The sequence below is a fragment of the Metopolophium dirhodum genome, chromosome 7 (genome assembly GCF_019925205.1).
Source record: "Metopolophium dirhodum isolate CAU chromosome 7, ASM1992520v1, whole genome shotgun sequence".
Lineage (NCBI taxonomy): Eukaryota > Metazoa > Arthropoda > Insecta > Hemiptera > Aphididae > Metopolophium > Metopolophium dirhodum.
In genome coordinates, this window is record NC_083566.1 from 7,118,257 (window position 1) to 7,241,528 (window position 123,272).

At 27.2% G+C, this 123,272-nt stretch overlaps 3 protein-coding genes across 11 annotated transcripts; 2 read left to right on the top strand and 1 right to left on the bottom strand.

Annotated features, from left to right (window-relative positions):
- The first annotated feature begins 7,952 nt into the window (after nt 1-7,952).
- LOC132948830 (tigger transposable element-derived protein 4-like) lies at nt 7,953-9,831 on the top strand. The gene has a single exon (XM_061019488.1). It carries the CDS (start codon nt 8,316-8,318, stop codon nt 9,351-9,353), a length of 1,038 nt encoding a protein of 345 aa, XP_060875471.1. The 5' UTR covers nt 7,953-8,315; the 3' UTR covers nt 9,354-9,831.
- Nucleotides 9,832-20,957: 11,126 nt separating this feature from the next.
- Nucleotides 20,958-103,649, top strand: LOC132949519 (prolactin-releasing peptide receptor-like). Of its 5 annotated transcripts, XM_061020453.1 has the most exons (11): nt 20,958-21,166; nt 27,622-27,759; nt 39,971-40,060; nt 70,421-70,571; nt 77,919-78,124; nt 80,204-80,352; nt 80,571-80,692; nt 84,507-84,724; nt 98,992-99,092; nt 99,165-99,255; nt 100,677-103,649. In XM_061020453.1, the coding sequence occupies exons 4-11, from the start codon at nt 70,436-70,438 to the stop codon at nt 100,965-100,967; spliced, it is 1,314 nt and encodes a 437-aa protein (XP_060876436.1). In that variant the 5' UTR covers nt 20,958-21,166; nt 27,622-27,759; nt 39,971-40,060; nt 70,421-70,435; the 3' UTR covers nt 100,968-103,649. The 5 variants fall into 5 exon arrangements, with proteins under 5 accessions (XP_060876436.1, XP_060876437.1, XP_060876439.1 ...); XM_061020454.1 differs by lacking the exon at nt 27,622-27,759; XM_061020456.1 differs by lacking the exons at nt 20,958-21,166; nt 27,622-27,759 and adding an exon at nt 38,159-38,177.
- A 15,827-nt stretch (nt 103,650-119,476) lies between these two features.
- On the bottom strand, nt 119,477-121,526 carry LOC132949333 (nucleoside diphosphate kinase 6-like). 5 transcript variants are annotated; one of them, XM_061020176.1, is made up of 5 exons: nt 121,408-121,526; nt 121,236-121,338; nt 120,842-120,984; nt 120,190-120,380; nt 119,477-119,679 (listed from the first exon to the last, which is right to left on the bottom strand). In XM_061020176.1, exons 2-5 carry the CDS (start codon nt 121,311-121,313, stop codon nt 119,531-119,533), a joined length of 561 nt encoding a protein of 186 aa, XP_060876159.1. In that variant the 5' UTR covers nt 121,314-121,338; nt 121,408-121,526; the 3' UTR covers nt 119,477-119,530. The 5 variants fall into 5 exon arrangements, with proteins under 5 accessions (XP_060876159.1, XP_060876160.1, XP_060876161.1 ...); XM_061020177.1 differs by having other exon boundaries at nt 121,404-121,526; XM_061020178.1 differs by having other exon boundaries at nt 120,190-120,350; nt 121,236-121,472.
- Between the last annotated feature and the right edge of the window lie 1,746 nt (nt 121,527-123,272).

A 123,272-nucleotide genomic window follows, 5' to 3' on the forward strand; every position in this document is an offset into this window, starting at 1 on the left:
TATCTAAAACATTACATAATCTATAAGAGCGATGTTTGTTATAGAGAATAAAATGATTAAAATGCATATATTATGCCGTATATACAGGTATACCAGAGGAGAAGGGATTAACTATTGACTAAAGGATAAAGTAAAATGCGTTTAACTATATTAGGTCATTGATAAAATATATAGGTACTTACGCATTATAATTTAAATAAAATTAGTAGATGGCTTAGAAATTGTAACAGTTATTGCTATAAATGCCGTGGAACGAACAAATGGTAATGTGAACTGTAAACTGTTCTACTTTATTTCTAAACTTAGTGGTGGTTTCATTGGTATATGGATTAATGCAAAATGTACCCTTACTGTGATATTATTATTTGTTCTTGAAATTAAAAGCTTCTGGATATTTGAGATGTCAGATACATTCGTTGGTGTAATTAATGTTATTCTTTTATAATATTTTATAATAATTTATTTATATTTTATAATAATCTATTTAATCGTAACACCAGTGATTACCTCGAATTCAATAACAGTGAATTGTTGATAAAATATTGTATTACAGTATTTGCCACGTTCGAAAAAAAAATTTAAATATTAAATTATGACAACAAAGCTAATAGCTTATTTCATTCATATAGGTAATCGTATAAATATTTTCGACGTAAATATCACTAATTATATAGATATATGAAAAATAAGACAAAAGTTTCAATATTATTTTCAGACAATTCATAATGTGTACCACTCCTCCCTTCCCATCATTATACATGTACATTTTTGACTTGGAAAATTAATTTTATATAATGTTCTGTTTGATAATAATTAAATAGGAAAGACAAATTATCCTAAAATAAATTTTATTTTAATGTACCTACGTTAAATATTTATTTTACTCGGTATAATACTATCTAAGTGGTTTTTCAAATTGAACATCGAAATCCTTTCATATTCTCCCGAAAAGGTATTAATTATCCGTCACTGAAAAATACGCATTCAATTAGATAAATAAAAAACTGCACATGCAGTGAAACTTCCATATTACTAGGGTTCGGATTTGAAGGCAAATGCCTTTCTTTTATTAATCATAATAGAAAAATAATTTTTATACAAAAATGTGTTTCATTTAATTTCTTAGACGATAGAACTTTTTTTTTGCCTTTTTTGCCTTTTTACTTATAAATGCCTTTTTGCCTTTTTTACCTTTTGTACTTATAAATGCCTATTTTGTGTTTAATTTTTCAGTTGATATAATAATTTTATACACAGCTTGCGTATTATCGCTACAAATTGGTTTTATTATTCGCAATATTTATCGATATCGTCTTATCGATTATTTGGTATGTCCATAAAATTACCCGTACACCTATGTCCTATTTAAAGATTAAGATATGTTCGTAATGCGTAGATTCAAGATTGTTCGTCAGTCCGCCCACATTTGTCGATCGCAATAATTGTCGTTAAATAATTTTTCCACACGTTTATTTTATTCTGTTTTTTTAATTATGCCAAAAGTTAAGCAAAATCAAAATTCCAAGTTGGAAAAGTATGTTTCAGAATTAAGTGAAAATATTTTTTCAACCGATGGATTAATTTTATATTGTAAAATTTGTGACGTCATTTAGATAATTATTTAAGTATGAAATACGCCCCGATTACTTCGGTGGACGTAGAAAGATCGTTTTCGATGTACAAAAATATTTTAACCCCTAACCGTAGCCGTTTTACTGAAGACAGCCTATCAAAATACATGGTAGTCAATTTTTTTTTTAATACCAACTAGTTTATTTTGCATGCAGTTTTAATTTTTAATTTGTATTATTCTCAAAATGTGTGCAATTGAAAGTGTTTAAAAATGTTCACTTTTTTATTTTGTAGTATATTTATGAATTGCCTTTTTATGTAAATTAAATTCCTTTTTTTGCCTTTTTTTACATTTTAAATAAATTTTTTATTGATTATATTGCCTTCAAATCCGAACCCTACATATTACAGTCTCGTGGGCAGAAAAAAATATTCGTATTATATAGAGAAATTCGTTAAATTGAATTAAATAGGTATATTTGGTTCTAATTTGCTGGTTTAGTTCTCAAAAATATTTTTTGAAATGGAAGTTCGCTATATTATGGAAGTTTCATACTATGGCCACGCCGTATATGCATTGACTGATATTTTAACCGAGAAAAACATTTAGTAATTTTTTTTAATAATTTTATATCTATTTAAAAGTGTAAGCTTTTAGGTAGGTCGAGGGTATCATAATATAACATAAAGACATATGTGTTGAAACTTGAATTCAAATAAAATTCCTATATGGTTGTATAGTATAGGACATAGGTACAACAAATTATAATACGGTATATTATTATTCATTTATTTATTTATTTGTTTATTTAAATTCTAACGGATCGTAAGATTCAAGTACAATATATATATATATATATAATAGTACAATAATTACAATGATATTAATAATACAATTGATAAACAATAACAGTATTAATTCACAATAATCAATAATAAATAATAATAATAATATAAGTCCATTAACAACGTGAAAATCTATGAACATAATTATTAAAAGATTCCAATGAAGTAAAATTAAAAAAACCAATGTCGGTATCGTTTGCTAATGAGTAATGACATAATTCTGTTGATAGGTGAAGATAAAGAGTAATTTGTTCTTTATATAAACATATTAGTGGACCTAGCTCTACGCTGAGGAACGTTAAAATTGAGGAAGCGTAATAGTTCTGAATAATCGGTGTAACCGTTTACAAGTTTAAATAATATTTTAAAATCCATTTTTTTCTTCTATCTAATAAACAATCAATGTAAAACAAATTCAATAATGGCCGATAAGGAGAATATGGCTCACGGATAATACTATATTTGAAAGCTAAAAAACGTATGAAACGATTTTGAACATTCTCTAAGCAGTGAATTTGATATTTAATGTAAGGGAACCAAACCACAGAATTATAATCTAATTTTGCACGGACTAAAGATGTAAATAATGTTTTTAAGGCAACTGGATTAGAGAAGTCTTTACAGTTTCTTACAATAAATCCTAATACCATAGAGGATTTACTAGTAATGTATAATAAGTGTTTATTGAACGAGAGAGTGGAATCGAATAGTATACCTAGATCACTGATATCATTGACGCGTGCTAATGGAGACTTATTTATGTGGTAAGAATGTAGTAGTGGAACCCGAGCCCTAGAAAATGTTATTAATTTGCACTTTTCAATGTTTAGTGGTAATTTATTAAAAGTACACCAGTCGGACAGAATATTCAAATCTATTTGTACAAGTGATGCATCATATAAGACGAATTAAATATTTTGAATAATTTCAAATCGTTAGCAAAAAGAAGTTTTCTTGAATTGAGGACATTTATATCGTTTATAAATATTAAAAATAATAATGGAGCCAAATGAGAGCCTTGGGGCACACCAGACGGAACATTAAAGGGGTCAGAAATGAAATTTTTATATTTTACGATTTGTGTTCTGTCTGATATGTAGGACGAGATCCATGCATTGTATAGCTACATTATAGCTACACAATTTTAATATTTGATTACAGTAAACCTTTTTATAATGAAATCTCTCGGTACCAACTGATTTTTCCGTAATATAGGAGCATCCGTTGTAGGGAGACAGCCGATATAAGGGATATAGGAACTGATATTAATTTCTGTTTTAAGGATATTTCAGTATTATAGGAGGTCTGTTATAAGGAGGTATTACTGTATATTACTGCAAATTATAAATAACGCTTTGATTGTATTTGAATATCGATAAACATGTATCCTTAGGTTTAGTATCCCATGGTAATCACTGTTTTTAAAAAGGACAATCGTATCACATCAATCACAATGTATAAACAACAAATAAACTAAAATTAATTAAACAAACAAATAACCTTATTTTAAACAATTGACTTATTTGAAGCATTGATTGATTGATCAATCGAGGGGTCCGGACGTCGGTTAAAATGTGAATGGCCCGATCCTATGACGAGAGTGGTGCTATACTGTATAGAATTGATGCCTTTAGCTATTGTATATAATATGTCTATGTTTAAGAAAAATCATAATTTACGATGACTGATTTGTGATGACAAAACAAATGTTAGCAGTTTTGGTCATAGCTTCTTGTAATGACGTTCAACGTAAAATATTTAAATGGCAAATGATTTATAATTCATATTTCATAGCAACAGTTTTGTGAAATATAATATTATTATTAGTGAAATATGCTTTCACGAAGGATTCGTTAGTTGTATAATAGTTATCGGTATTCAGTTACAATAATGTGACAGATTCATACGAAATATCTCAAGTAGTGTCAACACGTATAATAACAATATACATGTGAAAATAAATTATTTGTCAGTAAAACCAACTTTATTATAATAATATTAAGTTTTACTTTTTACAATGAAAAATATTGTGCGCAGTATAATCTACATAAATATTGAAAATTATAGTTATTTTTGACTCGGATACATAAATCGTAATTTGTATAATATTTTAATGATTTTTATATTTTGTATATAATTATGTAAAATTAATATTTTAAAATAATAATTTTCTTAATTAAGTTTTTATCAATTTTTGTTCGATAGTTATATAATAATATTGTGGGCGATTGTAAGTTTTGATAATAAGTACATGATTGCGCATACGGCAAGAATTGGAACGTACTTTATCTGGACAAATATAAACTCGATTACCATTTTTTGTTGTAAACTTGAACCTGCAATTAGAGGGTAACGAAAATGTCAATTGTAAACTCGGCCTGGCTATAGCGAGTAATTATAACGTCGATTGCAATCTCCGCTTCACAAATATACATTATACAACTCATCTGAATATTATATTTCGTCATAATTAAACGATACCAAGAAATACAAACAGAAATGTAAATTTCTGACCACGCCATTGAAATATCAAAACTCGAAAACCAGGAACCATATAATTATTAGACGTAACGCCGCTTCGAAAATATAAAAATTACATACAAAGTAGGCACTTACATCTTAATATCATTGAAATTAATCTGAGAAAAAAACAGCGGATATGTGGATAATGAGAATTGCCTCTTCTGTAACGCTTATAATACGCTTATAATGATTCTCTCAATAATAAAAATAGATTAACTATTAAAAAAGAAAAAAACGGCTCCTAGTTTATTTTTACCTATAGGTAATTTACCTAAAACATCCTAGCAAATTTTGGAAACATGTAAATTATGCTCGATATCAGCACGTGTAATAGTAAAAATAATAATTTTTAAATGATTATAGGTATTGATCAGACAACAATAATAAATAATAATATTATACAAATTTAAAATAATATATAGTATAATATTAGTATTTTTATATATTCTGAAAGATAACTGTGAGAGGGGAGGGTCCAAAGATCCAGAACCCACCTCCCCTGAATTTTTTTAAAAATAGAAAAATGTAAGCTGTCATTAATGTTTATTGTATTAAGATAAATTTTACATTTTCGTTAAATCAGTAATAATGAGAATAAAGAGTTTTTATATTATTAACGTAAATATTACAATTTATATTATGATTATAGCATAATAATATACAAAATGGCAATAATAATAGAAAAGCTATTTTAATATATTTTTTTACATTTCTGAAATAATACGCTTCTGTCCAAACACAAAGTGTGGTTATTATTTAATTTATTTGAATTTGTATTATTTTGCATTTCGTATACATTTTACAATCACCTATTGATTTTTATAGATCATTTTGAGCGGGATTTACAAGTTTAAAATGGTTTATGTGAATAAATTGTTATAACTAAAACTATATTTATTTAAAAATTATAGGTATCACTATAAGAATAGTTTTTCTGTGATTTAAAAATTAAATTTTATATTTACCAAACAGTAGTTGAAACTTTTAATATAAGCTTCTCTTTAATTTGCAAGTTACCAAACTTTAATAATTGACTTACTATATTCATTTAATAAAATGAATTACACTGTGTATAAATGTTATACATCAAACGTGAACATTTAAATTTATATAATTTTGTTTTTGAACTATAATACTTATTTTAATTAAAGTATTAATATTTTTGCATACTTATATTATTGATGTTTAAATTGAATATTGAATCAAAGTTATAATCTTCTCGTAAAAAATAATAACTATCTTAATTATTTGACATTCTACAACAATACAAATATTCTTAAAATAGATAATTGAATATTAATCATTTAATCACGATTTTCCTAACAATTAATGTATTAATAAATACTGATGATAAAAAAAATGATGATTTTCTTTATTTAACAGACAAAAATGTAAGAGCGTTTTATAAATAACACTTAGAATTTTAAATTTTTCAACCATTGGTCATATTTATGTAGGTTCAATCTATTTAACTAATAATTAAAATTTATTCAATTTTTGGAAAATACATATTTTAAATATGGGATGACCTATTATCAATACCTAATATATATTTTTACTGCAGTTATCAGATACCAACATACCATCAGAGATTATGAAAACTTCAATGTCAGTCTAGAATTTAACTAATGGCCGCATGGATATTTAAATCTTTACTACACACACAGAACATAAACAGACAAAACATTAAAGCACTAGATAATACAAAATGTAAAATCTAATATTATTCAATTACCACTAACTGCGTAACATTAATTAGAATCACTCCACATGCGATTTACTTACAGACCAAATATACAATTATGTGTGGTCGTAATGAAATGTTAACATTTATAATGATAATATCTTTTAGAAAACATCACAATGTTTTTGCTTATTTGAAAGGTCCAAATATTAATCTAAGTTTCCACACAATTGGACATCAACACTTTTAATTAATCTTCTATTCAAATAAGTAAAAAACTATATTTTGTAAAGAACATTTTAATTTTAACATAAATGATTATTATTACACTATATTATATCATATATTGAAATGCATATTCTTAATTTATTAATTAATTAATGACATTTAAATATATTATTTGCACGAACAACATTTATTAATTCAATAGTTCATTTAATTTTTGATTATGAGTGACGCGATGAATCCAATTTTGATTTAACAAAATCAATTTGTGAAGTCTATTTTAGAGTCTGGGTCTGTGGTTTGGACTCCGTCTCAGTCTGGTCTAATCGATAAGCTTGGAGGAACTACAAAGCCATCTCGAATATATTGCTAACCACATTGGTCTAGTATTGTTAGCTAAACTCGTCGGAAGTAATCTGATGCAGTGTTGGTGTATAAGTTAATAAACGCCACGATGCTGTGTTTGTTATCACAAATTGATAATAAAGTATACCGGCTTCTATTTCTAGAAATAAATGTAGTTTTCATTTTCCGCTTGATTCTAGGAATTATGTAAAAACAGCCAGATATGAGTCGTGTAACGCATATAGGCTTTGATCGATTTTGATTTTAATTTTGATCCAATTACCAATTTTAAATGGCAGGTATTTAGTTAATTTTACTATCGAATTTTTGTACCTTTTAATTATCTACGGAACTTACAGCATGGCTTTACCCCTTGCAGGGGTTAATATTATTAATAAATTATAAATTATAATAAAATAGAAATATCAAATACTGCGTATTTGTGATACATAACGTTTGTGCTCAGTTATACTTTCGTATTGTATACAGCGTATCATCCGCTATGTATTATATTTTATTATTTAGGTACGCATTATCTAAAAACGACTAAATTTCAAGTTTTCCAAAAAAAAACATGTACTTATCTTGAACACATTAAGCGATTTGCACACAACAAATCACCATTAAAACTTTCATAGGGTTCTGGGTTATATTATACCCATTTTGGAGATTATTGATATTTTGTAAAAAAGTGGGTTAATGAGTACCGTAGGTTTCGAGTGAGTCACTGTAAGGGATGTGTTAAATTGTATTTAATTGATATATACAGTAAAACTCGCTTAAGACGCTCTCGCTTAAGACGCTTTCCCGCATAAGACGCTGTTTTTAGTCGGTCCCTAGACATTTCCTATACTAGTCAATGTAAAAATCACCTGTTAAGACGCTCAGTTTTTCTCTGTCTAATCGGGTAAAACGCTCTTTTTTTCAGCAGATTACGATAAATTTTAGTAGTTTTGTGAAAATAAAAATAGAATTTTTAGTATTATACGTGTTCTTATCGTTTTATTTTATCGCTATACCTATTTTATCATTACTTATTATAACAGTTTTACTGTATTTCATCGTCTTATGAGATTTAGTAAGTGCTGTTCGTTCGCATGTGTATAACCGTAATTTCGTTATGGCTAGTGGTATAAAACGTAAAGCGCTAACGATTTCGGACAAACTCAACATTTTGAAAAAGTACGATGAAGGATTGGCTGAGAAAAAAAAACAAAAAGATATTGCTAATGAACTGGGGATACCTCCTTCCACTTTAAGAACTTTATTGAAAAACAGACATGAAATAGAACAAAGCAGCTTGTTAGGTGGCAGCAAACGACAAAAATTAAAACACGGGAAGTATGAAGAGTTGGAAAATATTTTATTGGAGTGGTTTCAACAAGCTCGTAGTTTAAATTATCCAATAAATGGAGGTATAATCACGGAAAAGGCGATGGAGATTGCCGCACGTCTCAACTTAACCGAATTTAGTGGATCGACTGGTTGGCTGGATAGATTTCGGAGTAGGCATAGCATTGTGTACCGGCAAATATCAGGTGAGGCTGAATCTGTTAATAATGATGATATAGCTTCATGGAAAAATAACGTGTTGCCTTCATTACTGCGTGACTATGCTCCTGACGATGTATACAACGCTGATGAATTCGGATTGTTTTTTAAGCTTATGCCAGATAAGTCTTTTGTTTTTAAAAATGAGACATGCCATGGTGGAAAGTTGAGCAAGGAACGTCTCACGGTTTTAGTATGTACAAATTCTACCGGAACCCATAAATTGAAGTTGGTCGTCATTGGAAAAAGTAGGTCTCCTCGCTGTTTCAAAAATGTTCGTACGTTTCCATGTGAATACCTTGCTCAAAGTCGTGCTTGGATGACAGGAATACTATTCATAAACTGGATTCAACAGCTAGATGCATTTTTCGGTAAACAAAAGAGAAAAATTATTCTATTCGTCGACAATTGTCCGGCTCACCCTAAAGATATCCCTACTACCAATATAAAACTTGTTTTCTTTCCACCAAATACTACATCTAAGTTACAACCCCTAGATCAGGGTATCATTAAAGTGATAAAACAAAAGTACCGAAAAAAGTTAGTTCAGCGGTACTTGAGAGACATGGAGAGTACCAACCAAATTTCAACTAAAGTTAACGTTTAAATTAATCGCTGATACGAACTTAGTGGACAATGAGAAAGAAGACGACGATCAAGAAGAAGAAGATCAAGACTTTCCAGTATCTACTCCTACAATAACTACTGGTTTGCAACATTTATCGGAAATTCGGAAAGTATTATTCTGTGTTGAAAATTCCGAAGAAATGTTAGGTTGTCTTAATAAAATTGAAAACTTTCTTGCTGAAACACATTGTCAGAACCTTAAACAATCAAAAATAGATCATTTTTTTAATAAACAATAATAAAATATGTATGTAATAATAATATTTTTTTAAATTAAATTCAGTAGCACAAAAATATAAGTATGTATGTATATCGTAATTATAATTAATTTTTAAGTGTATTTCTCATTAAATTATGTTTAATAATAAAAAAATAAACTCGATATTTCAACCACATCATTTTGTTTCATTCCCGCATAAGACGCTTTCCCGCATAAGACGTTTTAGAGAGCTGGTCCCTTAAAGAGCGTCTTAAGCGAGTTTTACTGTAATTGTATACGAAAAACGATTCTGAGTGGAGACGGTCTGTCAGCCTGTATCACTATATATCACACAGTATATAATATTATCATGATAAAATTGTTGATATTGCTATTAAGTAATTTATTTTACAATGTGGGTATTACGGGAGGTTAATAAAATGTTTGCCAAAAACAACACAATGATTATATGTATAAATATACAATATATACTTATTAGTAGAAAAATAAGCTATAATAAGCATCTTCAAGTCTCAAGGGATCGATTTATATAAATTTTATTTTAAATGGTCCAGTAGTTTCCGAATCTATTAATTACAGCCGCATAGACTAACATCCATTTATAATACATACATATATATATAGAGTATAGATAGATGATATATTTATAAATTCAATTTACGCCCAAGTCATTGAATAATAAAGAGAGATCATAAATTATAGAACAATACATTTTGTTTTACATTTTACAAATGAATTGTTTTAACAAAAAGTCTTTAGGTTTAAAACACAACCTAATCATAATTTAGTTTTTCACATAATGGACATTTATTTCTCTATAAATATTTGTTTTTGGTTTTTAGTTATTTATGTACATTACTCATTTATTATATATTTCTTGTTCGGAATTCAGTCAGTCAATTTAAACCATTTCAAGAAAATATATTGTCAGATTACCAAATATCAAGTTTCAATCATTCAGATAACGAACGAACATAAATACCACCAGGCTATTCTATAATGGTTATGTCAAAAAAAAATTGTTTGAACATTGCTACATGAGATTGGGTAATTGATGAACTGAATTAACAATTTTGAAACATACCTAGTTTTATATGTTTTACAGTGGGGAGGTAATTATAATGTACAGTTTTATATTACATTCAGTTTATAAAATTTTGACTTGATTGTATATCGCTATACTTAATAACTTATAATTATCTTTGCAGTAATTAAAAAAATAAATTCTATAATATCTAACTAAATAAATTCCATAAATAATTGATTTACGCATATTTGATATTATATATTTACATTGTATTGTTCATAACAGTGGTACATGTTTGAGGGGGGAGGGGAAATAAAAACATTACGTAAATATTACCCAAAAAATGGTTTTGTATCTATTAAAAGCATACCTCAACACAACTATTTCACGTTTATTATGTGAACAATGTACTTATGCACACATATTATGCCATATTAGGTGATCCATTTAAGTTAATAATTATCACACACATCAATTTGAAAAGTTTTAACTTTATTGAAAATATTATTTTTATATAATTTGATATGATTTCAAAACAAAATGATATCTGAAAAAAGTTATATGTTTATTATATTTTTTTTATCGTTGTATTATTTTAATTTTTAACTTTATTTCAATGACACCTCAAACTTTTATTTCATATTCCAAAGCCGAATATTATTTGGAGTATTTCAATGTATAAAAATAAAATGTTGGAGAAGTAGTTCGTTAGTAGTTTATAAGTATTGAAAGTTTAGATTAGCGGAGTAGTGGACAACATTTTGTGGGGTAACTCTCCACTCTCTATCCGCTTACCTAAACTTTAAATAGGTACCTACAATATTTATAGGTAACGAAAAACTTGTTTGAAATCTGATATTTGTAGATCAAAATACTTCGGATAATACAATTCAGCTTTAGAATATGAAATAAAAATTGAACGGTGTGATTAAAAAATGTAAGCAACTAGAACAGTAAACATTTTTTTTATTCAGAAATTTTGTTTTGAAATGACATCATATTTATGGCTAATATAGAATCAAAGATTACGTTCCACAATCACATTTATAATATTATAACTTGTGAAGCTTCTCTGGGATTTATGAATCGTAGGCATGACAAAATATAGAGCTATGTCAGTAACATTATACGTATTTGAATCTTGTTTGCGCATCCCCACTTTTTCGTACGTGTTAGGTTCTCCGATCTTCATGCTTTGGTATATGCGACCAATGAGAGGCGGATAACGTTACACACGGTAAAAAGTGGGGGATATGCGCATCACAAATCACAATATTGCTGACGTAGGTACCTATACCTATACTTTGTCGTGATCGTAGGTATATGCATGCAATTCAAGTTCATACAGAGAAGTTCTCTTAAAATGTTTTAATGCTCGCTTGTTCGCTTGAATATGGTCTAATATTATATAGAACCTTCATAGATAGATAGGTAGAGTTAGTCTTCAACTTGAACACGTGCAACGTACATTTTTGATTTTTTTTTGATCATGTACTATAATATATTGATTTCTTAAACCCCCATGGTTATAATTCAGTGTTTGAATGTTTAGGAATACATCCCGAGTCGTTAGTTGATCGTAGGTATGTGGAAACCTGGCTATTTTGGAAAAATTAATATTTCAGCAAGTTTACGTAGTAAAATTAATTTTCACGTATCAGGCCGTGACTTTTTTCGTACAAATAATTTTCATGTTCCTTTATACGCACCTGTAAAATAAATAGTCCTTTTGTCAGGGTGAAACGGATGACTAATGAAGATCCTTATTTTTCTCTGTAGTGCTATTTTATTATTATATTCGTATCTCAATTATTTGCTTTATTGTAATTATCATTATATTTTTATTTTTATTTGTGCATCGTTGCTATTTTCCTGTGTATAATTGCCATTATTGTAATATGCACCAAGTTCTAATTATTAATTGTTAATCCATTGCAATAGTCCTACGGCATGTTTACCTAATTGGCTAAATGTATAAATTAATAAATAAAATTGGCTACGTTACTAGTCTTCTTCTTGAATGTAATAGTCGATTCAATAAACGGTTTCATTTGTTAATTACCACATAACCTCAAAATATATGCTATAGTACAGCCTATGATGTGGCTTTGTTATTGTAGAAATTAATTGTTAATTCAGTCATCAGACCTTAAACTTCTATCGTATATAATAATAATTAAAATAATACATCATATTTAATATTATTTTTTTTTTGAAGGTATAATTAGACTATACACATAAATAAAATAATTACCTATCATAGTTTCTAATAATAAATATTTTAATAACATTTAAATTTATTTTAAGCATAATATTCTATTTTAATTTGTTTAAAATCCTATGAAGTTCTATAGTTATACGGTTTCAAATGGGATCGTTTGATGTAGACATAACTATATTAAACTACTTCTATTATCTTACATCAGGTGGATTTAAATTGATTAATCTACTTTACATAAATACTTACTTAAGTAATTAAAAGTTTTTTTTCCATGGTATATAGGTGTTTTTAGATATAATAATTAAACTAAAAAAAATAAAAGTGCAGTAACTTTTCATCACTCAAATAGAAGTATAATTGAATTTTCTTAGAAGACCAACAATAAACTTGATAAATGGATCGGTACATACTCACTTGTTCTTAATTTTTTTTTTAGAAAACGTATTTTATGGTTTCAATGTGACTGTCGAAAAATTGTTACTATACGTGATGCTGGTACCAATAGAGCAATCAAGGTTGAACCCAACAAATTATAATTTATTTTGGTAACCACTACAAACTTTAAGACGGTTAATCATATAATGTATACATTTTTGTTTTGTTAAAATAATTGACCCTTAGAATTTATATAAAAATAAGAAAACAATAATGTCGTTTTAATTGTATTATATTAACATAAATCTTTGACATAGGTACAACGAATAACGAAATAAACATTACCTTGTGTTACATAATTATGTAGGGGATTTTTTTGTATAAATATTTATGCTGTTAATTTGCAACACAAACATAAATATTGTATGTCCTTACATATTGTATATAATAAAACATTATAGAAAAGAATAACAAACGATAGTTTGATATACAAATTTGCTTACCTAATACTATTATTATATCATTGTGATATTTAATTTATTAATTTTATATACGAGTTATATAATATATTATTAATGTAGGATGGACCCGCTTGAGGAAAAACGAATTATTGTCCGTTCATTTCAACCGTGATACACCTACATTCTTACATACAAAGGGTCATTGAGGAAGAGCTGGTTGGAAAATACCGTTAAGTAGCCCAAGCTTAAGATGAGAAGACAGGATAAAAAAGGATGGAGAAACAGCAGTTCGTAGGAGAGAGTTGTGAATCGGTAGAGAGAGATAGTGGACAATTTGTTTAGAGGACTGGTCTTAAAAGCCGAAACTCCCACTAGAAGAAAAAGAAGAATATAATATATTTTATTAATAAACAACAATAAGTTACAAAGAATAATTTGAAAACTACATGTCATACAAATTCAATTTGTATAATGCAATTAATTAAATATATAATGAATACAATAAAATTCACTTATCCAAGCTAAAAATAGTCTTTAAATGATTCACTCGTGTTGTGATTTTTTTGTGTTCCAATGTTGATTTATATCTAGATTAAATACAGAAAATTACAGTAGCTTATCTGAAACCATGGTCTGAAAAACGTCAAATAATAATCAAAGAATGTGTACTTAAAAAAATATAAAAGATTGTAAACATTATTTTACAATATTTATTTAATCAGTATACCTACTAAAAATTATACGATCGAGTATAAATATACTTTTTGCTAAAGTTTAGGTCAATAACTAACTTTGGAACATTTAGTAGGACCAAATCGACACATTATATTGTCGGGATACAGTGTCTATGCCTAAATAGGGTCATTAAAAAATTCGGGTAAACTTAATTATTATTTCAGATCGTGTATTTTTATGAATTTTTATATTCATATTATATTATATATTATATAGTAGGCATACTGTTTAAAACTTTAAAAGTCGTATTAATAAATAAATTAAAATAACCTTCAACTAATATTTTTCAAGTGAACAGTGGTTATTCTATATTTGTTTTAAGTTATTGCTATAAGTAACTATGTAGAAACAATAAAATGTTTTTTCTATTTTTCTTATTTTTGTAAGCATAATTGATTGATATTATTAATTAATACAATATAAATAATTTATTGCTTGGGGTACCTGTATCAATTATCATATTCGTTTTATTTTTATTTTCGTCGCGCATTTAAAGTTTAAAGTTTTAAACGAATACCTGGTTGAAATGTCGTATAATTATCTGTAACAATCATAACTCAAACCAAAACTTACTGTCAAAATTATATATTAATGTAATGATTTAAAAATAAGTTTCTTGTTCTAGATAATTCTATATTATTATTATTATTTTTTTTTTTATTAGGGTTAAGGCTCGACTACTAGGTCATTAGCCTGTGGTACTGCGTAGGGGAGGGTACTGTTGATTTGTTTACACGTGTGTGTTTGTTTTGGCAGAATTTTTGATTTGGGCACCCGTAGGTATCTGCCATGCCCGGGTGGGGGATGGCGGCACTTGTTCTCCGGACACCGTGACTTGCCCGAAGAATATATATTATTATATCGTATGTAACACAAAATTTGTATTTAATATAAACATAATGATACACGAATATACCAATGCTTAACATTATAATATATTATATGCAATATGCACGATATCAAACAGGTAATAATTTATTCATAATAATACGCGTATTTTAAAGCTGGAATTTGTATAAAATATGAAACAATAAATATATTATTGTATGTATTAAATAATGAGATCCTATGTTTCATAGTAAAAACTTTATATTAAAAAAATGTATAATGTTAATATATCATTTTTATATCATCCGTAAACGACGAAGAAGAGATAATATTCTATATGGGTATGTCATATGCGGTATTACTATACGTTTATTATTAGAGTTTGCCGAGTGCGTCCCGAAATGACCTATATATAATGTTGCGAATGCGTTTGGAATAAGATATCCCCGAATGCACCTCAAGAAAAAAAAATGGTTATATTTTTGACCTAGCCCGAGTACGCCCCAGTTAATTTAGAGTTACTCAGAGTTTACCACGAGGAGTTGAACTGGCTTGGACCACAAAAATATTTTGTGATTCTTGTATATGATATTATTTTTTATTATACCCTTACACCCTTTAGTTTGGGTGAGCGTAGTAATTTTTTTTAATGTTTCACATTTTTGAAAATGTTGATTATATTATTCTATATTATGGCACTACTTCGCGCGTAAGTTCACTAGCATTTATTGACTGTTCCTTAGTAAGTATTGTAATCGTGCTAAATTATCATCGAAGTTAAAATAAAATGCAGTTTCCCCACTGCTTAACCAGGCATAGTGGTATAAATTAAATTAAGTATAAAGTATTATAGCTGTATATTTGAACCATCATATTTGATCGTCAAACCGGTATCTCAAAAGTTTTTAGTCAACAAGTTTATCTTAAATAGGTAGGTGCTATAGCTGTGGACCGAGGACGCACAATATAATTTGTTGATAAGATCGTAGACGCACTACCTAAATAGTATTAAATATATCTATCTATAAGTACCTATCTGCACTTGGCGATCACAATACCACTAAAACAGTTGTTATTCACATATTGGTCGTATACATCGATCGCAATGCTTATCTTTATGAAGGTATCTTAGTGACAACGATACAGTTGTACTGTAGTTTAGTAATGTAATGGTCAATGGAGCACCTGTGGAGCATTGATTGTCATGTGCCGCATGTGCCATCCGTATTCATTTATACTCCTCGGCATCCCATTTGCAACATAAATTATAAGTACCTACTGATTGGTCGTAAAAAAATCACACGACCCTTTCGTGTGGGCCGCGTAAAATAATACCGGTGCACACGAATTGCGTACCAAGTCAGGTAAACGAACCTTTTTGAACGAATTGCGTCCCGGACGCAATTCATGTTACTTTTTTCCTTAAGATATTTTTTAGTGGTTTCCAAATTTATTAAACAATTTAAATATTTATCACAAATATTATTATTATATGAAAACTAGCTTTTAGTGGGTTTGTACTTTTATAGATATTTTTATAAAAATATTATGGACCATACGGACTTTCCAATCAATAAGTAACTATGGATTACAAGCGAGGCACTATATAAGATAACATCACACATAGCATGATGTAGTATAATCAAACACCACAGTGATTAGATACAGGTGCCCGATTAATGACACCAGAATTGTCTAACAAGTAACATTCGGTACCTACATTATTTTGGTGTGGTCTGCAGTGTAAAAATATGTAAATATGACAATTTATTATATACGATATTATGTTTTCACAGACATCTTTATTATTTCAATGTCATTTTAAGAACCACTCAACTGTAGATAAAAAGGTAACACGAATTGCGTCCGGGACGCAATTCGTTCAAAAAGGTTCGCTTACCTGTTTTGGTACGCAATTCGTGTGCGCCCAATAATACAGTCAAATTACCTACTCAATTTAAACAATTCGTATAACTAAGACTTAAAAATATGAATATTTTTTTTCAATGTAATCTCATAATTTTTTTAAATTATTTAAATCACATTTTGATGTTAACAATTTTAAATTATTTTGTATATTTGTATATACTCTCTACATGTTTTACAACAAAGTCCTATAGTTATTATGAAACACATAACGTCAGTTTAATTTTCTAAATCATTGTTACTTTTTTGAATTTTGCATTTTGTGCATTCAAAATTTTTTATAAACATTAACGAATGTCAAATTCTAAATTGGTAATGTCCAATAGATAAATATTTTTATAATTTAAATTTTCAAATATATTTGAATTTATTTTGTTTGAAATGAAGTATAATATATAATATATTAATATGTAAATCATTAATATTTATTTGGTGTCCTGTCATTTCATTGTAAATAATTTACCCCATGACAATTACTTTTAAATAATTGATCGCAATACCTATACTTCGCCTAGTAACTATTTACCAAAACAATAATATTATAACACCATACAACAGTATAGTGGCCAATAGGTACGTATTTATTTTACAAAATATTTAGTTAATGAAAAAAAAATATAAACAATAATACAAATTGAGTATGGATAATTTAAATCTTTTATACCTTATCATAAAGATAAAATAATAACAACAACAAATATTTAGCCTAAATTACACAATATTAATTCATATTAATTATAATAGTTATATTATTAGGAATGTGAACATATCTAAATATTTTAAGCTATTAAAACTAAATCTTGAACTATAAAAATTGTATGCAATGCTTCGGAGAATATTAACTTTTATATATTTCTTAATTCGTAGTAGTTTGTACCTTCATAATATCATTATACTAGCTCGTGGATTTAAATGCAAATTAATTTTTTTCTGAATGTTCTAAAAAATGTCATAGAACATGACGTGTTTAAAGTAATGATTTTCGGATGAGACACGATTGAGCATAAAACACCTTTTTTGCGACATGATTGAGCCAAATTGTCGACGTATCAGAGGAAATCGGAATATAAAAGAAAACCAACACGATTGAGCATAAAAATCTCTGCAACGTTGCCATTTTCCATTTTAAACTATATTATACAAAAATATTTGTTTGAATAATTACAATAATTCAAAATATCAAATATCAAAAAAATAACATGATTTCATAGTCAATAATATAGCCACATTTCATAAATCTATTTGATAATAATAACAATAATGATAACGATAAAAATAATAATAATAATAATTATAATATTCATGAAAATAAAAAAAATCCCCTGGACTCAATAATATTTCTATTTTTATTACATATGTAAGTAATAGGTATTATATTCGCTCTTATGACTTCAGTTGACGTGAAACGAAGTTTCTCAATATACAAAACAACACTTGCCAATAACCATCAATGTTATTTATTTGAAAATATTAAAAAAACATATTTTTTTAAATAAATTAGTTTTACATTTTTCAGGGCATTTTATTGAGCTTTCTAATGTTTTTAGTGCAATTTAATCGTATTTTTTAATGCATTTTTTCTTGTTTTTCAGAGCATTTAAATCCACAACTTAGTTATTACTTACATTACAAAAATAGGTTTTATCTATGAAAAATTATATTATAATAATATGGTAAGAGATAAGACAATACGATCGGTGATCTACGATCAATAATTGGAGCTAGTATAATTGTCGTTTGGTAAAATTATTAATGTTGATTATCGTGCAGTGAATTATTTTACGACCAAATTACGTACAACATCCGATTATTTGATATAATACCTAGCCACCTAGGTACACACAAAACAAAAGTCCATTTATTGTAATAACTTATTACAATAAACGATATTACTAATAAGTAATGAGTTTAAGGAATTTAATGGTTTCTTTTTTAAAAATAAAATGTGATTCATTATATTTATGTGTTTTACATATAATTTCAATGACATAGAAATAAAGAATTTATTTTTGCCCATGCTATAATTATTATTTCCTACACTATTATTACATCGTGTATTCATAGTTATTCATAGTTTGATAATCACATAATTCACAGTTCACAATGAACTATTATTGCGCGTGAACACTGAATAGATTAAACTATTTATTCATAACTCATTACCGCGGAGACTAATAAGTCATAATAATAGTTCATAAGTCATTATGACCCGGGTTCTTAAACGAAAAGCATTCTAATTATTCTTAAGTACGTCGAGTATGTAATACCTAATGTGCAGTGTAATAGTAAAAAGTTAAATTATTCGCAGTCTGATAATATTATGTACTTACGTATTAAAAAATGTCCGTATATCTATAATGTTATGAAATACCTATCTATGTATATGTTTTAGTGTGGGGAAATGGTAATAATTGGATGATTCAAAATATGTACGGAAATTTTTACTGTGTAGGCACGCGTCGTTTTTTATTTTTATTTCTTAGACGATGTGTATTAAATGTTGATTTTTAATTCAATATAATATATAGATAGGTGATAAACGAAAGTTAACGCGTTTGGGGTAGGTATTCGTATTTATAAAATCCATCTTATTATTTAAAGTTTAAACGATAAATTAATATATTGACGATTAGACCTTTGCCGTAAGAAATAATCGAATCTATAATTTCACGCCCGAAGATTAAGTACACACTTGCTTGAGGTTAATATTGTAGATATTATCATAGGTATCGTCAGAAACTACATTAAAGTACATTTGGAACACTAGAGAAAACGTACATTTATTCTGAAAATTGAATTAAGTTACTATAATACGTAAAAAGGCAAAACAACGATTAGGTAGGCACCTAAATCTTATTAAACTACAATACATTTTTATATGAAGTGCCCACCTACAAAGATGAAAATTGAGTGCGCTGCGAATTTAAAATGTAACGAGGCTTTAAAGATTTATGTGGTTGAAAAGACAAAATTGTTTTGTTGCACGCTTTGTACTAATATTTATTACAATGTAAGCACTTTGTAAAAATTCACATTTAAGGTGCACACTATGTGTAGCTTGTACTCTATAATGGCGCAAACGAATTTCACGACAAACGGTTCGCGGTTAAAACTGCAATATAAAAATATAGTATATGGTATAGAATCCTCGACCAGAATTTATTTTTTCCATTATTATGAATTAACTATTAAAGACATCGTGTAAATATTCAATAGACGTACACGTTTGATTTAATCAATCAAAATAATTTTGTCAAACAACAATGACCCGTGTGTTAAACAATTATTATTGCAAACATTGTGTATACAGTATACGCACAAAAAAATACGTGTTTTACGAAGGTACAAGCTATATATTTGTTATTTTGTTAGTTATCAGAAATTTATAAAACGATTTATGTATCCGTATTGTTTTGCGATAAAAGTTAGGTTAATTTGAATTACAGTGAATTCTCTTTATATCCATTTATTTGGTTAGTAAACATGTTTACTGCATTACACATAATATTATTTTGACATATGTGGGTAATGTTTTTTTGTTTTCGAATTTTTGCAAACTAAATTCAAAAAAAAAAAAATAATAACAACATTTATAAAAACAAACAACAAAAACAACTCCAATACACACGCACGCACACACACACACACACACACACACACACACACCCACTGTTCGTGTATAGCCGTTTCCATTCTCTTGCGGGTGCATCTGTAAACACAAGGCCGTAAAATGGGTTCAGGACTTGCGCGGGGTTGTTGCAAGGCAACACAATGCGAGAGCACACGTTTAAGGTTGCCAGTCCGGTGTCGCCGAGCGGTTAACCAAAATGTCCAAAGCGCTTATGTTCACGATCGCTTCTCTCGTTCCGCATTCGTTTGAAGTTACGAAGGTGTCTACGCGTCGAATTAATTCTGTTTTCGCACACATAACACAGGAACAGACGATTAATTTATAATACACGGTTTTAAAATGTTTGAGACACCGTTTACTTCAAACTGCGTAAGTGAATATAAATTTAAATCCAATACATAGATAGATAAACGATGGATATTCCTTTATTTTACTATTGAAAGTTTAACGAATTTATGTTGACAAGTTATCTTCATTGGTAGTTCATATTAATTAATTTACATTGCATGCAAAATATTGTAACATAAGTTGACCAGAGATAACCAATATTCAAAATATTAAAGTTAGGTAATATAAGATAAAAAAAAAATAAATTTAAAATCAACTTCAAAATTAAACAATAATATAATCATTAATCATCATTCATCAATCATAAATGAATAACGCCTTGAACATATAAAATAAACATGTGGATGTAATAGTGAATTCACAAAATATTTCTTATTTAAATAATTCAATGATAATATAATAGTTGTTAACCAAAAAATATAAATTATATTGGTAAACGTTTAAAATGTATTTTACATATTACGTAAACATCCACGTAAAAAAAAGTGTACATCATGGGTAGAATTAATATTTGATGTGTTTGTATTATGTTACGTTATATTAAAATTAAAAACTTAAACCAATGACTAGGCTGAGATTAATTACTTTAGTACGTATGTAAATAATATTATATAGATAGTAGATACAATGATATAAAATAATCAAATACTATTATTTGTGACTTGAGAATAGAAGTGTATAACGTAGAAAATAAAGGCTTGTAAAGATTATAATAACATTAAATTATTAGTGTTAACCTTAAAATATATCAATATTAATTTAAATGGTTTATTAAATATGTAAATGGTGACAGTATTCAAGAATATAATATCATAAAATAATTAGTGTTTAATTAAAATATATCAATATTAATTTAAATGGTTTATTAAATATTTAAATGGTGACAGTATTCAAGAATATAATATAATGATAAATTAAATTAATCAAGATCGCAAGAATGAAGAAACACGTCTTATAAAACAATGTTTATTTAATAAAATTTATTATAACTTTTACACTACAGAATTTAAAGTTTTATTTGCTAAATAATTAATTAGTTAATTAATATTTAATATTTTTACTCCCACATTTTTTTTTTGGTAGTTTCATATTTTTAATTTTGATAAGATTAAAAAAACTGTCATTGTTTTAAATATTGGCGTAAAAATAAAATAATTAACTCTTCTTTATTTTTTGGTTATTTTCTAATAAAATTTGATTTTCTATTAATACATATTATTCATTTTTATTTAATTAAAAAAGGTACCGTAATTTTTTATTTCATACATTTTATCACGATATTTATAAAATTATAACAAACTTCAATAATTTAATATGTCGTGAATTCTGATTTTATAGGTGAATGAGATGTTATAGTACGTTTAGTTATGTAAATTAATATTTATACAGGTACCTATATTATCTAGTAAGACGTGTATTATGATTTATAATAATATTATACAAGCTGGAAACATAGATAAAAGATAAATGGTTGGACATTTATTTTTATTTTGTTAATTATTTGACATCATTGTTTTATGATAAAATATATTTTAAGATAAAAGATAATAATAATAATAATAATAGTTGACACGAGGATTTACGAAAAAAAACCTTGTGATGACGCTCTTCAGTATTGTAGGTTTTGAGAGTAACTCTTCATTGAGTAGGTCTACAGCTGTAATCGATGTGTTCAATTAGGATACACTGATAAATTATTGCATATACGAAAAACGAATCTAAGCAAAAGTTGTCTATCAGCCTATATTTTCGAGGATATTTTAAATGAAAATATTATTGCTATATTAGTAATTATTTTTCTACAAGACGTACCTAATACGGTAGGTTGAACTAATTTTTGCCAACAACCATTCCCATAAATTATATCATATAATTATTTTTAAAAATATTATTTTATACAAATTATACCAATACCAGCCGTTATAAACTTATAAGTCAAAACTGACGTACCATGGAATGGTCTGAATAGGTTCGTACTAAAAATATTAATCAAAATATTTGAAATATTGGATTGTGTATAGTAAATAAATAACATGTGAAGTTTCAAGTTTCTATGAATAATATACTTTGTGAGTAACAACAAAATAACCAAAATCATTATTTTATGTCATCCAATTTCGCTTGGAATGTCTATAAAAAAAATGGGCATAGAATGTATTCTTAAAATGTTTAGGCTTCAGAAAAACAACTTACAAGGAAGCTATTGTATTACATATTCAAATCTTAGTTATTAAAAATATTAAATTGTATAGATTTTTAACTACCAAATAATTCTAACATTTTCCGTGATTTATTCAATATTTTAACTTCAAACGCTTATAAAAATAAATTCCGCCCATGTATTTTCGATATTTTTAAGCTATAATTATTGTGAGAACATTAGCAATATTATACTGTTGACATAAGTAGGTCTGTCACAATATTACAATGATTTGTATAGGTATATCATATTCTATATTTTTGTCAAAAATTAACTAATGGATTAGTAGACAAATAAATGAATAAAGATTATGATATATTTTTAGAATATTAGAGGCGCTCACATACAGTCTCCGGTTAGAATCGTTTTTTATATACAATGTCCTAGTATCGGATACAAATCGAACACAATTTCACAGTGACCTGCTAAGACGAGCTTCACATACTTACTGTACAGCTACTACAGAAAGAGTGAATTCCACGAATTCTTTCCATTTGTATACAAATTAACTAGCTAACAATTCATTATTATACCTGTTGTATTGAAAAAAATATTAAATTAAATAGTATAATGATGCAGCAGTTGTTATAACCAATATTCAGTAGATATACTACTAGTATATAAATATACTTTAAGCTGTCCACATTTTAATAATTATAATCTCATGTCTGAATTTATTATTTTGTAACTGATGAAAAATTAAAGCTATTTAAACATCTGGTTTATTGTAAAATAATTTTTAAAAAGCACATACATAATTCGAATTTTTAAATTTCCAAGCATTATTTACAACTTTTTAAAAGAAAAAAACATGATATAATATTATTTAATTATATAATATTTTGATTTGATACATATCATATCGCAGATTATATTATTTTGTACAAAATTATAATATTTACAATAACTTGTAAATTCATAACGGAACACAATTTCTACTAATAATTGTATATAAAATATATTCATTTTCAATTCATCTGAACTGTACTTAGATTTGAATTGGAAACTTTTTATATTTTTAGAAGGACAATACACCTAATATAATTTAACAATCTGATTATTATTTTAATCATTTATGTTTCAATATAAATTACTATACAATCAATATTGTCGATTTAAAAGAAACAATCATTATTTTTCTATTTAGTTTTTCTTCAATTATTTCAATAACTGGACTTGTTGATTTTCAATATTATTATACTTTATTATGTTATTGGTATTATATCTGAGAAGCAGTGGACAGCTTTTTCGAGACCTTTTTCTCTATTTTGCATATTAATTTCAAAACATAAAAAAATGTGTATCCTTTTTATTTTATTATAGGGTCAAGCTACGCATTTTATCCGAATCATATTATATACATAATAAATATTAAATTTTATACCGCACTGAATTATTTGAATTAATTTCCGTAATAAAATATACATTAGGTAATACCAAATACCTATGTTAAAATAAAATTAAAAAAAAATAAAAAAAAAAATTTTAAAAACACACTTTTCCATAAAAACATTTAAAAAAAAATTTTAAAAATTGCACTAAAAAGACAAAAATAATTCTCTGTACTTAAAAATAATGAAAAATTTATTGATGAAAAATTTAAAAGTGTGTGGTGCATCATACAAAACATTAAAAGCCGAGCTAAGTCTCACATACACTTCTTTGTTCAATCCTGTTTATAAGATAGTGACTGGCAGTATATGTCAAGTATAAGAGCAAAATAATGAAAAATTTACTGATGAAAAATTTAAAAGCCAAGGAAAGTCTCACATACACTTCTTTGTTCAATCATGTTTATAAGATAGTGACTGGGAATATATGTCAAGTGTATGAGCACCACACACTTTTAAATTTTTCATCAATAAATTTTTCATTATTTTTAAGTACAGAGAATTATTTTTGTCTTTTTAGTGCAATTTTTAAAATTTTTTTTTAAATGTTTTTATGGAAAAGTGTGTTTTTAAAATTTTTTTTTTTATTTTTTATTTTCTACTTTTTAGTTGAAAGTAAATATTTTTATTAAACGTTTAAGAAATATGTTTTCGGTACCTATATCAGAATACCGGTATAATGTTATTTGGTAATAATTACCGTTGTTACCATAGATATTATAATAATGGATAGGACACGCCTATACTTGCTTCGTAAGAGGTTGCGGTTTTTTTTGGGGAAGAGAGAAAGTTCAATATCTGCGAGAGATATTACGGCGACGTCGTGGGGACAATCCTTTTTTTTTTTTTTGGTCCATGTCCCAAAATGACAACGGATTATTGTATTGTCATCCAAGACCAAGGTCTATACCAATTTTCAGAATTTTTCATCTTCAAAAAGTGCCTCAAATCGAGCGCGCAAGATTTGATCACAGACAGACGTGAAACCAAACTTAAGAAAAGTGTTAAAAAACATTTTTTTTATGAATATTATTAAAAACTAATGAGACATTTTCAAATATATAATATTCATTTTTTAGCTTTCGGGGTTTTTAAAGTGCATCAATGCAACATTTTTGGACGTAAATCAATAATTCTTTACTTTATTTTTTTCGGCTATTTGGTTAATTAGGGCATTAGTTAAGATGATAGTTAAATGAATTTTCGAAATTCTTAGACCATCACGCATAAGTAATACATTTTGTCCTAAAGACAACACGAGTTAGTCAATAATATCTATATAATAATATAGATAGTATTTGTTGTATTACATGTCATATGATGGAGGTATACTTTATTACATTCATAAAAGATTATGATTTTTTTCGGATTCGGCAATTACATAATATAAAACATAATGATAAAAATGAAATGTATTTTATTTAATATGTTGAATTAATCTCGTCGGTCGTTTAAACTAAACTAGTATCTTTATTTTGTATTGGTTCGTAATAAATGTTTTGTTTTTATAATTTATTTGCTGAAAAATATCTGAAACTGCTTGAATATTATTTTCAATTTCAATATTCATTTTCCAGTAGGTTTAGCTTGAATTCCCAATACGCTCGTAAATAACACTCTGACAATGATGTTTGATTAGAATTTGAAATGAAAGCTCAACACCATTTATTTTGTTGTTTTTTGGTTATCCTGGCTTCAAGCCTTTATAATGGATGAAAATTATGAACCGTTTGACAGATCATTTTTAACTATCTAATCTGCAAAGTTTTTGTGGTGCTACAGATATAAAAGCTGTAAAAATAATTGTTTTTATCACCGTTTGTATATATTAAGAAATATATTGATATTTAAATCAAGTTTACTTTATCCTGTCAACTCTACATAATTTCTTTATGAAAGTATCTTTATTTGTTTTATTATGAATTTAGTTTTATACAAACAACATTAAAAACTAAATATTACTGTGAATACATTTTAAACAAATACACACTTGATTTTGAAAACCAAATTAAAGTTATTCTTGATGTTTGACTTACTAGGTAAGGAATCATTAATCAAGCAGGTAGTTAAGAAAATGTTAAATTGTATTGAACTTGCTCATCCGTTATGATGGCTCGTACACGGCAAAAACAAAACAGTTGTTTGTACTATAAAAATAGTAGGATTGACTGTACATTATAATTGCTATAGGGATAGCTATAAGATTAATCAAATTTACTAAAATATTATAGTCAAGTTATTATAGTTATTTGAACTGAAATATGCTATTTTAACTATATTTTTTAGTTAATTCAAACATTTAAAACTGCATTAACTATAAAATATAGTAAACCTAACCATAACTATGAACTTATATTTATATCGTTATAACAAGTAAATCATTTTAGTTATTTTACCTATTAAATAGTTATATTTACTATAATTTGCTTAACTATATAGTATATTATAATATATACTATGAATTTTTTTTTCGTGTAATTTTATTATAATCTATTATTCATAATTCAGCAAAAAAATTATACTATTTATGATATAATAAATGTCAAATTACATATTTATAGCTGTTTGAAACCAATTTGTTATTTGTACTTAAAATAAACTTATAATATATTTGTAATTGACTATATTTTTATATTTTTTTAATTATTGCAAAGCTTGTGCAAAATGTGATTAATATTATGTTTGAGAGTTTATTCTTGTCCGTATACATTACTTTTCTATTAAAACAATATTAACAGAATGATGATTATAATTGTTCTTCAGATTGTAATAATCTCTTGACGAATAATTTATCTGAAGTAGCTGTTTTCCTTCTCAGTAAGAAAGAATAATATGTATTTAACAATTTATAATATAACTAGCTGATCCCGCACACTTTGTTTCAGGTAAAAATGAAAACTCTTAAACAATTGTAATTGTTCAACTCCTTTTGCGTGCGACACAGCCGCCCTAGTAAGCAATATTCAAAAATTTGATTTCATGAATGTTTGTACCTGATCTGCCCGAATAACCAATGGAAACCGGTAATTAATAAATACTAATGTCTACTAATTATTTCTCTTAAAACCAATAGCAACCATTTATAAACAAAAATTTCCATCGTAAATATCAAAATCCTTGTTTGAGCACCACCCCGTGTCTAATTGTGAATTTAAATCATTCAAAGACGCACTCAAGCACACACAAACAATTACATCGAAATCGGTAAAGCCGTTTAGCAGGAATCTGAATACTTACACACAGAAAAAAATATATATATTAAAGATATATTATAATATTCTATTTATTGTATTTTATATAAAAAACCACTACATTATAGTTAATAATGTATATTATAATATTGTATCCGACGTAATAATAATATAGGTAGGCGCCTAAAATAATAATAATAATTGCATGATTGATTTAGTAAATGTACTGTTTTTATTAAAAAATAAAAAGATTTCCGTTTAGTAGACGATAATGAGTGTCATTAACATCTATACTAAAATGTTAAATTCTTTATAATAATTATATTATATTAGTAGACCGGCGTGATGTATAGGCAATTCTGGTACATCGGTGTATACCCACATAATGGTAGTCGAACTGTATCTCGCGATGTTATTGTTAATGAATTTTAATACGAGAATAATAACTATACTTTGTCACAGCGACAATACCGCTTCAACACCCATGTCGACATGCGTGACTACTGTTTAATGATAAACAATGCACATTTTCGGATTTCAAATAACACGATAACAGTTTGACTGTTTTAGTTATACCACATTTATGTTTTCACAATGAATCCATTAATCAGTTATAATATTATATTATTTTAAACGTGATTTTTAGTATGAACAAATGTATGATATAGTGGTAGTTAGTATTATAATAAACGATTGAATAAGACAGTATTAATAGTTTCAATTTTGTTGATGTTATCGACTGACAAAAAAAAAAAACCAATAAAGCAATTAATTCTTTAGAGTGCTGTTTTTATTTTGTTTGTGTGGTGGGGGTTGATAAATACTCCCCTTCCCCCCAAAAAATCATGGCGGATTGACAGTTTAAACATGAACTATAAAAACCGCTCTAATTGTATACGAATAGTAAATCTGGGTTCAGTTAAATGCGGTGAATATGCGGTATTTTATCTTAAAAGTATACAAATAAATTCAAAGGACTTAAAAATTACAGACTAACAATTTATAATTAATTATTATTTTTGTTTAGTGATTTTTAACTATTTTACAAACCATAGATTATATTGTCGGAGTTTACACTGCTATAAAAACCATTCTATGGTACCGTGATTTTAATTTATCAAAATATGGAAGGATAATATTATGATGATAATTTATAGTCAAAGTTTTGATCTTTGAAAATGATAAATTTTTGCATGCTTTTTGATCAAAAGATGTTTAAAATTATCCTATACTAGTAACAAAAATTATAACTTTAGAGATATGTTTCATACCTAACCCAGAAAAGGATCGAGATATGATTAAATTTTAATTCATATAACCAAGAAAAAACTTTTACTTTTTGGATAAATGATAGTTTGAAAAATATTGTCAAATCAATACTTTTTAAAAATTAATGGTAAGTTCCCAAAATCCTTTAGTTGTAACAGTGATTTATTTTTATGTAAAATTGATACTAATAATTATAAGTATTTCAACTAGTGGACCTCTGATATTTTGTTTCAAAAACGTATTAAATATTTTCAATTATTTTTAATGTGTAATGTATATTGCAACTTTTGGATACCTTATAGATTTTAAGTAATACAGTGATTATTATTTGAAAAAGAGCAGAGAGAATTTATTATAGATTTGAAATCTGTTAGAAAGTTTTTTAGCTGTAAGCCAATATTGATTTATAGGGTTTACATGGCTTAATTTTGTTCTATTCTCCAGGTTTTATCGGGTTTTTTCTTAAAGTTTGAAAGAGCATATAATATGATACCAATCAAAATAATATTTACTCTACGCAGCTGTATTTTAGAATTTTAGGAGAGTCATTACAATAATTTTCAGAATAATCACAATAATTGCACAAAATCCTTTTTTTTCTTCTTTATTATTGTGACTTAAAAATGTTCTATATTTCACCCAATACGGTGATTATCCACAGTTACATATAGTATAATATAGTGTTACAGTTATATGAATTGGCTTGACCGTTATCTTCACAGTTCAGGCACGTATAAATTATGGTGAATTAAGTGAGGATCTTATTTTTATCTACGCTTACCTATATTATGTTGGCTATACTAACTATTTATGTGTTTATTATGACTCTTCAAAATAAGTTTTTTTGTCGTTGTTGTTTTGTATACAGCATCAAAATAAGATTTTTTAATTTTAATATATTTAATTGTCTCTCGTGGCCCGTTGGATATCAAGATTTTGAATTGGGTCTTCACTTGTAGCCTCTAGGACCTAGCGTCTAGAATTGGTATGACATGCCAAGTCGGAATATTCCTTACCCTCAGAGGTAATATTTTCTTATAAATACTGTGTTCTCGTTAGTATAACTTATCTTGGTAACTGTGATTTTGCTTCTATACCAACAAGAAATAACTAACGACTTCAAATATTGAAAAAAAAAACATCTTGAAAATGTTAGAATTTAACATCATTAGACATTATATAAAATATAATTAACATGCTTTAAAAAAAAAACCCTTTTGCTCTAATTATACATTTAATAGTTTAAGGTAATACAATTTTTTTAAAAAAAAGTCACATTTCAAGTACAATTAATGCGTGTCTGTATTAATTGTATGGCCTACCACACATCTGCTTATTAAAACTCATATTATTGCAAATATATTTTATAACGTTGAAAATAGTATACATATTTTAGAAATATTATTAATTATTCTGAATATTTTATGAAGTTAAATATTTGTAAATACGATGATATTTTTAACTTTCGAGGTTTAAAATCCATTATAATTCATATTCTTGATTTTATTTTACGTATCAGTAAGTCGCTCAATTTTAGAGCGTTTAATATATTTTTTTTTCTCTAAATTGGGTATTAGTATATTAAAATGAATCATTTTAACTATTTTCTTAGGTAATATTTTTATATGTTTCACTACTAACCTGTTCAATAATTTATAGCTGTATTCTTTTTAGTGAGTCCATAATTAACATTGTAAATATGTCTGAATATAGCGTATAATAATAATATATTATACAAAAGAGTAAGTCAGTTATAAACTATAATTTTCAATGTACAGTAGTAAAATGTGTACAATTGTATAAATATTATACAAATATTTTGTAGTATTTGTATAATATATATTATAATATATATTTTAATTATGGTCTACTTTTGTATAATATTTTTACAGAAATTGTGTAGTAACAACAAACTGGTAAGATATAGGATTTTAAATAATTTATTATAATTGTGGTTATAATAACTTAACGATATTAGCTAATTTGAAACCAAAAATAAATAAATCGTTTGCGGCTCAATTCATTAGATAATGGCTTTTTAGTTTAATAACTTACAAAAAATTGACAAACAATAAAGTGACATGAGTTTGTAATTAAAATGTCCCTATATAACGATAACAATATTTTTAATAACGATTCAATTCGCGGCATTATCGAAAGCCAGTATACAATAACATTTTAAAAATGAGATAAGACAAAAAAAAATAGTAATATCTGATGTCAATTCTGTATGAAAATCTGTTTTAAAAGTAATTTCTCTAACATACATCATTAGCCATATTTTTTCTGTTTTGCAATGATAATAGTATACAATGTAAAACATTCATTTTTTAAAATGGAAACAATGAAATAAACGTAAAAGCATTCAAAGTATAAAAAAAAAAATTGTTTTCTTTTAATTTTTTACAACATAACATAACATCATAATATTACAAAAATATGACAGACACTGAAAAGTCAGTAAAATTAGAAGATTGCATAGAAGGAGAAAAAACGTATAAAAGATTATTATACGCAAATATCTTTTAAAACTATTGGTGCATATACAACACCTGGCACTTAACTACTTAAGTGAAATAACTTTTGCGAGCAAATAATCCTTTCGAGGAGATTCGTACATTTAATGAATCTTTTTTTTTAAATGGTTCCAACGGTTCTTATTCAATTATTCAACACAGTTAATTTAGGTACTTCATTTAGAACATCTATAACGGGTGAAAACTTAATTTTTCCTTTATATTCTTCATAATGGCTTTATTTGAATTTAATTATAAATTCGAAATGAGTCCCCTTAGCTGAATATTTTTGGCCATAGCCACCCACATAATGATAATTCCTTCGAATTTTCCGATATAGATATTCACGGGTCTAATTTTATTATAAATCGGTTATACTCACATACCAATATCATATTTAAATATTATATCCCGTATCGTCACGGGTTCTTCGTTCTTCGTTTTTGAGCATAAATATTTATCAAACATGATCGTATATCATATTATTATATAATTAATTAGTCATTACTCATTATAGTACTTAATGTAATGAGTCGACATAACATTATCTATGAGACAATATTGACAGTCACCGACTGTGTTCTCGTAATCATATTATAATAAAAATTTTAATTAAATTAACTATAGTTTTGTTCGTTTTACACATTATAAATTTGTATAGGACCAACTGTGCAAGACGTAATGAATTCATCAAAATCCATTATCAATCCAGGATAATAAATAATAATTTATAGCTGAATTTTGGGAGATTTTTTTTAATACTAAATGAATGGTTCATTCATTCTTTTATCAATAATATACATTTTCTACAATGGTAACTACGGTTATACGTTATTAATAAGTTTATTATACAATCATGAATTAGGTACTCGATGGTATAAAAAGCATAAATATAATTGTATTACAATCATCAGGAACAAACGCTACACTTAGTAAAACATATTTACATGAAATATAAACAGACGGTATACAAACATATCATGGCAGAACTTCACTTGCTTTTACTTTTTTTGATGCAGCAGAAATGTAATGTATTAATTGTGTTTAAATATGTTTGAATTATTAAAATTATAGTTTTAAAAGTAAGCTATAAAGCTGTAAAAAGATTTTTCCAAATATAAAAAAAATGATAGTACGACGATGATGGTTCCTTATTTTAAACGTCGGTTTGCATTGTTAATAATAATTGACAAACGATAAATTTTGGTGTATTTTGTTAGTAATATTTAAAATAAAACATGTTTAAGGTTTAGAGGGATTTATCGTGAGGTTAATACAACAATTTAAAATGTAAATCCCCAGAGTATTTCTGATGCTTGCTTTATTTTAACCATAGGTATGTGTGTCGAAAAGGTCTTATCAATACTACGCTGTAATGTAGAGGTAGGGAACCTTTTTTTAGTTACGAAACAACATTTTGCAATCAAGGTTTAAAAAAATTTACGTTCCTATACAACTTTTTTGTCATTTTTTTTTTTTTGTCAAGTAATGTGATTTTTAAAATATTTACATGAATTTGTTTTATATTCTGTGTACAAAATATAAAGTAGAAAAATGCTATGATCTCCAACATTGAGGGTGGTTCAGATGGAAATTGAGATCTAAAGTTGGTACTTTTGAGAAGTAAAAATTGAAATCGTAATGAAACGATAAACGGAAATTTTTACACAAAATCAGTTTTGGTTACTGTAACTTAAAAACGATTAACTGTAGATAGTTGACATTTTCCATACATGACATAATTTTTAAAATATTTTGAATATTTTTAAGCAATAATATTTAAACTTTTAACAATTTCATTAATTTCTATAAATAATGATAAACCATTTTTTGCTCAGTTCATAATCTTGAAAATTTAATACAAGGTTCATATTATATTAACTAAGAAATATAAAAAACATAGTCACAATATTTATTTATAAGTGTTTAAAGTTAAAACGTTAAGGAAATTTGTAAAAAGCGTAAATATTTGCTAATTACTTTGTAGTTGAAAATTCCTAAAATGGTACCTATATCTATTCGTACCTAATATTTTAAAATGTAATACAATGTTCCTCATATGTTGCTTTTACTTGATTTTAAAAAAAAAGTAAATGCAATTCCAGAAATATTTCTATTGAGGGTCTGAAGTTTAAATGTTGACGAAATAGAATATTCGTGCGTGAAGTTACGATTTCTCATCAAACGATTTTCCTATATTGTTGTAATTCAAAAATGAATAACCGTAAATTATTGGAATCATCGCCAATTTTTTATGTATAATAGCATTTTTTATAAGTAAAAATTCAAATTTCAACATTCAAATTTTTTTAAAAAAGTCATAAATATCAATCAATTTTGCATATTAATATTTTGTTATTAAAAATGTATATAATTTTTAATTTTTATTTATTTTTAATATTTAACATAAATATGTTTTTGGGCTGGGTACAGATTTTTATTTTCTTGCCGATTTTGCGTAACGCTTTATTATCACCATAGAAACGAATAAAATGTAAAAATTACCTAATTCACACTAGGTATATACAAATTATGGTAATACATATTATTTACGATTTATAAATTTTCGTCAAAGTAAAAAATATCGAGTAGCGTACTACGTATATGTCACACAACCACCACTTTTTATAGACTATAGGCTTGATACATTTAACCCGTGGTTCTTCATAAGTACTCTATACTGAAATAAAAAAAATTATAAAACAATATGTATATGTTTTTACATATGGACATTTGAAGTTCAAAATTTAAATGAAGAATAACAGTTTTGGGGGACGAGGTGGCTGAGCGGTCTAACGCGACGGATTCGGCACAGCCGGTCCGAGTTCGATCCTCGACTACCGGGTGGCATTCTTCTCCGTGCAAGTCACGGTGTCCGGAGAACAAGTGCCGCCATCCCCCACCCGGGCATGGCAGATACCTACGGGTGCCCAAATTAAAAATTCTGCCAAAACAAATCTCGAGTAAACAAATCTACAGTACCCCCCCCCCCCCCTACAGTACCACAGGCTAATGACCTGAGTAGTCGAAGCCTTAACCCAAATAAAAAAAAAAAATAACAGTTTTAGTTAACTTGTAATTCATAAACATCCATGGGATGTGAGAACTTGAAACTCTTAGCGTATATTCTTACTACATTGCATATCTACACACAGAACTGTACATTATTACATACATTACAGCGACTTCTTCAATCTTCAATGGTCTCTCGACACCTACAATCCTACAGCAAAGTGGTCATGCCTACGTTCTTCCTTTTATAATATCAGGTTTACGATATTGACATGTTTGACAAATTTATTTTGACAAACGACATGTTGTTCAAACAAAAGCTACAGAATTAGCTTCGCCCATCAATGTATTATATTTCTCTGTTTCAATTTCATCAGATTCATGGGTTGATAAAAATAAACTTTCACCACACGTATATGTTGATGCGAATATCAAAGAGTATAAAGATTTCTTTTTTTCATTAAATGCAACTATGCAAGATCGAACAACTAAATAAAATTATTTAGACGTGCCATTAGAATTTGGCAAACGTGCTAACTCTGGTACTTGTTCCATAGGTCCTTCCCTCCCAGCAGTGTAGTGTGTAGTCTTAAGGATCACGTTAGATTGGTTGCATGCTATACCTATGTAACATAAAACGCTGGAAAACGGATTTCAAGTGTAACGTAGCAAAAAGATATAACTGTATTTTATTTGATATAGTTTTCACAGTATGTAATATTAAACTTTTTTCCATCCCGAGAACGTAGCTTTTAACGTTTTTGATAAATCGTCTGTAATTGAATTGTAATTTAATGCGATAAATATAAGTTTTGTATTTTGAAATACGAAGGAAATCACACAAACATTATTATATCACAAAATATCCGCATTAAATATAGTTTAAACTCTACGTAAAACGCCTTAACGGGAGTATAGCTATATAGTTTTACATTCTTGTTCCTATTTTGAAAATAAAATAGAACGATTCATTATTTTATGGGCTCAGTTTATAAGATGTTATGTCTAATATTAGGTTTAAACTGATGTTTTGATGAATAATAGTCAATGTACATTCGTTTATGAAATGCCCTTTACATAATATGTCGTTATAAATATAACGTAGGTAACGTAATATTACAAAACATTTAAAACAATAATGGATTTATTTTCAATACGATTCAGTAATTCCCACTTATATATTATGATCATTCAAAATTATTAATTGTATACATATTATTAATATTATATATTTATATAACACAAAACTATTAATTTAATGGTAAATTCAAACTTTATGATAAGTTTTAAATAGATAACGTAATAAAATTAAACACTTTTTATTAGAAATTATTCCAATATTAACGCTCACTACTTATCAGCCATCACAGATTCTATTGGCTCCTAAAACCGCACACTTTTGGTAGGTTAAACCACACAATTTTTTTAATTTTTGTATTCAAAAACACTTGTTATACATTTTCATCAAATTCATGGAATTTATAAACGTTTATATTGACCACACGGCACACAGGCCGGCGGCCAGCGATTCAGGATAGAAAAGTGCGTATAGGTACTATGCTGTCGCCCAGTTATTTTATGGAAAATGTTTTTTCAACCAAATAAGGGGGGGCACACTCCCCTTACCACTCCAACGGATCCACCAAAGATTGGCCTTTCTGTATCAGATATACCCAGTTTAAGTTAACCCAGTATTGTATTTACAATTAGTCTATTCACTCGATTATACAAGTATTTCCAAATTTTCAAACTTCGCAAACTTCTGTATCAGTAATAAACACTTTAAATCAATAGTTGTATCGAAAATATTTAATCTATTCACTCAATTATATAAGTTTTTTTTGAATTTCCAAAATTAGATAATTATTGGCATTCCAGTAATTCCCACGAGCCCTGTTATTTCTGTTATTTGGAAAAAAAGGAACCCTAGATCTAAAACATTTTCAAACAATATCGGTCATAACTAGATTAATAGATTACAATGACACAGTGATTAATAATATATTTAGAGATTATTAAGCAAGATTCAAATTGCTTGGAGTTGGTAATGATGATTGTAAAACTTAAACGTGAGTATCATGAGTCCGAGAAACTATTTTATAGATAGTATTCGAGCAATAATAACTTTGGTATTTTGAATTATAATCAGATTATAATAAATAAAGTTGTGTTTATATTTGCAAAAAATAATTTGAGAATAACTTATTTAATAGTATATAATATTTATTAGTTTATTACAGTTGTTATAATCATAGAAAGGTATTTGGACAATCAGAAGATTTATGTTTGATTTTAATATTATTATAATTATTTTTTAATTGGACACTCATTCCCAACTCACTCCTTTTTCATCAACAAAAGTCCCCCACCCACTTGTGATGAATGCCACGCTGACCTCGCTGTCCAACACATCATATTAGATTGCATAAAATACCGTTACATATTAAGAAACCACCTGAAAATACCACTGAATATGGTAGATGCTCTAAATGAAAAAATATCACTAAAATTATTACATTTCTAACCAATATTAACCTCATAAATAAATTTTAACATTGTACAAATCTTGCTCCGTATTTTTAAGACCAATACAATTTGTAATTATTTTTTTTTTTCTTTTTCTTCTAACTTTACTTTTATCTCTTTTACACTGTAATTTTACACTAGGCTAATGACCGGTGATGTTGAAGCCTTATTTCTAAAAATAAAAAAAAAAAATTTTTTCATAAAAGTGTAAAATATGTAAAATAATTTTTGCTTTTTATATTATAAATTATGAATAAATATTAAAACCCTCAGTTGAAAATTTTCAAGATTTTTATATTGTCAAGTATCAACCAATTATTTATTAAGTTTTTTTTTATGGTTTAAAATGAAATGGATTTATCTTGATACAATTTCTCAAGAAATTATACAGTATGATTATAAATGGGTAATAATCTAACTTATTATTAAAAATATTCAACATGATTAATAGCCACAAAATAAGCTTATTATATGAGCGAATGGCAATGCAAAAGTTGATACATATTAGTTACGAAAACAAATTAAGCTACAAAACTATAAACAGAATTATTTATCTGAAACGACTATTTATCATGAATTAAATTTTAATTTTAAGTTCTTTTCTTTCACCACAAAAGTAATAACATTATTTTATTATTACGTGGTTGCGTATTTAGTGACAAATCGTATACCTAACAATAAATTTGTTGAACTCATAAAGTTAATGTAATCATATTAACGATTAACGGTCCTAAATTTAACCATTGGGTAGCATATTGTCAGTTAATTAATTTATGCCCGTAAACTAATTATTGTGCGATGAAGGAATACTGATGTACCTATATTTTATTTATTCAGAACGTCGATTCATTTAAGTTCAATCAGAAAAAAGTGGAAGTAGTCCACCACTTTGGTGTTTTGGAGGTCTTGAGTGTCCTTCGCCATTGAGTAAGTCACTGTTATCAACGACATGTGTTAAATTTGAATTAAAATATGATAAATCATTGCATACGAAAACCGATTCTGAGCAAAGGTGGTCTGTCAGCCAACATTACTAAGTATATTTTATGATATATGTATTTATATTGCATTATTGCTATTAATTAAATAACTAAATTATGTGTTTTACTACCTATTAGTGAAATGGTAAGTAGAATAATTAACTTTTGCCGAAAACATTGCATTTTAAAATGTCATTGCCTGTAGGTATAAAATATAATAATATAGGTTAAAAACTTTCAAGTTTCCACGAATAACATTTTTATATTATTAAACAAATAACTAAAATCATTACTCTTTGTTTGAATATCTAATTCCGTCAGTTGTTAAAGTTTAAATGTCTATAAAATATGTATTAAGTTATTACGGATAAGTACTATTAAATATTATTTTGATTTTATAATTAGAACTGCTTATGAGGAACTTTACGTTAATTTTATTGATAAATTTCCAATATCTCGAAATGTTCCTGGACATGTATTTTAGAACGTTTTATAATCGTAAAATTGTTTTGTTATTTTAATAATTTAATTATATTAAAATGATCAAGTATTTCGTTTGTTACAAACTTATAACGTGAGATAAGTTTTTATAAGATAAAAATCAATTAGGTAGGTACTTACACATAATTATGAATTATAATTATCCCAAAAAATGTCATCTATTATTATTCTTTTATGTCTACATATTTATAGCAATTATAATATATAAGTATATGCACAAAAACCAATCCATCAAAGTATTTTTTACATACTAATTTGTTTACGGCCAGTTATGGCATAAGGTACCTATTTAATACCACGTACAATACGTCCCAATTTAAAATCCAAACTTTCAATTCAGACAAAACCCATATAATATAAATCTCTGTTAAGGCTCATTTGAACAGATAGTGTACACATCTGGGACCGTATCAAACCATCTCAGAGCTATGCTTGTACCCAGACTTCTGCCCCTGGCAAAATGTATAATGACTCTCTAGAGATCAAGCATATAAAAATAAAAACTGTTCACAGACTAGCAACGAAATATCATAGAAAACGATACACCCAACTTCAATCTCAATCCAATTAATTTGTCTTTAATTATTTGCGCTACTAAATAATCCCATCGGTAGTTCTATATATTTAATTAGGAAATCGAAAACTAAATAAATATTATTTGAATCCTGATCGTAATATTTTATAGATAAATTACTATGTACCGTGTTTTGATGGCGTAATTGTATGTGTTCACTTTAGTTAATTAATCCGTGAAATATCTGTTTGTTTTATTATGACGGCATACAAAGTAATATTTAGAAAATAAAATAAAAAATGTTTAACGTGATATGACGAATCTGTTTTAATTGTTTTAGGTAATTAAAATTGTGAAACCAAAATACTACAGCATAATATAGTACAATAATATTTTGAAATAAAAAAATACTAATTCATTTATACGGTCTACACAACATCTGATAAAAATGTATATGCAATTTCATTAATCTTCTAAAATACAAAGTTAAATACGTAAAATATTTAAAAATGTATTTTATGCTTTTATATATGATTTTTACATTGGCATATTATGATTTAGTACACTCTCGCTTTTTTTTAAATGTAACTCAAAACTATCCCTAAAAAAAGTGTTTAAACTCGAGCTAATTTATTGAATTATTAATTGTTTCATAAAGATATATTTTAGAACTCCGATAATTGATAAAAATAATAATCTGTGTGTTTTTTTTCTACATATTACAGATAAATACAGAAGAAGTACTGATAGCAGAAAGAAACGTCAAAAGAAGACAATGAATATAGTATATACATCACGAGTCACTAAAAAAATAGGTAATTTGCAACAAAGTTATTAAGAGAAATATAATATACAACATTATGCAATTAGAGATTTTAATATTATATTAGAAATGACTTAATAAATATAATTATTTAGAATCTAAATGTACCTTTTGAGATTGCAATACGTAGAATATAAATATACTGGATACGTATATTATGTTAACAATTTATTTAAGATCTGAGCGATACGATTAATGTATGTGTTCATAATTATAAATTATAATTGTTTGTTGTATTTTTTTTTTGTCTATGGTCTCATTTAGAAGCAAAGAAAAAGTTTCAATTTTGAACATTGAGGATTGAAGCAATTGATAAGCAATTAGAGTTGTTAAAGTTAGTCGGTACTTTGAGTCGAAAGTGGCACAGAGTTTTAATATAATCGTGAAACTAAAAGAAATTATGAGAAACAAACTCAGCATTTGTTTTTTATAAGCCTTTCAAGCATATGAACTGACTTGAAATTATAAAATAATTTACGTTACAATGCCCTACTCAATAATATTGTGACACACTCAAAACTTATTATACCTACATTACATCATACAAGGTTATAGGCCAGATGAGGTTAACAATTATTCTGACAGTAAAATATTATTTGTTTTTGAAAATAATCTCATTCCATCGCAGGAATTCCATGGAATATGTTAGACTTTGTGAGTACAGCCAAAAAACTTTATCGGTTTTACAGAAATTATTTTTTTTATTGTTGTATAACACCTATTGGTGAAAAATGTTCAAAACTTTACATATTATGCGATTGAAAAACGGACACAAGTGATATAAAAGTAGGATACGTTGGTCTGAATATTGTAAAATTGTGTGAAACTTTTCTATTAAATTGCAGATTTATATTATGTATTTTATATTTTTGGGTATTTTATTATTGTGTAGTATTATTGTTTTACAACAATATAACACAATTATTTATGTCTTTATAAGCTTTAGAAATTTGAAAAACAAATGTATTCGCGTTTTCTATTTCAAAACTAAACTGAAAAACTTCACCATTAAATACAACTATTTATAATATTCTGTTATAATGCAAATTATGTTTAACACAAATTAAAAATAATAAACATCTCCAATACCCAGCGTTAATAACAATTTAAACGCGTAAAACAATTTATATACTTATAAAATCCCCAAGTATATACCTATTAACTATATAATTCACAGTTAAACTGTTTATAATTAATAATGAGTATCTTTACTTAAATTTATAACAAAAAAACAATTTAAAATAATTAATTAACATGTAGTGGAAAATAAAACTGAAAATGTTCACAAATTGTTGTTATTGTTTAAATATGTAATACATAAATAACTAGAGCTTTAAGAATATTGTAGTTTTATTAATTTTCTGGTACCATTCAAGATTATACTTATTCTATTTTTTCTATAAAATTACCCTTAGTTAAACTTTAATAAGAATCTTAATAACCATAAGAAAATTCAAAATTTACAATTTTCAATAAAAACTTTAACATTTTGAAAAGCATTATTTGCCGTGTTAACAAACTTCAATGACAGAAAATAAATGCGTGGAGATATATTTTTACTGTAACTTAAAGTAACACGATGTGTTGAATATTTTAAGATTCCATCATCGCCGGTTTTTATTTTTTAATAATTTACTATTCACACTATTGTGCTTGAAAATAAATAGTGACAATGATATTTTGGTATAAAAAAGATGAATTTTTAATCCTATCCAAAATCACCTAATTGTAAGTTGGGAGGATATTCACGTCCACATGGATAAACTTTTCACTAAAAGGTCTTTAAACTTTTTATATTTCCCTTCTCATTTTAATTATTTTATTATCTATATTAATTATTCCGTTATTAAAAGTTGACAATAAACATAAAATTAACATTTTTCATTCATTATAATAATACTAGACAATCATAATAATATTATATTATAATTTATTTAAACGAACGTGGTCAGTTATTACTTATTTATAAATTAACACTATACAAATTGTTACCCAATAATTAAAAGTTATTAGTTTACTTAAACTCTTCGCATTATAAATTAACTACACAATAATTGCCTCAATTATTTGTTATAAATTATAACTTATGTCTAATTTATGGTTCTAATGTTCTATATTTAAATAATAATAAAATTCTATCTATAACAATTAGTATTATTATTCATACAGTAAATGCGTTCCACTATGTAAACTAAGCTATAGGTATATTTTACAAAAAGGTAAAATATTATGGTGATATTATTCAACAAACTATTTTAAAATGCATAATATGTCTAGGGATCACTAACATAAATAAATGGTTCAAACTAAAGTAATCCTACTCAATGATAGCCATATATCAACTCTAACACACTTTTTCTGATTGTAAAATCAAGAGGTTAATACTAGTCAATAACGTAAATGCATATCATACGGTACCCATATGATATAATCGTCTTGTTGTGTTGACAAACACTTGAGTGCGACAAAAAAATAAGTTATAACATCTTTATGCCATTTAAGTTACAGGTTTCTTAAATCGATGAAGAATGTTAATGCTTTTGAAAATAAGTATTTAAAAAGAGTCATCACCAAAAAAAATGTATCACTATATTATTAAACCATACATCATATATGTATAAATACTATTATTAAACAAAAAAAATGTTCATTCAAGTATGTAGTGTTTAATAGGAGCTTACATATTATATCACTCGCATAAATTATTTCCATTCTAACAAACATGAGACTCATTACTAAATAATAATCATATTATTTATCACTTATAAAAAAGTATCAACTTATCAAATTAAAATTATAAAAACTGTTATTATTTGTTTTGTTATAAATATTAAGCTGTTTATAGTTCAAGAGAAGGTGAAAAACAAACACAAACGACCATTTTAATGATTTTTTCGTGTGTACAAATATTTTGTATATTGCGTAAATTGCCCTGAATAAATAACAAAATGTAAATTCATGTTTTTCAAGGCACTCATCTTTTGAGATGAAAGAATAAAAAAAACCGTTCGGTCGAATAAACATACGTACGACCAGGTATGTCTCATTCCATTCAGTTAAAGATCATTCCACTATCTACTTACTGCGATATTAAAAATAACTTAGGAACCACGTATATTGTAATAAATGTGGTCGTGGTATATATACCTATTCCTGAAAAGTCCGTATGACCTATGCACTTGACCCCAAACGGGATTAATCACAGTTAACAAATAATCAGTGAGACCTGTGAGTTGTGACTGGCCTGTGAGTCATCTCAGAAATAGGTATCGTATTATAATATAATATGTTTAATTACCTATACATTTTGTTTAAGCAACCTAGTTAGAAATACAGTATTCTTTACACATAATAATTTATGACTCTGATCGCCAATGTGGAAAACCTTTTTATTGGTAATGTACTAATATAAGAGAAACCATTTGGAACTCATTTATTCAAAATATATTCTTATCAGATGATTCGTATCTATAGTATATAATAATAATATGTGTAAAAATATCTTATTTTGTAATCATCAATAATTCTGCAAAAATTAAATATTATAAACATATAATATATAGAACTGATGTTCTTAAGTATATTACTATAATCATAAACATATAACATGTGCGTTGTGCTTATAATAATATTCCTATCAATGTAAATTTCTTGCTAAAGCGTTTAGTATGAAATAACACTTGGGTATTTCCACACTTGCAGGTTCCCATGCTGAACTTTTACTCTAGTAAATATCACAGAGGACATTTAATCACCAAATTATTTCTGTATAAATACTCATCCGTCATACAAACTCAAGATTCAGTTGGCCCCCAAAGTCTCGTATCGCCTTAAGTATGAACTTGGCCAGACAAAATAATATTTATATGCACAAACAATTTACAATTTAAAAATACTCATAACTTGATTTAAAATTAAAATCTAAAAACAACCCTATGAGGTTCACTAGATAATAATCTTGCCTTAAGAGATATATTCACTCTATTTTTTTTAACTAGCAGAGCTAATTTTGATGTGCTTAGCGTACAATTCGCTGTGTTATACGTTTCAACGTTTGTAATACAGATAAAACGCATGTGAATGTATCGCGATCTTAATAATAAATGTTTTGGTAATAGGTACTGAATAAATAGCATATAAATACAGGGCCTTGCACCCGAGTTAACAAGAACCTGCAACACCCTTAAAAACCTTTAAAAAATCAAACACCAGAAACGGCAGAAACCCATATAAACCAAATGATTCCATTTTAAAAACACCAGAATTAACAAAAACCCGAATAAAACATTCTGGTTAGGATATCCCAATCATTTTTTATTTTATAATCTTCATGTGATACCTATATCATTTTGTATATTTTTTATGTGGTTAGTTCAAATATGTAGTTAATTATTTGTATAATAGTAACAATATTTAGGCATTTTGCTAAACAATTAAATATCTAAAAAAAATATCCAATAATAATAAGTAATAACTATAAAAATTATGTTTTTCTGAACTACTAAATACCCGTATTACCCAATATTAACCCGAATAATAACAGTTATTTACACCCAACGTTTGAATACATTTTTTATTCTAGTGCTTAAACACCCCAATACATGCAGCACCCAAAACCCGATACATGAATGAAAAAAATTGAGAAGTCACTGTACGTAATGCGTGTCAAATGTACCTCGTCATTGAGAAGGACACTGTAAATCTTACAGTGTAAAGAATGTGTTAAATTTGAATTTAATCATAAAAAATTCAATAAGATGAAAAATGAAACTGAGCAGAGACGGCCTGTCGCCTATATTTCTAAGAAAATTGTATTTTATATTAATATTGCTCTTATAGTGACTTTTTTTCTAATAATAGACCGTCAGTCTATACATAGCCGTCTAAAACCTAATTCGTGATTTTGACAATTTTCGGCCGAATTTTAAATTTAAACGCTTGTAAACAATTAATGTAGATTTACGATTAACATTTTTTGTATATCCTTGTAAGGAAGATGTATATCAAACCTTTAGTATGAAAGTTAAACATTTAACATTTTAATGAATACAACTTATTTAATTTCAATTCAGTTATTTATATTTGTATTTTACAACATAAACACAAAATTCATTTTCACAAATCTTTTAAGTAAATATATCTGTTTTAGATTCTGAGCGAAACGATATATGTATTGATTTTACAATGATGTGTGTTTTTAAGATTCTGAGCAAAGCGAATGTAATGATTTTATGTGTGTTTTTTTAAAATTTTTTTTTTGTGTCTGTCATCACCTTTTAGGACAGTAAAAGTGCTTGGATTTTCTTCAACAGTGACTTCTCTAATAGGAAAGTGAATCTAGCTGGTACTTTTGGGGGTCAAAAGTTAAAATTTCTCAGTAGTTATCTAACGCGACGTGAAAAACAAAAGAAAAATTAAGGAAAAACGGGAATTTTTACGCAAAGTCTGTTTTTGAAAAAATTGATTTTGGTTTTTGGTGCAACTCTAAAACAAATGCCCGTAGGTACATGAAATTTTGACTGAATGTTTATATTAGCATTTTCTATACACCATAACATTTTCCAAATATTTTGACTTATTTTGAGCTGTTTACGGGCATTTTCAGTTTCCATTTTTTTTAGTTTTTTTTTTCTATAAATAACAATAAAATTATATTTGTTTGGTAAAAAAGCATGAAAATTTAATGCAAGGCTCCTGATATATTGTTTCAATAGCAGTTGAAAAAAATTAAAAATACATAGGCTCATTTTTTTTTTATAAGCATTTAAAGTTCAAATTTTGACAAATTTTATCAAATTTAAAATTTAATAATTATTTTGTAGTTAATTTAAAAATCAATACATTCTTCACTCCACTCAGAATCTTGAAAAGTAGATAAATATTTGATAAAGATAAGATAAATATTTCAACACAAAATGTTCAAAAAACTATATTCTTTGAATTTTTTAAGGAAATATACTCGATTTGCTCTACAAAGTACCCACAACCCACGTACGGTAGGAAAATATTAATAATTTCACTGTAAGATTCATAGATAGGTATTGCAATATTTCTTCAAAACATTTTAAAAACGCTGTGAAAATATTTGTTTGTATACGTTTTATACAGGGAGACCTCATCAGTTCAATTTGGCATTTTCACATGTTCTATCGTACAACGCATAGTCATAGATTTTAAAAACGATAATTGTTAAAATAATAATGAATGTCTTACGTTGAATGGATCAACTTGTACTAATATTAGGTGCCCTCAAAATTTGAAGGTTCGGACGTTTTTTAGTTTTAAATCATAGTTATTATGGTAAAATTTGAATACCTACGTACCATCATGATAATTATTAATGTTATTGTATTCTAAAAATTTCATCTAAACTTGAATTAGGAAAATAATTTATTTTCAATGCTATTACTTTATTAGAGTGTCCGAGAATAATTCAATTTTAGATTCTGAGCGAAGCGATGAATGTATTGATTCTACAATGATGTGTGTTTTTTTTTTTTATTTTTTTTATTTTTTTTTATTTTTTTTTTTTTTGTGTCTGTCATCACCTTTTAGGACAGTAAAAGTGCTTGGATTTTCTTCAATAGTAACTTTTCTGATAGGAAAGTGAATCTAGTTGGTACTTTGGGGGGTCAAAAGTAAAAATTTCCCAGTAGTTTTCACAAGCGACGTGAAAAACAAAAGAAAAATTAAGGAAAAACGGGAATTTTTACGCAAAATCTGTTTTCGAGAAAATCGATTTTGGTTTTTGGTGTAACTCTAAAACAAATGACCGTAGATACTTGAAAATTTCACTGAATGTTTATATTAGCATTTTCTATACACCATAAAATGTTGAAAATATTTTGACTCTTTTTGAGCTGTTTACGGCCATTGTCAGTTTTCAATTTTTTTAGTTTTTTTTTCTATAAATATCAATAAAATTTTATCTGTTGAGTAAAAAAGCTTGAAAATTTAATAGAAGGCTCCTAGGTTATTGTTTCAATGGCAGATGAAAAAAATTAAAAATCCTTAGTCACAGTTTTTAATTATAAGCATTTAAAGTTCAAATTTTGACAAAATACGGAAAAATCACGAAAAATAGCAAATTATTTTGATGAGAATTCATAAAAATTTTTCTTTTTAAATCTAAGATTTGAAAATGTAATATAAGATTACTCATAAGTTTGTCTACCTTTATCAAAAAAAAAATGTCTAGAAGAAACTTAAATTAAATTTTTATGAGCGTCTGAAATTTATATTTTTACAACATTTGATATTTACTCGATTTCTCATGTAACAATTTTCTTATTTTATTGTAATTAAAAAACGAATGACTGTAGATACTTGAAAATTTCACTGAATGTTTATATTAGCATTTTCTATACACCATAAAATGTTGAAAATATTTTGACTATTTTTGAGCTGTTTACGGACATTGTCAGTTTTCAATTTTTTTAGTTTTTTTTTCTATAAATATCAATAAATTTTTATTTGTTGGGTAAAAAAGCGTGAAAATTTAATATAAGGCTCCTGATATACCGTTCTAATAGCAGTTGAAAAATATTAAAAATACATAGGCACAATTTTTTTTTATAAGCATTTAAAGTTCAAATTTTCACAACATTTATCAAATTTATAATTTATTAATTATTTTGTAGTTAAAAATATATAAATTTATAAATTTTTAACTTTTATGGCTAAGGATTGAAAATTTAAAACAAGGCTCCACGTAAATAGGTTATATATAAATTACTTTATTCACAATAATATCATCAAATATACTTGGTAAAATCATAGGCTGACTGACCGTTTTCGCTCAGAATCGTTTTTCTTATACAATGATATTATATCATTGAATTCAAATTTAACACCATCCATTACAGTGACCCACTTGTAACCTACCGTACAGCAGAGCGACATCCACTTATCCACCTTTTGTACAATTGATTTTTAAATGTACCTATATGCATTGAATAATAATTACAAAATCGATCGATTTTTAATAGGTTGTTATTTTTTGTGGTTCTTTAATAACTTCAAATTTGTGTTACTTTTAAAACATAAAATAAGCTTTATATTAGGTACAAGTATTTTCATACCTACGTATTATAATTACACAATTAATACTCTGATTGTGTATGTACATTACTGTGACGTTAACTACTCGATAAGTAAACCTATACTAGATTGATGTGAACAGTAAGCTCAATTTGATTCTGGTGCTTAAAATATGTCAGTAAATTTAATTGTTTTTATTGATTGGTATTTAAAATTATTTTTATTAAACACAATCACATTGACTCGAACTCCATTAACTTTTAATGACATTGTAAAATTGTAAAGTTAGTAATTAAACATAATATATAATATGGTAATAGGTGTTTAACAAATGTATGTGCATTTGTTTTCATATTTAAATCGTGTTAAAGCTTAATTTAAAATAAGTATCCATTCGTATATTCAATGTTGAAGATCAATAATTAATGGATAAACTTTATATGGTTGGTAAAATATAAAAATGTTCTGTTGTAAATTTAAACTAAGCTATATGTTCAAATCATACGAGTAACAATATATTATATATTTTTCACATTATTACTTACCATCTATGGTTTTGGAGTTATTCTTCTATTCAATAGGTAACAATGTAATTATTAATATTTACTATTATATTTGTATGGATAACATGAGAAAATTTATATCATATTATATTTATATAGCCTAATATAGTTTATAAAGGTATATGTTATACCAAATTTTTCATCGAAATAAATGTAAAAAAAATTCAAAAACTACAAAATATAAACTAATAATTTCTAAATCATATATGTGTATTATTTTATACCAGTTAGTTAATAGAAAATAATAGCCTATTCACAAGCAACTGGTGATATATCATTTTTAGAGCAAATTCATAAAATGTTCATACCTAATATAATTCTTCGCAAATTAATTTTAATTATTAGATACCTAAGTAAAATAGTACTAATGGTTTCAACACAACCACTGGTTCTTTAGAATATTAGTAACCAATGAGGTTAAATTTTCCCCTAATGTATGCCTATAACTATAACTAAACGTTTATTGTCCATTCACTTTTTACTGGTATTGGTTAGGCGTAAAATAAAGAAATTCGTGTGAACGTCCATGGAAAAATACAATTATTAAGCCTCATAAATTACTCTACTTTTTTCCGTAATCATAACATTTCTACTGAGAGAATAATAAACGTATCTATGAGAAATGCTAGTTGATTGAGCGGAAAGATGAAATCATACATAACATTTTTGATTAATTGGCTTGTGTGTGTTACTGACGATTTAAACAGAAGTATAAGCTGAAAAAAAGTTTCATGAAAATTTACTATCAATAATGAATAATAATTTTCCCATGAAACTCACTTAATTTACAGTCTGAATGACCCAATGACAATAGTACTATTAAAATCTACTATAGAGTAGAGACGCAAGTTCGCGTTTTTTTTTTACACATTTTTTTTTATTATATAATATTATTTCCGTTCAATATTATGTTTATACTTTAAAAAAATAACTTAGACAATAAAAAAACAATATTAACTAATATAACTCGGCGTATTGGATAGGCTAAATTGGTACATATTTTTTACACATTATGATAGTTTAAATTAATATTATGTTTTGATTGCCTTCCACACTAGGACTCGTTTTCTTTGGAGGTCGTTAAGATAACTTGTGTATACCAAGTTTCATAAGCGATGAATGAACTAAACATTGAATGAAAATAAAATTAATCAATAGTGAGCTAATGGTTCTTAAACGTAATTTGGTGGCCAATGATTGGACCATTGAATTTTAGCTAACCATAATATTAAAGAATTTTTTGCAACTTGGTATTAATATCTTAAATACTGTAAAAATAATCATTTTAGTGTAATATTATAATAAAATAATTGTAGATATTGAAATTTTTATAGAGAAAATAGAGTTACGACCAATGAATAATGTAGATTGGATTATACAGGATTACTTATACTAACTACAGGATTTTAATTTTGTTTTTAAAACAAGATTCTTAAGTTTACTCCCTAGTTCTCTTTCCAAATAAGAAGTAATGATAGATTTATTTTTGAAAAATTAAGATTTTACAACAATAAAATTGTTGATTGTTTATATTAAATATTATAACCCTTTTTAAGTAATAAATCTTACATTTATTAAAAAAAAGGTTAAGTACCTATGATATAATCTATTTATAGTATTTTGTTATACAATGAAAATCTTTAATTACTAATTAAACACTGCACCACAGTTTTGCAACAACACCATTAATAGTATTAATAAATTAAATTATCTACAAAATGCACATTTCAATTTTATTTAAATTTCATAGTACGATAAATCCAACCGGTTTCAGTCTGGTCCCTACTGAGAAAATTTCGTGTTTGTAATAGATACTATAATATGGTGTTGAATATACTTTGTTGTTTTAATTACAATATCACAAACCTGCTCTTATAATATTAATACATAAAATAGATTAATTGTTTGATAATATATTCGTGTAGGTACGGAAAAATCTCTACAACCGCTTTATTGGTTTTCAATTTTTTCAGAAAATATATACGATGAAGCAATTCTAGACAACGATCAAACAATGCAATATTGTATAGGCATCAGTAAATTAAATTTCACTAGAGACATAATGTTTTTTTCTCTGTTGCATTTACTGTATAAAACCATTCAAACTATTATCTTTGAAACTTCACAATGTCTGTAACTTTGTACTAAGTACTCAAATAAAACTTAATAATTGATAAGTAATTTAGTAATAGGCATAGTCATAAGAAATCACTTAAAATGTAACTATGTCTTTCCTCTCTACTGCGGTATATTGTCGAAAAAGTACCTTTCAAAAGTACGCCCACGATCTTATAAAATAGTTTATATTTAAAATGGCTATCTTGACTTCTACCTCACGAATTGACCGTAGACGAGTCAATTATATTCTTATGGAATCCGGAGTAACATAAACTTATTGTAATTGAACGAAATTGCAAGTGACAGATTGGGATATAATGAAATAGAAACCTAAGTTCGAACGTTGGTACCTTATAGGTCTCCATGCATTGGTACATTATATAATAAAATCATTTACAATAAATCTTATAGGTTACCAATTTATTGCTTACAGAAGATCACAAATCACAATTGAACTTTTATTTGTATCAAATGTACATTCCATTTTTCAGTTAAGTTAAAAAAGATTCTCTTAGTGATTTCGTTTATTGGCGGTATTAGAAGTTGTTAGAGTTCATCTGCAAATTCAACAGTAGGTTAAAAAACATCGATGATCTCGACTTATGTACCTTTTAAATTTTAGTATCCTGTAGAAAACCCGATAACAACTGTTTCGTTATAGTTATAAATAAAAACCACAAGCGTAATCTCACGACCATTTAGTGGGGCACAGTGGTTGAGGTACCTTCCATATTATACACATGAGACATGAGTTATTCATCTCGTACACAATTTGCGTTATCCTATCTCAAGTTGTGAAAAATAATGCAAGATTTATTTTACACGTTTCTTATTGAAAGACATTTTATTGCATATTGTATTATAGTATATACTCGAATAAAAAAATTAATTCAGATAAACTTGAAAAAAATCGAGTAAAAAATTTATAAATTTAAAAATCGAAAATTAAGATAACAAAATAATACTACAAATAATATACCAAGTATAATATAAGGTAGTGGTTATTTTTTAACTTCCAAAAACCTGGAAAGAAAACTAATTCCTTCTCATCATAAAAAAATACCTTCAAAGAAATAAGTCGTTAAATCTAACTTATCTGATATCCATTGTACAATAACAATGAAAAAATAATAGTATAAAACTATAAACTATAAAAATATCCTACCATACCATCAGCCACGAATTAAAATTATCTTACTCAATAATATTATGTTATTGCAATGGACAGCTCGTCAGCTTATATCAGTTACAGTTTGAAGTGTTTAGATAGGATGTCGTCGAACAAATTCTACTATATTGTCCATTGAATGGTCAGTCACCAACCCGTTATCAATTGAATATATTTTAATATTAATTTTACATGTACTTGATTCAAAACAAATATCGCACATGAAACCAATACATACTTAAACTAATCAAACATTCTTGATAGTTAAACCTCGATTTAATAAACTATTGTAAGTATAATATTATGTATTTAGTTTTGTAGGTAAATGTCATGGTATAATATATTATAATATATTTTATTTGTGTACATATTATTATTTTGCTGTCATTCAATATACCACTTACTACTAGCTTGATATTAACTGGGAACAACATATATATATTATTAAAATCACTATCTAGTGTGTTGGTTTTATATAGGTATTTTTATAAACACTTTTTATACATCTGAAATAACAGTTTAATAACTATATATTTATGACTGTCTGTACCCGTGTATTGGACATTTTTATTCTAGTTTGTGAGTTATAATGCCAAAGGGTAGGTTAGGTTGTGTGATTTAAATATTATATTAGGTCTATATTATTCGAACTATATTTAAGTGATAAATATTGTTGATATACTATGATTATGTATAGTGTCCAATTGCATAATATCATATAGTGTTCCGTTAAATCTAATAAATTATAATGTCAACATAGTAGTATTATTATTTTCGTTATATGATAATCATACTTACAGCTAAAAAACATTTTATATGGAGTTCTTTGGTAAGCAGCTGAACCAATATTTATAAATAAGTGAATGGCCGTGTATTTTATGGTGAATTTGAGAAATATTATAACCACAGAATTTATTATAGAACATGATAATGAACTTATAAAACCTATATTTTTTAAACGAATTAAACATTTCAAACCTTACCATTTTGATAAAAAAAAAATATATCATATTTAATACCCATTTCTAAAAATAAAAAATCTATGCAAAAATGGCTGTAGCTTATCTAAAATAGTCGAGTTGTTAACCCGATGTGAATTATTACTTTTGACATTTCGATATTTTTAAATAAAAAAAATGTACGTTTCAGAAAGTATGAGTGTAACATATTCAATAATATCTTTAAACCTAAAACAAAATAAAATTGAAAATTGAATAAAAATCTTATATTCGAGATTTACTTTTTTTTTGTAATAAGAACTTTTCCACCTCACTTCCTGGCAATGTAATTAGAAGACTCAAAAGACAGTGGCCTAGAGACCTACTAAAATAAAAAAAAAACCACCACATCTAAAATGTTCTCGGTCGGGTGGTGCTGCTGAGTGCCTGACCACAAATGTTAAATTCTGTTACTTTATATTATTAAATATCCTATTTGATCATTGTATATAATGTTGTATAGATTGTAAACTACTCAAATAAATAAAAAAAAAAAATAAGAACTTACAAATATCATCGGATAGAATCTAATAATAAATGTATAACAAATAATAACATAATATATACTATGCCAATATACATATCTATAGAAAGAGAGAGTATATAATATATATACTATAGTGTATCGAGGTATACCTCTAAAGTCTAATGGAAAAAATATGGACCAACCCCAATTAAACGATGCACAGAGATTATTTCCAAAAAAACTCCTAGAGAATAATATACTGTCGTATAAAGATCATTTTATAAATTATGCACGTACCATTATACTTTTCTATGTTTGCTTAAGAACTACAACTAATATTTCTTAAATTTTCATTGTATGCAGCATTATATGACGTTTATAAAGTTTGGCAAACCAAACCGTTAATAATATTAACGAACTATCGTATAGTTGAGATTGCGTCATAATAATTATTATGGTTAACGCTCTCACAACTTTGTCACAAAATCAGAATCAAACTAGAATCTAAAAGATCGTCAATACATATTTTTTTTATTTTGAAAAATCAAATTTTTACAAATCAATCAAACCTAGATAAAATTCATAATAATTATAAATATAAAAATTATAACTAAAATTAGGCCAACTAGTTATGTTACCTTGCCATTAGCTAAAAATGGCCTTTGTATAATTTAATGTTAATCAAGAACAATAACAAAATTATATATATTACAATATAATATATTTTATGGTATTTAAAATAGTAAATAAAGCCACAGCTAGTCGTGTGTTAATTATCTTATACTAAATTTTATCCAATAACCATACAATATTTAATATATTACACATTAGATCTTGCACACTAAAGATTTTTAAGTGATTTTCGAAAACTTTTAGATTCACAATACACATAGGTAATGTTAAATTTAAAAATAAGTAAATTATATTCAAAGAATCGCCCTGTAAATACACAAGAATATTAATTACTCGTATATTATGCAATACATTATCCATTAATTAGTATTTTATACTAATAAAACTGTTAACTAATATTTACAATTTAAATAAATATAAATACAAACCATTTAATTGCATTTAATCTGAAATAGATAGAAATTATGGTTTATAAAACGTAAATTAATAAATAACTAAAATTGTTCTGTTTTAGATTCTGAGTGAAACGATGAATGTATTGATTTTACAATGATGTGTGTTTTTTTTTTTATTTTTTTTTTTTTTTATTTTTTTATTTTTGTGTCTGTGTACACGATAAGTAGTCGAAATAATGCTTCGATTTTCGACTTCAGTATCTTGTTCGATGGGAAAGTGAATATCGTTGGTGCATTGGGGAGGTCAAAATTTTAATTTCCCAGTAGTTTTCAAAAGCGATGTGAAAAACAAAAGAAAAATTAAGGAAAAACGGGAATTTTTACGCAAAATCGATTTTTAACAAAATCGATTTTGGTTATTGGTGTAACTCTAAAACAAATGACCGTAGATGCATGAAATTTTCACTGGTTGTTTATATTTGCATTTTCTATACACAATACAATTTTGAAAATAATTTGACTTTTTTTGAACTGTTTACGGACATTGTCAGTTTTCAGTTTTTTTAAATTTTTTTTCTATAAATATCAATAAAATTTTATCTGTTGAGTAAAAAAGCTTGAAAATTTAATAGAAGGCTCCTAGTTTATTGTTTCAAAGGCAGATGAAAAAAATTAAAAATCCTTAGTCACATTTTTTAATTATAAGCATTTAAAGTTCAAATTTTGACAAAATACGGAAAAATCACGAAAAATAGCAAATTATTTTGATGAGAATTCATAAAAATTTTTCTTTTTAAATCTAAGATTTGAAAATGTAATATAAGATTACTCATAAGTTTGTCTACCTTTATCAAAAAAAAAATGTCTAGAAGAAACTTAAATTAAATTTTTATGAGCGTCTGAAATTTATATTTTTACAACATTTGATATTTACTCGATTTCTCATGTAACAATTTTCTTATTTTATTGTAATTAAAAAACGAATGACTGTAGATACTTGAAAATTTCACTGAATGTTTATATTAGCATTTTATATACACCATAAAATGTTGAAAATATTTTGACTCTTTTTGAGCTGTTTACGGACATTGTCAGTTTTCAATTTTTTTAGTTTTTTTTTCTATAAATATCAATAAATTTTTATTTGTTGGGTAAAAAAGCGTGAAAATTTAATATTAGACTCCTGATATATCGTTTTAATAGCAGTTGAAAAATATTAAAAATACATATGCACAATTTTTTTTTATAAGCATTTAAAGTTCAAATTTTGACAACATTTATCAAATTTATAATTTATTAATTATTTTGTGGTTAAAAATTTATAAAATGTTTAACTTTTATGGCTAAGGATTGAAAATTTAAAACAAGGCTCCACGTTAATAGGTTATATATAAATTACTTTATTCACAATAATATCATCAAATATACTTGGTAATATCATAGGGTGACTGACCGTTTTCGCTCAGAATCGTTTTTCTTATACAATGATATTATATCATTGAATTCAAATTTAACACCATCCATTACAGTGACCCACTTGTAACCTACTGTACAGCAGAGCGACATCCACTTATCCACCTTTTTTTTTTTGTAATTCTTAAAATATGCAAAAATTGTAATATTCGTAGTAAGGAAATGATTATGTATGCAAAATATAAATTGGTATTTAGTACAAAATTATTTTAATTTGGTACTAAATAATTGTTTATTTAATAAAAAAATGACAAGGGTTCTAATTTCCTACATATTACACTGGGTGGTTAGTCTATACATAATAGTGAAAATTTAATTAAAAACACTTTAGTGTGTAGAACGGGCGAGGCCCATTGTTCGGTTTAGGTAGGTATTCGTTTTTTTGTCAATTTTGTTTTTTGCATTAATTGAAGCTCTGTTCCTTGATTTAGGTTAAAAACAATGAAAAGTTCAAATGTCAAATTTATAGTTCTGGGGTTGAGTTGAGTTTTGTTATGCCTGTCAACCAGTGTCCGGCAGGTACATAACCCCTTTCTATATTTTCTCTGCGTGCGTGCCCCAAAACCAATGTACTAAATTGGTCTAAATAATTTTCAATTAAATAAAACAAATACATTCAATATTGACCAGCAAAAAATGCATAACAATATTTAATTAAATATTAATTAAAACCCATTCTACTAGTTTATTAAACTAAAATTAAAACATACTTCTAATATTATTAACATAATATTTTATCGACGATGATATGGTATGGGCTTGGATCATCTGTTAGATTTTTAAGTTATGCATTAATGTTATATCTTATTATTTGAATGGTAACGGTCATATCAGATAAAAATAGTATGGTCATAATCGTAAAACGAAATCGTAAATGTTATCAGGTATGGAAAATACTAACATAAACATTTGGTAAAAATTCCAAGTGTCTAAAAATGTTCGTTATTGAATTATAACAAAATTTTACTAGTGAATATCATAAAAATTTTAAATTTAAACAATCGCAAAATATGAATGTTATACTTTACGGTAATTTTTTTCAAAAGTAGAAAAATGTATAAAAATCTTCTATTATAATTTAAAATGGTAGATATAAAAAGAAGAATGTTTATCAATTTGTAACTAAAAATAATTTACAAAATTTCGCGATTTTTATGAATTTCGTCAACATTCTAACTTCAGAAACAATAAAAAAATTGTGTCTATGATCAACTTATGTGGAACATAGCATTATGTTTTCAAGTTACAAACAATTATTTACCGACAATAATTGAATATATGTGGAAAATAATCATATTATATTTGATGAAAGTTTAAAATACCTACGGTTATTAATAGATAATTATAATAATTTAGTATAAATACAGGCAAAAATAAAAATAATCATTCGTATATATATGTATAATATATAGATGTCACTTATTAGTTTAGTTGTAATTAGATCTCAATATAATATTATTCTAAAAGAGAACAACAATATCGTATGAACTTCACGACAACTCTTTGACAACATTTTGTCACACATATCAATCAACTACTACAAAATAATCGACCCATATTGAAGAAATTTGATATCACACCACTTTAATAAGTATAATAATCATACCTAAATAGTGATCATAATGAAAAAAATACATTATGGGTTTTATACACATCCACTTATAAAATATATAATTAAATAAATTATATTTTTATTTTCTTGATTATTTCAATATGTAGATAGTATAATATATTATATAAATCTTACATATAAAAATACTATACAAATATATTTGTAATGGAATATTAATTTTAAAATAAAATAGTTTTTATAGTTGAATTTTTATTTAACTATAATAACTGATTTTTAGATTCTGAGTGAAGAAAAAAAAAAAAAAAATGATGTGTTTTTTTTTATTTTTTATTTAATTTTTAATTTTTTTATTTTTGTGTCTGTCATCACTTTTTAGGACAGTAAAAGTGCTTGGATTTTCTTCAACAGTAACTTTTCTGATAAGAAAGTGAATCTAGTTGGTACTTTGGGGGGTCAAAAGTAAAAATTTCCCAGTAGTAGATTTTCTCGAAAATATTAAAAATTCCCGTTTTTCTTAATTTTTTTTTTGTTTTTCATGTCGCTTTTGAAAACTACTGGGAATTTTTTTTACTTTTGACCCTCCCCCCCCCCACCCAAAGGACCAACTAGATTCACTTTCCTATCAGAGAAGTTACTGTTGAAGAAAATCCAAGCACTTTTACTGTCCTAAAAGGTGATTACAGACACAAAAAAATATTTAAAAAAAGACACATTATTTTAAAATCAATACATTCGTCGCTTCGCTCAGAATCTAAAATATATATAATTACATTCTTTATATAAAGTAATGTATGGAGAAAAAAATATTCGGTAACAAATTTCTGTAATTATTAAATGTAAGTAGGTACATAACATAAAAAAAAATTATAATATTTTAGTCTACATAAATTATATTTATCGAATTGCTCGTGCCTTGTAGAATATATTTTAGGTAGTTTAACGTCATATTTTTCAATCGTAATTTGTAAGTTCAAATAACACTCGTAATTCAAACTTAAAAATGAAAAATGTGTACATTGTTAAATGTATGTAAGTTTACTTGTTAAATGACGCCTGAGAAGTTTTGATCGATAAGTCTACACGATATTGGAATCGTATTCCAATAAAGAGGCAAAATATTAGCTATGCTACTCCACACCAGCTGGACTCTAAATCTGAGTTTGGGTCGTTAGACTCATATATTATAACTAGATTTCTGTTGGTCTTATATTATCGTATCGTTGGCTAAGTAAGCCAATACCTAAGGACTAAGAGCTACAATAGAAAATGTCCATCAAAAAGTTATCCATCACGCGGTTGAAATATGTATCTACATGATAAAATGATACGTAGGTTTCGACTATATTATATTATTATGACTAAATAATTTTTGATGACTAAAAATTGCTTAAAAAAATTGAAATATTTTTTAAATTTCATTGTGTAGGTACTTTAAATATAGTAATATACGTTAAAGTTATAAGTCCCCAAAAATACTATCGTACTTCTAATTTCGTCCAAATTTGAACTTCAAACGGCTGTAATAAAATTTTACTTATATGGTTTTCAGATATATTGGTTTTAGTAATAACTACTTATGACAAATATTTTCAACATTTTCAAATATACATCTATACAAATGTATGTATACTTTAATTTATTTATATTCACACCATTCCACGGAAAAAATAGTTTCAGCAATAATCAAATTGACCTATCGTAACACTAGTAATAGAAAAATAAGTTACTTTAATATCAATATCAAAAAATGTATTGCAATATGAGCCTTATAATATTGACGCCTGACAGACTATCTCCGTTCAAAATTGTTTTTCATATGCAATGATTTATCTTTGAAATAAAATGTAACCCATACATTACAATTTACAACAATGGCTTACACATTGACGAGGTACACTCGACACCTATGGATAGCAGAGCATTTACCTTCTTTCCCCCTTTTTTTTCATTTTTCAATTATTGTGATTACTTTTGAGTTTTGACTGGTAAATTACAAATTAAATCGAATTTTTCCAAATACCACCTTTGATATTAGAAAATGCAATATTTTTTCTGCTACTAAAGCATCTTCTTACACAATAAAAAATATTTATTAAATAAATATAAAATAACATACGTCATTGCAAAACATAAAAACCAATACATTCATCGCATTGCTCAAAATGTAATATATTCAGTAAAAACTAAAATAATGTTGAGCTATACTGGATTATGGTTAAATATTTATTTTTTAATAGCTAAACCTGTCAATTATTAACTACTATATTTTTATATAATTAAAGTTTGAAAGTCATAGTAAAAAACACTTTTTAATATTTAAAATTAATTATTAAATAATCTACCTACTTCCCCCGTCTTGCATTAAAATTATATTCTTTTAGTTAATATAAACAATTAATACCCAAACAATTTCAAATAAAAATAAAAAAAAACATTTCCACTTTAAAACACAAAGTTAATTGGAACTAAATATTTCGAAAATAAATAAGTACTATAATATAGTTAGTAATATATAAATAAACGTTGAAACTTAATAAAGTAGTCATGATAAAGTGATTGCATTTTAAAAGCATTGACAAATTTAGATTTTGATCAGAGCTATGAATAAATTAGTTTTACAATAATGTTGTATTTAGATTTTTTTTCATCGTGTTTGGAGGAGAAAAATCTGTCAGTCATCACCTTCGAGGTTGTATAGATAATGTTAATAATTCGTATCAACATGGAACTTTTTGGGGGTACAAAAATAATTCCCCAATACAATTCCAAAATATTCTAGAAAAGCCAAAATAAAATATGAAAAATCGGGTAAGTTGGTGACAATTTGCTGTACAGTTGGTGACAAGTGGCTATTGTAATGGATGGTGTTAAATGATATAATATCATATTGTATACAAAAAACGATTCTGAGTGGAGAGGTTTTATGAGCCTGGGATATTTTATAATATTATATTTATACTGTTTTTATTATTAATACGGTAGCTGGTAAGTTCAATTAATATTATTTGCAAATTATCATATTTGTCATTTAAATTAATAAACTTTAGAAGTTATAGGTGCATTAGGTAGTGTAAATATCAAGTTCTATGGTTATTCGTTTTTTAATTACAACATCGTATGAAAATTGCTCCATGTAAAATCGAGTGATTATCCAATGTTGTAAAATGTTAACATAAAAATTTTATTTGTCCTTCCGAAAGACAATTTTTTTTTTGAGAAATGTAGACAAACTTGTGAGGAATCACGACGTACTAAGTTTTCCAATCTTAGATATAAAAAGACAATTTTCATAAATTACAAACTCAAAATAATATTCAAGTTTTCGTGATTTAAATTAATTTTGCCAAATTTGAACTACAGACACTCATAAGATATTATATTGTGGATTTAAAACTCAACATTTTTAATTTCCACTAACAACTTATGAGAAACCTAGATTTTCTTTTTCTGACCGAGTGATATTTTTTTATCGACATTAATTTAAAAAAACCTAGTAATAATCGATAATTGTATATACTTATAAATAGTTCAACATGAGTCAAAAAAAATTTTATGGTGTATATAGAAAATTATAATATAAACATTAAGTTAAAATTTCATGTATCTCCGGTAATTTTTTTTAGAATTACACCAAAAACTAAAATCAATTTTGTCATAAACCAACTTTGAGTAAAAAATCTAGTTTTTCTTTGATTCTTATTGGTCTTTCCCCAAACTTTTAAAAACTACTGGGAATTTCAAATTTTAACCTCCCAAATGACCCAAGTGCACCAACTAGATTCACTTTCCAAACGGAAAATATATACTGAAGTTGAAACTTGAAGAATTATTTTGACTAATATTATTGTATTATACACACTGTAAAATAATACATACATTGATCCTCTGAAAATCTATAATGGTATAATATTTACGCAACTAAAATTTTTTTAAAAAACAAATTTTGTCTGTTTTTCAGAAATTGATTGAAATTTTAAATTTATGAATACTTTCAAAAACATTTGTTAATATAATACAGTGTTTAAGTTTTTCTAATAGAATTAAAAAAATTTTGAAAATACAAAGGCACACTGTTTTATATCATCGTTTTGAATCTTAGCATAGCGAGAGTGCACTATTTTTTTTATTTTTTTTTTATTATTATCCATGCGATATCTTTTTCTAAAATTTTAAGAATATTGAAAAACCAAATCTCATTTATACTATCTATAGTAGTCTAATAAGTAAGAAACAAAGTTTACTTACTCAGAGATTAGGATCAGAGACAATAAGTATCAGTATTTAGTACTTATATAGTATTTTTAATATTTTGTATTTATACAACGTCAATCATACTTATATTGTATATACGATTTTTATCAAGTTATCATACTGAACTTAAAAATAAACAAATCAAAAATAACAAGCAGATTTAACAAATAAAATAAAATAATTATCATAGTCTATTTACATGAACGTATGAATATAATAATATTAATATTCTAAAATATATGTAGCTAATTTGCCTAACCAACACGCCGTGTTACCAAAGTTATGAATTTTAATTTACGTTTATTTTTTTCTATGTATAAATATTATATTGAATGAATCTAAATCTAATATTGTACAAATTTTTCAAATTATAAAATATATAATAAACCTTTAGGCCATAGTGATATTTTATCTAAGCCACATTATTGTTACTATATATAATATTTTTGTCAGTTTTTTCATAATGGTATTAATCTATTAAAATTATCGTCAACATAACTATATTCGTTACTCTGTACATTTCGTTTCCTAATTATTAGGAAAAAGCATTTAAGGAATTCTCTACCGTAAATATCCTTTAAAGTTAAAAATTGTAAATATTTTCTTCCCTAACAAAATGATGACAGGCATAGCAAAAAAAATCTTAAGACAAAATTAATTCAAACATCATTGTAACCAAAGCATTAATTAATCTACGTAAAATCATTCTTAAATTAATAAATTTATATAATGATTAATAAATAATGTATTTATTTTAGTTTGTATGTTTATTTCAATGTATTATAATAAAATATAAATACATCTTTGTGGTTGAAAATTGCTAGTTAAACAAAAAATTCATATTTTCTATATTGATGTGGACGTGGTAAATCATTTATTATTTTATAGAACAAATACAATTGAAAATAATAAAAGTTTCCCACTGTAGCAGCCAGCAGGTGGTTGTTTTTTTGGATAAATATTGTCATCACATAAAGAATAAATGCATATGTAGGTACTAGGTAGTACATTTCATTCTCATAATATCATGGGAATCGTAGCCATTTTTTCAAATATTTATTTCTTTGTACTTTTCAAGAACTACTGATATTAGTTTTACATTATTGAAATACGTTATTACATTTCATACTAGGGAAAAATATATATTACTTAATACGTTCAATAATGTAAATTGTATTGCATAAATACAAAATATTCAACATATAAATGATAAACCTTATTTTATTTATATATTGGCTAATAAAAACGCAATATTATGTACTTATAACAATAATTGTTTCTCTGTCAGTTTTAAAACATAAAAATATTTAAAACTGTATGTATTTGGTATATTCAATTTATCAAACCTATCGATTATACTAATAAAATATATTGTAATAACTAATAAGTAATACTAACTCCTAAATTTTTAATTAAAGCATGTTTAATAATCTAATATAAATAAATGAATATATTAAATTCAAATCTAACAAGGGAGTAAAAGTTTTAAATTTCAACTAAACTATCATGCTAATTAATGTCAACAATGCTTGTACATAATATCACAATTAAAACCATTTTCTGCCCAAATATAAATTAAAATTTTTAATTGCTCAATTGTGACAAGACGACTAAGTGTTTTTGTTTTTGACAATATTATTTTACATTACAGGCATATAATATACTAATATTGCATTTATTGCATATATATTGATAATTAATACACATGTTATAATAAACTGTAATCCTTCTATTACAAAACGTTATCAAATAAATAAATATCTCATAAAACTATTTGAAATATCTCAATAACATCTTGAAATAATCATGTAAATGGCAGAGTGAAATGCATAAAAAAATAAAATTGTTTGTAAAGTTCTCATTGATATTATACAACATTTTTTCTTGAAAAAATAGTTTTACTATACTTCAAACGTTATGTTGAAAAATTATATAAAGTCTACACTATACTATTTATTAAATAAACTATTAGGTAACAAATAATTTGAACTGAACTATAATGTAGTACATCGTACATGTGTATATTCCAAAGACTGTTTAAAAGTTGAAGTTTAAACTATGAGAACGTGAAATATTGTAATTCAGTGGTATAACAATGGCACTTAAAATCAAATCAAAAATCAACGTACATGCTTACTTAAAATATCGTTTATTAAGGATTAATTTGATTTTTGTCTACTTAAGACACGATACACGTGATCATTCGTCATTTATTGACTAAGACATTCGCCTAGTCGTAAAATTAGGAATATCCATTACCGAGTTTTTCTTTTATATTTTACAACTCATGACGGTAATATGGCTGGCATGTATTTACATGAATATACATATAAGTAAGAATAAATCTGAATTACTGAAAGCATACGAATTTCTTTAATTAATGATGTACTTAGTTATAATTTATTAGTGATTGTATATAATTTATAACTTATAACTATATCAAGAATAAAAATATTATTTTATTTTTATTTATATGCCAACGTATAGTTTATATTATAATATAATATCACTGATGTTAGCAATTTTAAAAATAAGTTAGGTACAATGTGCTATAATACCCTAACTCTAACCACACAACCATAAAATAATAAATTCTAAGAGCGATTTTGGTATAATAATATGCATGTGTGGTAGTGAACGAAGACAAAATATATTTTTCTGGTTCACCTTCTTAAAAATATAAATTATATTATAAATAGTTAATATACTTTTTTGCTATACCACTTGTCAGAGAATAAGCACTACAAGTTTTATAGATCTAAAAAATAATTATACTTTTGATAAAAAATATTTATTTTTTTAAGTGGTTTTAGTTTAAAGACATAGCTTACGTTTGTTTTAAATAATAACTGTATACAATTTATATTGTGGTAGCTGGTAAACCAAAAACAATTTACGTATTACGCATAAACCAATCTATTTATGTCACAAACAACTACCGACTTCAAAATATGTACGGATTTAAACAAATAACAGTTTTGCAAGAAATGAAAAAAATGAAAAAAGGTATTAACATTATCATTTTGAACTTTAAAATAAATTAAGTTGTAAGATAAATATCATCTCGTTTTACTCGTTCAAATATAAATATGTACTTTAATATAATATTCTAGTATTTCTGATAACTTCAATACTTCTACTACTTACCTTATAACTGATTGAAATATTATACGTAGAATTTTATCTTTTAGATTCTGAGCAGAGCGATGAATGTTTTGATTTTACAATGATGTGTGTTTTTTGTGTCTGTGACCACTGTTTGGATTAGGAAAACTGCGATTTTCTTCAACAGTATCTTGTTTGATGGAAAAGTGAATGTAATTGGTGTACACCAAAGCGGCACCCACTTGAATACTTTTTTTTTAAAACTGATAAGCATAATATGTTATCTAGGATAAATGTATTTTAAATAAGTAAATTTGTATCGATAATAATGTAATATTATTATGTGTAGTTAATAAATATATACAACTTATTTTTAACAGGAAAGAGCTAAAGTGAGTATCCATCGAATAACCGGATATTTTTAGTTTCTCCTGATAGGTTATAGCCGGAATTAAAATTACTGGTACCTACCGTTCTTAATAGTATGCAAAAACTCTTAAACTGCAATATATATATAAAGGTTTCAAAAGATAATATTAAAATGTTATAGTGCCCTTTTTCACTAGAAATCATCCCACAGTTACAGAATTTCGTGTAATCATAATTTTTACATAATATGTTATAATTATCTTTTTTCTTTATCATAAGTTATTCGCCTTTTATAACTAGTATACGTTTGAAACATTTATATTTTCAAAACGTTATTACTTTTACTTCTTTGCTTTTATATTTTAAACACATGAATTTAATCGAGATAAAAAAAATTTAAAAAAATATACAATTGCTAACAAATAAATTAATATATACCTATATAATACATAATTTGTTTATTATATATTATCCTTATCTGTGATCCTTCCTCAGTTACTTTCCACGGTTGTCAACCAATGCAGTTTTTAAAAATTTTTCGAAATTAAAAATAAATACATTTTATTTTTGTATGATAACAATATAGGGTGAGTGCAATAACCTTGTATATTTAAGCCATGATCCAGACTAAATGTATGCCCAAAAGACATAATTCAATTACAGCGAGGTTAATCAAAAACTAGTCACTAAAGTACTAAACAGTATGAAATTTATAATTTATTTCCATAAGTTAATATCGATACTTTTAATAATGTTGTTTAGCAAATTTTTAAGAATCATAAGATAACGCTAAGTACCTTCACTGGAAACTAAAACTTTCTAAGGGTATTAAATCTATTCTAAAAGTTGTAAGACTTTTATTGTGTTATAATACTGCACTGATACCGATCAAGATATTAACCTCTTGGTAAATATAGTCACTTCAAGAAGTTATGCATACGAGATTGAATTGAAAATTTATTTGAATGATTTTTGGCTATTTTATTTATAAGTATAATACATTTAAGAATCAAATCGAATCAAATAATAATTTACTTTTTGGCATGCACGCAGAAATAAAGTAAATCAATGTTATATAGAGTTAAAATACAAAAAAACTAAGTTAAAAAAAATAGCCTAAATCAACCTATAGAACTATTGAAAGAACCCATGAATAAATATCATGATTTATGACTTAATAAGAGGGGTGGCAAAAATTATTATTAAGTTAATTTTTGTGAGTTATCTGAATACGTACGAAAAATTACTGCAGTAACTTTTGTAGTAGAATAAAAATACGAAAAGAATAAAATGGAAAATTAAAAGCAAAAGTTATAGAAAATGAATTAAGTGTAAGGGGGATATGGTGAAATAGTACGTACAAATATTATAGTACAAACCAGCAAGTCGATGACCCATTCGACTATGGTCCTTCCAAGAGTGAGACGCCATGATGAACCCTGCTATACTATATTGGTGCATGGAGTTAAACGGTATAATAAATAAATATTTGTTTACGTAATAAAATAAATAATAACAAGTCTGAGGCACTCGGGGACAGCCGCGAGAAAGCTATTGCATAGCAATTTTGTAGCTATTTATCATATAATTATAACTATTTATTTTTGTATGATACCTATCAATTCAAGTTACACTTTTTGAACGCGACGACCGAAAAGAAAATGACAAAATTAGTTTTAATTTTGTTGATAATGGTAGATAAACACCGTACGGAAATATTTTATTTGAGACTTTTTTTGCTTGGCAACTGGTTGGACTGTAAATAACAAAAATAATAATAACACCACTCTTTTTCGTTACGCCAGGCCCGCGATAAAAGCTATGCAATAGCTTAATAATATATTATCGATGTACATATCATTATGTGTTTACTTTACGCGTTCTGGTATTATTTAACGTTGATTAGTGATTTTATTTCATTGGTATAAAGGATACGTATAATTATTCTACTACTTTATTATATTTCGTATCTTATAATAATGTATAATATGTTACGGTCAATGACAAAAATTGAACATTTATGTCACTAACCGGTCATTAACGTTATAATCCAAGTTGCTAGGTTAATTTCGTAAGCTACCGGGCAATGACGTCAGTTTCCAAGATAAATATGTTATCGTTGAAAATTACATAACAAAATAAAACAATTTTACCTCAATGACCGAATATTAACGTTATTAACCATTGACTGTTGGTCAATTACGTAAATGACTGAAAATACACAACATTTAATCGATTACAGACTACAGTTATTAATATTTGTCTTATTATTTTATTTTTATTATTAATTATAATATAATATATTTATTAATTGAAAAGCGAAGAGCTAGAGCCCTCTATCAACGCACTCGTCTTCCTTCCCACCGTCAAAATTATAACCATTTATCCAATTCCCTGAAAAAAATTCTTGTCAAATTTAAATCTACAACCTTGCAAAACCATCTATCTAATCTTTCTCCAAAGGAAGGTACTCTTTGGAAAACAACAAAACAAATACTACGTTATAAAGCACCAAACCTCCCAATCAAAAAATCTGATGGCAGTTTAGCGTGCTCGGACACTGAAAAGGCTGATCTTTTTAAGCTTCATCTATTTAACACATTCCAGCCACACTCTAATATAAGTGATGTTGCGCATTTTAATACGGTCGATGAGTTTCTTAATTCTCCACTTCCCGTCTCTTTACCAGTCAAACCATTCACTCCAAACGATATTAAATATACCATTCAAAAAAGCTCCCTGAATAAATCACCTGGCTTCGATCTTATAACTGCTGAAGTAGCTAGAAGTCTCCCAAAAAGAGCCATCGTCCACATCTCACACATATACAATGCAATTCTTAGACTTTCGTATTTTCCACTACTCTGGAAATTTTCAACTATAATATTAGTCCCTAAACCAAATAAACCTCCTGATCTTCCATCATCCTATCGTCCAATTAGTCTCTTACCATTCTTTGCTAAAATACTAGAAAGGTTAATTCTAAAACGTATACTACCCATTATTATGGAAAATAATGTACTACCTGATATCCAATTCGGATTTTGTGCTTCTCATTCGACTATACACCAAGTACACAGATTAGTTGACGCTATTTCCTATGCACTGGAACAAAAATTATATTGTACGTGTGTGTTTTTAGACATCTCTCAAGCATTTGACAGAGTCTGGCATGATGGCCTACTGTATAAGCTTAAATAATTTCTTCCACCTGCTTACTATCTAGTTATAAAATCGTACCTCATAGAACGTCATTTTCAAATTCACTACGGTTCTGCTTTTTCCGATATAGCAGTTATAAACGCTGGTGTTCCACAAGGTGGCATATTATCCCCTATCCTTTATAACATTTATGCTTCAGACCAACCAACCACTCCTTTTACGTCAGTAGCCGACTATGCAGATGACAAAGCGATAATTTCTATCAACAACGATCCCCTCACTGTCTCTTCAAACCTACAAAATCATCTTGCCTACATGGAAAACTGGTTTACCATATGGCGTTTCAAAGTAAATCAAAGTAAATCTACCCACACCACCTTCACCCTCAGACAGGCTCCGTGTCCAAATGTTTTCTATATGGCACACCCATTCCTACCTCTCCTACTGTAAAATACCTTGGTCTTACACTAGATCAAAGACTTACTTGGGCCCACCATATAAGAACCAAAAGACTGGCTCTAAATAATCGCCTACGCATGTTAAAAACGGTATTATGCAATAATAAATATACCTCCACGTCCACCAAACTTCTTATATATAAAAGTCTACTCAAACCAATGTGGACGTATGGTCTGCAGTTATGGGGTAGTGCAAGATCGATAATGATCGAGTATACAAATTACAATAATGCCGTTCTCTGTACCTAATAAAAGATAATCATTTATTAATTCAAATAAATATATCTAAATTATCTTAATATTAATATCTTGATAATTTGTTAGATAACCACGGCATTATTTAACTTAGCCATCGGCTATGTGCCTATGTATTATTGTATTTATATTGTTATGGTTTGCTCGAGAAACTATCGCTGATTATCGATGATATTAATAAATAACACACACTAATGTAGTAACGTGTGTGGATAGATAACTGACAGTGACCCGTAGGTAAGTTATAAATGTATAAAATATGTATAATTTACAACCACGTCCAACAGGAGTTGGGCATTGACGTGAATAATAAAATAATACTCGAGTTTAAAAAATTATATATTTTGTGTCGCCACTTACGTAAATTACCGGTCACTTTCGACATCGAAACATCGGGCTTTAACGTAAATATCATCACTTTCGTCATTGACCGTAACATAAACATATATATATATAAATATTATAATTAATTTACCCAAGTATGTAGTTGTATTCGTGGATAGGGGGTTGAGTTCGATGCTCGAATTGAGTTACTGCGCGATAATACGAGATAACTAATTAGATAGTCATACCGAATGTTGAATGAAAATATTATATTATGGACGCATTGGCTTTAAATGGCAAAAATACGGTCGAAGTGCATACTGGCGTAGACGATGTGTCTTGAGGCTTCTTTTGAAGGACTAACTTCTTTTCACGGACTGGCGAGCTGTGTCGATTTTGTCACATCCTTATATAGAATGATTTTTGTGTAATCCCCTCTTTGTCGGTGTATACCGATTGAACGTAACGTTAAAGTATTGATGTGTTTATGATTTTATATTGTGCAATGTGACAAAGGTACACTGTGTTTAATTTATTGTGTTATTTTTACTGAACGTCGGATCGGACTTTCGGAGGGGTCTTCAAGTATAATATGATATGAGTTACAATGTATTCACGATCTTAAAATGTGAGTTTCGTCTGGCGCCGCTGATAATTTATTGTAATATTTTTACTAAACGTCTGATCAGAGAGTTGTTGAATATTATATTTTATGTGTAGCAAGTGTCGCGAGTATAAAAGGAATGCGTTTATATATATGCCTAATGTGTATGTATATATGTATATTGAAGTACCCCACATCCCATATAGCTCGTCATTATTAATTATCCGGTGTTTTTGTTTAAGTATAGAAATATTATATATTACACTTTAATTTTTAAATCCTGGCAGTTATATTGTATAATTCGACATCTTAATTTCACAATAATGATTCATGGTTTTTAATATTATTATCTATGTTTAATTCTAATCAACTAAAAACGTCTATTTATTTTTTTCAGATCTTTAAAACAACCATGATGGACGAAATTCATAACAAAGCTGTATGCAATGAATCTTTAGAAGGAAATATATTAAGCTTAAAGAGTAACATGTCGATTCCAATAGACAGCTGCAATAATTATACTAATCATACGGAGTTGTACATAGAACGTGAGTAGAAAAAAAAACTTTATTTTTCATTGTTTTCTTGTACATATTATTTTTATAGAAATATATTCAATTATTTAAAAAAGAATTATTTTTTTTTAAATCTAAGATTAATGCAATTTACAAATTTACAATATTTTCTAGCTTTATTGCTCTATAGTCTATGATATACCTAAGCAAACTTAATTTAGTTGAGAATAATATCGGTTGGTTTACACTTATAAGTTATAGGTAGGTACCTGATTCTAATAGTGTCTAGTTAAAAATCTTCGAAGGCGTAAACTTTGTCTGGTGTTGTTGTGTGTACATACATACAAAGTGTTGAAATTTAAGTTAAAATTAAATGTCATGTTATCAGACATGTCTAGTAGCAACTTGGTTTAAGTGCACATCACTGCATAGAATTCTGTTGATCAACAAAAATAGCAAACATAATATAATACATATTAATTAGTAACTATTACAAACAATCTGCAATTCAATTGCAATTTAATACAAACTATTTTAATGGTGTTTGTGGACAAATCATTGCTTAAATGTTAAGTGAAAATTGTTTCGTAAGTTTTTTTTAGTCTTGTAATTAGTTCATTTTGTTTTTGATTAGCTAAACCGTAAGCATTCCGTAGTGGGATAGGTTAGATTGATTGATGAAAGAGTTTTTTTATATTTTGTGCTGGTAATCCATTTTAATAGTTTAGAAAATTGGCAAAAAGTAAATTATTGTTAATTTTATTTAATGATTTGGGTTTATAGTCAGATACATACTGGGAATGAGATCTAGATGAGTTTGTATCAATTGTTTGCTGCTGGGTTGTTTTACGATTAATTTTATTGTTTACATTATTTATGTGATTTATGTTATTATTATTATTATTATTATTATTGATATTATTGTTTAAGTGAGTATACTGGGTATCGTGTTTTATCGAGGTTGTTTTACAGAATCGTCGAAGTTCATTGTAGATGTGCCATCCTTTTTAGTTCGCTGGACTCATTGGCTCAAATCACAGGGATGCTAAGGGTTCTTAGTCCCCTGAATATAAATACTAGCAGCCCGAATCTCTTGATTATCTTAAATAATAATTAAAAATCTTGGACACGTACCACTATCAAGGGTCAATATAGACAATCGGACATATAAATTATCCACATAGAAAGAGATACACGTTAGTAGTCCTTAATAATGCAACTATTTAAAATAAATATGTTGAAAAATAAGTGTCCACTGTAATTATATATTTCTACTTTCTAGTATAGTTACAGAGTACAGTGAAAATTTCATATAACGAACTTCCAATTAGTAACATCTTCTGATCAACTAAATATTTTTTAGAACCAAACCAAATTAGAACCAAAATATGTATTTAATTCTATTTTACAAAATTCTCCACAATACCTACGAATTTATTTTGTTGCTCTTGAGGCCATGAGAGGCATCACTGTACGTATTATATATCTTTTAAAAAACACTTAATTTGATTTGTGTACATTGTTATAGTTATATAATACGTGCAGTAAATAATATTAAAGATATAATATGTACACTACATATTATGTAATGTGCATTATACATATTATTATATCTTGAATAATGAATTCAAACTTCAAGCCTCTCTTGGCTTTACTTCCTCTAAAAAAAACTTGGGCGATTTGCGCCTGTGTGACACTAATCTACCTTGCAGAAAACACATACTATTTTGACAGTTGACTCATTGAAATTACTGCAACCTATGCATGGGTGTATGATTATCTCCGAAGAGAATGCCCATTGTAAAATATGAACAGTATTTTTGTTGAGTGGTCGTGATATTGGCAATTTATACAGTGTACAATGTTTCTAAATTTATGTGGCTCTACTTCACATTTGGTTTTGAGTACCGAGTACTAAATATATATCATCATTGGTCAAATAAACAGTTGTACGATTTATTGCTAAAAATAAAAAAAAATCGTTGAAAGTTTGATTTTCTTGGTTTTTTTTTTTAGAATATCAGTAAGCTTATGGGCTGAAAACCCTATTTCTTTTATAGATATTTCTATCTAATCTGTTGGTGTAGACGGGTTTTGGAATACCACCAGAAAATACTTTTCTTCTTGGGGATAATAGTATGGTACTGTGCGTCTTTATCTTTTAGAAAACGTAAAAATAAATTGTTTGACAGAATGATTCACATTTAGTTGTTTGGACTTGTAATTCATTTGTAGACGATTTAAAAAGTAAGTTATCAGAACCATTAAAATTAGTTGGCTCCTAACGAAGACAACGTACGATAAGACATATTGGTAGGGGAAGCTTTGTTTTAGTAATTTGTGCTTTATCGGAGATTTTAGTATCATTAACGATCTTCCCCTTTATTATAACACATTAATCTAATTTAAATTCACAATAATCGATATATTTATAAACGATAGTGTTGATTTCAATTTATTTCAATTTACTTATTATTATGATTACGTTGTCTTATAATTATAATTGTCCATATTATCCATATTACCTATATCAGTTTTAAAGTCAATTTCAAAAAGAACGGAAACTATAATTTACTACTTACGAATATTGTAATATTTTTTTTAGAAGTAAAATATCAAATATTAAATCCTGAAGTAGTAACCTACGTATGTTTTTAATGATGTATTATGAATTGATTTTAAATTTATTCACATTTATATATGAGTAAATAAGTATTTAAAAGTGAAAAACAAATATAAATAATATATTATAATATTAGTACAAGCATACATTATTACGTAATATAATATTATTACGCATTGTATATACTATATAGTGTATACTTGCATATTCTCATTTACCGTAAAATGTATTTACATAATATAGTTAAAAAACTATTCCCAGACAACATTTTAAAATGATAATATTATGAAAACATTATAAAAAATATTTTAATAACATTATAAAAATATTATAATAATATTATAATCACGAATAATATTATAATGTTACAATAATATTTTTAGTCAAACATTTGCTGTCTGGGTTTTAGCAAGAGCATAATGCACAGCCCTAATGTAAAATCGCATAAATTATTACAATTTATGAAATTTAATATAATATTATGATATGAGTCATATTATGTTCAAGATTACAATTTTTAACGTTATTGTGTAATAAATATAGCTGATGATAAAATGCCTATAGTTGAATACTGTTGATTTATGTGATAGTTTAAATAATATTTCTGGTCAAATCACTTTTATGATAAATCTGTATTTTATGATTATATGCTTGTTTATTTTGAAAAGGAGTCAGTTGTAAGCATTCTTTGTTATGTTAAGGATATTTGAAAGTTTTTCAAAAATATATTTAAATAGGATTTTTTTTTATTGTAACGATTCAGTTATATAATATAATAGTTATTATACCACTGTACTATGATTACGAACTATTCTTACAATATTGTTTATTAAATATTAAATATTCATAGCACGTGAGCAAGTTCCAAAGGTACAAATCTGTATAAAGCTTACATAGACCACGTGGTATATACCTACCGTATAGTTAATAAGTATATGAGGAGGAAATACAAATCGTCGACCTTGTCTAAAAGCTTTGTCGACGATTTTACATATTTTGTTTGTGTGTAGGAGCTTATATATTATACTTATAAGTTATACTTCTAAAGTAAAGAGTGCACTCGCTTGTCGATTGCTGTTCGGATCGAGGGAATGACGTTTTCTGTTATCGGTCGGGAGATTATCTGTAACGGATCCGTCGCCGTATATATTTCGTAGAGCAGATTTCCCGTCGCTGCAAAGATAATTGAAAATTTTAATAATTTACCTATATATACGACGTATACACTTAGATATTATATAATAATAATAATTTTCCATTCCGATATTACAGTCGACCTGTGAATATTATAGATGCGATTAATTACGTGCCTGTAATTCGAAAACGGCGATCGATCGTGCGTCACTACCCCACCCCCCACAACGTCATTATGGTGAGGGGAGGGTGGCAATTTCCGAACTTGCTTACCATAACATTTTTAGTTTTTTTATTTTGTTTTTTCACAGACGCTGCTCTTCTGTCCCGTAAAGTGTCGCGTTACAGGTACCGTTATTAAATTGCGAAAGACGCACGGTTCGAGCGCGTGTTTTGTGAGAAAATAATGTGCGTAGGGGTAGGTATTATAATAAAATAACCCTATCTCATTACAATTCAACGCCAACAATAATATTTCTGTTTATTATTGGGAGTGCAATTCATTCGTCGCGCACAAATCATTCAACGCCCTGGCACCATAATAGTAGGTATGTAGTACAGGCCACCGTAGTCTTTCATCCAAAACCGTATTTTTTACTCTGTATTCTCTGGTTCACAAAATATTGTGTTCGCATTAGGATCAATCGTTATTTTTTTTTTAGTCCCACGCCTAGAATTTCTACTGGGCAAATCCTATGTTACAATAATAATATAATATTACCTAACAATGACATTCCTGCTCGACAGTCGAAAAGGCACAAACGTCTATAACAATAACTACAATTTCTACCTACCTCTATATAATAATATGATGATGAAGGTACCGCGTGTGTAGTATAGCGTCCCTGTTATGTATACCATATACCTACATGCATGTAGGTATACTAAGGGCGTATCCTAGGTAATAATAGTGCGCCGTTTTGAAAATGGAAAAAAATGTATAACTATTATTTAAACACGCATACAGTACATAATATTATATTACGAATATAACGTTATTGTGACAGCTATAATATATATTTATACGAATATAAATCTATTATATATTGCAGGGGTGGCCAAACAGTTGATGGCGATCGACAGGTCGATCTTGGACGAATTCTAATTCGATCCCCCTTGTTAGAATTTATTAACTATTCTTATACATTTGTCATTTAGTAGATACAGTTATTAATTACATATATTTTTTTGTTAGTGTGTAATGACATTTTCTTACATGAAAATTATAAAAGCAGAGTAGGTTAGTTTTATGATAATTTAGATTTTAGCACAGCGACTTCGCTTGGCCATGATATGAAACAACACGCTTCTACATCAACAGTATGATGTCAATACATTTTAAAATGATTTAGAAATTTAATGTGAAACACTCATTTTAGATAACTTAACACTTTTATTTTATTATTTATTTAGGAAAGTACGTTTATTATTAATATTAAACAATTTTTTTATATTAGTCGATCCTAAAAGAAAAAATATACTTTCAGTAGATTTAATCAAAAAAAGTTTGGCCACCCTTGATATAAGGTACGTCGAGTTGAAAACATTGCGGTCCAATATTGTAGAGCAATATTGGGTTTGTTTAACCGGTACCTAATAATTTTGAAGTGAGTAGATAGTGGATACCTATATAATTATGTACCGTATAACTATCATTTTGTGGTTAAATCATGAATGTAAAACTATAAAAAATATCAGCTATAATGTAATAAACATTATTATTATTTTATTTTTTTTCATCACCGTCCAAATATATTAGTTACAATTATTTACGTATATTAACGTATTTCTGTTATTCCATAATCTGATCCAGCTAGTGCACTGTTATGATAGTGTACATATAATTATACCAAATGTCATTCAGCTAATAAATATAATGGATTTGAAACAGTTTCATAGTATAATACATTACCTATATGAAGAACACTGAAATTAGTCATCATAGTTCAGTAGAGGTGTGAAGTGCAATATATACATTCCAGTACGCACCTTTCTGGCTTTCATATATTATTATCTCTGGGATAAGGTATATAATAATATGTGTAATCGCTGTGCATTTAAATATTTAAGTAATATTTTATAGTACTATAAGTGTAGGATATATCTGGTACTCGAATGTTTACTTGAAGTGATTCCGCACTCATACAAGACAATTTCATTAAAAAACCCTATTTACCACGCCACTGATCAGCTACAAAATTAACTGATGTAATTAATCTCTTGGAATTTAATGACGTTGAATCGAGAGGTAACCCTCAGTTTAGTATTATTAGTTTAAACTTCAACATTTGAATGGTTCAATGGGCACTAATATGATAATCTAGATTTATAGATTAGTACGTGCTTATAGGTTACATCAAGTTTCAGATGACATTTTATTTTATTAGAATTATTAATACACAACGTGATTTACTAAATATGTGCCCCTCCACCCACCCCATTTTTCATTAATAACTCAAATTCTGATAATGTATAATATCTTAAGTTTACTTAAATACCATATTTTCAAAGACCTAGTTCGTTTTATATAATTCTAGAAGTGTCTTGTGAGTGTACCGATACAATCTCTATTTTTTTTTCAAATGAGAACTAACCTTTTTTTACTGTCAACTGTTAAGCAGATAATATTTTTGAAAATATTGATATACCTATCTAAAGTTAACGATTAATTAATCTGAAACAAATTCAAACGAGTAGTTTTTCAGTTATTGAAATATAAATACAAAGCACTAATAGGATTATAACCCACAAAAATTAATTTAGAAAAACATAAAAAATACCAGATACCTATTTAATATTAAATCGTATATATTTTATTGAAGGTACATTAAATGTTTACAAGTTATATAATGTTGATTGACTAATATTAATTATTATCATTTTCATTTTCAAATCATCGTAACTAATCATATAAGGGCCAGGCCGACATCATTGATATAAAGAATTAATCGGCACAAAAACTACTCGTTTGAATTTCAATTTAGGTACATATTAAAAATTTAAAAAAAATGCATGAAAATATACAAGATAAAAGAGTGATTTTAATTGAAAAAAAGATCCTAAAAATCTTAAAAAATCCTAAAGTTCCTGCTGCACCTTAAATGGGATTAGCAATCTAAGTGGCCAAGTGGGTATTAACTATTAATTAAATGGGAAATATTATTTATTTATTTTTTATTGATCTTAAGCTTCGGAAACTATGGCCATTAGCTGTAGTGGTTTGTTTGTGGGTTGTTAGTGTCGGTAGGGAAAGGAACACGTGTGTGTTGGGTTTTGGCAGAATTTTTGATTGGGCACCCGTAGGTATCTGCCATGCACGGGTGAGGGATGGCGGCACTTGTTCTCCGGACACCGTGACTTGCACGGAGAAAAATGCCGCCCGGTGGTCGAGGATCGAACTTGGACCGGCTGTGCCGAATCCGTCGCGTTAGACCGCTTGGTCACCTCGTCCCCCGGGAAATATTTTTGTCCTTCTATAATATTATAATATATTAGGTGCAGTATAAAATATATATAATAGGTACATTATAATATTATATAAGAAAACGTTTTATTTATAAATAACTATTTTAATCAAAACACTCGATGTTATTATATATTTTATTTTTATCATAATATTATAGCTACATTATTATACGATGTGCCAGTAAGCATAATTCTTCTTCTGTCAATGTTCTATGGAACGATTTCTGTCATGGCAGTGGTTGGAAATGCTTTAGTAATATGGATTGTGACGTCGAGCAGACGCATGCATAATGTGACCAACTTGTACATAGCAAACTTGGCATTAGCCGATATCGTTATCGGTCTGTTTTCTATACCATTTCAAGTAAGTAATTTTATTGAACTTATTTCACCGATGCACGACGATTGGTATAATTTGTATTTTGTATAATAATTGGTGCGTATTATAAATCTTAAGATCATATACTATGGTCTATGGATGAAGCCACAGCGTATTAAATCAATACAAAAACATGTTGCCTATATATCAGCGACGAGTCACCGAATTAGGAGTTTGATATGCGCATGCGTGATGTAACTTCTCGCATATTTATCCACAGATAATTTGTTATCAGATCACCATATTATGTTTTGAATATAATATTATATTCAAAAAAATATTATAATACCTAATATAATAATATAATTAACCACGAACTAAAATTTAGAATAATTATGTGATAGTAACCTATGGATAATAGTTATGTGAAGATTTGCATCGCACGTTATGCGCACATTGATCACCTAATCGGAGACTCGTCGCTAATATCGGCAACGAAATAATACGCTGTGGCTACATCCATAGTATATGATCTGAGCTATAAATAGTAAATACACAGTGATTCGCACTATCTATCTGCAATTATTTGCATTGCAATATATCACTGTAAGTTTGAAATAGGTACCTACATGAGATAGGTAAAATACATTTACACCAGCCCTCTTTTGAGCCTAGATAACAGAATATAAAATATCTAAATACAGAAAAATATCTTAATACATATTAAGTATAAAGTATATAATATTAAATATTAAAATTAGGATTTTTATAAAAATGTATATTAATTCCTTTTTATACGATTTTTACATTTTATTATATTATCTGAACTAAGCGAAGAATTTATTGATTTTACAATGACACTTTGCTTATTGTTATTTTTTTGTTGTGTGTATGTGTTCACGTCATCACGTTTTGGAGGTGAAAAATAAATCCAATGTTAAATATTGAAAGTGATTTCTGATAGAGAATTGTATATAGCTGGTATTTTAGCTACCCGAAAATTATCAGTAATTCCTAAAACAGTTCATTATTATTTGGTATTATACTATTATTAAGGTTTTCTTAATCGGAAAGACATGCAATTTTCACCAAATAATAACGTTAGTATTTTTTTTATTTTTTTTTTATTTATTGGTTAAGGCTTCGACAACATAGGTTTTTAGCTTGCATTACCTTAATATTTAAACACAAAGATTTCGATGTACATTAGAACTTAATACTTGTATTGACAGTTATTTACAAATTATGATTGAGGTTTATATTGAGGAAAAAAACTCTAATTTCAACCATCTTATCTTCATTGAGGGCTTGGTAGAGTGTATTTTCAAAAATATTCATAAGCCATTTATATTCATTTTAAATTTTGTAATTTTGTAGTGTTTTTACTGTTTTAATGTATTAAATGTGTGTTTACTGGAAAAAAGTTTAAAAACTGAATACAAAGTTGTTCCTGTCGTAATTCGTTTTTATAGCAATTTAGTAGGTACGAGATTCTTGGTAAGTTTAAGTTATTGATGGAAAAAATGTAGAAATACATTTTAAAGTCACATTTTTTTATTCACTCTTGAGTGTCATTTTTCTCAAAATCATCAGCTTTACAAAAATATAAACATTAATATTTATTTTTAAAGAGATTACGTAATAAATAATAAATACTTAATAACATAGATGTTTTTTTTTTTATTATTGGTCTTAAGCCCGGCAACTGAGGCCATTAGCTGTAATGGATGGTACTGTAGGGTTTTTGGGACGGTAGATATACCGTATAGATATGTTATTTGAGGACCTACAGATTTCGTCTTATAAAATGAAAAGCAAAAAACCAAAGATTTTTAGAGGATAACTTAATATATATAAATGTGTGTGTTTTGTCTTTGATGACAATCTCAGAAATCCATTTCCTTATTTATCTAAATAAGATAATGATATACTGAGTACTGACATGAATCAAAATCATTCATCTCGAAACTTTGTCTGGATAGATATTATATTTTCTAGATACTGCTCATCGATGCTCGGGCATTTAATGGGGGGGAGGGGGGATAACATATCCCTTCATTTCACATAATAGGTATATTATAATATGATTTAATATTATACTGAAGTGTTGTGGTAACATTTAAGTTTCAGGCCGCCCTGTTGCAACGATGGAATTTACCGGCTCTAATGTGTCCGTTCTGTCCGTTTGTACAAGTGCTTACAGTCAACGTGAGCATTTTTACCCTGACCGCGATCGCAGTTGACCGGCACAGAGCTATTCTCAGTCCGCTCAGGTTAGTGCGACTTGTGTTTCCCGGTGAAACAAATAAACGTATACCTAACACAACAACAACAACAACAACCACCGACCACAGTAATAATTATTATTACGTTACGTAGACATAATGTAAACAGTTGCTGTTGTGTGTTAACTTACAGTTTGGAATTATGATTTATTTGATATTATTATTATTATTATTATTATTATTATTATTTCGTATACTGTTAACAGCGCAATACCGTCGAAATTCCGAGCAAAAATGTCAATAGCCGCCATTTGGGCGATAGCTTTTGTGCTCGCGACGCCAATGGCTATTGCTCTCAGAGTGCAATTTATCGAATACGGAGATAGAGGTCAGTAGTAATTTTATTTATACGAAGAATTTCCTTTTCTTTTAAAACCGTACTCCTTCTTCAAACAGTTTCTAAACACCCTGCATCACGAATGCCTCCGCTTTATGTAGTACAATGTACACTACGACTATAACAACTACAATAGTCAAAGTACACATTATTATCTCATTATTTAACCGTACTAAGTAGATACCATGTCAATAATCAATTGTATTCATATTATATTGTGTTAGATTAAAAACCACCGGACTTGATTTTTACAAACACAAAAAACATAAACCGTGGAAATAGTATTGTTAGTTATTTTATTCAACATATTATTATTAATATTGTAAACTAATAATATTTTAATTTAGATTAGGAAGTATGTTATTGAATTAAATATTTCAATAAGGGACAAATATATGAAAACTAAATACTAAATATTATGAAAACAGTTACCTACGAAAATAATACATTATTTTGTACAGAAAGCAAATGTGTAGTTTTTAAGACGCCCACATACACACACCGTCATGCATATAATCAAGAGAATAAAACAATTATTATAATCATCTGGTGAACATGTCAAATACAATTATTTAATTTACCAAAAAACTATATTGTTATAATTAAAATTACAAGCACACACATCATTAAAACATTGACAATTCTGTACTTTTTACGTTTTTCACTTAGTGAATTTCCTTAAGTTTTCAACTTTACATGTGTTACACAATGATGAATTAATAATAAATTAAAAAAATAACTATAATAATATGTTTACTATAAGGTTCTAAAAAATTGAAAACAATAGTAGCACTACACGGGGCGTACTAGCCCACTGACCTACTGCCCTGTAGCATAGTAGGCCCTTGAACTACGGGGGCACGAAGCCCTTTAAGGGACAGCACGTCTAAAATATTTATTATCTTTAACTGTAGCTTCTGAATTGTATAATAATTTATAGTTTTATGGAATACTATAAATCGATAGGTGCTCCTTGATAATATATTATTGGTGTAATTACAGTTGGAATTATGTTAGTTTTATAGTAAAAATTCTGGTTGTTCCTCTGAATTTTCCTGAATGTAGGGAATTCTATATTTGGACGTTAACAGGCTTTTACCGCCCCTGCCACTACAACTACCATTGTCTTATTAACAGACTTAATATATTGATTATTAGAACTGCATAATATTTATCATCGTCAATAAATCATAATATTTCAAACCCTTAATTTTGCGTAATTTTTATTCAAACACTTGATAAATAATTTTGTCCTATAATTTTAATATTTATAAATTAATATTAATAAGTAATAATATTGTTATTTTTTGATAAATGTTTTTCTTTGTAATCGGAATCAAATATCATAAATACTTATAATTGTTATATATATTATACTTGTATAATGTATATACTGAAATGATTTTTGCAGTCGTTATTAAAAATACGTGTTACCTATTTATTTTTATTATTTTTATACTGAAATACTGATTTTTAAAAATAATTCTAGTAAAATAATGACTTCGGGGATTCGGGTCAAGTGGAATAATTTAGATGCGTTTTCCTAAATATTATAATATTAACTTTTATGTTCGAAAAATGTTTTTTAAATTTAATAAACATTTTATTATTTTTATATTATAAAAACAATTCACATCGAAACAATGTAAAAATGTTGTAGAATATCCACTTAATATTGTCAGCTATTACAAAATACAATAACATTAAAGCCATCGAGGCACGAAGAGCAAAAACATGGTTGAATAAACGACGCGTAATACAATTTTAAGGACATATTTTGTGGAATGAATGACGTATGTAGTCTATAATATGCAGATGTCGCACATACCTCCGTAAGGCTAATGATCATTTACTGTCCACAGAATGTGGCACGCACGCATTGAACACAATTTACAATTTACATTGTTTCGTACATTTCGTGGTCCAACATTTTTTTTTCAATACGAAGTATAATTAAACCAACACGCCCGTTGGCGTATATTTATATAGACTAGTCGGGGGCATGCGCGCACGATCGATGATCTCATCATATTATAAGTTATGATGGGTTATATTATGTTATATTTGTAACCTCGTGATTACTTTAAACTAAATAATAAACACACATAATATTATACAAAAATATCAAATGTGCGATCAATATTGGAGTACAATTATTTTAGTCGGCGTAGACACGGCCGACTATAATTTTGAAGTTTATGATTTCAGATAATTGTAGTAAAAAAGAGATTGTTAATGAGCTCGCAGTTCCTAGATGAGCAGTATAATACGCATTAGAAATTTGGAGAAAATAATTTTTTTATCGGTACATAATATCATAATAAAACAAATAGTTTTAACAAAATCTATTTAACGTTCTAAACACAACGAAATTTAAAATCACGATAATCCGTTAATAAATGTTAATAGTTAATATTTAATGAAGAGAAAGAATTACATTGTATAGATTATGGCGTTTTCAGAAGTCGACTGAAGCATGGAAACATAAATATTTGAAGTTAATATCGAGCCGTGCTGTTTCACAGAAAATCGAAAAATTTCAGTACGACAATGGTTATAAATTATAATATATATGATCCTTTTCCAGTCTCGTATACAGACATACATGCTGATTATTTTAAAGGAAAAAGATAATGAATGATTCTACGAAAAGTATAAACAGTCTTTGAAATATTTTTTATACGTAATTTAAACAGGTGCGCAATTTTAATGAAAAAACTGGGGGTGCTGAAGTCCCTCTATTCTTTTTTTGTCACATTATCATATGGTTATAGATAGTCAGAGGCTGAAATCGTACAATACCCATTCAACAATTACCTAACATATTTAGTATTGACTATAATGCTTTGGAAAGTATAATATTATTTAATTAAGAACTAATCAATTAGCACAATAATTAATATATATAAACATTTATTTTTTAAATTTAATTTAATTTTACACTTCACTCTAATACCATTCTCCTTTCAGTTTTACCAAAAATATGTATATAAATATGTATACTTCATTTACATCAATTTGATTGGTCAAGTCTTTTTCACAGTGCAAACTTCAATTTTAGTTTAGAGATTTTATGGGTTTTTATTTACTGGTAGTGGCAGATATTTCTCCATTAGCTTCACAATTGGTCGTATTTATGTTATATTTATACTTTTCAAATATTGAAAACTGTTAATGAATGCACTAATGCAGGGTGGCAGTGTGCACTTATGTAGACGATAATTACAAGCAAATAGCAATTTGGAAACATTGGTCACTAGTATAAATAGAACTATCATTATCAATGATAAAATTATAACAGTGGCAATAGTGGATTGGGGTTTGTCCATAGAAACATAGAATATTCTGAGTAACATATTAATAATATAAGCCCCCCCTCCCAAATTGCGCCTATGAATTTAAAGTCAAACAAAAAATTTTTAAAAATATTCAAATTATACTAAACTTTTTAACTTTTTCAAGTTGGAGCATATATTTTAAATTTCATATTCTGTGGTAGATTATTATTTTTCTGATAATTTCAATGCACAAAAATATCAAACGAGCCCCTAGTTAATTGGGTTGATTCAGGTAGTTTCTAAAGTTTCGATTAGATCGAAATACTCGCCGTGTTATTTTAGTGGCTCGACATTCGGTGGGTTAACCCATGTACCGAATAATAATTGGAATTATTTCCCGAAAAAAGACGTAACTACACTTTTCAAGTAAATCAGTGTTTACTTTTAAAAGAATCGCCTTGTGTGCGTGCCCTCCATACACACAAAAATACATTTACGTATTATTATTGTATCGTAATATCTTGCAGACGGCCGGAAGTTGGTGAAACCGTTCTGCTACAACGTCCGGCTTCCAGAGCGCACCATGCTGTTCTACAGGCTCACACTTCTGTTCGTCCAGTACCTGGTACCTGTCGTCATCATTACGGTTGTGTACATGCGAATGGCGTTACGGCTGTGGGGCTCACACGCCCCGGGAAACGCGCAGGACAGCAGAGATGCGAATCTGATGAGGAACAAGAAAAAAGTACGTGCCCGACGCATTAATAACAAAATAATAATATCGTTATTGAATATTATAATGTAACTAAATATATAGAATATCACCATGATAATATTATCTGGTCCCGTCGATTGACTCCGTCTAGTCAATAATGATAATAATATTATTATACCACCCGTGTGTTATCAGCAGCTGTAATTCTACAAACACCAGCCGATATAGCTGATAATGTCACAGTTTATCGATCACCGGAAATTACGCCGAGTCCGGTCTTCAAAAGTTATCGAGTACAATCGAAATCACTGTTATACGCGTCTGAGGAAAAGTTTCACAGTCTGCAAACTTCTCGAATATCTATAATAACTTACATGACAAAAAAATTGTATGCATATATTTATACTTTCCTCTAACAAACGTAATGCAAAACATTTATTCATTAACGTTTTGATGATATATTTTCGTTTTAGTTAGTTAATTGTGTCTTAACTTCAAAAAGTTGGAGGGAAATAGGCAACCGCTGTGCAGTACAATTAGATATTGTAGGAGTCGAGTGTACTTCGCATTGAGTACGTCACTGTAATGGATCGTGGACGTGTTCAATATGAATTCAATGATAATCGATAAATCATTGGATACGTAACAACAGTTATTCGTTTTTCATTTAAGTCGAAAAAGTATTAAATCGATTTTGTCAAAAACTTTATTTTATTTTAGCTCATCTCGATTATTTTGAAAATAACATGGAATTTTCAATTTTGACCTCTGAAAAATACCATATTTAATTTTCTATCAGAAGCCACCCTCAGAATTGAAGATCAAAGCATTCTTTTAACTATAAATCTTAGATGTAGTAAAAAAATATAAATGTTTATAATATACAAACCTAATGTATCAGGTAACCGAATGAAGGAAAATAAGTATAATTAAATATAAGACAATGTTTATCTTATACAACGAAAAAACCCGAAAGTTGGATTATTATAAATAATAGAGCAACATTTTTAGAAATCATTGATGGTAGTTTATTATGTTTATTAATTGCATTGGTTCCAGGTTATATGCGATCCACGATATATTACACAGTACTTACGGATAACGGCCACATTAAGAGTTGTGTTCCTGTGGGCTTTGGTTTTTCAATTTTAATTACGGTACCAACCGGAAAATAAAGATAGATTAAAATTGCCTTTGTTCTTTTTGCGCAACTTCGCGCGAAAAAGCAGAAGAGGAAAAGTATTTATATCATGGGTTGATAATATTATGTTAATGAATCATGCAACCATCCGACCTACTTCAGCCGGGTCAGGTTTAATTTCTCCAGTATAAACGAATACGGAGTACCTATCTTACGAGACTTAGATATAAAAAATCCAATATCAAAATTGGATAAACCTTTTTAAATTTTAGTTTAAACTATAGTAGACAGAATTGTGGTAAATTAGATTGTTTCTGAGTATTGGGGATAATGTTTATAGTACTAGGTATTTTGGAAGATTTAAATAAGTGGTAACAGGCAAACGATATAAATATAATATATTTAGAGTGATCCTTACAATATTGAGTTCCTGTCATTTTTGTTTATATTAATGGTATAATATATTCGACTCCTCGCAATCCGCTTGGAGTAAACTGAATAAATATTTTTTGATTTCTCTCATGTTTTTGATATGAAGGTGCCGAGTGGTAGCTAGATGAGAAATTGTGTTTATTTGTATATTTTGGTTATAAAGAAATGGCCTTCGGCATATTTCCATTCACAAATATTACGTGCTTAGACTAAATAATTGAAGTCTTATTGATTGTTTAGTAAAGCATTACAATTTTCGTAGGTTAATCTAATTATAATTTCTGCTAACAATTTAATTTAGTTTATAAATTACAACAATATACATAAAAAAGATAAGTTATGTAGTAGTTTTCTACATTTTCTTAAACCTTAAAAAAATAGTTTATTTAAAATAATATTTTTTTAAAACTAAATCGTTATATTTGAGCTAGAACTAAATGATAAAAACATTCAGAAATCGTTAGTAAAGTCAACTTTATTGTTTTATTAATTAATTATGATACACGATGTATAAACTTTATGCTGTTTCAAATATCAGTGAACAAAACTACTTTGATTTAGAATAGTGAAAAAGTATTTGTCTCATCTTAGTTAATATAATAAAATATAACTATTTAAATTGTAATTCATAGGAATTAACTATTTTAAAAACACCTGCATAATACAAGAAGTATATGGGTCTAATATTGTAATAATCATATTATTATAGACGCTAGACGCATTAATTTAACTACAATAATTTCTTGACATGTTTGTGTCGTTTAATTATATCCTATTATCTGAATCGAAGAAAGTCAGATACATTATTTTTATTTAGCTACAGCTTATAAGTTAATGTAACAACACATGTCGACAAAGCCCGCCACTTTCAGCACGAGAGAGATGATTCTAAATTTGGTGGAGTAGGAAATGCATATTATAGAGAATCAAATGAAAAAATTACGAACGGTGTTGGATTTGAATGAGAGTGACGCGCAAACACTGTGCCATCGTATCAATTTAACCTCGATGCACTTGTAAGTGGATCGATGAGGACGTCGACAAATATGCCACTACGACAGAGTCTCATTTATAATATATTTTCCAATATTTTCTATATTATGCACGTAACGTGATTATTAATAAAACGAGTCAAAGAGTAAAAAAAATATAACCTTCGGGAAATTAAAAATAAAATGCATTCATCGTTCCGCTCAGAATTTAAAAAAACCATCCCAGCACTTAGCAGTCTATTCATAAAATGTATAAACTAAATGATTGAATCGACATAATAATATTATACACGTACCACAAACTATCATACGAGTTTGACTACTTTCAAAAGTTTGCGATCCGTCTATACGATAGGTACCTACTAAACTTTTAATCTCTAGCCACGGAAGAAAATATTTTTATAAAAAATTAAATAACTTTCTGAAAAATTATGACTGAACACCTTTTTCTAAATAAAAGATTCAATTACTTAGTGTTCGATACATATCCTTCACAACAATATGATATAATATAACTATTATAGTGATAGGGTGAAGTATTGCTCGACAGTAGATATTCAGGAAGAATGGGAAGTGGTTAAGTCACGATTTATTATATTTACAACAATTATAACCTAAGTAGTGCGTTTTTGTACATGTACGTATATAGTTTGATAGCTAACCACACCTCTATATGTGGATGTGACACGGTAATGATTGAGACTATACTTTAGGTTTCTCCGCACCAATTTAAATTTAATTCAACGCAACTGGAGTGTGCTATTACTGCGATTACATACTCGTTTAAAATGATAGCCCTTTGATGTCGTACATTTTAATACTGCTATAGACGGTGAACGAACGCTCTTGAAGCACCTATAGCTGTTTTGGGTATATATATTATATGGTTTTAATATAAATTTGTAACTACCGCTACAAAACGTTAATAACATTTTAGCAAAGATAAGTTGTGTACACTTTTGACAATAAATCATTTTTTACGCCTCAAGAAAATAATTTATATCGTATCATGTAAAATTTAAAATCTCATTATTTACAGGGTTCGATTTACTTTTAGTACACGAGCTGTTTACAATGCATACAGTACTAGATACATGGAAGTATTAAACCAATATATTTTGTTTAAAAGTAATAAATGATAACATTCAGCTAACGCAAAACAAATCAAACTATGTATATTTGTATAAAGTATGAGGTAGGTACCTAATTCTACTTGTTGGGTGAATGTGTAATATTTCGATACATGCATCGTCAAACACCATATTTTACAGTTAAATTATTTATTTATTACCATTATAATGATATTCTGATTTTTAAAAATTATAAGTATGACGTATACTTTACCACCATATTTTCAATTAGGTATTGATACAAACTTTTGTTTCGAAAAAATATTCTTTTTTACTAACGATAGCTTGTGAAGCAGATAGTTTTTTCAAATATTAATAAGAACGAAATCAAAATTTATTCAAACGAATATTGTCGAAATAAATTATTCTGTACTTATTTATGCATTCGTCTATTGAGTTTTTGAATACATTATAGATAGAACCTATTGTTATATTATATAAAACGTATATTTTATTGTTTAATCTATAAACATTGTTCAAGTAAAAAAAAATAAGTAACCGACTACATTATAACTGGTTAGCGAACAATATTATCGTACCATTTATATCGAGGGTGACACGCACTAAAGGTGCTATCGCCTTCCCTGCTCATACTCGCTAACCTAATGACTCTCTACGAAATCAATTGGGTCAGCACTGTTAATTAATACAATTTAACACGATTTTTGGTCGGAAACACGTGTTTTATTATCGATTTAAAACAAACATAAAATAATTCACTCGTCCGTGTTACGATTGCTACTTGTCCGCGTACCGTCGCACACACTCTTGCCGAACTCTACGACAACAAGAGCGTGACTCCCACGTATTTGTCACGAATCAAAATCAAAACTACAATGGTCAAAATATAATAATTGTGTGGTCTCAGCACATTTGCTTCATTGGCCTGTACTACAATAATAACTTACTTTGCTAAATTCAATAGAATGCTATTATTAAAATACTGACCATGACTTATAAAATATTTGTAAATTACTGTCAGTGGTATATGACAGTATGATAATATTATTTTAGGTTTTATGAGAAGACTCCACATCAAGTTGAGCACTATGATAATGTTATTATTGTATAGTGTTAAAGTTCCTTGATGGATTATTGAACAAGTAAAACGTCTCACATGACAATACACTTGATTTAGTTATTAAGTTATTTATTTATTTTTATTGACAACTGGTTTTTTGCTCGGCCAAGGCCAAATTAATACAAAATCCAAAAAGAGTTGTTCTTGCGGCAGTTTAAAGATATCAAACTCTTAAGGCGCACATTTTTAATGCCACTTTATCACAATTATCCAAAGTTGGAGTCCTTTCAATTTCATGTAATTCATTCACAGTTAAACCTAACGCCATCACATCCATCATAGTCAAATCTGTTTGTGGACTTGGTGTTATTCTAACTGCCAACCTGTTAATAATTGAAATTGCTTGCTGCAAAGTATACTTAAAACGCTTGGTTACATTAAACGAGTCACGAGTGATTTTAAGTAGTCTGCCTCCCTAAAAAGCCTCACATGCGCACTTCTAAGACCAATCGGGCGTGATCCTTTTATATTAAGGTATCTCCCATTGGCCATTATACTTCTTCCAGCTCTTGTAAAATTTAACATATTCAACTTAAGTTTTTAATGTTTGCTATAAGTATGTATTAAAAATCCCTAGTCCAAATTATGATTTTTCTTCAATTCTATACACAATTTGGGTCTTAACTCCTAAGCATGCAGTAAATATAGATTTTCTCAATAACCACCTAAACATTAAATGCGATTTTAATTGAGAATTTAACAAACCTCTTCGTCGTTGTATGTCGTTGGCTATAAAATCTGCACTACCTCCCTCGTCCCTAAATTTTTCATTTATTTCACAGTGTTCTATAGTTTTTTTTTATTTCTATCGTACCATTAACTTATTATATTACATTATATTATATGATAATAGCTGTATTTTATTGACAACGACTAATGAATAACACGACTCGAAAGATGAAAAAGGGATACCGAACAATGGTTATTATTTCGTATAGTGTCGTGTATGGAGTAAGAATAGAGTGTAGCTATCATACAAATTGTTGTCGTATAGATACCATTTAGTTTTTGAATCGCGGTTGTTCGGACTTTCAAGTAGGTAGTTAATGTTCATCAATAACTTTATTTAAAATTTAAACTTAATTTAGACCCTTTATGCACAATTAAATAACTTTAAATAATCATGTACTACCCTAGATTGGGTGCAAATTACGGGGAAATAATAGCTATTAGCTTTATATTCAATTAGGTTGGGTATAGCAGAAAATCAAACAACAATAACTGTCATCAACATAAAAGTATAAGTCGTATACCTTTTCTAGGAGGTCTTAGGGTTGTATACTTCTATGAAAATATATTAAGTACGTTCAAGAATGTGTACAAATATTAAAAATCCGTTGAAAACAAAACGTATCTATACTATTCATTAAAATGCACTAATAAAAAAATACACAAATATGTTCATCAAAACGGATTTTCTTTCGTTTACCTCATATTAGATTTTAGACAATAAATACCATTATTATTACTAGTTTTATTATTATTATTATTATTATTATTATTATTAACATAGAAGGAAAATTTGGCAACGGAACTACACAATAAACCGAAAGCATTATTTTGAATCAAATTCAATATCATTTGATAATTGACAGTTAAAATAGGAAGTCTAAAACTCTTAAATTATATGCTATATTACAGTTAAAAAACGTAGTAATATATTATATAATATTTATAAGAAATTTGTTATTAATTATTTCCAATTAAGATTTCTATCGAATATGTTTATACGTATATAACTTACTCATATAACAATTTCATGGCAATGAATTCGTTGACAAATCTCATATTATAGTAGGTAGTACGTAATATTAAATCCTCAAATTTTAAATAGGTTATAAAATATTTATTTTCATTTCATTTCTTATTTATGGTTTGCTTTTTTTTTTTTATCTAACATAATCTTAAATATATTTTATAATATAAATATAATTACAAAATATAAATTGTTGCGTGCCCATCAATCGTTTGTTTTCAACATAACAAATATGAATAACAATGGTTAGATGATGATTAAGATATATAAGGTACCAGCTAGCTAGTATAGTATTATTTTATTTGTTACACTCGTATAACAATAATTGTACAATGTAAATGTTTCTAAGATTTTTGAGCGGTGATAGTGTGTTACGACCAACCAACAAATTATAACCAAGACTATAATAAGTGGTATTACGACCAATATTCAAAATTTCTTGGCTGTTCATGTTATACTTAGAAGTCTGTCTAAGACATATTTCAAGTCCAATTGGTAACGACCAATAAACTAGTAACCAGTGGTGTCAATGAGAGGGGGTATGTAGTCGCCCACCCCTTGTCATTTGTGGCCCACTGTCAGGCCGAGTATGGGCTAGTTATGGGCCACAAGCCCGCAAACATGATTCATATCATTGCTAAATAAAATTTAACCATAACGACTAAATTTCCAAGTTGAATTAATAGTACCTAAAAGTGACCTACCGGTTTACCGTGTCTTACCAATACGTTTGTCATTTTTGTTGATTAGATTAAATAAAACATAGGTATAGTAGGTACAGTCATGTAATTTATTTTTCATTCATGTAAGGTAATTAAAATATAATTAACGAATTAATAATGGATAAAAATTGTTTGTATGTTCAATATATTATAACAGTGTTTCCAAAACTGTGATCCGTGGGTCCACATGTATGCCGAAGGGGGTCCGTGAATTATTATTATTTATTATTGTAAGGTTAAGTTATTTGTATTACGGGGTTCGCAATAATTTTTTCTATATTCTATGGGGTTCAGCGAAGGAATAGTTTGGGAAACGCTGTATTATAAGATAATATCAAAACAGAGTAGACATTGGCGGGCCGGTGCCGTGCTAGCATAAGCCCGCAAACATGATTCATGGCATTTATATTCTCCATAAATATGTGGCGTAAATAGGACATAAATTGGGATAAAATTCCCTTCAAAATCAGTCTTCATATTATAGTAGCTAATATATGTAATATATTTAGGTATTCATCTAGTCTCTACATATATATTTATTATTTAGTCGTTGTTGTTTCTTAAAATCATGGATTGTTTATGCCTATGCAAGTATACAATGATATAAGAAAGCTATTTGTATCGACATAAAAATGTAATTGTAATGTAATGTAATGTAATGTAATGTAAATGTAATTGTTAGAGAGTGTTTTTTTTTCAGTCTTATTATGGGCTGGTCAAAACTTATTTCCCCCCCCCTCTCAAAACTGAATCGAAGCCCCTGCTTGTGACGTGTTTCTTCCATAAACATGATTGTAATGATAACAATTATTAACGTTATTATTATCATTATTATTATTTTAGATTATGTTTTAATACATATTATAAGTTTCCTGTAACTAAGTCTCGCTAAGTGTAACTAAGAACTCTACTCTGTCAAATAGGCACATGACTCGTGCTTTCAATAATGTTTGTTAATTTAATAAAGTTGTTAAAATAATATATTGTTCTATGTTATAATAATTAATAACCAGACATAAGCAATATATAACAGTGATTATTCTTCTACACAGCGCTCGTTGCAACAGGGAAAGTAATCATAACAATTTTAGAGCAATAAATAAATTATAAAAATAATGGGGTAAATTTTATCCCAAAAAAATGGTCAAAAGAAAATTGAAAACTCATTTGTTAAAATGTATTCAACGTTATTGATGGCTCCGTTGTTTTCTTGAAAACCATACTAGAGAATTCGAAAATAACTAACCTGTAGGTATCGCTGCAGTGTGTCAACATTTCAATCAGCTAAATAAGTACTAATAATTAGAAATTCTTTCAATAATTATTAAAAGTTTTTGGTAAGGTCAATAGTTAAATATTCAACAAAAATGCACCTTTAGGACTAATAACTCTCTCGTTTCAATCATATTGTTATTCAAATATGTAGATATATATATAGACCTAACACAAAATCCGTGCTTCACTTACGCCGTAACAACAAATCACTGATTAATGTTTTAGTTTTATTATTATAATACATTGAAATTAATAATTGTATTTGAAGAAAATTAGTAAGCTGAGTTTGGTTTATTATTATGACTAATGACAAATGACTATAAAATTAAAAATACTTGTTTTAGTTCAAACTGCATTCGCATGAAAAATAGAAACATATTAGGTACCTACCTATTATAGGGGCGTAAAATATATTTATAATAACGAGTACTATTATGTGAGTGTACAATGTACATGACATACATGTCCATTTCTCGTTAAGAATACTAAACTAAGTGGTGATTTTAACTTATTTGTTTATTTTATGTATAAATTATAAAATCAAATATTATATTTTTTATTGCAAAAATAATCTATAAAAACATGGATTAAAATAGTGCAATATTAAAATATATTTTACTCTTATTACAAAACATTGGTTACTAAAACAAACATTGGATTAAACGATTTCAAGTAGGTAGCTCTATTTATAATTGAAAAAATTGTATAAAGTAGCCATTTATAGTTTATTGAGTACAAATCATATTTTTTGATTATTGTAGAAGTTTAAAAAAAAAAATTAACCAACTTTTAAATAATAAAACATAATTTTATTGGTATAAAAGGTCCTACATTTTTTGAAATCACAAATCACATAATCATTCTTACAAGTTACAACAGTTCCATCGTAATCGACATTCTTTTAAATTGTAAATTGATTTTTTGAGCCAAATAGTTTGTTAAAAGTCACGATGGTAACAATTTACTGCATATTTAACATACTTTATCAAATACTATAAATATACAAAGTTTAAAAATCCGAATCTATACAGTCAATAACTGCATACTTCAGTGTAGAATTGAAACAGAATCGGTATTTCAGCAAGCTTACATTCTTTAAATATTTCAAAAAATGTATATTTTCCATTCTTACACATTTTCATGATGAATAATTGGTGAGCTGATCGTTGTATATAAGATTTTATACATTCATTATATAAAAAGGGGAAAGTTGTAAAAGCTCTGATGTACAGTAGTTGTCGACTGATTAACTCGTCATTGAGTAAGTCACCGACATGGTGTGTTAATTTTAATTTCAATGATAAATAATTGAATGTGAAAATAATTCTGAGTTGTCAGATGATTTTTTACCTCCCAAATGTACCAATACTATATACATGTACATTAATATACTATATTATTTATAAAACATATTATATTTTGATTTTCATAATACATAATCTCGGATAGATACATTTATATTGCGAAAGGGATGGTTTCTGATTATGAACATGAAGCTAGAGCGGCGGTTTCAAGCTGGCTCGCGAAGAGATGGCCACGGTCATCCCAGGGTGACTGTCGTCGAACCACTGACAAAAATAAAATGTAAATAATGAAATATTATCTGATTGCCCAACTCTAGAAAGGTTGATAAGACAGCGCACGTCCCGCCCGCATTCTTTTAACAGTTCAGTTCCTATGTAATGGTACAATATCGAAAAAAAAGATACAAATATGTTTTTAAATATAAATAAAAGGCCACGACTGCATTGGTCATTGGCCGTAACTAGTGTGTTACGTTGGTTTTTTATTTTTATACAGTTAAAAATTATAACATAGAATAAATTAAAAATGAATAGGTATGTACATTTTGATTTTGTTCTGATTACATGGTTTTGTATGAATTGGTGTCTTTGATACATTTCAGTACGTTATAGATGTTTAGAGGTTCATTGTTGAGGCATTTGGAGAGGTTATTTGGAATGTTAAATTTGGATCTTTCTTCATTAAATTGACAACATTCTAGTAATAGGTGTTTTATGGAGATTTCAGAACCGCAAGTAGAGCATGGTTTGGGCTCTGTTTTATCCATGATATGTTTATAGGTATGCCAGGTATGTCTTATCCTTAGGTGTGTCAGTATTATATACTGTTTTTTCGTTAAATTTACTGGGTTGATCTATCTACCCTTGGTATGTTTTATTTCTCTTAATTTGTTATCCCCCGGTAAGCGCCATTCCTTACGCCTGTGGTGCACAACCTTTTTTGATCCACGACCCCCAAAATTATTTGCACCTTCCTACCAACATTATGTAAGTGCATAATATATACTAATTATTGGTGACCTTCTTATAAAATTTCGCGACCTCCAGATTGCGCACCACTGCGTTACGCCATGCGTCAGTTATGGTATTTTTAGCTTCTCTTTTGAGATTATCTTTGGAAAAGAGTAGAACTTTTTCGATGGTCAGTCGTTGTTTGTTTCGCTGCTATGTCTGCTCGTTCGTACCAATCTATTCCGATGTAGCTGGGTATCCATGTTAGTGACCATATGTTTGTAAATGGTGTTGAGGAGGTTGATTATATCATTGTTTGTTTGGCGGTTTTGTATGACTGCTAATGTACTCGGAGAATCTGTTAGTATGTTGAAAGAGTGATTTGGCATTTCATTAATTAGTTGGATTGCTTTTACTGATATATATATTATAGTAAATCGTTTATTTAATTCATAACCATAATAACAAACAAACTGTGTTCAAATACTCATGAAAATAGCTTAACCACTCGACGCTGTCAATGTTAAGAGATGTTTTTTAGATTCCGAGTGGAGCGAAAGAATTTATTGATTTTACAATAATGTGTGTTTTTTTCCTGTCTATCGGAAACATTTTGGATAGTAAAAATATTCCGGTTTTTGACATCACCTTTTTTTCTTATAGAAATCAAGAATATAGTTGGTACTTTTGGGAGGTCGAAATTGAAAATTCCAAGTTGTTTTAGAAAGCGTCAAGAAAAACAAAAAAAAGTGGTAACTTTTATGCAAAAATGTTGATGTACCTAACTCAAAAGAATTCAATAGAAAAAATATACTGTTTTATAAAAAATTTTGAAAATTTAAAACAAATTTTCTCATAAATAAAAGAAAGGGTTTTCTCACCAAAAAATATAAAGCCTCAATTTTTATAGATATTTTAATAAGTTCAAATTTGGACGAAATTAGATATTGTAAACGAAGAATAAGGAATTTAATTTGTTATTGTACCTACCTAAACATTAGAATTTAAAAATATTTTCCGTGAGGATTTGAAACACTTTTATATTATAGCTGTATTATAATATTTTCTATACACGATGCCATAATGACATTATCAAAACATTTAAATTAATTTTATGCTACTGCTATTTATATACCATAAACCTATTTACACCGTTCCGCGGTAATAAAATTATAATATAGTATTACTGATAATAAAATAAATTACTATATAATAGCAATTGTACATAAATAATAAATACCTACCTACCTATCATAAAATATACTGTAATAATTAATATTGGTGGACAGACCTCAGAATCGTTGCTCGTAAGGATTGATATATTTAAACGTCGATTTCAATGATTGAACACGTCATATACAGTGACGAGTGACTTACTCAATAACGAGGCTTACTCGACACCTACTGTACAGCAAAGCTGATACCTACTTTTCCCCTTTTAGTTTCTAAGCGTTCCGAAAATGTAATAATATTATAATAATGTGTGTTGTTTTATTCTGTCTATCATCTCCAATGTATTTTTTTATATTTTTTAACTAATATTACTATAACGTATGATGAATTTTATTTTAAATTTTAAAATCTTTGATATGAATAGAAAAATATTTATTGACGTATATATAGCAAATAAACTAAAAAAAAATTTTAACTTCATGCAATAACAAACAAAAACATTAATTTAACTTAGAGGTAAATATTTATTTTTTTTAATAGTAGGCAATTTTATGGGAAACTTGTGTTGATTTTAAAATCATAGATATAAATAAAAATTGTTTATGAATTTCTAACTCAGATGTTCGCGATTTTGACGAGTTGTATCGCAATAATTGTTTTTACTTAATTATTTTTACTTCAGGCACTCACAAAAGTACAATATTGTAAATTTACGCAAGTTGTTTTTTCAACAAATTTCAACTAATTACTTATGAGGAATCTTATATTTAATTTTCAAGCTTTTTGACGGGGTAAACATTTTTTTATCGACAGTAATTTCAAAAAAAATTCAAAATCGAAATTTTTTGATGCCTAAATAAACTGCTCAAAAAGAATAAATATATATTTTTAAAATTGAACGGTGTATAGTTAATGCTAATAAAAACATAAAATTAAAATTTCACGTGACTACGGTATTTTTTTTTTGGAGTTATAATAAAAACCAAAATTCGTCAAAATTTGACTTAACGTAAATATCTCAGGTTTTTCTTAATTTTTATTGTGTTTTCTCAGACGTTATCTAAAACTTTTAGGAATTGTTTACTTTTGACTCTACAAATTACCAACTAGATTCTTTTTCATACCAAAAAAATATTCTGTAGTGGAAATTCGAAGCGTTTTTACGACCCCAAAATGATGACTCACATCATTGAAAAATCAATACATATATCACTCCGCTCAGAATCTAAAATATAAAATATCGTATTCCAGTCGACCAATATCGCATGGTAAATTCAAAGTATTTTTTTAAAGTAATTATTAAACTAGTTATAAAAAATATCGAAAATTGAGCTTTTTACGATTGTTAAAAAAATTCTCTTCTACAATCTGTATAATAGGTATGTATTTACTGTAAACCGCTTCAATAAGCCGTACTATAATAGTATCATATACTTGAATTACGAAAACATGTTTTTATGCCATATTTTGTTCACTATAGTGCGCCCTCTTAATAAATACCAATACTAATTAATTCTAGTATTAATAATAAACGATAGTATTTTCTTTTATTACAAGTAGGTATCTATACTATAATTTATTATATTTATGTTATTTGAACTACTTATTTTAGGTTTTGAGGCCTGAGCGGAGCGATGAATGTATTGATTTTACAATGATGTGTGTTATTTTTTTTTGTGTCTGTCATCACCGTTTGGGGCAAACTAACTGCTTCGATTTTTTTCAACAATATCTTGTTCGACGGGAAATTGAATCTAATTGGTTCATTCAAGATGTCAAAATTTAAAATTCCCAATAGTTTTCAAACTATTGATTATATTTTCATTTTTGACAACTTAATGCGACAACTAATCTCATTTGTAGCTCTAAATTGTTCATAAAAGTAAAAGCTGTTCTGTACATTTTAATTATTTTACATTATTTTGTGTGCCAAAATAATGTAGGTTTCATAAGTAATACTTGTGAATACGTATGTAGTTTATAGGTGGCTTATGCATTAAGATAATATTATCACGAGTATATAAATTATCAACTACACTATAATTAACGCTACTTCTGTGTGACAAGTTAATATTAGGTAGGTACCTATAATAAAAGAAAATGATGGAATCAAAACATGTAAATATTCAAACAATGAAATTAGGAAATTGTTTTTTCTCGATAATTATTATCTTAGTTTTAATTATTCAACGTAAATAAAAAGTATAATAACCAATCAATATATTTATAGGTATAATTGTTTTTATTTGAACACAATGTTATGTCATGTAAAATAATAAGCTAGGTTTATAAAAGTTCAAAATTAATTATGGGTCTATCTACTTGGTGATTTTTTTTCAGGTCATAAAGATGTTAGTTATTGTTGTTGGATTGTTCGTTTTATGTTGGTTACCATTACAAACGTATAACGTACTTCAAGATATATTCCCATCAATAAATCAGTAAATCAATATTACTCTATCAGTACTTAATATCTGGATATGCAAGTAATTTTTAAATTTACATTATTTTAGGTTCCGTTACATAAACATTGTGTTCTTCTGTTGTGACTGGTTGGCAATGAGCAACAGCTGTTACAACCCATTTATCTATGGAATATACAACGTAAGTACCATTAATTATTATTGGATGGTTTAAACACATTTCAGTGAAAATAATGAAAAATATTATTATAAACGTATTAGGACATGAAATATTACGTTGTAATATTGGTTTAGCTCCATAAATATGGATTTCTCTAATCGAGAGGATATTAAACTATTTAAATTATGACAATATTTCATATTTTTATCGTTTTTCTCAAATGTATTTAATCTTTAATTAAATTATTTTAAAAAGAATAAACTCTTATTTAATCGTTTATGTATTCACCCTTGAAATTTATATTATTCATTTGAATAACTTAACAAAAAATAATCGTAAAATTTGAGTTGGTTCATAAACTAAATATCAATATTAAATTGTATAACATAATATTATTATGTACCTAAACCCAATGGCCTATGTTGCCGAGGGCTCTTTTCCTCTAAATAATATTATTAATTTTTAGTAGACGCTTTACTTTACAAAAATATTTGATAGAACCCGTTCGGTCGTTCATTGTAATTTGTATGAATCAATACTAAAAAAAATGTAATATATTATTTTACGTTAATTTCCCTTGAAGACAAATATTGTAGACGTTTTAACGTTTATGTAAGACTCTTCATAATTTTAGGTGTTTAATTTTATAGTTATAGGTTTAAAACACTCCGTGCTGTTTATTTATTTTTAGCGATTTCACAACATATATTATATTTCACTTTCTGAAACTTTAATTTTCGATTAAAATTATTTTTCTTTATCGACGAAACATTAATACTTATAAGTTATAACAGACATTTCTTCACTAGAAATTATAAACCAGATGGACATGTCTGAATTCGATACCAATTAACTATAGGGTGTCCTGACAAACTTTCGTCGTCAGACATTCTGCTACCAGTGAGAATAATATATGAATATACAGCGGACATTGATAGTGAACCGCATTTCGACTTCACAATAAATACATTAAACCGAATGTAATCAAAAATATTATTTTGTATTAATATTGTATATGCATATTTACGCAAGGATCAATTCGTATAAACACACTCCGGCAGGTGTCAAATGATAAGTCGAATGATATTATATTAAATATATTATATAAAATATCATTCGACTTATCATTTGACACCTGCTGGAGTGTGTTTATACGAATTGATATTTGCGACAAAATAATATTTTTGAGTACATTCGGTTTAATGTATTTATTGTGAAGTCGAAATGCGGTTTACTATCAATGTCCGCTGTATATTCATATATCGTTAAGGAGTACAGTACCTACCTAGTATATATAATATTATAATATTATAATATTGTTGTGGAATAATCGATAGGAGGAGCTATATTCTATTATTGTTAAAACCGTTTGTTCGGCTGGCCAAATTATAGACCAAGTGGCGAATTAGACAGAGTGTCTGCACGTAATGTTGACGTTTCAGGAGAAATTCAAACGCGAGTTCCGCATCAAATTGCGGCACTTCCGGCGCGGCCGTTTTCGCGGAAAATCAAACGCGAATAACGGGAGGTCACCCTCGGTGCGGTCCACCACGTTGTCCGAGTGGAAAAGAGGATATTCGACGAGGGGCACGAACAGGACGACGGCGAACGGCGCGTGCGTGGACAGCCCGCCACCTAGAAGGGACGAGTTGGAAATGTTCGTGTGCAAATCGGGCAAGATCACGTTGATCAAGTGCGGCAGCCGTTCGGACCTCGAAGAACTGTGTCTGTAAAAAAAAGTGTCATGGTTTGATTCTATATGTACCAATGGGTACCTATATACCGATAACGCGGTACAACTTGAATATTGTGGTTACAATACAATGACAATAGCCCAAATTGATGATGGCCGAGCAGGACTAGCTTTGTATACGTCCCACGACCATGAATACGACAATAATAATAATGATAACAACAACAACAACAACAACAACAACAACAACAATAGTAATAATAATAATAATAATAATATTGGGTTTACTTATATTATATTATAATATATTATAATAATATTACGTCACCGTGTTTGTTCTTGTAATTATTTGCAAGAGTGAATACTCCTATGCCCGGCTATACGTATTATAATTTATAATACCATTATTTATTATTATTACGATGCAGCAACACGGTTTTACGTAATATGTAATAACAAAAGTATATAATACTGTACAACAATTCTGTAAATAATAGAAACGAATAATAATGTGTTTAACACTGGTGGAAGGTTTTTTTTCCTTTTTGTATATTATTATTAATAATAAATATGCTGAGTGAACGTGCACACCCCCGTTTTTCTTTAATAATGGATTTAATCAAATTGTGAACATTGACATTGTTACTGGGACCATAATGTTTTCAATTATTAAAATCTTTATTTAATTTAGGGAGTATGATGTGGCTATACAAACATCTTCTTTCAAATGAGAAGGAACACGTTGGTTTTTTAATTATTCAGCAGCCGATGGCTTTTTTTTTTAAATATTGATGCATCTATATCAAAATTTGAATGAGTAGTGTCTGAGTTATTATTTTATATGCTAAGGATAATAGTCCTTAAAAAAGGTTTTAAAAAAATATAAAACTGATGTCATTTTTGATCTAATATACTTGAATATTTTTACAAATAATAAAATGTCGTTTGATTAATATTATTATTAACTCGAGTTATGTAAAGCCCACATAATATCTTCCAAATCATTATCATGGACCTATTATCCTTAGTATACTAAATTAAAAACTCAACAACTAAGTACTCGTTAGAATTTCAATTTGTCGAAAAAAGTCATCTGATAACAACTTACGGGAAAATGGGATGATTGTCGTTTAAAAAAAAATAGGTATCGCCACAAGAAAATCCAAAAGTCTAAGTACTTTAAAATATGGTCCTTAAGTATATATTTAAAAGTTTCAAAAATTGACATTTGAAAAGTGTTATTATTGAAGGAAAGCGGGGGTAGCATGCTCGATGAATCACCCTGTATCTACACAATATGTATTATAAATTTGTTCATGTACGATGATAACTTACTGGTGTGAATTAAAATAAATATATTACATTATGTTATAATATTTATATCTAGTGTCCAGAATATTCATTTTACCCCCTATACTATTGAAATACAAATAATATTATACTATTGAAATACAAATAATATTATAATAGTGACATAGATTGGTATTATATTAGATTAACCTTTACGGCTTGAACACAATTATTTGTAAAAGTTATATAAATAAAATGTTATAATATAATATCGTAGAAACTTTACAGTCACCTACTAATATTGTGGCAAAATATTGGACCAGCGTTTAATGATTTAAATCGATTGTATTAGCATAGCATGTTATAAAGTGTGAATTATACGTAACTATCTACATAATATTTAGGTACCTACACTGAATATCAATCATGAACTGAATATTGATCGTATTATACTTTAACAATGTAACTACAATATCTGTAATACCTTATAATGTACTATTATAAAATAATGTAATATATATTATAATATTATCCAGAATCATGAATTACCGTAAGGAATTTTACTTTGTTGATTATTCATTATAATTATTGTGTATATTAAATTTACTGATACATCGATTTCTGGTAGAAACAAGCAAATATTAATTTTTTAACACTGCGTAAGACATGTATAATACACATTTTCCGATATTTCAAACAAATTCCCGATAGAAATATAATTAGATATACTCTGTAATATTAAAGATATACCTATGTTGTATTATATTATAAAATAACTTTTGCGACTTTCAAAAACAACTCTGAATAGGTACCTAACACAATTCACTTTAATAAATATATAATTATATAAATTATACGTTTTGGTTGTTTATTCGGGCAATAATATTCCATTTGATGGTAATCAGAGAATAATATCAAATTGTATTTTTTACTCTAATATTTATAAAGTTATGGTAGCTTCACATGTCTAAAACAATATTTAAGTTTTATCTTTTCTGATATTTTGAATTTAATGGGCACGAAACATGTCAGGTTTGAAATCACTCTCATTAGAACTTTTCTGTATTTCTACAAAAAATATATATATTTATTAAGATAGTGTTATTTATTTAATTTAAATTACATTATATCATTATTTTATAATTAATGTAATACTCTTTGACCTTTGTATGCTAATTAAATTCGTAGTCTCTTCAAGAAACTCTTCATTAACCCATCAGCAAATGCAGGTATTACTTCAGCGAACTGTCAACATCCAAGTCATCAGCTAACAATAATTTAATGATAAAATTGTAAAATTAATTCCATAAAATTATAAAACATATTTTGTTTTCAAAGTCATAATATAGTAAGTTATGTTGTTGAACGCCTTTAATTGGGCATTTATATCTTACCTCTAATGGATCGTGCTGTACACAATATGCAGATTCATACGAACCACCATCATTCATATCAAAAATAATTCATGCGACATTGAATATTCATTAATAATATAATACAGTGATTTAGTGAATGGTGAATGGCGATTGATGTAGAAATAAGTACAGTGTCTAATGAGTCTTATAAGAAAATCGAAACCTTAGGAAATCATCTACTTTTCAATGCAGTGAGTGTATTATTATTATTACTATTTCTATACCTATTATATATTCATAATATAATACGGTGACAAACGTCAAATTATAAAGTTAAACAGGAGCGCAGCTACGCTTAAAATTTAAATTACGGGTTTTATATCGGCACATTATAATATTATTACAATCATGTTTTCCATTATTTGCCAATTATCAATAGTAATTAGTTATCCGATAAATAAATGAAAATTGTACATTCCTATACTTGATTCATGAAATGAATTCTAGATTTCGTAATTATCCTACATTATATTTGTTGAACGATGTGTTGTAAATGGTTATAATCGTGAATATAAAATTCATAATCGTAATCAGTAATTGAATTATATTTAATTAAAAAAAAAAAAAACTAAAATTGAAACTTTATTTTTTAATTTTAATTAATTAATGGCTTAGTGTTTACCAAAAGTATGTATTGTTATAGCACATACCATTTATTAAAAAAAATTAAAAAACTGAAATTTACATGATACCTATATGCTGTATAGATAAGTACAGTAGTTATATGATAAAGGTGTAATTCTCATTCCAACAATGTTTGCTTTGTATTAAATTTTAATATTATTATTTTTCGAACTAAGCAAAGTTCCATATCGAATAATATTAACATTTAAATATTCTATTTAACTATTTTTATATATTTGTACAACTTTAAAATTTTTTAGTTGTTTTTAATTTTCTGACAAGAATGGACTTTCTTATTCCTAGATTTATTACCGACCAAAAAAGCTTAGATATATGTTTCAGATACAATACACTATATGTTGCTTAATTGGATGAATATTACAATTGTCAATCAACCAATTACTTAGACACTTTAATAAACATTAAGTATATCAAAATACTAGTAGCGGAGTTTTTAATTATGTAAGGATTTTTGTCAATTACGGTAGGACTTCGGAAAATCTCTTTGGACAAATCAATTATTTTTACAATTTTCACAAACATTATTTCTTATTGGTTGAGAGTAAATTGATACTATAACTCAACATGTAATAAATCTTCTGATAAGAATTTCAACTAAATGTTAAATACAAAATTAAAATAGTTCGTACAACCTTGCGTATTGAACAAAGATGATAATTAATACTTTTGTCAAAAACAGAATCTTAATTATTTATAGTAAAAATATTATGGTGAAAATTATTACTTTTACATTTTTTTTTATAGACTTTTAAAATGGTAAAACATCATATAATAAATTATATATATACGTACTTTGGATATCATAAAAATTGGAACATAATAATAAAATGAAACACTAATACTAACCCAAACGGTTAGGTTTATATGTTTTATATTATGCTTAACTTCCTGTCATGACTTACGTAATACAACATTTGGGGTTTGTGACTAGTGGAAAATAATCAATTAATAATACTGTAGATTGAAATAGTAATACGAAAAATTTGAATCGTTTATTTATTTTTACAACGATTCGACATTGAAAAATCGATTTATGGTATACCAATCGATATTATATTATTATGATAGTTGCGATATGGCAGAGGCGAAAATCGAAAAGATATTTCAATGAATTCCCTATTAACTGTGCAACGTAAATGTGACAAGAAAACTCGACAAAAATTAATGGATACCTATATACATACATTGATGGATTGATAACATACTATATAATTGTTATCAGATTGTCCATAGACATTAAAAATTGCCATATAAAATAATAATTGTGTGGATATATAAAAACAGTACGTATATTTCGTATAGATAAGCTACATACTAGTGGTAAAAAAAAACCATGAAACGACCATTAAAAATTGTTTATTAATATTTTTTTTATATTCGGTACTGTGATTGGCCTTGCGGGTGAAAAAACCAATAAAATGAATACGTCATGTTTTAATGGGTATACTGGCATACTACAATATGTATTAGACATAATACCTAATTTGATATCATAATCAAACATTATAATGAACAATGATACATTTATACATTTATAGGTAGATAATACCTACATAATATTGCGTCGAATTATTATTTCAATTTCGTGGATTTTGTATTTTCAACACCTCGTAAAAATACCAATGCTATTATAGTCGGTAGTTCGGTACCTATTCGAAGTATAGTGTCCTCGGACAAAGGCGAAAAATGTGTGCGGCCCGCCTTTGCAGGCATTGATTCCGTTGTGGTTATTACTTATTACTTTCGTTTAGGAGGCCGCACGGTTGCAGAACACGCAAACAGTGCGCAATAAATATATTTATTTGAAGGCGATACTTAAGTTTTCCAACACTCGGAATTAAGAGAATTGATCGCCTATTTCGCCAAATGACGTCATCGCGGATATAGCTGGTGTACAAACCTTAAAATATGAATCGATTACCAGCTATTTCAATAACGATGTGATTATTAAAATTATTACGCGTATATTATATGCACCAGTTATGTGTACAATATCATATTATATACATTACACAATATTATATTGTTATATTATACACTCTGCGAACAACCTAATTGCATTTCGTTATAATCGTCATGTTAAACATTTATGATATCATATTGGTATTCTAGGTGGGTAGCTTATTGTTCTGTCACAATCCATCATTTTTACAACACTTGTGAATTTATTGTGATACAGTACAATTTATATACAATCATAATACAATGTCACATATTTGCATCTGCTATGGGTATGCGTTGATTTATGACGATAATATCCTGCATCAAAGTAACATTATGTTGGTCTATTTATTTCAAACCAAAATGTTAACGATTTTGCTGATTTACAACCTACTCTGTAGCGAGAGCTACAGGTATTTGAAAATTCCAAAACACTGCAGTAATGAAAAATAAAACAATAAGTTTTCTTTGGTTCGTATTTGGTATATGTATAATATACCTACCTATACCCATGAACGCTCATTTATTTTCATATCCATTAAATTTATCTTTAGGTGCGACGATACAAGAAAACAACATTAGTAAGCAACTTTAAGACTATAATTAATATTGAACTCTAGCTGTTTGTATACATAACAATGTAAACTTTTTTAGGGTGACTTACGAACTTTTGAAAAAAAGTAATAAGACATGAATACAAAGAGTTATTTTACTTAAATTAATCTACTTTACAGTTTATACAGATAAATTTAATTTTCACAATCTAGTATAATTATCAGATAACTATAATCAGTTTTAATGCGAATAATAAGACGAGCGTTTTATTTGAACAGTTAATTTAAACTTAATAATTGTATCGTGTATAGGTACATGATCACGATGTCAATGTGGCGTGATTAAAAGCCAATAGTTAATGTTGCTACATAATTCTATCAATGTAACTAAATTTTAAAACAAACAAATCATTTTTTTTTTTTTAAAACACGACGAAATATTTATCGCACACGAATACGATATTATATTATACAAATCTGAAATATTTTTGACGCTTGAATTCAAATTGACATAATAATTTATTACTAAATAACTTCAAAATTATATATGATAATATGTATTTGATTCAAAGCACATTTTTTAAACATAAAACAAAAGTTATTTAACTATACAGTCTTTTTTATATTGCTATCATTTTAGTATAAAGTAAATGTTGGACAACTTGTTTAATAAAGTAATAAAGAAATAATAATGTAATAATAATATCATAACTTTACTGCTTTCAATAAGGAATGGGATCGACACAATAATTAATATGTTTATAAGACAGCGCCTTGTATAATTGAACGCAATTTTTATACAGCTACAAACGACATTTTATTATGTATTTATGTTAAATATAAAGACCTATTTCAGATTATCAAATAAATCAGTATTTAATTTACTATAGTATTGAAATGTAAATGTTGACAAGACGTACGAAATTTATATTATGTACGTCGCAAAACAACCATCATTATTGCAGTATCTGTACCTGCATTATATAAATACAATAATAATCTTAAAAAATAAATACAATTTTAATTAATTTATAATTTAAAATAATATTTTAAATTCTCATGGAAACTCCTTTATGCATATCAGATATATTACTAGACTTTACCAAAACATTATAATTCATTATCATTTTGTTGAATCTTTAATCACAATGGGTAGTTAGGTATATACAACTATAAATCTATATGACGAGAAAATTGATGAGAAATTCACTCCGAAATAATAATTTTAATTTGTGACCAAGTGAGTTTCTTTTCATTTTATGTAATAACACATTTTAAAAATTGATCCTAAGTAAAAAGATAAATAATATGTTAAAACAACTTGTTTAAAAAAAGTGTTTTTAATTAGTTATAATGCATTATAATATTATTTACGAGCTACATATTTTAAAAAGTTCAAAGTCATGTAAACTAAAACACGTATCTATTAATTGTCATGATGTATAAGATATAAATTCCATTTTGTAAAAATAAAAACCATTTTATTTTTTATTTTTATTAAAACTATAATATTATGTTGAATGTAGTTGTTATTATTATTATTAATTTATATTTTTAAACATGAATGTATTAAATCATAACATAATAACTTTGTCATTTACATTTTTTTCCAACTGTATAAGGGTAAAAATTTAAATAAATACGGACCACAAGTAGTAAAAAAATATAATAGCACATCAATGTCAAAGGAAGTCCGAAAACATTCAGTCAAGCAATGACATTTTATATATTATTATATTTTATGCTCAATAGATTCTACCGTCTACCTAACAATTTAATGAGCATGTACCTTACCTACTTAAATATAGGTACCTATCCCAATTTATATGCGTAGTATATGTACACGAAATATTCCTTACTTTTATATTACATGATTTGAAATCAAATAGTTATATATTTTACTGCCATTTTTTTAATTCTATATGCCAAATTGTTGTACTATATTATTTTGTTTAATTTCTTTCTTATAATGATTTATTATCGATAGGCCATAAACGAGTTTGTTTGTATTGCACCTATGACCTATACTATATATTGTCATAGCCCTTGGGTGACTGCTTTTGAGAATAGACTACATTTTTTTTTATTAATTAACTCACGGCAACTTAGGCCATTGGGTGGTTTTTTAACTGTGGGGGAGAGTACTGTAGGTTTAAACACGTGTGTTTGTTAGTTTGGCAGATTTTTTTTAGTGAATTCCTGTAGGTATCTGCCATGCACGGTTGGGGTATAGCGGCACTTCTCTCCGGACACGATGACTTGCCCGAAGAAAAATGCCACCCGCAGCCGAGGTTTTGAACCGGCGGCGGTGCGCGTCGCAACCGACTCCTTAGGTCCGCTCGGACACTACGTTTTTATTATTACTTCTATTTACTATGATAATATAATATCATAAAATATTTTATATTTATGCAGATTGCATATTTAATATTATTTTCGTATATATTTTGTATGTAAGACCTATAGGTACATATTATTTAATAGTATAATACATATAGGTATATCGTGTTGATTTACACTTTATATTTATGAGATCATAATTTTATATTAAACCAAGACGTGAGACTCAAATACGACTAATAATAACTAATAGGTATAAAAATTTATTCGCTTAGATTTGCTATGTTAAAAAAACAAATTAAATCGTTAGTTTTTTTTCGTTTCACAAAAAAAGTTCCAGATAATAAACCTTAGATAATATATTATATTTTTTTTTTGAAAAGCAATATTCATAATTTTTATTCTAAGGATTTTCACCCCCACGGATATATTATTATTATTATTATTATGTCTTCCATTGTATTTATTTTGGAGTATGTACTCCAGACAATATAACTCTCGATAATAGGTAGGTACCTACCTTGGGAAATGAGAAACGATTATGTATAAATATACATTTTTACTTAATTTTGTTATACTTAATGGTTGTGCAATATCGTATTCTCGTTATATTTTACTTCCATTATTGATTTATTATCAGATTAAAAATATGCGTTGAGTATCAAAAAACACATTTTTTGGTAATTTTTAATATTATATACTTTACTGCTTGCACCTGCGTTTCATATTGAATTATTATATCTGTTGATAGGTAAGTTTCTTTCATTAAATTTGCTGAACATTTATTCTGTAATAATTTAACACTAGTTACTGTCTGTCAGACTTACTATAACCAATGGTTAAAGTTGGGGCGGGGGAGAGTCGAAGGGGGGCGGAGTTCCACTTCTTATTATAGTTACAATTTCGGAGGGGGGGATATGAGGGTCACATCCACCCTGGAGACCAAATTTTGTAAACAGTACAACATGTATATTATAAATAATGAGAACCCATTGATTATAGAATAGCCTATTCTATAATCAATGATAATACCTATACACCCTCGCTAAACAGTAAGTAGGTACATCGTAAAATCAAGTAGACAATCGTCATAATATTATTATATTAGGTATAGACAAAGCTGGGCAAGTTAACCAATTTTTTTTAACTAGTTAAAGTTAAGTTATCCTAAAATAAAAAATAACTAAGCTAAGTTAAAGTTAGTTTTAAAAAGTTACTGAATTTGAGTAACTAAGTTAAGTTACAAATCTTCATGAAAATAATAACTATATGTACTTTTTTTTTAAAAAAATTCCTTTAATTTACTCATAAACGTTTTTTTTTATCTCTTCGTAGAAAAATAATTAGTTTTGGTATAAAGTAAAACAAACGCTCAAATGATTGACGAATGACTAAATTCACTGTTGGAACTTGGAACCCTCATAGTCACACACTCACACCAGTTGACACACGCTACTACATAAGCTGATAGTATATAATATGGAGACTTATAAATTGACAACAATTAATTCTTATATATTATTATATTTATATACCAATATAATATTATAGGAATGTAGGTAGAGTGTAGTTTGTAGAAAAAACGGCATAAGTATCACCGTATATCAGAAATTACTAATTAGGTCCGTTCTGGAAATTGTATTATTATAATAATAGGTATACCTATCAATGTACACAGTACACTAGTAGCAATGTAAAATACATCTTAACCGTTGTCATTTCATAGAAAATATTAACTTCCCAGCAATATTTCAAATTGGTAATAAATAAATAATAATAATCACTATTCAATATTCACTATAATACTACTAATTAGTAATTACCAAGGCTAAATATTTATAAATATATGTCTATTTTATAGTATATTATAGTAAATAGTAATAAATATAATAATATACGGTTCATAAATCAAAATAGGAAAATTTTTGTAAATAACTTTTTACAAATAACTTTAATTTTAACAAAATAACTAAGTTAAGTTACAATTATTTAGAAAAAGAAATAACTTAGTTACTAAGTTGTTTTCTACATTCAATTTTTTTTAACTAGTTAAGTTAAAAGTTATCAAAAAAAGTAACTTTTAACTTTTTAACTAGTTACTGCCCAGTTTTGGGTATAGACATTATATTAAACCTCAAATCAGTTACCGTTTTCGTGATATTAAAAATTCAGTAGGTACTTATTTAAATATATTTACATTATACCACTGTCCACTTAATGAGCTATATAGGTACAATGTATTTTACCGAGTTTTTCAATGCACCTATATATTATAGTTTAATAGTATAATAGTATATAATATACCCGCCAAAATCCTGCCTTCATGAATATACATTTATTTGTTTAATTAGGTAATTATGATACATTGTGAGCGTAAATATGTACGAGTAATTAATAAGCGAGCAACTCCACTGTAAAAACAAAATGTTAAAAATGTAAAAATACTTTCTCATTTTTTCAAATATATTTATAAAATTTTATTATAGGTAGGTACCTAGTGTTGAAAAAAAAACTTATTTTACAACGTTGAATTCTACGATGGCTATCAAATGAATCATAAAATTAATAGGTAGGTGGTATACCTACCAACTTGTTTGTTAAATTTTTATTTTTAACTTCTTATTTAAAATTTTTAGTATTATTTTGAATGATAATAAATACTTGATAAAATCTTCTTTTAAATTATTAATTTTATTACAAATATGGCCAACTTCGGTTTACATAATGTAAAAACATAACATAATAGGCAAATAAAAAAATAGGCATGTTCTTCTTAAGTGTTAATGTTTTAAATAATTATTGAATGTATTTTTTTTATTTAAAAAAAGGTTTAGGCACACTTTAACATGTTTAACACTTCATAAATGTTATTAAATCAATTTAATCAATTGTATAGAGAAAAAGGGAGATACCGGATAAAGACGTCGTATTGTCCATTGGACCGAACTTCAGCTAATTTGAAAGCTTTTAATACTTTCGAAAGACGTTTATTAGTAGAGCCAATATATATTAGATATATAGTATATACCTATATTGGTAGGTACGAGTTTTTCTAAAACCCATCACGTTAAAGCGTATGTAAAAAACATTTATTTTCTTAATTTAGCATCAAAACAGCTGGTCAGCGTCGGGTTACCCTACAGGCAAAACAATCAGGTGATTGGAGCGGCAAATTTGTTAGGGCGGCAAATTTGCCGCACTTAACAAAAAAAATGTATTTATAAAATTATATTATAACGTTTTATAAGATGAGTATTAGCAACTATGTTATTAACTCAGTAAAATACTGAAATGGTTTTGGTGAATGCGATCAACTAGAATTGTTATTATTAGCGAATCTATGTTTTTCCCGGAAACGGTTCATATTAAATATATATGATTACACAATACACATATTATTATACATTATGGCGATAGCCGATATGACGTTGTTTTTGTCAATTATATTTTATTTTCGTGATTCTATTACTTACAATTACAAAGAATGTTATACACATTCTTTAATCCTTATCATAACATTATTCTGCTTATTAGTATACCGCGACACTGCAACTTGTGCTACGAGTGTAACGACGTCTTTATTTATTTTTATAATAATTCTTCAAAGTATTACATCACAATGAGTGATGGTAGAAAAAGGAAAAGTGGTGCAAGATACAAAAAGCTGCGAGAAGAGCATGAAGAAAAAGAGAAAAGGGTTATTCAAAAAATAAGAAAACTCGATACTTTTTTCACAAATTTAAAAACAAGTAAAAACAATTTACTCTATATTTCTATAAAATAAATATTTTTTTTTTTAAATTTTTGATGACACGTTCACTGCGGTTAGGTTAACCTGCTAATAAATTGGTGTCACCGCACAATATTTTACAATACAATGTGTCTCAGCCGACGCTTGAATAAAATAATATTAATTAAATTATATCAATTATATAATATCGCCCTCGTACCACTTCGCCATATTTTGGACTTCTTTGTTGGAACGATTTAATAAAACAAGCACAGTTTTACAATCAACATCAGCTAACTTAGAACATGTTGTTGATCTATACAAATCTTTAATTGATTATGTGAGTGAAATAAGATCTGATGAAATGTTCCAACAATTCATTGGTGAAGCAAAAAAAATTAGAAAAGAAGAATATGAATTGGACAAAAAACGTCGTCTTAAGTGACCCCTTTTATGCGACGAACTAGACGAATGTAGTTCTAGAGCAAATGAAGTAGTTTTTGATGGCAAAGACAAATTAAAAACCGTTTATTTTGCCGTATTGGATCAACTCAGAAAACAACTGGAAATGAGACATTCTGGGTATGAAAATATTTACGATAAATTCAAATTTTTGATCAACATAGACAATAAGTCAATTGATACCGATGATATTGTCCAAGGAGCCAACAAACTCCAACAGTTTTATGAAACGGACATTGACGAAACCACATTTACTCAAGAATGCATACATTTCAAAACTTATATGCAAAATGCAACAGAAAAAAAACAACAACATCAAAGTTTGTTTACATTTTTTAGGAATCAAAATTTAGAAGAATTATTTCCGAATGTAAGCATCGCTTTGAGAATATATTCCTGTATGGCAGTTACTAATTGTTCAGCAGAGAGATCGTTTTCGTGTCTCAAAAGAACCAAAACGTATTTGAGATCTACAATTGGCGAAAATCGATTAAATAATTTGGCTCTCCTTTGCATTGAATCTGAATTAGTGTCGACAATTGATTTTCAAGACTTAATCGAAACATTCGCTAACTTAAAAAGCCGAACAAAAATATTTTAATAAATTTATTATATAATATTTATAATATTTTAATAATATTTGACGATTGTATTAAATTTAATATAATAAAGAATTATTAAACTAACAATGTATTTCTATATGTATTTTGTTTTAAGTATAAAATGAAAGGGCGGCAAATGCCCTGCTTGTAGGCGGCAAATTACTTAATCCGCCACTGCAGCTGGTCAATTAGAAAAATGTATTACATTATGGTCAGTTTCGACTTTCGAGTGCCTCTGTGTTCAATTCATGCATGATCAATATCGTGTGGTTTACACGAAATTTTTGATAAAAAAACATGCATATAATATTTTAAAACTACCACATAATAGCTCCAGAGCTCCTCCACGCTGCCCAAAAACGAAAGGAAAGAATAATGTGTATGGTATTAGTAATGTTTTATTGCATTGCAGCATTGGTTGAATGACGTATTAATGTGGTTTGTTTTCTTGCTCTATATGACGAAAGTTGCGTAAGTGTGTATTTTATACATTTATGTAATATAGAAGCATCCACGTTCCACATTGTTAAATAAGTCAACTATAATAGAGGGTACTATACTTTTCAGACCCAATATATAATTGGTTAACTATAACACTATATGACGTCATCTCGTCTGCAGCTATTGTCTAAAATGTACGACGGAGAAATAAAAAAAACTTAGAAACCGTTCGGAAAAAAACGCGTTTGGTCATCACGTACCTATTGTAAGTTTAAACAATAATTTTAACGATAGTCTTTAAGTTGATTTCGTCTCCTGCAACACGTTTGGAAAAAAAACCGTGTTTGGTTGTCACGTACCGCGAGTTTAAGTAATAATTTTTACCATAGACTTAAGTTGATTTTGTCGCTTCCGGAATCCTTCAACTGAGTGAGACTCTGTGCGACCAGTCCTATGTAGTAGACAGTTGTAAACATAATATTACATACACTGTACAGCTATACTATTGTTGGATAAAAATAAAACCGAGGTAATAGTAACTTTTGCATTATTTTCGATCGACATTCTCCTGCAGAATTGATCAGTTTGGTGTTACTTACTATATATCGTGGTCGACGTGATTGTATTATATCGATGTAGCTCAGAGGTTTAAACATTAAGTATATTTACTTATGGTATTACCTAATAGGACATTTTTGAATTTATAAATACCTACACAAAATTAGGCTCAAGGAGAAATAATTATTTAGTAGGTATACGTTTGTATGTTGTTCCAAACGTGAGTATTGTGCAGTACAAACACGTTTGATTTATATAATTGTGGATGTTAATACCTACTTAATACAATTTAATTAAAATGGATTGATCGAATGAATTGACGATGGAATTTTTGAATATTTTCGATAGAGAAACTGTGATCTGGAATCCTATAGAACAATCTCACAGAAACCAAATCTTGCAAACAGTGCATGGAAGAGGATTCAACAAGGCATTCGGTGTATTTTGTGATGTAGTAGTTTAAAAAAAAAAAAATCTTTGAACTTTCGACCGTTGCATCAAAAGGTCAAAGAGAGTATGCGAACCGGTACTGCCCCAGACAGTAATTTATGTACCTACTCATATCCACTGTTAATTGGACTTTGCAGAACTATATGTTTCCCGTCTAATGTTCCAATTCAATGTAGAAAATTCAAAATTTCTTTCCAACTTTGTTCAATTTCTAGCCATTCTTCTGAACTTTTAGGCATCTGTATACTATATATAGTGTATAAGGAACAAAATAAATAACATAATAATACACAATATATTATTTTAATATTTAATATAACATTATATCAAATAAAACACTTGAAATAGTATGTATAAAATAGTATGTCCATACAACCATGTTTTATTGGATCTTAAAATGTATTGATTTTACAATGATATGTGTGTATAATACTATAGTCTATAATGTATAATGTATATTGTATATAGCCATATAGGTAGGCTGTTTTTGTCAAAATTAATTTAGATTTTTAGTGTACCTGACTAAAAAACTATTAACCTTAGATACTTGAATGAAAGTACTTGATGTTTATATTACACTTTATTTTTATACACCATTGTCCATTGAAATTTCAAAATATTTTTTTTGAGCTATTTAGAGGCATATAAAAAAAATTATGATTTCAGTTTCTTTTTTTAAAATTAATGTCGATAAAAAATTGTTCCAAAGTTAAAATACTTGAAAATTTAATACAAAATTCCTCATACGTTATTATAATAACAGTTAAGGATTCAACATTTAAAATAAGGGATATATATTACCAGTAGTTCATATTGTCATCAAAAATCAAAAAAAACATAAATCGCAAATTGTTCTTGAGCAGGAATAGGTTTTCTCATATGTTAGTAGGTATATCGAGTTTTGTGATATCTGGTCCAATTTTATTTAAAATATATTCAAAATTGCTTGACAACATATGGCAGAAGTTTTTCAAACTTGCACAATGATTTATTATTTAAGTAGCGAAGCATATTTGAAGTAGGTACTGTAAAAGAAAAAACCTAATATGTTATTCTTATTACAATTAATATAACTTTCTAAGATAATTATAAATTATTATTGAATATGGTTTATAATAATATCTTACAATAAACTTATAAATTAAAGGATGTCATGCAAATATGCAATAAATTTCACACTTAAACATATCCTTGTATTTTAGTATATTAGATAGTTTAAAAAAGAAATTTTTCTTCGCCTAAATAGTAGCTCTCTATAGTCCAACAAGAAAACACTGTATCCTTACACCTGGACTCCTAGATAGTAGATCTAGTCAGGATTATACGTGGATATTAAGATTTAAGAGGACATCATACCGTTATATTGTATTATCTCTATATTACCAACACATAGCAAAGTTTACAATTTTAACCTGCTCATAACTTATCTCAAAATTAACCTACTTAATGAGTCTACTCACTCTAATATTAAAAATGACAATAAAATGGATTAGGTATACCGAATGTAAAATTTGTTAGACTATGCGTAAGTCAGAGACAACATGCAGGTAAAATTTCCTCTTAAATATTTTATTTAAGTGCAATACTAATGTAGAAAATATACTGTGTTAGTTATTTACAATACTCAGTTTAGTAAAATACACTAATATCTACTATAAATATTAAATATTCAATAATTTAAACAAACAAGAAGTGTACTATGATGTTTTACATTTATTTTTCTTTCTAGAAATTGAATATAATAGAATAACTATAGATTATTGTATTTTAAATTCTGATGGTATGTTACAATAATCATAAATATTTAACATGTCATATTAATTATAACATACAGCATAGTTTCATTAAAATTATTGTTTTAATACTAGTAATACTAGTAAGTACTACTTATAAAATTATGATTATTTGATACCAGTTTCGGCTATAATTTTTGAAGAAAAAAGTTTTATTATGAATTCTATGTTAAGAGTTATGAATTTCTGATTATACAATATAAACTGGTTAATTCTAAACAAAAAATAGAATAGGTCAATATAACAAAATAAAATTCATACTAAATACATTTTATAAAATATAAGTATATAAAAAAATATTAACATTTATTTGACTGTATTAAAAACAAAGTGTACCATGGTAAAAAAACAGAACTGCAGTCTTTTTATTTCTATTAATGTTAAATACACAACTGTTACCAAATAGTATATTAAATTCAAAACACTTAATAACTACTGTCTACTTATTTCTTTAAATTAATACTATAACAATGATTACAATGTAATCGTTGGCGTTCATCAATGTTTCATCAAAGCATACTAACTCCAAAATCATGATTATAGAAAATGAGCTTTGGCAATTTTTTTAATCTTTAAATGTAAGCACATTTTGGTTTTTGATTGTTTTAATTGATTTTCTTTTAAGCAAATTAGTTGTTTATGAATGGTTTTAAATAATAAGACACTGTAAAATTAAAAATGTTTACTTTAATTAAAATACAAATTACTTAGTTGAAATTATAAATTGTTTATTTAACATCTTTAAATAATATTGGGGCTTAGTTGAAAATAGCATATTGTAGATATTTTTAAACAGAGTTCTATAGAATAATAAACCAGAAAAATTGATTTTTGGACTTAGTGTGCTTTACATGAACGGGGACATAATATTATAATCAATTTTGTTTCATTTTTTATGTATGAAATAATTAGTCTTTAAATATATGAGAATTACAATATATCATTGAAATGTAAATAAACTAAACAAATTATTAAATTATAAAAAATTAAGTTATAAATCAACATTTTATCTAACGATTTAATATTTGCCAATATTAGTTTGTAAAAATATCAGTATTTTGACCTTAAGGGGGCCGTTTCAGTGACATTTGTTGTCTCCGCCTTACAAGTGCATAACACAGCAAATTGTACGCTCAACAGAACACATTTATCTCCGTTAGTTTAAAAATTAGAACGAATTGACTTCTTATAAAATATAAAGGTAAGATTATTATCTAGACAATGACATAGGCATTTTAATTTTAAAACAAGTTATGAGTATTTTAAGATGTACAAACAGTTTACAATTTTAAAACAAACATAACTCGCTTTAAAATAAAAATCCTATGTCATTGTATAGACTATAGATAATAGTCTTACCATTAAAATTCATAAGGGCTCAATTCGATCTAATTTTTAAACTAACGGACATAAATGTGTTCTGCTGAGCATAAAAGTTGCTATGTTACGCACTTGTAAGACAGAGACAACAAATGTCGCTGTAACATCCCCTTAAAGTTTTAAACAAAAATGTTTAATCAACTTAATATATCAATAGAGATAATTACTAATTACTATGGTAAGTGGTAACATAGTGCATATTTGATTGATTCAATAATCAATATTATACTAACATAAAATTATAGAATAAAAGTTATAGAATAAATTTTATAAAAGATAATACATTGCAATTAGTTTATTATTAAATCTCATACAATATACTTATTTATGACTCAGAATTCTACACAATATTGTTATTACTAATATTCAAAGCTGGGCATTAACGAGTTAAAAAGTTAATTTAATTTTAACTTTTTAACTTAACTAGTTACTTTTGGCTTTTCATTAACTTAACTGTTAACTTCCTAAATTTCTTTTTTAATAAACGTTAAATTAATGAATTAATTTTTAATTTTAAGAAGTAAGTTAAGTTAATTTATTTTGTTTTTAATTTTATTATATAATATCACTATTTTAGTTAATTTTATTTTCATGTCAAAAAATATTTACTGTGATATCATTCGAATCTAACTTATATGGAAATACTGTATAAAGTATAAACACTATAGTCTATAATTTAGTTTTGGGTTTGAAAAAAATTAAGTACGCTAGCGTTGTATAAACAAATTAACTTTTTTTTAACTTAATAAAAAGTTAACAAAATGTGTGTATTAACTTTTAACTTAATTGAGTTAACCAATAGTTAAATTAACTTTTTGTTATTGGTGCATATTAACTTAACTTAACCGAGTTAAAAAAAAAAAATTAACTTGCCCAGCCTTGCTAATATTTGGTTTGTTTAAATAATATACCTAAAATCACGATTAACAATGTAGCCAACAATAATCATTATTGATTTAGTATTATTTTAATATTTTCATCAATCATCAACAACAAAATAACCTAACTCTCATGTGCAGAATGAAGAAATTGTTTATCATTAAACTGTACTCTTCCATTCCTAAACATTGGTTCTTCGGTTTGTTTCCAGTAATCAAAACAAAATTGTGGCACCATTATGCTGACTTCTTTGCGAACCGATTCATCAGAATCTGTAATGTAAATAATAATTATTTTATTCAATACACAAAAATGTATTTTTAATTATTATTAACACTGATAAAAGATATTATTTTTTAAACAAAACTCAGTTTGTAGATTTACTTTAAGAACAATAGTACAATAAATGGAAAGTATAATATTATATATTAAAAATGTTATCGTGCTATACACTACCGTCTACTTCTGTTATTTAAAATGGTAACAAATTGCAATAAATGGATAGACTCATCTTTATTACACATTATATATTTCATTGATGTCAGTACTGAACTACAGAGTATTTGTGTAATGCATAACCAATTTGCATCCATTTTGTTTTATATATAATTTATAAATAGACAGATAAATAAATAAACATCACTTCTTTTGGGGACTAAAAAAAGATTAAAATATTTTAATTCTAATTATTCTAAAGTATTACTATAAGTGTAAGAGTATATGAGTATTATTTAAAATAAGTATAACTCTATTGATTAATTTATCAAACAAAACAAAATTACCAGATCCATGTGTGGCATTTCTAGTATCTGTGAGTCCATGTTTAGCTCTTATAGAATCGGGATTACTTAGCTGGCATTGGAAAACTTTAGTCGGACCCATTAAACGGCGCCAAACCGAAATCGCATCTTCTCTGGCCAATATATATGCTTCTGATGGTCCACTATTAGTGTGATCACAAATTAAGAGGATGCTATACAGATATTTGTTGTGTCCGCCTTACAAGTGCATAACGTAGCAAATGTAAGATCAGCCGATCACATTTAGCTCCGTTAGTTTAAAAATTAGAATAAATTGACTTGTTATGAAAGTTGACGGTAAGAACATTATCTATGTTTGTATGTGGGTTTTTTTTACGATGATTCAATTTTTAAGTGAGTTATGAGCATTTTTAATGTACCGTATATTATACACGCAAAACTTGCTAAAAATTGAACTACTGTAAAAAACCTACATACAAACACAGTTAATAATATTCTTACCATCAAGTTTCATAATAGGTCGATTCACTTAAATTTTAAAACTGACAGAGCTAAACATGATCTGCTGAGTATAAATTTGCTATGTTACGCACTTATAAGACGGAGACAACAAATGACTGTGTAGCATCCTCTTAGGTAAATATTTTTAAGTTATTGAAATCAATTTAAATACCTTATCATGAATGTGATGAGTCTGTTATAAAAAAACTTTGTCTTATGCTCTCTGTAAAATTGCTCTGCCTGTTCTAATTTAATAGTTTGGCGCTTTGACCGTACAACGTAAAAACCATTGTCCAGTATTGTTCGTCTAATATCCTGTTGGAAACATTAATAGAGGATCATTATGAATTTAATTCATGTGTACAATATTGTAGTTGTAGAACATCAACAAATTTAAATTAACTCAATATGTATACCTATAATACAGCCATACTACATGGGTAATAGAATTCTCTTTTTTTTATTACAATAAACTAAATTATTATTAGAGAAGTATCAATATCAACACGACTACAGCTTATTGTGTTAAACTAAATTATTTATAAATACATTTTGACGATACGTACGTGCAAAGAAAATGGACTGGACACCACATGAGGTTTCATGATGGCTAGAGTCAATTGCAAACGCTTGACAGATGTCATCTCAGTGAAAACATATCATCTATTTCTAATATAAAACAATTGGTCATTTGATGATAATATTATAATATTACATACAACTATTAAACGTACTCACTCTACTCGAAAAAATATAAATACTACAATTTTTAAAGGTATGAAATATGAATGTATGATGTTTTAATATTTATTATCTTAGTAAGCATAAAGATAATAGATATTATATTAATCTAAGACCGTATATTATCGTTCATGTCTTATCATACTTTGATAACGATTTTGATGTGCACGTGCCGTTACAGTGTATCCACAGGATCGAATGCAATTTAATAAAATATGCAAATTGCAAACAAATAAGGAGTGATGAGCAGGGCCCAGATTTATATGCTCTAAAAACCGTAGAAAAATGGCTAAAAATGGCCATAAAAAATGTATTTTACCACAATAATGCTCTTTAAAATTAACATAAAAAAACATTTTTTTAATGCAATGTTTTATTAAGTACCTTTGCACCTACCTAATTTAAAATGAACAATAAATTTAAAATAATTTACTTAATATTTATTTTAAAAAACGAAATTAGATGAAAATTGGATTAGAAGTTCAGTGTTCAAAAATTATAATCATGGCCTAAATATTTTACTATTGGATACATGTTTTTCCCTCTGTATAAGCTTAAGTGGGTAAATAGTTACAAGTAGAATTTTTGGACCAAAATGGTATTTCCCCCCCCCCCCCTTAGAAGGCGAATCAAATCAGCTTTTGAAGTCGTATGATATACAAATATGAATTTAAATTTGAAACTAACAAAATGAGCCCAAAAATGCTAAAAAAAATGCTAAAAAATACTCAAAAAATAAAAAACATCCAATATGCGGTTGAAGTATCTGTTTCATGAAACAAATTATGTACTTGGAAAGCATTGTCTAAAATCACCCTCAAAAAAAGATGCACTTCACTTTGAATTCCGGACCCTATTAATGAGTAATTGACAATAATTGACATAATATATTAACATTTATATAATTGATATATTTTTCAAGGATAATAACAAACAACGGTTGTAACTAATTGTGAGTTTATACTTATGAGTCATGAGTAATACTGGAATAGGTATGTACAACAAATGATATTTTGTATAACAGTTAATAAGTACCTAATAACGATTAACGATAGACAAGAAACAGCAGTACCTATATACCTACATAATATGAGTAATATATGTGACATAAACACAGAATAGATATTTTGCACGATGTAGATCAATTGTTTACATCGTGAGTTATGTGATATGACCTGCACGGGACTAAGATATAATGAACTGGAAATGAGCAGCTTATATTAGTGGTAAATTTAGTTATTTTGTTGTAGTTCAAAAAACATTATTCGTAGAGACTTCAGATTATTATAATAATATTATAATTACTATATACCTACAGTTTACACAATTCAAATTAACAATATATTTAGATTAATTTTAAGCTATTTATAACACTAACCTTTTTTTTTATATTGAAATAAATCTACAATCTATAAATTTTTTTGTACAATGAGTAGGTTTGATAAGTGACAAATTAAAGTGGTTAACATGTATATATGAGATTATGGAGGATACCCAGTGGTAACACCCTATAAAATACAACTAACCTACAACTTAAAATGAATCTAAAGGAGAGTTCACACTTACACCGTTTCGTGGCGTGTCGTGTTCTATCTAGTTTTTATGATCGTGTGATCACATTAATTATCACGATCATCATCGTTTCGTGGGTTGTATACCAAAATACAATACCAACGATACCAAAATTATTATCAATTCCAGTAAATGTTATTATTTTTTAAATTATCATTTTTCTGCACTTAATCTGTAACCACACGGCCAAAAGTTGAATATATTCAACTATGCGGTATCGTTTGGTTACTGTGGTATCGTGTGATAAAATTATGATATATCATATGGTAAACCTCAATAGAACCACGCGG

Coding starts and splice junctions, on each gene's coding strand:
- LOC132949333 (XM_061020176.1), bottom strand. CDS start 121,313: ATGACATCTGTCAAGCGTTTGCAATTGACTCTAGCCATCATGAAACCT. Junction 120,985..121,235: donor CCAGTCCATTTTCTTTGCAC/GTACGTATCGTC, acceptor TGTTTCCAACAG/GATATTAGACGAACAATACT. Junction 120,381..120,841: donor CTCATCACATTCATGATAAG/GTATTTAAATTG, acceptor ATATCTGTATAG/CATCCTCTTAATTTGTGATC.
- LOC132949519 (XM_061020453.1), top strand. CDS start 70,436: ATGATGGACGAAATTCATAACAAAGCTGTATGCAATGAATCTTTAGAA. Junction 84,725..98,991: donor TGATGAGGAACAAGAAAAAA/GTACGTGCCCGA, acceptor ATTTTTTTTCAG/GTCATAAAGATGTTAGTTAT. Junction 99,256..100,676: donor TTATCTATGGAATATACAAC/GTAAGTACCATT, acceptor TTGACGTTTCAG/GAGAAATTCAAACGCGAGTT.
- LOC132948830 (XM_061019488.1), top strand. CDS start 8,316: ATGGCTAGTGGTATAAAACGTAAAGCGCTAACGATTTCGGACAAACTC.